The 144,179-nt window shown below is 31.8% G+C and overlaps 10 protein-coding genes and 2 long non-coding RNA genes across 19 annotated transcripts; all 12 read right to left on the reverse strand.

Moving 5' to 3' along the window:
* Positions 1-4,743: 4,743 nt before the first annotated feature.
* On the reverse strand, positions 4,744-21,406 carry LOC105333859 (anaphase-promoting complex subunit 7). 2 transcript variants are annotated; one of them, XR_010712495.1, is made up of 17 exons: positions 21,251-21,406; positions 20,718-20,846; positions 19,717-19,794; positions 19,229-19,312; positions 18,826-18,941; positions 18,286-18,393; positions 17,700-17,883; positions 16,013-16,101; positions 14,666-14,780; positions 11,643-11,784; positions 10,385-10,485; positions 9,832-9,876; positions 9,563-9,675; positions 9,044-9,160; positions 8,719-8,839; positions 5,308-7,345; positions 4,744-5,269 (listed from the first exon to the last, which is right to left on the reverse strand). XR_010712495.1 is itself a non-coding variant. In XM_034483587.2 (16 exons), exons 1-16 carry the CDS (start codon positions 21,314-21,316, stop codon positions 7,289-7,291), a joined length of 1,665 nt encoding a protein of 554 aa, XP_034339478.2. In that variant the 5' UTR covers positions 21,317-21,406; the 3' UTR covers positions 4,744-7,288. The 2 variants fall into 2 exon arrangements, 1 of the variants encoding a protein (XP_034339478.2); XM_034483587.2 differs by having other exon boundaries at positions 4,744-7,345.
* A 5,489-nt stretch (positions 21,407-26,895) lies between these two features.
* On the reverse strand, positions 26,896-30,114 carry LOC136269621 (uncharacterized). Its single transcript, XM_066077918.1, has 5 exons — positions 30,102-30,114; positions 29,871-30,005; positions 28,656-28,905; positions 28,461-28,537; positions 26,896-27,931 (listed from the first exon to the last, which is right to left on the reverse strand). Exons 1-5 carry the CDS (start codon positions 30,112-30,114, stop codon positions 27,102-27,104), a joined length of 1,305 nt encoding a protein of 434 aa, XP_065933990.1. The 3' UTR covers positions 26,896-27,101.
* Positions 30,115-30,500: 386 nt separating this feature from the next.
* On the reverse strand, positions 30,501-31,191 carry LOC136274178 (uncharacterized). 2 transcript variants are annotated; one of them, XR_010712497.1, is made up of 3 exons: positions 30,922-31,191; positions 30,755-30,842; positions 30,501-30,621 (listed from the first exon to the last, which is right to left on the reverse strand). It is a non-coding gene; the product is annotated as an uncharacterized lncRNA (long non-coding RNA). The 2 variants fall into 2 exon arrangements; XR_010712496.1 differs by having other exon boundaries at positions 30,755-30,829; positions 30,922-31,179.
* A 2,167-nt stretch (positions 31,192-33,358) lies between these two features.
* On the reverse strand, positions 33,359-61,963 carry LOC105346374 (uncharacterized). Of its 2 annotated transcripts, none has more exons than XM_066080651.1 (6): positions 61,871-61,963; positions 61,709-61,770; positions 36,175-36,309; positions 34,988-35,231; positions 34,799-34,875; positions 33,359-34,398 (listed from the first exon to the last, which is right to left on the reverse strand). In XM_066080651.1, exons 1-6 carry the CDS (start codon positions 61,936-61,938, stop codon positions 33,509-33,511), a joined length of 1,476 nt encoding a protein of 491 aa, XP_065936723.1. In that variant the 5' UTR covers positions 61,939-61,963; the 3' UTR covers positions 33,359-33,508. The 2 variants fall into 2 exon arrangements, with proteins under 2 accessions (XP_065936723.1, XP_034339481.2); XM_034483590.2 differs by lacking the exons at positions 61,709-61,770; positions 61,871-61,963 and adding exons at positions 37,419-37,477; positions 37,597-39,756.
* LOC105333858 (uncharacterized) lies at positions 41,299-47,532 on the reverse strand. 3 transcript variants are annotated; one of them, XM_066080655.1, is made up of 5 exons: positions 47,426-47,532; positions 47,251-47,325; positions 47,053-47,114; positions 45,078-45,212; positions 41,299-43,872 (listed from the first exon to the last, which is right to left on the reverse strand). In XM_066080655.1, exons 2-5 carry the CDS (start codon positions 47,322-47,324, stop codon positions 43,736-43,738), a joined length of 408 nt encoding a protein of 135 aa, XP_065936727.1. In that variant the 5' UTR covers position 47,325; positions 47,426-47,532; the 3' UTR covers positions 41,299-43,735. The 3 variants fall into 3 exon arrangements, with proteins under 3 accessions (XP_065936727.1, XP_065936726.1, XP_065936728.1); XM_066080654.1 differs by having other exon boundaries at positions 47,251-47,338; positions 47,426-47,526; XM_066080656.1 differs by having other exon boundaries at positions 47,452-47,523.
* On the reverse strand, positions 49,796-51,832 carry LOC136274179 (uncharacterized). Its single transcript, XM_066080653.1, has 2 exons — positions 51,672-51,832; positions 49,796-50,743 (listed from the first exon to the last, which is right to left on the reverse strand). The coding sequence occupies exons 1-2, from the start codon at positions 51,742-51,744 to the stop codon at positions 49,848-49,850; spliced, it is 969 nt and encodes a 322-aa protein (XP_065936725.1). The 5' UTR covers positions 51,745-51,832; the 3' UTR covers positions 49,796-49,847.
* Positions 61,964-64,032: 2,069 nt separating the features above from the next.
* On the reverse strand, positions 64,033-66,367 carry LOC136274180 (uncharacterized). Its single transcript, XR_010712498.1, has 5 exons — positions 66,281-66,367; positions 66,136-66,204; positions 65,979-66,037; positions 64,688-64,822; positions 64,033-64,274 (listed from the first exon to the last, which is right to left on the reverse strand). It is a non-coding gene; the product is annotated as an uncharacterized lncRNA (long non-coding RNA).
* Positions 66,368-78,570: 12,203 nt separating this feature from the next.
* Positions 78,571-79,560, reverse strand: LOC105346388 (uncharacterized). The gene is made up of 4 exons (XM_066077821.1): positions 79,491-79,560; positions 79,181-79,292; positions 78,912-78,955; positions 78,571-78,824 (listed from the first exon to the last, which is right to left on the reverse strand). The coding sequence occupies exons 2-4, from the start codon at positions 79,183-79,185 to the stop codon at positions 78,634-78,636; spliced, it is 240 nt and encodes a 79-aa protein (XP_065933893.1). The 5' UTR covers positions 79,186-79,292; positions 79,491-79,560; the 3' UTR covers positions 78,571-78,633.
* Positions 79,561-91,480: 11,920 nt separating this feature from the next.
* LOC105337956 (uncharacterized) lies at positions 91,481-95,866 on the reverse strand. Its single transcript, XM_034483596.2, has 8 exons — positions 95,690-95,866; positions 95,536-95,594; positions 94,186-94,329; positions 93,956-94,039; positions 93,069-93,146; positions 92,636-92,795; positions 92,483-92,514; positions 91,481-92,281 (listed from the first exon to the last, which is right to left on the reverse strand). Exons 1-8 carry the CDS (start codon positions 95,752-95,754, stop codon positions 91,818-91,820), a joined length of 1,086 nt encoding a protein of 361 aa, XP_034339487.2. The 5' UTR covers positions 95,755-95,866; the 3' UTR covers positions 91,481-91,817.
* Positions 95,867-100,656: 4,790 nt separating this feature from the next.
* On the reverse strand, positions 100,657-104,656 carry LOC109619972 (uncharacterized). Its single transcript, XM_020071337.3, has 8 exons — positions 104,549-104,656; positions 104,303-104,449; positions 104,079-104,140; positions 103,619-103,753; positions 102,985-103,083; positions 102,442-102,559; positions 102,265-102,341; positions 100,657-101,996 (listed from the first exon to the last, which is right to left on the reverse strand). The coding sequence occupies exons 2-8, from the start codon at positions 104,446-104,448 to the stop codon at positions 101,338-101,340; spliced, it is 1,296 nt and encodes a 431-aa protein (XP_019926896.3). The 5' UTR covers position 104,449; positions 104,549-104,656; the 3' UTR covers positions 100,657-101,337.
* A 4,654-nt stretch (positions 104,657-109,310) lies between these two features.
* On the reverse strand, positions 109,311-118,376 carry LOC105337914 (uncharacterized). Of its 3 annotated transcripts, XM_066080658.1 has the most exons (10): positions 118,075-118,362; positions 115,376-115,519; positions 114,999-115,216; positions 114,858-114,889; positions 111,975-114,122; positions 111,683-111,741; positions 111,123-111,266; positions 110,659-110,692; positions 110,514-110,545; positions 109,311-110,380 (listed from the first exon to the last, which is right to left on the reverse strand). In XM_066080658.1, exons 5-10 carry the CDS (start codon positions 112,043-112,045, stop codon positions 110,256-110,258), a joined length of 465 nt encoding a protein of 154 aa, XP_065936730.1. In that variant the 5' UTR covers positions 112,046-114,122; positions 114,858-114,889; positions 114,999-115,216; positions 115,376-115,519; positions 118,075-118,362; the 3' UTR covers positions 109,311-110,255. The 3 variants fall into 3 exon arrangements, 2 of the variants coding, with proteins under 2 accessions (XP_065936730.1, XP_019926869.3); XR_010712499.1 differs by lacking the exon at positions 110,659-110,692 and having other exon boundaries at positions 118,075-118,376; XM_020071310.3 differs by lacking the exons at positions 114,858-114,889; positions 114,999-115,216; positions 115,376-115,519; positions 118,075-118,362 and having other exon boundaries at positions 109,320-110,380; positions 110,659-110,854; positions 111,975-113,550.
* A 7,357-nt stretch (positions 118,377-125,733) lies between these two features.
* On the reverse strand, positions 125,734-134,947 carry LOC136273414 (uncharacterized). Its single transcript, XM_066077823.1, has 5 exons — positions 134,728-134,947; positions 134,475-134,533; positions 133,252-133,404; positions 132,087-132,143; positions 125,734-125,950 (listed from the first exon to the last, which is right to left on the reverse strand). Exons 1-5 carry the CDS (start codon positions 134,820-134,822, stop codon positions 125,925-125,927), a joined length of 390 nt encoding a protein of 129 aa, XP_065933895.1. The 5' UTR covers positions 134,823-134,947; the 3' UTR covers positions 125,734-125,924.
* Between the last annotated feature and the right edge of the window lie 9,232 nt (positions 134,948-144,179).

Genomic DNA, 144,179 nt, shown 5'->3' on the forward strand with positions numbered 1-144,179 from the left:
TAAATGCAAAACCATCATCTCCCCCAAGACGAGGCATAAATACGCTATCTGCAGCTGGTCATCTTGAATTGCTTTTTTCCATCTATGTAAGTTAAGGTTGGTAGGAACAACTTGTTTGTCAAAAGCTTAGGATATTAAAAAGAGCACGAACATCTATTTCCGAAAAAACATGAATGACTTGAGAGACTTAGACGGCGCCTGATGACCTTTCATCCGTCTCTGTCCCCCTCCTCTCGTCCATTCCGTCATCTCGTCCGTCAAGACGAGAGGTTGTACATGTTAGACAGAACACATCAGCTCAGCCTTGGGTGCTTCATCAGTCCGTAAATCGTTGACCATTTGACCGGAAATCGACAAAAATAACCACCGACCCCTGAACTGTTCACACGGCAGGTACAAGTCCTGTTGTCCTGCCTTAAAGAGGGTAATTGTCTTATTGATTCCTTGTCCATTCATCCTGTAGGAAAGCTTCCGAAAAGCTATCTCTTGGATATTTTTCTATAAAGAACTCTTTTTCTAAGAGATTACTGCAGTCTAAAAATGGCCACGACCATCCATTTCTCTTAAGGTCAGACGACACGTTCCTCAATTTTAGATAACTTTTTCCAGGAATTTGTTAATGGTTTACTACTACTTTGACAAGCTTTCTTGCAAAAAATTAGGGTACCTTACCAGGCATTTCTGCAAAATACTAGAGTATGCAATTTCCTATATAATCTTCTTGAAAATACACTTGAATTGCTGATGTAAAAATAAATACATCCACAGCACAGCGAAGTTCACTAAATTAGAACTATATCTCCGCCGGGGCGGGGCTTTTAACTCACGACCTCTATAACCTATACGTTTCTGGCAGTGAGCGGCCACGGTTCTAACCACTCGACCATGTACACATATAACCAAATTCAAGTAAATTTTGATCATTTTTAAAGTAATTATAAAATTAATATTTTTTATTGGAACTCTTTATTACGAGGAGATACAAAAAAGATTCTCGAGGAACGTGTCGTCTGACCTTAATATGAGACAGTAGATGACGTACATCGACCACACATCGATGCTTTCTTGTCCAGCACTAATGTGGGTCCTTACCCTGCAATATTTTGTTTAAAGTATTAATGTTTCTTCTCTTAAAATTGTTTGCATGACATCTGATGTAGTTGAAAAGCCCCAAAATATCAAGTCTTAACAAAATGTTTTTTCTGATCAGTATCTCAAAAAAATCTGATCAGAATCTCCAAATTATGTACATACCCCTTTTTATAACACATTTTCAGGCAAATTCCATTTTTGCAGTGATCAAGCCAAACCAAGTTTTAAATCATTATTATTATACCAGAAACACATTTCAGTTGTCAATTTCATTGATAAAGTAGTATAAAAACGTTTTGCTAAAGGAAACAATATCAAGTAAAAAAATAAAAATTAGCCTAAATTAAAAAATGACTTATCTTGATATATTTATATTTTTGCATTTCCATGGTAACCTGGCTTTTTTGTCTTTATATTTTTTCCTGTTGCAGTTGAAAGGCTAATTTAATGTTTATAATATCTGGACTTTCAGTAGATCATTTTCACGTGTTGGTATTCATACAAATTAATTACACGTGTGTGATCCAGGAATGGAACGGACCGAAACTGGAAACCTTAATGCGTCCCGGCAGTGGATCGAATTTTCTCGGACTCGACGATGCAGTCGGTATCACCAGCATTCACTTCTCATCTTTAGCTTAGTACAGATACATTCTGTGAAATAATTGTAGGTGATCAATTTTGATTCATAGTGGAGATTATTGAACTTCATTGTTGGTAATATTATACACAGCAATGACGCTCTATTTAGGATGCCGATGGGGAAACAAGTGTTTGGTGAGCAGATTAATGGCACCCTATTGATTCATTACAGAAAGATGCTTTGTACAGTGTTCAATAAACATTCTTTGTGATTTTTCAACAACTGACGCACCAGTCTTGACGATATTTAGATGAGAATATATAGACATATTGACAATGCGCGACTCATTGTACAGAAAACTGAATAACCCGAGGTCATATATAGAATGGGGAAATTTACATTAATAAAAAAAAGAACTAATATTCTTTTTTATCAAACAAACATATAATATGAATAGTTAAAAAAAATATAGATTAATTTGTCATCTATTTTATTCCACTCCATTGTACTGCATTTTAGTTTATTTGCCGAAATTCACAAGACTTATAAGCTTTGTATCGTGTATCGATGATCGGATTTGTAATTTTGTGGTACAGTTCTTAACGCCATGCAGATCGCCATTCAAAGATGAAGACAGGAATTTAAAAGATAGCACAAATGCCTACTTGTTTCATCGTAAAATCCCATTTCAAATTTCATTCTCTTTTCATTTCTATCTAGTAGTTGATAATTTATTAAATAATACCAGCTTCAAAAGCACAAGTTCTTTCTAGATTCAGTTTTGAATATTTTAACAAAGGATAAAATACCAAGAAGCAGAAAAGAGATTTTTAATGAATTTATGTATTTTCTCCATATAATCACCAGAGCCCCATCCTATCACCAGAATCCGTGACAAGGGGCCAATGAAATTCCCAATTTTTTTAAGGAGGCTGGGGGGTCAAAATATAATATAATATAAAACCATCAGATTTATTTGAAAATTTTATAGATGATTTCTGAAGCTATCAACTACTACTTGATAAAGAAAAATTTCATATATTTTAATATAAAATTTTATCATTTTCTATTATCTTTATATGGAGCTCTTCTTTTAAAGGAGATCAATATTGTCTAAAATGGCAGCCACCCCCAGCCCCCTTAAAGGGACATTCTTCCTTATCATAACTATGCACTAGGTTCATTGGCTAAATACCATGAAGCAGAAGAGAAGATTTTAAAGGACTAATGCATTTTTTTTTCAATATAATCATTAGTGATCCGCCCTAACACCAGAACCGCTGACCCTGGAGCCATGAATTTAGGTAGAGAGCTTAATATGCTTATTACAATCATGCCAAAAGTTTGACTGTTTGATGTCCATTAGTAAAGAAGAAGATTTTTAAAATTATATTAATTTTTAAAGTTTTAGTCACTTGAGTGACTCAGGTGACCTAAAAATGGATCATGTCTATATCTAAAACGTAGTTGCCATCTGTAACAAAAATGAAGAGATCTAATACGGTACACACCATTAAACAATCTTATAAAATCGAATTAATTTTCTACAAATCAATATTATAAATCTGTTGAAATGAAAAACTTAATAGCAAAGGTTTCCAAGAAACAAGAGGCCCACGGGCCACATCGCTCACATGAGAAACACTAGGCATGATAAAATCAGCTTCATGGAGTCATAATACAAAAACATCTGGACAATGTGGTATAATACATATGTAGATCCTATACAAAAAAATCTGTTTCTCCCTGTATATTCTTATATTTATAATCAAGTCCCTTTTCTAACAGGATGATTTTATAGTCATATCACATTCAGCATTGCAGCTCTCAATTGTTTACATACAGTTTATAAACCCACATCAAACTCTGAAGCCCTTAGCTTGTGAGGCCCAATAATCGTCCAGGGGCCAAAGTTTAAACAATTTTTAAAAAATAAGCAATATATATATAAAGGCTTGCATATCAGTAAAAGCATATGTAATAACATTTCAGTTTTTGTGAATAATTCAAATGTTTTCCTTTGTACAACCGAATCCACATTGTGGCCCCACACTACTCCTAAAGACTGTGATTTGAAGTTGCTTTCACTAAAGTTAAAGCTTTTCTGTGCAAATGTTTATTTAGAAAAAGATTTAAAGATATATCTCTATATTTACCTTCGTAAAAATTTCTCTCCCCCCCCCCACCCTTGTGACCCAATCCTACCCCCCCCCCTCCCCCAGGAATCATGATTTGAATAAACTTGAAATCTCACTACCTGACGATGCTTCAAAACAAGTTTCAGCTTTCCTCCCAAATGGTTTTTAAGAAGATTTTTAAAAATTTACTCTATAGATTCCTATGTAAAAAGTCGACCCCCACCGATGTGGCCCCATCCCACACCCCGGGAATCATGACTTTCACAACTTTGAATCTACACTACCTGAGGATGCTTCCATACAAGCTTCAGCTTTCCTGGCCTAATGTTTTCTGAGAAGAACATTTTTAAAGATTTACTTAATATATTCCTATGTAAAAAGTCGACCCCCCATTGTGGCCCCACCCTACCCCCAAGGGGTCATGATTTTCACAACTTTGAATCTACACTACCTGAGGATGCTTCAATACAAGTTTCAGCTTTCCTGGCCTAATGGTTTTAAGAAGAAGATTTTTACAGATTTACTCTATATATTCCTCTGTAAAAATTTGTTCCCCCATTGTGGCCCCACCCTATCCCCCAGGGGTCATGATTTTCACAACTTTGAATCTACACAAAAGTTTCAGCTTTCCTGGCCCAATGGTTTGTGAGAAGATTTTTGAAAATTTCTCGAAAATTTCAATGATTCCTAATTATCTCCCTTTGCAAAAGACTGTGATCCTTAATTTTCACAACTTTGAATTCCCTTAGCCTAAGAATGCTTTGTGCCAAGTTTAGTTGAATTTGGCCCAGTGGTTCTTGAGAAAGTGTTGAAAATGTGAAAAGTTTACATACAGATGGACAAAATGTGATCAGAATAGCTCACTTGAGCTTTCAGCTCAGGTGAGCTAAAAATATTACTTCTGAAAAAAAAAAAATAAAAAAGCAGAAACAGATTGATTTGTACTTTTTATTCACAATGCCATCTTTGAGAACAGTTATTTGACATTAGGATTTTATTTCTAATTGTATAAAAAATAATTTTACATACAGATATAAATTGTATGAGCAGATAAAAGTAAAACTGATAAAAAAAATTATTTCTATAACAGCAAATACATGCACATTGCCAAAAAATATCTGCAAACAAAATACTCAAATAATTAACGAACACATGCAATTAGAGAAAATACAGGAATAAACGAGTTGTCAGCACTGATAACCGTTGGTGTTGGTGTTTCATTATGTATCACTTTTCCTAACTCTCTAACCTTTATATTTATATATGTTTACCTCTGACCAATTTATAATTTATATGTATATTTTAATGTTATTTTTTGTCCTCATGTACCATATGTTTGAAATGGTTTTGAGCGATTAAATGAACTGAACTGAACTGGTGTTTGGTAAAGCTATAGATAGGCATAGCAATCTGTGATTTAAACATCAAATGCATGACATTGTAATTCATCTCCCACCTCATCCCAAATACATGACATTGTAATTCATCTCCCACCTCATCTCAAATACAAAAATAACATATTTATTTCTGCATTGCCAACTTTAAAAACAAAATTTCAGTCATTTATATTCATAACACTTCTAGATACTTGTAGATCCATGTGGAATCTATCCAGAGAAAAAAAAATGTGCTTAACCACATTGATGAAATAAATGTGTCATTATTTGACAACTGTGTATTTGACAAACACTTTTTAATAAATTTTTAGAATTTTGTGAAAAATAATTGCTATTTCAAAGACGTATGTTTAATTTTCCAAATAAATAGCTACAGCTTCAACAAGGGTGATGTTCTTATCAACAGGAACACAAGTCTGTATGTAGATATTAAATATATCAATATTTTATTAAAATGGCTAACAATGCATTCAGCAGTATGTAAGTTTCAGTTATCCATGGTAGATAACTCTGCACAAAGTACCAAGTTATTCCTTGAGTGTTGGAGCCTTAAAAGGTTCCTTAAAAGACTTGCTGACTTAATTACATTTATATAGTTAGTAAAAGAACAGTGAATAATAAAACCTCACCCAAAAAGTGTTCAAACTTTCATAAATGTAATCATTTAATATATAGATTGCATTAAACAAGGGCCCATATTTGATATTTATAAACACATGAAATAAAAGTATTATCAGAAAACAAGAAGCTTGAGTAGCATTACCCTAAGTGTTAACCTCCACATGTGTCGGAGTAAAGAAATTTGGTCTTTTTTTGAAAAGCATATTTGTCTCTGCCGATGAGGGATCGGGGATGGTAAGCTTATAAACGTAATCCAGATTCCTCTTATCCAAGAGATGCTTCAAACCAAAAATGTTAACAATTGGCCTTGTAGTTTACAAAATGAAGTTAAAAATGTAAAATTGTTAACGAACGACAACTGGTGAAGACCAATGGCAATACGGTAGATCACCCAAAAATGCAGAAGAATTAATATTCTGAATGATCAAAGGACTATGTGCGGTATGGTCAAATATCTGCCCCCGATTTCAACCAATTTTTAAATAGTATCGTTTGAAAATGAAATCTTCACAAATCATTGTAAAGAGGATGCCTATAACTTTAATCTTGATTTTAGTCATCATTGCTCACTCGCTGTTTATCTATGACGTCACTTAAATGACCTAATTCCCGCAAATTTGCAAACAAATGAAGATAGTCTCATTTTTGCTCTATATTTTGCATTCGGAAGTATACAGCGCAGGTCTGCTCAAGTGCGATTTTAACATATGTTTTTCTTCAGATAGTTATACATATTATACTAAAAAATGGTACTTGAGCAAGCCTGCGCTCGATGTTTCCCAGTCGAAAAACCATCGGAAAACACCCATATTTTGCTACAAAACATCAATTTATCAAAATAATGCAATGTTCATGACGTCATTTCTACATTATGACGTCACTGTGGTGATAACCTTTTACACCTTTATTTTCAATATGATTTTAACTATCTTTCACCTAATTTTAAAGCTCTTTCTAAAACTTTGATTTTGGGGGGCAAAAATTGCATAAAACCGCACTTAGTCCTTTCTCTGTAGCCTGAATTCCTTTTGAAGTTCTCTGAAATTTGAACAAAATGCTATAAAAATGAGTTTACCTGAAACATATCACAACACAAAGCACATGTACAAGTCTAACACAAAACTGGTCTCACGGAATGATCCAGTTAACAATTACCAGTCAGTATATACATATTTACAAATCATACACAGCACGCAGTCTTTGATCATCACATGATCCACACTGAGCAGTGCTAAGATTTCTTCTATTGAATAGTGCAGATACAGTACTGGGTACTGTCAGTGACAGCTGATGGAGGACTGAATAAAACTCAGCCCAACTCTAGGAACACACACTGTCAGTTCACGCCCCTGAGATCTCGCCAGTACCAACCAGCCAATCAGCTGAGTTCTGATGATGTCTGTGGATGGTCGGTGGATGCGCTGAGTTCTGTGAGTGTCTGTTGGATCTCTGTTGGATCAGCTGAACTCTGTGTCAGACCAGGCACTCTCCACATCACTGCCCTCAAATTCCTCCTGACAAAACAAGTTTGATACATTATAATAAATGCTGACACACGAGTGACAAATATCTTTGTTTAATACTTGATATGCAAGATAGGTATGTACGATGAAACCTGCTTTTCTAGGGTCTAGATACCTAGACATTTGGTTCAGGTACATGTACATTGTATATCATTGACCTCAATACATGCACATTCAGCCACATTGATATTCAGGGATGGGGTTTAGATTAACTAGGTTCTAAACTTCAGATAATAGTAATTTGGTTATATTCTAAAGGGACCTAGACACGATTTGAGATAAAAATTGTATTCTTAATTTGTATGTATAAAAATATTTGTGTATTTTAAATGATTCACCAAAATTTGAATCTTAGAAGTCAAGTTACAAGCGAGTTCCAGAGGAAAGAAACCGTTATTATATAAACAAAGCTTGAGTTTTATATTTGTTTACAAATAATGTAAAGTACAGAAATGACTATTTCTTTGACAAAATAACTTCAGATAACCGATTCCATGTCTTAATAAATAATTCTATCAACAATAAAGCACAACATTAGATTGAAACTTAAAGCTGAACACCGCTTGTAAATAAGCACTTTCCGCCATATTTCTCTTTCATCACCGCTGTCCCTACAACCCCTTTATAAGGCACAGACCTCTAAACAGTTCAAAGTACATTGCTGTAGAGGTCTCACCTGTGTGGACGTACATCTCGCCTCACTGTTTTACTCGGTTGCGATGAAATTATCAAATTTTACGCATTTTTTTCAAGCCAGGAGAATACTAACATCAAATAAGTTGGTCAATGCATTATTTACAAACAGAATATGCACAAAGAATAAGAAATAAATGCATAAAATCAAAAGACCATGAAAAGAATACTACATGTCAGCCACAAGTTTCAGGTGTACAATCGGGTGTAACAAAATCGAAGGGTTTATTTACCAGCTATCTGTGTGACGGTGCCTATTTACGAGCTGTGTTCAGCTTTTAATATATCAATAAAAATTTAAGGCTAGCTACCTGTATTGCAATGGGGTGGGGCTAAACTGAAGTAGCCTCACAACAAACATTTAGGGCTACCTGACCTCAATGACATTGAATACACTCCTGACTTGTTCATTACTTATGACTCCTGACATTTGTATGCCTTACCTCCCCTCCTCTTCACTGTTTTGCATGTCCTCTGTATTTGTCTTATCTCCCACTGACCTATATTTGTCTTACCTCCCTTTGACCTATATTTGTCTTATCTCCCATTGACCTATATTTGTCTTACTTCCCTTTGACCTATATTTGTCTTACTTCCCTTTGACCTATATTTGTCTTACCTCCCTTTGACCTATATATGTCTTACCTCCCTTTGACCTATATTTGTCTTACCTCCTCCTCACTGTTTTCCATGTCCTCCACCCCCACGTCATAGGCACTCTCCAGCCCCATGTCGTTCTGTTTCTCTACCCTCTCCATGCCCTCTCTAACTCTCACATTGGACGGGTCCAAACTACAACAACAACCAGGGTTTACAATGTAGCTCAAACTCTAAGTCTCTCAGCTTTAGCTCTGAGCCCTATATCTCCAAAACAACTCAATTTAGGCTATAATTATAGTACAAGCTGGTGAACATGAGATGGGCATCAAATCCATTAAGGTGAACACAATTACATTCATCTGTTTATATTCATGCCTTTTAAACTGGTGGTCATACCTCAAAGCTATACTAAACTGGTCCAGAGCTTCTTGATGTTCATGGGTCTGAGTAAGAAATTCTGCTAACATCTGATGAAGTCGACATGTACTGTGAGTTTCCAGCTGTTTGCGTAATCTGAAAAGAATTACATCATAACTGTTGATAATTAAAGAACCTCACATCATAAGATGGCGATTAAAATGTTTTGTTCAATTGTTCGTATTAACTGATATAGTTGAATATCGTCAAAGAACAGTGGTTAAAGTATTGGGCTTGTGAACTGCTGATCATGAGTTGGAATCCGCCTGGGGCTTTTTCATAGTTACTGAAAACATTTTTGAAAACATCATTTTTTATCCAAAATTGCACAATTTTTGCTAATTTGACTTATATACTACTTTTCCATCATGCAATCTATCAATACCAATTAATAGTATTTTTTGCTGATTTGAGAAACTATTTCAAGGTGTAGTGGGCCACCTCAAAGATTTAAGCATTGACATACATGTACTCTGAATTTAATGTAGTTTTGATTACATTTCAATTCCTTTATCATACTGCTGCTCCTGGCCCAGAATCTCCACCATGATATAAACCGCCTCCAAAAAAGATGGGTCCAACTTCATCGCTTTCTCCAAGTATGGTTTAGCCTGAAGTCAAAAGAACACATCCCTCTCAAATACCAGTGTTATGTCCTAGCGTACGTTACTTTTGAGATATAGTTTTATAGACTTTTTTTGCTTGGATATGTATGGAGACAATATGAACTGGACTGGTAAAGATGTTATAAATAATGATTTTCTCACCTTCGCAATCACTGTTGGTGTCTTGGCAAGCACAGAGGCATACAGCTGAAAAAGTCATAAAAACAAAATTTTCTAGTTTTGATAAATCTAATATTTAAATCATAATTTTGTTGAATCTAACATTTTTAACATTAAAGTAAGAGAAATATCCACAATTCAGAGATTAAATGTACATTCTAAAGTTCTACTAGATCACTATTATGAGGTGGTTAAACAAATGCCCCTTTCCAGTCCTCACCTATTGAGCGACCACTCTACCTTATTTCCTCACAGTCTACATTCTTATCATCATCCCCTCTCTAATCAACCTCATAAATAAGATGTTCCGAGTCCACTTCTTAAACATCATGTGAGAATCAGGAGTGGACTCAAAACATCCAATTTTTATAAGATAACTTTATAAGATCCCCTGTTCTCCATACATATGTACATCTATTCTGGCCATTGAGGTTTAGATTTCAAACTTTCTCTTTACCTGGTTATTTTCAATTTTCCCAATAAACTTTTAATTAAGGTTACCCCCCTCCCTCTCACCCTCCCTGTCCCCACTCACTGTAAGCGTCCGTGCTGTGGTGCCCAGTGTCTTGATGGCTTTACCGGCCCAAGTCAGAGCTTCTCTGTGTCTGTATAGAGCCATGTAACACTGGATAAGACCTGAAGTAAAAATCATAGAGTCATGTTACATATCAGGCCCGAAGTAAAAAAAAAATATTCATTAAGAAAAACATGACCTGCCTAACATGCCTCTAACTCCTAGATTGCTTGACAATGCTCTATATACCTGTATAACAAATAGCAATGCAGTGCAAAACTGAAAATGTATCTGTGTGGGGCAAGTATAGGGCTTCTTTACCTGCATAGTCTCATATCGATGTGGGCCGGTCTAAGAGACTCTAGGCTTTAATTGTGTAGGCCTTGTATCTACATGAGGCCTGTCTTAGAGCCTATTTACCTGTGCAGGCCTTGTATTTATTTGTGTGGGACCAGTCTTTACCTGTGCAGGCCTTGTATTTGTGGAAGACCAGTCTTTACCTGTGAGGGCCTTGTATTTGTGTGGTACCAGTCTTTACCTGTGCAGGCCTTGTATTTGTGTGGGGCCACTCTTTACCTGTGCAGGCCTTGTATTTGTGGAAGACCAGTCTTTACCTGTGAGGGCCTTGTATTTGTGGAAGACCAGTCTTTACCTGTGCAGGCCTTGTATTTGTGTGGGACCAGTCTTTACCTGTGCAGGCCTTGTATTTGTGGAAGACCAGTCTTTACCTGTGAGGGCCTTGTATTTGTGTGGGACCAGTCTTTACCTGTGCAGGCCTTGTATTTGTGGGGGACCACTCTTTACTTGTGCAGGCCTTGTATTTGTGGGGGACCACTCTTTACCTGTGCAGGCCTTGTATTTGTGGGGGACCAGTCTCTACCTGTGTAGGCCTTGTATTTGTGTGGGACCAGTCTTTACCTGTGCAGGCCTTGTATTTGTGGGGGACCACTCTTTACCTGTGCAGGCCTTGTATTTGTGTGGGACCAGTCTTTACCTTGTAGGCCTCGTATCTGTGTGGGGCCAGTCTCTACCTGTGTAGGCCTCGTATCTGTGTGGGGCCAGTCTCTACCTGTGTAGGCCTCGTATCTGTGTGGGGCCAGTCTTTACCTGTGTAGACCTCGTATCTGTGTTGGGTCAGTCTTTACCTGTGTAAGCCTTGTATCTGTGTGGAGCCAGTCTTTACCTGTGTAGGCCTTGTATCTGTCTGGGGCTAGTCTAAGGGCCTCTTTACTTGTGTAGGCCTTGTATCTGTGTAGGCCCAGTCTTAGGGGTTCTTTACCTGTGTAGGCCTCGTATCTGTGTGGGGCCAGTCTAAGGGCCTCTTTCATGTGGGGGGTGGCATCGTCAACCTTCTTGAGCTCCAGGAGTGCTGTCCCCTTCAATAGGAAGGCCTCGATGTTGTATGGGTCAAGTGTGTTTGCCTGTAACAAACAATTTACTTTATATCAATTCCCTATGAAAATAATAACTGAAAATTCTGGTATTCAGATAGCATATAAATGAAAAATGAAAACACACTACTCTTCCTTTATCTTACAGTAACCTGATTTGCAACCTTGAAACCTTTCCACTGATACTCTCTATGTAATTGATGATCAGTGGTCTGATGCAGCCAATGACATTTGCCATCAATTTTTTTATGTATTTGATTTTAATTGCCTGATTTCAGTTCCTTAACGTTAACACAGTTCCAATTTATCTATCACTCCTGCTCTATGATTGTAAGTTTATTAAAACCTTTGTCTTTCAGCCTAAATTTGTGATTAATTTGGTCAAGATATTAAATAGAAATTTTATGTGTTTGTTCACTTTGTTGAGTAAATAATTGTCAAATATTTTATACATTTCATATTCAGAATGATACATCTAGGTACAATGGACCTACCAGCATGAGTACTACATTCTGAGTACAATGAGCTCATTATGTCCAGATTGTTGCTAGAGATACAAAGCACCAGTTATTTGTAGGGATTCAATTATATTTTCTTTTAATTTGAATTTCTGTTCGACTGTCATCTTCAGGTCACATATTTTCTTGTTATGAGAAATAATGTACTAAATAAGAAAATACATGTAAATATTTACATTTTCAACTGTCTTTGTCTGTGATAACATTATAAATCAATTTTGAACCCTAAAACCAATAAAACTTCATAAAACATGAGTAATACATAATAAGTGTGTCTTATAGCATAACCGAAAAAGCCGTATTGGCTGTGCGACGTAGTAATACATAGTATATGCTACATAATAAAATAGTGGTTTTAAAATAACCTTGTTATAAAGTGTACAAATTGAAAAAATAATATAAAAATAAGTAATAAGGAATCATTCTTTGAATATTATGAGGTGATAATTTCGGTCTGAGCGTGGTCAATTCTATCATATAGCCCTTCGAGCTTAATTGGATTTGACCACGCCCCGACCGAAATTATCATCTCATATTCTTAAATAGCATAGAGAGAACTGAGTCATATGACATGTTAGGCTTTGCATGATTTGTGATAAAAAGTCATCTGTCTCAAAAGGTGGTGCAATTAGTGACCTTTGAAATAGCTCTTACTGTACAGCTATGGTTTATTAAGACACTACACATACAGTTTTAGATGTGAATCTTTAACATGGAGTTATAGAGTGTTTCCTTTTAGAATCTATTTTAAATGAAACTTGAGACAAGGAGAACACAAATACAGGGAGGAAATGTCAAGTTGTTCACAGAACTATATTATCCAGGAAATATTGAAGGACCCTCATCAAAATTTCCAGGAAAGTGGCCACTTATGTCAGGTGACCATTCTTTCCTGTACTTCCTTTAAAACCCCAATAAGTCAATCCATATACAATCAAATGTATCAATATTTTAATTCAAGACACTTGATAGATATAAGTGATGTGAAAGTCACAATATAACATAATTGGTGAGGAATAAATGATCATTGACTGCATTAATATGTAGGGTTTTCAGTACAAAGTACAAGTACAGATGCATAAACTAGAGGTACTGTGAGCAAGCTCACAATTGATACCCCCCGCTAAGAAAAAAATCATAACGCGTGTATTTTTGCTATTATAGAAAATATTGGATGAATCTATTTCACTGTCCATTTTCTATAAATAACAACTGCTTTATTTTTGAAAACTGTTATTTTAGCTTCTAATATTTCCATTAATACAAGACATGACACAGACAGAATTTAGCTTTTTGAAACAATGACCTTGAACTTTCTCAATTGACCTTGGGTCAAGGTCATGACACACCCTTTAATCATAAGCAATCTTTGTGTAAAGTAAGAACTTCCAATGTTTCCCCATAAGAAAGATATGGACCGGACACGAATTTTGCATTTTTTCTGCCAGTGACCTTGACCTTGCCCAAATGACCTTGGGTCAAGGTCATGACACACCCTTAGGTCATAAGCAATCTTTGTGTGAAGTAAGAACTTCCAATGTTTCTCCATAAGAAAGATATGGACCGGACACGAATTTTGCACTTTTTCTGCCAGTGACCTTGACCTTGCCGGAATGACCTTGGGTCAAGGTCATGACACACCCTTAGGTCATAAGCAATCTTTGTGTGAAGTAAGAACTTCCAATGTTTCTCCATAAGAAAGATATGGACCGGACACGATTGCACAGACAGACGGACAGACAGACAGACAGACGGACAGACGGACGGACGGACAAGGTGATTCCTATATACCCCCCCAAACTTTGTTTGCGGGGGGTATAAAAATCTACAGGACAATGAAAGTGATGGTTGAATTTGGATGGCAACTATTGCAGTATTGACTGGAATGGCAATAATTTCTCATTTGGCCTTTAAATGCAAACTAGAAATTTCATATAGTTTGAACAGTTTGGCTCTCTAGAATAAATCTCACAGATCTTAAGTATAACTAAATAGGATTGGTTCATATATCAAAAAGAAAGAGACAAAAAGGCATTACAATCAATTTTTACCATCATTATCTTAATATATGATGCATTACAATGAATTATTACATTCATTACTGTAGATTGGCAAATAACCACGGTTTTAATTTCACTATGTTCGCGATTTATCATTTTTCTGCATAACTAAACCCATTGTAAATACTAACATAAGTTTTTAAAACATGTTAATGCTTATACTTTGATCAACTGGTTTTCTTGGAGCGTGAAATTAAAACCATCGCGACTGGAATTAAAATGATTACAGTATCGTAATATATTTGAAGTTAATACTGCAACACAGAAGTTTGATAGATATAAAGATTAAGTATGTAATGTCTACCTTATCAACATGGAGAATGAACCTCCTACCTTCTGAGCGAAGTATATGGTCTTGGAGACCTTTCTGGTTGCTAGGCAGTAGTATCCGAGGGAGATCCAGGGTTCTGCGGACTGCTCTGTGATCTTCAGTAATTGCTGAGAGAGTCTGTGGAACAACAGTTCAGTCAGTCAATCATCGCTTAATGTCAACCAAATCATCATCTCCTAATCTTATAAAAACTAATTTACATAAAACAACTTTAGTTTATCAATCCATAAGGCTGAATAACAAAAGAGTTTCAGAAATTTTCACTTATATTGACAGCTTTTCTAGTGGCAATGAAGTCACAAATAGAAAAATCATACACCAAACAAAATAAACAGACATTTTGTGAGGAATAAGGCAATAACAGCTCAAAATGTCTTACACTTACATCAAGAGATTCTTAATTTAACGAGACACTAATGAAAAAACCTTGAACATTGTTTTTTTTTACCTGAGGAATCACTTCATCAAGAACATTCTTGACTTTTGTGCACTGCATATTCCTTTTTTTTAAGCGATTACTTAATTCTGCGATCCTGCTGTTTTGTATCAAATCACAAGAATATAAAATCTCAAATGCAGATCTTTCAACCTAATCTCCTATAGTTCTCAACTCTCAGAAAATAAAAGCGGGATTTTATTATCTGTGAGATGTGCTTCTTGCGTTTTGCACAGATAATTCCTCGCATTTAATTACCAGGAATCTACAGTAATTGACCTTGTGAGAAATCACTCACTTAAGGATATTGTTGACCTTTGTCTATTTGACCTTGTGAGAGATCACTTACTTCAGGATATCCTTGACCTTTATGTTTTTGTCCTTGTGAGGGATCGCTTACTTTAGGATTTCTTGGCCTTTGTGTATTTGACCTTTGTGAGGGATTACTTAGAGATCCTTGACCTTTGTGTTTTTGACATTTGTGAGGGATTATTTACTCTAGGAGATCCTTGACCTTTGTGTATTTGACCTTTGTGAGGGATTACTTACTTTAGGAGATCCTTGACCTTTGTGTTTTTGACCTTTGTGAGGGATTACTTACTTTAGGAGATCCTTGACCTTTGTGTTTTTGACCTATTTGAAGAATTGCTTACTTTAGGAGATCCTTGACCTTTGTGTTTTTGACCTTTGTGAGGGATTACTTACTTTAGGAGATCCTTGACCTTTGTGTTTTTGACCTTTGTGAGGGATTACTTACTTTAGGAGATCCTTGACCTTTGTGTTTTTGACCTTTGTGAGGGATTACTTACTTTAGGAGATCCTTGACCTTTGTGTATTTGACATTTGTGAGGGATTATTTACTCTAGAAGATCCTTGACCTTTGTGTATTTGACCTTTGTGAGGGATTACTTACTTTAGGAGATCCTTGACCTTTCTGTCTTTTGCCAGCAGGTAGGAATACAAGTCCATGTTAGTCATTTGCATCGGGTCAAGGGCATGGATCTACAAGTCAAACAAAGCTTATACCACACTACCACAGTCATACAGAGTATAGGAAAATACAAATAGATGTAGCACTGCCATACACTGTGGAATACTGGCAGATTCATAATTAGGTAAATATCTTTGATTTAAAGTAGTCCGAGTATCGCACTACGTCATAATACAGATTTTACAATATTGGTTCGATTTTTACAAAGCGTTTTTGATACCCGGTATTGATTTTGCTCTACATCGCTGTTGTAAACAATGGCAATAATAAGCAATTAGAACGGTAATATATGTATTCTATGAGAGATAGAAATGATTAATGTTGAGAAACTCGATTATGTTAAAGTAAAATGAAAAACGAAGTTTCTGATTAACCAGGATCTCAGGTATGCTTATATTTTCTTTGTTTTGACCCCCCCCCCCCCCGAATATTTCTTTTTCTTTTGATAAAACCGGTTTAAATTTAGAGACAGAAGCTATTTCGCATTTAATTAATCGTCAATTAATTAATGTTTAAATGATATCTAACATTGTTGACAGATCTATGCAGAAAACTGTAGCAAAATGTGATTTTAACGGATTTTTTCGTCAGGGTCTACTTGGTTTAGAGCTTATAGCGTGAAAAGTAATCCGTCAACATATAATTTATCTACCAAATCTTTTTTCTAAGATGTCAATCTATAGAATAAACACCATGAATTTAGGTTTGAGTCCATAAAATAGTAAAAAAATTACCAAACGCGATACTTGCATTGCATTTTTTGTATTCTATTTTGATACATCAGGTCCATAAAGCGTACTTACTTACAAAAATTTGCGCAAAATTATTGATGAGATATGGCTTAAATAAATATTTATACTCTATTTTGTATGTTCAGTTCTAATTTTCCCAAAATTGGTGATTAATTTTAGGAAAAACGGACGTCTGGCAAATTTCATAATTGTTAATATTTTTCGCAAGGGGGTACACCCGTCTGAGAGGTGATAACAAACAAACTAGCATGTAAACATACATATTTTCTTTTGTATATTTATTGCTAGAATGTATATTTATCATTTAAAGCTAAGCTTTTAATGATTGAGCCCATTTAGTGCCGAGTATAGGACTACCTTAAGATACTAAAAAAAATATATGACTGCCATCAGTTATGACAACAAAATATTTGTTTTCAAAAGCAGATTGATTGAATTGATATAAAACATAACTTATGAAAAAGCAAAGATAATTCTTGTTTCACTTAAAAATTCTTTTTGGAAGCATTGGATGTGCACACACTGTGTATACCATGGCATGTCAATAGTCAAATGGAATTATTGTGATGGATTAAATCACACTGCTGATCCAGCAATGACTAATAAAAAGCATCCAATGGATATAGAAGAAAGCATTTGATACAACTGTATATAATAATTATTTATCTAACTGTTATAATAATATATAGTTTCTTTCAATTTTTCATGTTTATTTAGCAATGCGACTGGGATGATGCCTATAGATGTCAGAGATAACAAATTTGCACCTCAGACAGCCATTAACCAATTTTGCTTATTAAAAACGTGACATCAATAGTCTCCTTGTACAGACAGATGTTTAACAGCCAGGGTCTCACCCGCTGGAACAGGGCCAGGGCCTGTGTGTACTGGCCGTCACAGAACTTGGCCTCCGCCAGACTGTTGAGGAGCTGGGTGTTGTCACGGAGATAGGACTGGTTGTCAAGTGAGGAGAGCGTCGCTATGGAGGACATGTAGTCTCTCTGTGACAGCTGGGCCTGACCTTTTATCCACAGCGACAACCTGAATAAAAAAACAGGAATCATTTTAAGGTAACAATATCGTTCTACAAAAAGGGGACAAAACTCTGAATTTTTTAATTTCTTTTGAAAATGCAATTAGATACATGACAACTACTGAGTAATTTAAGGGTCTGACAGATTCATGTGGAGGCCAAGGTTACTTACGCTGGTGATTAAGTACGTGTTTTCTATGGTCAAACAATACGTGTGTGTATGGAATATGCAGAGGTGTGATATACCACTCAAAAATGATGAGTTTTTTAACATATGTGCAGGGGTATTTTACACGAATTTAAGCCTACCGCGTAACTAGTTTAAATTTTACCCATGCGTAAATAACCACTTTTACAGTTTTACAGATATATGTCAATCATGACCTGTGACATATAGGACCTATACTGACCAGTCCGAGGTGTTGGGGGCTCCATTCATCACCAGGGCTGCTACGTCAGGTCCTTTCACCCCCAGGGACATCAGGCCTGTCATTGCCTCCAAAGCCAGGGGACACTCCCTGTAATACCAACAGCATGACCTTCTGTAGATTTCTTTTTTTACAAGACTTTATTGAGTGCTTCTGCTGTGTTGTTTTAAATCAGTATAATATAAAATCACTATCACTGAACATACGTTTTAATTTCATACAAATCACAACTGTCTAAAAACTAAAAGCAAGTTTTTTTTAAATCTGTGCTGTGTGCTTCCTGCAATCTTTATGTGGATTCCTCAGATTTGATCAGGAATCTATGGTAAACATAGACTTTATAACTTGAACTCTGTAAAGTAATAAACAAAGCTGTTGTGGCTGAACTTCTCCGACATCCTCCTAATGATCTCCCCCTCATGAACTGATCTAGTGCTGTGTTTGCAACAAACTTATTTCTGCGGGAAGATAGATGAGTTGTCTTAGTTTACTCCAACACAGAACTTATTTACAGACACTTACCTGAGAACCTCTTTGTAGCTGGTGATGGCCGAGCGGTCCATACCCACCCTGATGTACAGTTTGGCTAGGGCGAGGTTGATTTTGGGGGTCCTCTGTTTGGAACTTATTCCTTGTAACTGAATAAAAAGAAAAAGAAAACATTTAAAAAATACCATCTATTTTGAACATGACTGCTTCATGATGTGCAGGTCATGTGAAAATGAAATCAAAATTCATCTGATTGAAATACTTAAAGCAGCTACAGTGACCCTATATTTTTTGTAAAGAAAATGTGTGAAAAATGTATTTTGAGCATTTTGTAAAAGTGAAAAGTAATAATTGGGAGATATGTATGAATAAATGTACAACTATCATTTACAACACAATGCCCCTGCCATGGTTCAGGCATACTCCATGTTCTTACCATCACCATGGCCTCCCTACACTGTTTGGTCGCCATCAGACACTCGTATATCTTGTACTTCACCTCCACCTCGTCAGTAAGTTCCTAAATAGTAAGTATATAAACACTATTGAGAGTTTTAATCATGTTTATCTATTAATAAAAACTTATAGAGATATATTCACAAAGTGATCATACTAAGAGCAAAAATAAGGCAAACAAACATCATAATGTAACTTGTCCAAGTTTGTACATGTACTGGTATACAATAGTTATACACATACAATAAGAGAAGATGCATACATGTATTATGAAATCTTAGTTTTTTCTAAAGAATTACAGAAACTGATGACAAGGGAAATGAAACAGTGATTTTCATTCTAAAAACTTTATGAAGACTTATCAGCAGGGAGATTTTAGCTAAGTGGAAATAAAATTAGAAATTGGGTCAACAATCCTTTATATAGACATGCTATTAAAGCTGAGTTTAAGATTATATCCAAACTTACGAAGCTTGATGAGGGTTTGTCTTTCACTTTCTCTTTGTTTATTGCCTTTCTGAGATGTAGAGCTTTCTTGTAAATATCCTGAAAAATAAAGTATGAAATAAAAATTATTAAATTTATGTCAACATAATAGCTATCAAACAAAACACAAGGTACAAGGGATGCCTAGACTTTTTGTCATTTCTCTTTTAACACCTTAGTATATATAATAACACACAATACCCAATGCCTTTCATGAATTGTTGTAGATATGCATTACAGTACATTTGTACATGATCCAGGGCATACACATACTGGTCCATCAAAAACCCCATGAATGATAAGAGCATGGTGGTTTTGGGGGGGGGGGGGGGGGTTGGTGGCTAAGATGCTGGAGAGTACCCCTACTGGAAAACCCAGTTGGGAACAACATAAATTTTGAAATCACTGCAAATACCAGAACAAAAATAAAATTCCCCTTAATGTTAAACAGTGATGATAAATAACATTTATACATGTACTTATATCTGTGTACTGGCATAGCTGCAGGTCTGTAGCTCCCGGTCTGAAAAAATTCGGATGGACGACCTGGGAGATACAGTGCCTCCCATAGTAAAAAACTGCAAGTTACGGCGCACAAAAAAATGCGCTAGTTTTGGACGGATAAATCTCATTTCCGAACACATTCTGTACAAATATTTGATTCCAAAAAATTCGACGGACATTATACAACAGATATCGTCACTTCACTTGCCTCTGATATTCTTCTAATCACGATCACTAGCCCTGTAAAGTGAAGTGAGGCAGCTTATTTACATGTAAAATTGGCGAAACTCGATCTCGATGTGAATTGCAGTTTTTTACCATGGGAGGCACTGTAGCTCCCAGGTCGTCCATGCGAATTTTTTCAGACCGGGAGCTACAGACCTGCAGCTATGTACTGGCATAGCATCCTTCCATACTTCATCATTTTGTAACAGAAATATATAAGATAAGCCGAGCCGTTGACTCCTACCGTGGCTTACCTCTGCCTTGTGGTACTCCTGTAGATGATACAGCGCGTTACCATAGAACACGGTACACTGGTATTTCTGTGACAGGTTCATCACCTCACTGTCAGGGTTGTTGTCACAGAGCGACATGGCTATAGAAGCCTGAAATTTAAAAAAAATCATCTATTTATTTCTCACATCCAAAAAATTGACAGTCATGCTTTTTAGAAACTAGCACTCATTCTGCTTGGCCATCTGAGAGCGAGGTCAGTGTCTGAGTGACCATGTGTGTTTTAAATTATAATGAAGAGATTTTCCAACAAGATTGTACTCCTACTACTGACTATTCTCTTTTTTGTGGTCACTGGTCACTACCACCTGTACAAAAGGGACTTGTGCAGAATAAAAGCATCGTTTAAAAAGTGGGTACATATGTACGTCGAGCTCGGAGAAAAAATAACCTCCGAAGTATCCACATTTTTAACGGTGTTCTTTTTCTTTTCTTTTTTTTGTTTAGCTACGGACAACTTTTCACTACATTACAGAAAAGACACATTAGATGTTACCAGATGCTTCAAGTCGTTGTAGAGTTCACAGTCATGAAGGTGCTTTACATGTTCGAATAAATTCATCTTGGTATAATTGATATTGTTGGCAGCACACTTTTAATTTCAAACGCCAAAACTGGCAAAAAATAGTGAATCGTAATTGTGTGCGAAATATCGAACCCGATCCAAATTGCCTTTTAAGTTTCCACGCTCGTGCAGTTGCATAGTCGAAACCATACGTTTGTTACTGACGATGATGCAACTGTAACTAACGATCTTCACGATTTCTTGTATTGATTGAGTCATTTAGCTTTTTTATAATTCATTTTTTTATTTGTAAATTTTAAAAAATTGGTTGCTGCGAGAAAAAGTGTGTGTGTGTGGGGGGGGGGGGGGGGCAGCCCCCCCCCTGCCCCCCCTGCCCCCCCCCCCCCCCCCTGATGCTACGTGCCTGTTTTGTATTTCATTAGGTAGTGTATTCCAGAGCCTTATTGTACTTGGAAAGAATTACTCATAATATAGTTTTGTTCGTGCGAAAATTTCTCGTATGGAATTATTACTTCTGGTAGTATGTGTTCCATCTATAGAAGTTTGTGTTTCTAAAATATTAGAAAGATATTCTGGAGTTTTACCATGGAACATTTTAAAGAACTGAACGAGTCGATGGTTTTCCCTACGCTTTGAAAGTAACACCCAGCATGTTTCTCTGTATAAAAATCCCCTGTCACTATTCTTGGCTCTTCTAACTGGATATTTTCTATTTTTCGACTAAGATATTCCGGTAAATTATCCCATATTATATCAGCGTATTCTGAGGCTGGTCTAATAAAAAAGAAGTATATTTTTTGCAAGCAATTTCTATCTAATAAAAATTTAACTTTGCGGATTTGTCCCAATCTTGCCGCCTTGGATATCATTTCATCTACATGTTGGTTCCACGATAAGTTACTACTAAAAATTACACCAATGTGTTTGTGCGATTCAACTTCTTTGAGGTAGACATCATCAAATTTGAGCGAGGGATGAAAAGGCTTCTTAATTTTATTGGAGATGGTCATGCATTCAGTTTTGGAAGGGTTGAAGGAAACAAGCCATATTTTAGACCAGTCAATAATTTTTTCCAGATCGAAGTTAAGTAGAGCTGCAGAGCTAAACGGGTTTTCAACTGTTATTTAGATTGACGTATCATCAGCAAACAGTTTAATATTACAGTCGATATCGACCACTAGGTCGTTTATGTAGATAAGAAAAAGGAGTGGACCTAAAATACTTCCTTTAAAATACTTCCTTGGGGAACACCAGCTTGCACGTTTTTCAGGTATGATTTGGTACCGTTAATAACGACACATTGTTTTCTATTATGAAGGTAACTATGAAACCATTTCAATAGTTTGCCACGTATTACCAAATTACTAAGTTTATATAGGAGACCTTTATGCCATACCTTGTCGAACGCTTTGCTTATATAAAAAACACTACCCTTATCTCTTTGCCTTGATCAATAGCTCGATAAAAATCACTAGATTTACTAAGTAGTTGATTGACAGTAGAATAATTTCGGCGTAAGCCGGATTGAAATGGAGTTAATCTGTTGTTTGAATAGAGAAAATTGTATAGGCAGTTAAAAATACATCTTTCCATACACTTCCCAAGGACACTAAGCAGGGATATTGGTCTATAGTTGCTCACTGTGTTGCTGAGCCTTTCTTGTATACGGGAGTTACATTTGCGATTTTCCATTGATTGGGAACAGTAGAACTTTGCAGAGAAAGATCAAATAGTTTTGTTAGAGGGTAAGCAAGTTCTGATGAATCTTGTTTGAAGAGTATAGGATTAAAATTATCAGGACCAGTAGCTTTATTAGTATTTAGGATTTGCAAGTTGTCTTTTACATCTTGAACAGAAATAATAATATTCACCTTTTAAGTTCAACATCTATACATTCATTTTGGCCCTGCCCTAGAGTCAAACCCATACTCCAGGGGACATGACATTTAAAATTTTAATAGTGGACTTCCTAGTAAACATAATAATGAAGTCAGTTTTCATACAGGTGTGTGAGAATAAAGTAGAAGATTTTAAAACATTATATGCAGTATCACTACATGTATATTGCCATATTGCCCCCCCCCCCACCCATGTCCTGAACCCCTGACCCAGGGACCATTAATATCTCACAATTAGGTAGATGAATTAGTTAGTGGACATCATTACCATGTATACAGTTTTTTTGCCCGCATGTTTAAGAGTAAAGAAGAAGATCTTTTAAGATTTAAAACATTTTTACTATATGGCCATATTGGACCCACTCTAGAGCCTGAACCCCTGACACAGGGTCATGAATTTCACAATTTTGGTAGAGGGCTTCACTGACATCATAATCATGCATTTAGTTTTTTAAAAATATATGGGAGTAGAGAAGAAGATTTTCTAAGATTTATTACATTTTTACTATATGGCCATATTGGCCCCACCCTAGAGCCTGAACCCCTGATCCAGTGGTCATGAATTTCACAATTTTGGTAAGTGGCCATGGACATCATTATCATACATTTAGTTTATCACAAATATATGTGGGAATAGAGAATATTTTTAAAGATTTAATACATTTTTACTATATGGCCATATTGGCCGGACCCGAGAGCCTGATCCTGGGGTCACGAATTTCACAATTTTGGTAAAGGGCTTAATTGACATCATAATCATGCCTTTAGTTTTTAGAAATATATATTGGAGTAGAGAAGAAGATTTTTTTAAGATTTAATACATTTTTACTATATGGTCACATTGGCCCCACCCTAGAGCCTGAACCCCTGCTCCAGGGGCCATGAATTTCGCAATTTTGATAGAGGGCTTCATTGAAATCATATTCATGATTTAGTTTTTCAAAAAATTATATATATGGGAGTAGAGAAGAAGATTTTTCAAAATTTAATACATTTTTACTATATGGCCATATTGGGCCCACCCTAAAGCCGAATCCCTGACCCAGGCGCCATGAATTACACAATTTTGGTAGAGGAGTTAGTGGACATCATAATCATGCATTTAGTTTTAACAAATGTATATGGGAGTAGAGAAGAAGATTTTTAAAGATTTAATATATTTTTACTTTATGTCCATATTGGCCCCACCCTAGAACCTGAACCCCTGACTCAGGGGCCATGAATTTCACATACTAGTAGAGGGCTTCATTGACATCATAATCATGCATTTAGTTTTAAAAAAAAAATATATGGGAGTAGAGAAGACGTTTTTCTAAGATTTAATACATTTTTACTACATGGCCATATTGGCCCCACCCTAGAGCCTGAACCCCTGACCCAGGCGCCATGAATTTTTACATATTGGTAGAGGGCTTCATGGACATCATAACCGTGCAACAAGTTTTTTCCTCACATGTGTGGGAGAAGAGAAGATTTTTGAAAATATGGCTTCTCTGTATATTTTGCCCTACTTCTGGTGCCCCGGGGGTGATAGAGCCACGAATTTCACATTAAGATTCCTCTTACCATAGAGATGCTTCACACCAAAAGTGGTAACAATTGGCCTTGTAGTTTTAAGAGGAAGTTAAAAATGTAAAATTGTTAACCCACGACGCAAGACAAACTACGAAAACGGATAGCAATAGGTCACCTGAGTTTACTCAGGTGACCTAAAAATGAAGCCAAATGTAAGGTATAGGTCTAACTGTACACAACATGTACATGCATAATTCTATGCCAAAATTGTTCTATTATTATTTTTTCTGAAACTTTAATATTTTGTTCTTTGAAGTTAAAGATGTAAATATTTGAGAATAAGAGAAACCATTTTTGCCGACATCTCTTATAATGTTAACCCACCTTTTCAATCCCCTAACAACGGAGTGTAAAAGAAATTACTATTACAAGCGATACTGCAAATGTCAGTGTATAATGTGTATAATGCTGTGTTTATATGAAAGGAGATCGACCTTTTGTTACTGAAACACACTCTAAAATTTATTAAAACTTTTCTGTAAGGTAACTAACGGTTAATTACTTCTGATGTAACGATGTAAAAATCAGTAATGCTTCTGAATTTAGAGCACTATCTATAAAAGTATCTATAAAAGAATGTATAATTCTCTAACGTAAATAACATTTTTTTGCATTTTTTCGAAATGAGTTGAAATAGTGAAAATTTAATTAAAAATTAAATTTTGCCCTTTGCCCTTTGGGTATGATCTTGATTGAAATTTGATGTGAATGAAGTCTAAACATTGTAGTTTTGATTATGATATCTTGTGTTTCTTTCAAAACTGAATGCCTGAAATTTGATAGGACGTAGACTTTGTCAAACTTTGTTTAAAATTAAATATGAATAGCTTATGCTTCCAAAATTTTATTGATAGGAAACCAGTCGGATAATGCGTGTGGAATTTAGATCGTAAGCAAAATTGACCTAATGTTAGACAGATCTACACGTATGGGACGTACTAGTAAAGACGCCGTCACTCATAATGATCGTTCATACCTATATGATGGAATAACCGAGTCATGGTTTAGCTTTCACTTAATTGTTACGTTCGGCTCCACTTTGATTGAAAAAATATTGATAATTCTTTTGTAATACAATGGCTATATATAATTAGAACAGTAGCAATTAATGCCATTTTGTTCTACGGCAAAGAAACAAAACCATATAATATGGACTAATTTTTTTGGATTTTCAGGTTGACAAGGCTTGCCACTCTTTCGATCTGGACAGAGAGCACGTGATCTTATTTTCGTTGATAGACTTTGTAAATTGTACACCATCTACCTGAATTCTAGAAAACAAAATCGTTCATCACATTTGTTCTGTTCTAGTATCATTCAGCTTAACGAGATCGAAGTGGATCTTTGTTCCGAATGTCAAACGCTCAGACTCTTAACATGCATCTCCAACAATTGAATGAGTTTCCTCTAAATAATCTTGGAAAGTCGTGTCACAAACTCATAAAACCACTTTTATACAAAGGACCAATTAAACCGAGCTTGATCCAAACGTTTATAAGTGCCTATACTGTCTAAACTTCTAGACTTTAACTAGTTTATAATTCTAAGGCAACTTTGTTTTGCACGGACAAAGGCTATTTATACGTTTCTAGAAGTAACTCTCATACAGTGCAAGTATAGCCCAATAGAACCGAAATACACGTACTAATGTACGAAACTATAACTTTCACAAGGAAAGTCACACAACCTCGCTGAAAAATGAGGTATTTAGAAGACTACATGGTATGTACATTGTACCGTCCTACTTTGATAAAGATATTCACTAAGATGAAGACAAAGGCACAGATTTATACATAGAGGTAAACTTCTTAATTATGGAATGTAAACACATTCATGAACATTATTTTTTCGTAAGTAACGTTTATATTTTATCTGCATACACAGCAAAAAGCACAGAATTTCTACTATGTTTCAGAAACATTCCCTTATCACTTCCGTATAATTACTAAATTTAGTACCACATGGTACGTTATTAATGCTTACAGTAGTGTAAAGTAGCCTTTCCTGTTCACAGGATGAAATTACATGTACACTACTGTCTCATGCTTAGCTAGATTGTAAGCATCTAGTTTACAAACTGACATTGACGACCACACCAACGTGTATCATGATCTAGAAAAATTACAATGTAACATGGAAGAATAAAGGATTCATTTTTATTTCTTTTGTTTGATATTTATTTTGTATTTATTGCATACCTATCATTCATCTTTTAAACTTTCAAAGAAATGTAACTTCTAACCAAACGTTTTCAAATAGAAAACAAGTCAATATTAATAATCTTTGATTCCTGCATCAGCATTCAGAGTGCAATGTTAATTTTCCCCGTACAATTATATGCCTTTTGATTAGAACTCGGGTATTTTTGCAATACTGTATGGTCTTGTGTTTGCCTGACCATGGTCTTCTCTTTTCCCAGGGGTATCAATGTCTAGTTGATTTACAGAATCTGCAACCACTTCACTTAAATCGTTGTCTGACAAGTTTTTTGTTTCAGAATGAGTGTTGTTCGGTAAATCTACTGTTTTACTTAAATCGTTCTCTGACAGTCCCCCAGCCATGCTGTATGGTCTGTTGTCACTCTGGGGGCCAGTCTGCTTGTCAGTGTCTATAAAATGGTGCGTGGTCTTTTCTGAAAGCTGATCTATTTCGACTTCCATTTCAAATTCTAATTTCTGTAAGCTATATTCCGTTAATAGACGATAAGCTTTGTCTTCCCCTTTTTCCATCTCGGTAAAATCGTTCGACGTATGTTTTGAGAGCGTCAGATTCTGACATTTCAAACCATCCTTCGGTCGGACTTCCTTACCAAGTGATTGCTCGCTCAAAAGGGAAACATATTCCTCATCACTGTAGCGAGTCAAACTTAGATTCCTCTCAGACCCCATGTCTGAAGATTTCACTTTCAGTTTGACGTGATCGTATTCATTTTTATTTATAGACTTTTGGTAAGTGTTCTGTTTTTCTGACTTGCAATGATGTTTGTCGGAGTCACACTTATGCATTGTGTTATACGATGTGTTCATACATGCACCCCCTGCGTTGGCTCCCCCGATGAACTGGGAATATCTGATCTCAGAGTACGGACTGTCGTCTTCTTCCTGTCCACATACTGGTGCTGCATTAACATTAGAGAGTTCAATGTCACCGGAGCCCTGAACCACTTCTTGTTGACGATCTGTAGAAATATTGAAACAGCTAATGAATTTAGAAAATGAGTATTTAAAGTCATAAACATGTATTTTGACTTTTCTTTTAATCATAGATTTGCTAATGTTTTTTCTTTGAAATTAATACGTGAAAAAAAAAACAAATCCATTGTAAAAGTATAATGATACATGTGCTTTAGAGATTGAGCTTGAATCTTGTCAATGAAAAAAAAACCCACAATACGATGATTTCATTGATCTAATATACCATTATTTAAAAGACTACAAACTTAGGTATACTGATCTACTACCTTCATTAACAACATCTCCTAATTACAATTGTAAATGTACATTGCTTTGATGTGACAAAAAGCTTTACCCATGTCATATAAGATGACTATCGTAAAGTATGCTTCTAAATTACGCAAATAAGTATTTCATCATGTATCTAAGGTTTTCATTTAACAGATGACATTCATGTAACATTACCTTCTAAAAAAATCTTTGTAGTTATGGAAATTGTTAAAAAAATCCAAAAACTATCTGAGTTAAACACACCTTCATTAACGCAAGGAAGAAACGCCTGTCTTATCCTTGAACCATTGGGAGAACTTCTGAACTTCCACTTCTTCTTCCTGAAGACAAACACAGAGCACAACGCTTTCGTCAAGAGGAACACAAACAATAAATATATCTATTTTTAAACTATTCGTAAAAACAAAATAACCCCAAAGAGTGTACGTCTAGACTTACCGCGAGTAGATAAAGAGAACACAACCAATAATACAGAGAGAGGACAATGAGCCAAGCACAGAAAACCCTAGGGTTGACAGGGGAGTGGCGTGATCATCGTGATCATCCTCGTAGTGAAAGTGTAGATTCTTTTTAATCGGTTTAATGCTTGGATGAGTAGACCCTCCACCAATACTAGATGCAGTGGCGATTGTCGATGGGTTGTGATATGAAGCTGTATCTGTAGCTGACGTAGTGACAGACAGGGGACCTTGGAGTTAATGAGCATAACATTTATTAAGCCGTCAGTTTCAAACTGTATAAAGCATAAACTGTTTGAAGTACATGTAGGATAAATGAATCCGTTCAATGTTTACAAGTACTTTTTCCTATGCAATATGAAACTTTCATTTGACTTGTTTATCGATAAATAAATGTTTTAATAGCTTAAAATGGTTTTTAAAATCTGAATAAAATTACTCTATTATGATATAAAGCATAATGCAATGAAGTTTATGTGAAATAGGCAAAACAATATGCAACTTTGGATAATTATAAAAAATTGATTTTAAAAAATATTTGATTCAATTTGAATATGAACAAAAGCTTCAGGGGGATTCAAACTTATTATATCTTCGGTACACAAGTCCAATACTTTAACCACCCTGAGCTTTAATGATATTCAACCATATCGATTGATACAAACTTTTTAACAAAACATTTAATTCGCCATTTTGGGACGTAGTGTCTTAAAAGATATGTCTTGAAATAGTGAGATACCTTAAAATAATTGGAACAAAGATTACCCTACCAAACAAAACGAACACGAGGAATGATAGCCGTTCGTCAAAACTGGTATTCTAAAAACTTTTTAGAGATTGCGTGTATTACAGAAACTTTAGATAATTAGACGAAAAATAGAGATATAGTACTTAGTTATTCTGAACTTTAAAAAGTGTATCATCAATGTACTTCTCAACAGCTAGTCATAGTAATTGTTGTCGGGACAGATTCATTCATACAAGGTTAATTTCATTGAAATATATATTTAATTCTTTATTACTTGCTGGTAATATAACTGATGGCCTATCATTAGATAGTTTGATTAAACTAAAAACCTTAGAAGATATGTCATTGACCAGTACTATCAAGTTCACAAATGAACTTTAGACACAACTTATAAAATTTCATGGACGTAAAATAATCAAGTCATACAATAGTTTAAAAAAATTATACCGATTGTCGTTATACAGCCAGTCACATGATGACACTCCGAGGCGACACACTCGCAGGGAGATTTACACAGACGTCCATAAAATCCAGAGGGACATGATGATTTACAATTTATTCCAAAGCTTCCGTAAGGACACTCTGTGAGAAATATAGAATAACATGATGCACAATGTAAAAGCTTTAAAAGATCGATGCTTAATTTAAAAGACATTTTTTAGAACGCGAGGAAATTACCACAACAACTCATTATAGTGATTAGCGACTAAATAACTTGCAAGTCATTGTATTGCTGTAATGTGATGTAGAGGTACATAACATATTGGTCTTACTTGTATCATAATAGAAAAGGGAATATTTGTTAGACTTTACTTTACAGCATTACAGAAAACAAAATAACTAGTTAAGTTCAGGAATAGTCATACTGTACTATCTTATGTAATATAAAAGTGAAAAAAAATCATATAGCAAACAAAGGTGATTTACAACGTTTTTGTGATTATTAAAATTTGAAAAGTTTGAACTTATATGATTATGAATTATTTCTCTGCAGAATATCATTCCCTTTTTTTTTATCAATATAAACCAAGGGTTTGACGCTAAAATGCATGTGCAACTCGTATTACATATGGTTACTTTCGATTTTAGTGATCTGATCATATTTATGAGCTATTAAAACATCATTACTAACTTACCTATACAGGTGTAATTATCTTCATTCAACTGCTGGTTGTAGCAGCACGGATATGGATGTGATCTTCATAATAAAATGATAAGGAGGTAATCCGTTTGCAAAATATTAACGTAAATTTTGAAAATATTTGCTATTTTGAAAAAAAAACTTTTAGTAATTATGAATTTGTAAACTTCATTGCTAGCTGATGACTTACTTTTTGCACTCCATTTGCTCTTCAGACCCACATATGATGAAAAGTGAAGTGACGCAGTACAAAATGTTTCTCATTCTAAAAACAATAGCTTTGTTTTTTTTAACATTGAAATGTTGCTTTTCAAAAATATAAACATGATTTAAAAACACATTTTGTAAATTAAATACCTTGTAAATACAGGGCAGGTATATGTCAGTATTTCCTTTGTTGATATACTGGACTCCATGAATAAAACTGAAGCATAACAAACACTATGCTGATCAGGAAGGAAATGAAAGCTCTCAGGACAGGGAAAATAGTTTTATTCTTGATACAGCAATTTTATCGTTTTTGTTTAATTTTTGACCTCTCAAGATATTATCAAGTAGTTATCTCATAAACGAATCAAATTCAATCGAATTTCAACTAAAAATATTGTAACTGTGGTACGTGTGATATAATTTATCCTTTTAAATCACGCCTATATGCAATTTTCAATTAAGGAGATAGTTTTGGCCTTATTTACATTGTATATGCATTGTTCGCATTGTTCATTATATGTATTTAGATTTTCAGATGATGCTTTATAAAAAAGCCTCTCGTTTTTATAAACATCAAGTGCTATTTTTTATTCTCTAAAACGCCTCTCAACGAAAGCAACAGTAGTTTCTACTGATAAATATTGTTTTGTTGTTTAACAGCTAAATCAATACACATTTTTCCAAAACAATTTGATTTATTGATATTAGACGTACATACAATCTAAACACTAGACTAAGTGATGATAATGTCAAAATTTCCAATCTTTAAAAGAATCACTTGCCTAAATGAAGGCAAATTACAGAGCTATCCTTCCAACGTAATGTCTATGCTGGAAAGACTAAATCATGGCCTAGCTTGTTCCCATCTCCTCTGACTGATATATAGATAAGTCTCTTGTAATCATACACGGAACGTAACATCGGATCAATTAATGGCTACACAGATCAATAGCCATGGTACCGTTCTCTATGGCACAATCATAGAAAACACGTTGGATAAACTTAGAATTAAGACGTTAAAAAGAGTATTTTATAAAGAAAATCTTCCCTCTGCTAAGCTTTCTAGATGAGATAATTGCAAACAATTTATGAACACTTTAACAATCTTTGCAAAGACTACTCCTTTCTTTGACAAACTTTGTGAAAAAGAGCATGACTACTTGAACATAAAAATAATGTTTAATCACATTTTTTCTACATCTAGTACCAGCTGAAAAAACCAACTAGCTTCTGATATAATTCTGAATCTATTATTTTGCATGAAAATAAAAGAAAATTGTAGAGGAATACGGTCCAAGTGTCTTGCAAGTTACATAATGGTTGATTAGCTAGAATATAGTTTAAAAAGCACGTGCTTAAAATGATGGGGTTGCATGTGTAAAACATTTGAATGGCTAAATCTCTGTCCTTCAGACGTAAAAATTATGTTCAACGCATCAACATGCAGTGAGTAATTAGCATTTTGTTTTATAATGTAGGTTGCAAAGTATTTTCAAACACAATAGCCGAATCTATAATGCAAACAAATTACGTAGTCCGCTTGAGTATCCGTAAAACGATAATAGCAAAACTCTTCATTTCTAACCAAATGTAATTTACACTTATTTCAGTTTATCTGCAAAAGTTTCAATAAAATGATATTGTGGAATCATCATTGTTCGTGGGGAACCAATGTTCGTGGCTTTCGTGGGTAAACCTTGTCGACGAATTTACATCCCCATGAACTTTTATAAAACCATGTGTTTAATATTTATTTACAAAACAGAACTTACTACCGACGAAATTACGTTCCCACGAACAAGGAAATTTTCGCCTTAAGACGAACATTAACCCCACGAATTAAATAGATTCCACATATCCTGTCTTTTTTTTCAGGGACCATCTAAAAATACTAGTATATTTTTCATATGAATAAGAAGGAAATTTGTCAGCACAAACCAAAAGATACCACTATTATAGCGCTTTTTCCTCAAATTTTAATATGTGATGATTAGTTATATCTTTTTTTTGCCTTATATGTAAAAAATAATAAATTTTATCGTGTGGTTTAAGTGAGGGTCATCTCAACATATCAAAATGCACTTAATTTCGCTACATCTAGAGTTATTACAAGTGTAAATTGGTAAAACAGATTCATTCAAAAGATAAGATAAATATTCCCAGGGCTCACATCCTTCTGCCTGTATACTCTGAAAGCTGTTATACAGCTGTTTTTTTCTCTTTAATTTTAATCCTTATTACGTACTCATTTAAATTCTCCATTTTATCATGACGTCATCAATGCACAATATCAATTTTCGAAACAAATAATTTGAACATTTTTATCTGTATTTTGCTTATTTTGTTCAATTTTATAGATAGTTTCCGCCAAAAATTCCGAAAAGGTATGAACATTAAAAGGTACATGACCTTTCTTGCAATTTTGTAGATTTGTTAATTAGTAGCCATCTAATTTACGAACATATATTAAAGACAGCACGCACTTAACACACGAAGTTTTTCAGCAAAATTAAAGCATTGAAGGAATAAGGAAATAACTTGTCTAATTTTATGTATTAATTGTTTGTATTAAAAACCTCTTACACAGAAATCTTTATTTATTCAAAACAAACGTTTTCAAATTGAACAGTCTTTAAAAAACTCAACCATTTTATCATTTTGTGTTAATATAATCACTATTAACAGTCTATTGATAGTTTTTGCTCCAGGTAAAAGGTATGCATTTTGATTTAAACTATGGTATTTTTGCAAAACTGTAAGGTCCTGTGTTTGACTGACAATTGTTTCCCACTCTACTTGTATCTTCTTTTTTTCCAGGGATATCGATGTTTATTGAGTTAACAGAATCATCTAATGCTTCACTTAAATCATTCTCTGACAAGTTTAAATTTTCAGAAAAATTAAGTTTTGATAGATTTGGCTGTGCTTCTGTTTCACTGTGTCTGTGGTCTGTTTCACTTAAATCGTTTTCTGGAAAACCCGTTTCACTTAAATCGTTTTCTGACAAACCCTCAGCCAAACTATATGGTCTGTCGTCACTCTGTGGGTCAAGCTGTCTGTCAGCGGCTACAGAATGGTGTTTGGTGTTTTCTGAGATATCTTTGTCAACTTCTTGTTTGAATTCTAATTGTAAACTGTTTCCTGTTAATTGACACTGGGGTTTGCTTTCTTTTTCACCCATTTTGTTGCAATCTGACATCTTGGTTTTGGGAAGAGTCACATTGTGACATTTTGAACCATCCGTCGGTCGGACTTCATTTCTAAGTGATGGCTTGTTCATGAGGGAAACGTATTCCTCATCATTGGAGTGTGGTACACTGAGATTCCTATCAGACCCAATGTCTGAAGATTTCACTTTCAGGTTTACGTGATCGTATTCATTATTAATCATAGACTTTTGGTAAATGTTCTGTTTTTCTGACTTGTCATGATGTATGTCTGAGTCATGCATGACACATAACGATGTGTTCATACATGCTCCGACTGTGTTGGCCCCCCCGATGAACTGGGAATATCTGATCTCAGAGTACGGACTGTCGTCTTCTTCCTGTCCACATACCCGTGTTCTATTAACATTAGAGAGTTCAATGTCTTCGGACTCCTGGATCAGTTCTTGTTGAGGATCTACAAAAATATAGATACAACTAGGAGATTCAGAGAAATGAAATTCAGAATCATTAACATATATTTTGCGTGATTATTTTCAAATATATATAGTTTTGATGATTGTTTATAACTGTACAAGTCATAAGAAAATGAAACGTATTTATGGTAACATTGAATTGTGCATTCTATTTGACAGTTCACTGAGAATATATCGTAACGTTACAAGCGTATTTTATCTAAACAATGATAAAACATTTATCTCCAGGACACCTTAATATTGCTGCATATAGAAATCAAAATCTGCATTTTTATAATAGTTAAGGTTATTTTAATTTAAGAACTGGAACGTTTAAACCTGAAATAAAACTGTTGAGTTTGGAAATTGTTTAAAGAATGAAATTATTTGGTTTAAACCCACCTTGATTAAAGCAAGAAAGAAAAACCCGTCTTATCCCTGAAAAGCGTTGAGTACCTATGAACGTCAACTTCTTTTTCCTAAGATACACACAAAATACAACAGTTTTGTCAAGAGAATTACAAGTTATGCGACATATTTATCCTTAAACTACTGTTGAAGATGTGTGTAACATCAACAGTGTAAACTTACTGCGAGGGTATAAAGAGAATACACCCAATGATACAAAGGGAGGACAATGAGCCAAGCAGAATAAACCATATTGATGGCACTGGAGAGGTATGATCGTCCTCGGTGTGAATGTGACGATCCACTACTCTGAGCTTGGTGTCTTGATAGGTAGACACTTCACCAGTTACATTGGCGATTGTTGATAGTTGAAGTAACTCGGTTTGGGCTGTTACACTTTTTATCGATATTGTGCCAGAATTGGTGTCTAAAAATCAATATGATTTATGTACATTAGATAGAAGTACAAAATGAAACAAATGAATTCAAACAATAAAAGGGGCATTGTCAGAATTTGATTTAGAGAATAACAAGTATTACAATATTTGAATATGAAATGCTAAATATTTATAATGTAATACCGAGTTATAATATTGACATCTGTGAATATAACGTTCGACATTCTTTGATATAGGTAAACATGGCTTCGGCCATGCTTTTGTTCTTAAGATATGCATGGGAAAACCAACCAACATTCCATTCAGACTGGATTATAATTGAAATTTAAAGATGACATGAATTTACAAAAGCATTTGGTCGCTTTGTCAGTAAATGAAAGCTATTAAAAATATAAAAACGTGTATATTATTTTTAAAAAATTCAAGATATCTGCACATATCTTGCACAGATAGCACTGTCCCACTTCGCGTGCACATCGAACACGTGTGTTGTTCGTACAAAGTGCATACTATCTACAACATATTGTTGGACTGCACATCATATAACATAGTAAAGAAGTGATAGTTAATCCAAGAAAATTGTTCTTTATTTTACTTTAAACTAGATATTCAAGGTTTCATCCACACCTTTAAAATACCCACACATGTAACTTTAAAGAAAGTTTGTTCAAATTGTGATTATGCCCCTTTAACTAAATGTTAATAATAACTACATTGAGACAATTTTATTTTAATAATTTACTTCAAATGAATGACTCGATTTCTTCACAGAAAAACAAGAGAAAGACTGTTCATTGTAAGATTTCTACACACGACGCCTAAAATTGTTATTTAATACCAAATGTTTAATAAATGGCTATTTAATCATTTCCTTACGTTCGTTGTAAACTTTTTTATTATATAAAAACACTTTATAAATGCTTGCATCAAGCAGAGTAAGCAGTACAGTAAAAATTTGAGGTGAAAAGGTACCATTGGTCGTTTCACAGCCAGTCACGTGATGGCACTCCGAGACGTTACACTCACAGATAGATCTACACAGACGTCCATAATATCCAGTGGGACAGGATGATTTACAATTAATACCAAAGCTTCCGTAGGGACATTCTGCAAAATAGAGAAAAAGGTAAATGTTTTAAAATGTAAAATTAAAATTGAGAACATGAATGACACGTGAGTTACATGAGTAGCACATTGTTCTCATTACAGTGATAAACACAGAAGACTCTATCTAGTATTCCAACCATGAAGAATTTGGAGGACACTGAATATCTGTTATTACATTAACAATGATGCACGATATAACCTTTATCATTAATCTTTTTTTTCAGACAGGTTTTTTTTTTATGAAATTAAGCAAGAAGAACAAAATTGTAATCGAAACGCGCATTATTGCAGCAGAACACTTGAGTTAAAGACACTTTAATATAAAAAGATCGTTATTATCTAATTCTTCCTTGTTAATATATTGTAGAAACTATATCAATTAAGTGTTTAACCAGTTATTTATAACACACATAAACATCAATAATTTTACATAATCAGGAACCATTCTATAGATATTTCCTATTTCCTGTACACTTGAATTTAAAATTATAAAAAATCGTTATATTGTATAAGTTTGTAATGAGCCATTTCATGGTTTAAACCTTTTTAAATAGTGTCATAATGGCGTAAAATATGTATTGTGAAATCATTAAAATTCTTGTTGGCTTAATTTTCATTGTATTTGTTGGTTGGTAGCCCTCCATTACGAAATAACACCCTCGACAAAAACAACAATTTTACAAACAGATAGTTTGCAACTGAAACTAAAAACCAATGAATCCATGAAATAACACATGGATGAGCACACAACCAGAAATCCACGAAAATTGGTCTATACAAATTTAAATGATTTCCAAGTATATCAGTACACTTGTCTTCACATTTAATATGTGTATATCTTATTGTTTTCTATTAACATGTGGCAAAGTCGTCCAAATTAGTGTTCATGGTGATAGAAAATTGCAATTATGAGGAATAAATTCAATGTATGATTTTATCTCTCATTAAAAGGTTAACCGTTTTGATATTACTCCTTTAGTATTCTTAATGATTTAAGGATTTAAACGTCATATTGCAATGGTATAATTTAGATAGTCCTGCTGATCAATGTGACAAAGTTTTAAGTGACTTTTAAACTAAAGTATGAATAACAATCATAATGTACTTACCACTACAGCTGTTGTTAGCTTCATTAAGGTATTGGTTGACGCAGCAAGGATTGGCTAATCTTTACATTTAAAGTATATAAGTATATGTTAGACTTGTAAAAGTAGTTGGTATTTTAAATATAAGTTATTCTAAAAGTAATTTAAAAATCATTCACAAGATATAATACCTGATACATACTTGTTGCACTCCAAGTTTTCCTTTGTATGTCTGATGAACAAGAACAAAGTGCCATAATACAAAATCATCCTACAGAAAATTAAACTGTTTGCTGTCATTGTTTTGTAAAACATATTTTAAAAAGGAAGTTTTATATAATAAATACATTTTAAGCACATTATTTCATATGTCGGTCGGCTGGACGCAACGAATCAAATTTAACTAAAATGAACAGGAAGGAAATGGAAGCTCTCATGACTGGAAAAATAGATACACAAAATTAACTTAATTAGTCATGTGATTACTGAGCTAAAATAAATAAATTTTAAATACAGACGTCCGTTTAGTTTTTGATATTTTTACAAACTAATCCATCAGTTCATACCGTTGGTTTTTAGGATAATTGCGTTTGATCCAGTATTTGAGCTTGGTTCATGTGCCATTAGTTAATAAGTCTAGAAAATTTGTTTATTTTTGCTGTATTTTTTTTTTCAAAAATTTAACTGAACATTAAATGGTATACAAGCGTTCTAATATATAGTAATCAAATGGACGGCTAGGCTATTACAATAACTTTGATCTGATATCTGTGTGTTTTATCGCCATAAATATATAAATTGTCTCATTTGTTTTTAAAATTTAAAAAAAAAACATAAGAGAAACAAGGATGGCTAGTGTTAACATATGTTTATAAAAGTGGAATATAAATATTTTCAAATGTTTGGTCAATGAAAGAAAAGTCAATGAATTTCTAATGCATAGGGTCTCAAATTCACACAAAACGTTTTTAAAAATTTGAGCAGCAACCTTACCTCTGCAAAGACATTGCAATGCACCAAACACTTAATATATGTTTAAATCTGGATGAATTTCAACGAGCTTTTAGGAGATGATGACAATGCACAAAACCACTCAATAATTTAATTTCTTTATATCTTTTTTTTTAATTCCAATGCCATTTTCAACAAATTAGTTTTTTTTTAAAGAGAATACAAATGAATTGAGGAATTTACCCTGTTAATCATTTATACCCCTTGTCGTTTACAAAAAAATATTTACTCAATAACTCAAAAAAATAAATAAATTTGTTAAATAACCGATTATCCAAAGTATTCTGTATCCTTGTTATGTTTAAAGCAATACACACTATAATTTATGTCAGTTTCAAAGACATTGAAAATGCCTTTATTAAATTAAATTATTTATGTTGTTAATCACATTTATTAATTCAATCACATTCGTAGATATAATAATGTTTTCATTCTTTTTTCCTGCCAGGAAAGGAATTGCGTTTCTGTTTTCCCTTATATGTGTCAGTTCGTTCGAGAGCTATACAATTATATTTGGTGTATTTAGAAATATCTTTTAAACTTTTCTTGATATATATACATCATGTTTTTTTTTATTTGAAAATAATAATGATAAACTTTGTGTATCAATTCATGTACTCTCTGCTTATATACACAAAACCATCAAATTGGCTTCAACAAAAAAGATTATGTATAATCATTTGATAGGAAATTAGAGATTATTTTTATTATGTAAAGAATTCATCATATCTAAAACTTTCTCTTTTTTCTATTTCTTTCAATTCTTGTTCTATTCTTTCTTTCTATTAATTTAAACGAAAACCTCTCTCGCTATCTATTTTTGTAATCTTTCCATATAAACACAAAACCATCATCAAATTGACGGTTTCATATTGTCATTTTTTTCATTTAACAAAAAACATGTTAAATATTATCATTAAGTAAAAATATGAGATACGATTTTTTATATGTAAAGGACTCATCAAATCTAAAACTTTCTTTTTTGAATCAATTTTGTTTTGCTTTCGTTCAATTCTTCCATTCTCTTAATCGTACCCAACATATTACTCAAGTATGTTAAAAGTTCTTGGTCATACCAACAATTGATTCTTTTAATTTTGTATACGCTTTGTGTAATAATAAAATAATGCGTATCATTCCTCCCTCCCACCAAATATAAAGTTACACAAAAAATCATTTACCAAAGTAGACCTGTTAAGCTTTTGTTGCATAAGGAATCAATAAAGCAAAATTAGTGCAATGCAAACACACAGAAAAGAAACATTTAATAAAAAAAACCTCTGCTACTGTTGATTGATAAAATACAATGTTATTATAAGAAACAATTGATGTAATGGGAATCATGTATTTTGCTCTTTATATGTTTTCCAGGGACGTTCCATATTTGAAAAAAAATAATCATTTTTGGTATTTGCTTCAGTGTTATGGTATCACTTAAACATCAAGTTTCAGGAGAGACTCTGTTTCTACATGTGTCCCTAGCTAAAGATTTATGTCCTTGGATATCAATATGTACATTAATTGATTGAAAACTAATATTTTAATCAAGATAAGCGGTTTCCTCCATAGAACTTACGAAAAGATGACTTCAAGCGAAACTGTTGATAGTCCTGTTTTATCAACTTGTTTTTCAGTAGCTTTACATCGTCCTTGAAACTGTTTTACGAAGAGCATGCCATTGTATATCGAATCAACTGAGAGACAAAAACACCATATGCAGATGATGAAGGTATAATGTTAGGGAAAGTTGACAATAGAAAAATTGAAGTCATCGCGTTTATCATAAAGTTTTGATGTTAAGTTACAATCTATGTCCTTGTCCAGTAAAATATCCAAATATGAAACAGATGCTGCAGACTCTGTGGTATATTTCATTTCAAGTTCACTGGGATATATTGAGTAAGTATGGAAATAACAATTTTTAATTGATAATACGTCGTCCATCAATCTGAATGTTGAGTTGAAGGCCACAGCGAGTGATGTATTTTTTTGACGTACAAGTGTTTGAATAAATTTTGCTTCATAAGAATACCAAAATAGATCTGCTAACAATGGGGCACATTTGATACCCATGGGAATTCCAACTGATTGTTGGAGAACTTGATTTCCAAAAACTACATAGACGATGTCTATCAGAAACTCAAGCATCTTTTTAATGTGAAAAAAACGTGATTTATTTTTAACTATCACGTGACACCATGGCACCGCAGCTTCAAGGATCGAGTTGATTCCGAAGTAGAAAAATAATATCTTAGTGAACACATTCAATTGGTAATAATATTCAGCACTGTTTTTGTAAAAATAAACTGTTAAATAATAAATTAATCATAATTTTGACGGTCATTAATTTCGGAGTAGCCTTAACCTACTTGCACATCATGTGTATGCCCTCCTTATTCGAATTATTGACGTCCAAACTTTGAAAACATTTAAATGTATTTAATTTCATGAGAGTAGTTTTACTTTTGATATTGAAGGAAACCTCTCAAACAGTTTGTTGATATGAAAAGCATTTGTTGAATTGACACACCAACTGATAGACCAGTTATCAGATGATTTATAAATGAGGACTATGTTTTATATCTGTCAACTTTTATTGTGTGTTTTTATGACAAATTATTGTTTATTTTAATATCATCAATGTATAAGCAACCAATGCTAATCAACAGAAAAAAATGAATATAAGACATGGTAAACATGCGCGGATCCAGAAAATATTTCCAGGGGGGGTCCGAAGGATAATTGTGTTTGCCAGGGGGGGTCCGAGGCATATTTTCGCGATAATTTTACTATGTAAATTTAATAAATTTTCATTTTCCAGGGGGGGGTCGGGACCCCCCCGACCCCCCCTCTAGATCCGCGCATGGTAAATGTTTCAAAGTTAAATAAATCTTTTATAATGTCAATTGATATTTATATATATATATTCATCCTGGGTATATTTCTTTAATATTTTTTGTTATTAATCAAAGACTTTGAGCATCTCTGAAAAAAATCTTTTCACAAAAATACTTCAATTCAAATTAAAAAAAACATACATGTAAAATGTGGAAATACGTGTTTAGAACAATTGAATTTAAGGTAAAAATCTGATAACTACTTATCATTAACAAGTTTATTTAAGGACAACGAACTCATCTTAATATGATATATTGAAAAACATAGATGTGGCACAAACGTCAACACAATAACTGCATCAATTACAGGGCGTCGGATACTCTTCTTGTCCTGGTTTAAAATCGTGTCCCTTTATAATCCACAACTTCTGCCAATTCTGCAAGTAAAAAAACAAGGTGCAACAAACGGCACATATAATGAAGCAGATGATCATTTAAAAAATCAATTAAATGAACTTAATATTTGAAATAACAATTATACATAGTATTTAAAAATCTTTAAGGGTTTATGCTTATACTGAATTGCTTCATTTTCAAACAATAAATAAGTCTATATACATACTTCCTTGTTTTGAACACAACGACGTTGAAAAGGAAATCTGGTATCATTCAGCATGGAAAACATAGCGAGATTTTTACGTTCAATTAATTAAAATGGGAAAAACGTAACATCAAAGCGTCCTTGTGTCTTCCGACAAAACAGGCAAACACCGGCAATAAATGGCCATACATACTAACAGATCTAGAAGACGTTTGCATATTCTTAGTGCTTACAATAGTAACACTATGCAACACTTAACGTAAATAAACACTCAAACTGACTAAACACGTTCGATTGGTATAACTAACTAAATATAATGATATTAACAAAGTTGAAATTTATAAACTGAATGACAGAAATCTGCACGATTCAATTTTAATTTGACTAAATAATGACCTTTTTACATATAGGAATATGTATTCTTATAGCTTTTGAAATATATTTAAAGTTTGGTCTTAATTAAAACCATATTTAATTTTATTTCTTGTGATAAAAATGTTAGATTGTGTATTTTTGTCTTTAATTATTTGATTGAATTTAAATACATGAAGTGTTATCAACCAACCTGATTATCAGGTCATCATATACATGTATATAAAAGAATTAAGAGGCTGTCCAAGCAAATAACAGGCAGATATATAAGCATTCGTCGCACATCAATTTTCACGAATGGTTTTTATTTTTCCTTCAAAATATTTTCCTTGCATTCCCTTTTGACCCATTATGGTAATTATTTGTTTCAAAAAATAATTTAAGGGGTTATTTGGACGGGAAAAAAAAATTTCATTCGCTTATATAAATCATTGAAACCATGTACTAAACTGTAAGCCTTCACACCCAATACATTGTTTTGGTGAAAATTAGTACTTGTGATTAATAAAAATAATATTTTGGCTGTTTATTAATAAAATCAAATTAGTGGGAAAAGATTGCGTTAAACCATTATAGAGAAGTTTATTTTTTCAATATCGATGCAGGTGACCTCGATGAACTGACCTCAATCATAAGAAGATGCTCCATGAACTGACCTCGATCTATTGATGTTGCATAATAGTAGCTAGGAAGACGGCTTGATTTATAAACAAGGTTACGTTATTATGCGACCTCAATAGCAAGTTATGGCATTTAATGTTTTTCAGTCGCATTAAATTATTTTAATACAACTCTTTCTTTGTATACGTGTTAATGCTCTTTAAATAAGAAGAAGAAGATATATTAACATTTAATAATTACGTTAAAAATATAAAACTAGACAAGGAGTTTACGAACGGCTTTTCCCAAATTCATTTCAAAATTAAATTTGTTGACGGTTTATAATGATGAAATTATGATGTAAAGATTCAAAATATTCTATATTTTGTAAAAATACAGTACTTTTTAAATTATTTTACAAAAAACTGATCATGTTGATTGCTTCTAGCTATTAATAGATCATTATTGCCGATCATTCCTTTAAAAGGAATACTTGTTTGTACATGCTGCTAATCGGCAATGATAAAATTCACGTATGTTTTACTCACCATTTCAATGAAAATATTACCTCTGGTTAACTCGATTTCGTCAGTAATCGACATAACACCAACTCACCACGAGAATTAAAAGTGTTTTTGTGTATTCGAATCTCACTTGTTTAAATGGATAACGATTTAAATTGCTCTGTTTTACTCAATCAGAAATGTAGCTGACACTTGAATGTTAAGCCGCTCAGTCTAAATTTCTAATAAACTTAATAAAAGGCAATGTTTAAAATAATTTAACACACTCATTATAATAAAAATTAAGTAAGAACTGAATTTTGATAAGGTATATTCTAATAAGAAAGCAAGATTTGTTGTCGTTTATATACTGTTGTGTATTAATACTGTCTCCATGTGAACATATTAGCACCTTGCTCATTCAATTCTGTAGGAATAGTCGTTAAGTTTACCTTGAGTATGTTTTTCTTTAGCGTTCGTACTCAGTGTATTCATGAAGTTGCTAACTGTAGGCTCTGTTCGTAAAGTTTCTTTTGGTTTAACACTTGATGTTCCTTGTGTAATGAAAAACATTGTCTGAACAACACAAAAAAATCCCTCAAATGTAGTATTTATGCCTCAATGACATCCCTTTTCATAAAAAAACTGAGCCAAATGGATTCTCTTTTGTACAAAAACATAAAACTCATGTGAAGTTTATATATTCGAGGTGTATTTTTCAGGCTTGCCTTAAAGTCGTGAGAAGTTACAATTGATTTAATTTCAATTATTATTTTTATTATAGTAAATACAGAGCAGAAGACTCCAACTATAAGGAATTCGGCGGACACATTATCAAAACATCTTTTTAGTATTTCAAACTTCGCGTGATTGTAATTAGGATTAGGCATATATGACAAAACCAAAACTTAAAAGGAAAATAGAAAATTATACATTTTTTACCATTATAGAAATAAAGTTATTAAAAAACAATATGGGCTTCATTACAACACAGCAGTTCAGAAAATAATAGTCATCTAAATTCTTTATATCTATTTATAAGTTCATAAATATTCATGTTACACTGAAAGTTTTCTTGATCTTGTTTTTTTTTTAACTACAAAATATTTGTATATGAACAAAATCTTCAGGGGGATTCAAACTCATTATCTTCGGTACACATTTTAGTCCGATACTTTAATCACTGAGCTTTAATGATATTCAACCATATCGATTGATACAAACATTTTAAACAAAACATTTAATTCGCCATTTTGTGACGTAGTGTTTTAAAAAGTATAAGTCTTAATAAAGTAAGATACCTTAAAATAATTGGAATAAAGATTCCCCTACCACACAAAGAGTACACGAGGAATGATAGCCGTTCGTCAAAACTGGTATTCTAAAAACTTTTTTGAGATTGTGTGTATTACAGAAAGTTTAGATAATTAGACGAAAAATAAAGATCTAGTACTTAGTTTTTCTGAACTTTAAAAAGTGTATTATCAATGTATCTCTCAACAGCTAGTCAAAGTAATTGTTGTCGGGACAGATTTATTCATACAGTGTTTATCTCATTAAAATATATATTTAATTCTTTACTATTTGCTAGTAAGATAGATTATGGTTTGTTATTAAATAATTTGATTAAACCAAAAACCTTAGAAGATGTGTCATTGAGCAGTACCATCAAGTTCACAAATGAACTTTAGACACAACTTATAAAATGTCATGGACGTAAAAAAATCAAGTGATACAATAACTTAAAAACAAGTGATACCGTCTGTCGTTATACAGCCAGTCACGTGATGGCACTCCGAGGGGTCACACTCACATGGAGATTTACACAGGCGTCCATAAAATCCAGAGGGACATAATGATTTACAATTCCAGCCAATGCTTCCGTTGGGACACTCTGTGAGAAATATAAAAAACAAATTAACATGATGCACAATTTAAAAGCTTTAAAAGATCGATGCTTAATTTAAAAGAACATTTTTTAGAACGCGAGCAAATTACCACAACATCTCATAATAGTGATTAGCGACTAAATAACTTGCAGGTCATTGTATTGCTGTAATGTGATGTAGAAGTACATATCATGGTCTTACTTGTTTATCATAATAGAAAAGGGAATATTTGGTAGACTTTACTTTACAGCATTACAGAAAACAAAATAACTAGTTAAGTTCAGGAATAGTCATACTGTACTATCTTAATGTAATATAAGAGTGAAAAAAATTATATAGCAAACAAAGGTAACTTACAACGTTTTTGTGATTATTAAAATTTGAAAAGTTCGAACTTAATGAGGCCGAGTACAGAACGAGTACGCACTCTTTCGCGCAGCGTTTCATTTGTATTGTGACGTCATCTTTTTGCTTTGTTGATGCCATGGCGTGATAGTTTCAACTGCAGATATTCAGCGAAATTTGTTGAAAATAGCTCATTTGATGCATAAAATTGAATTTTTTGTGTGGAATAAACATAAAAGTCTCAAAGAATAAGCTATATTTGGGCTCGGGTCGAAAACGTGAAGAAGGTTCAGCAAGCCTAGTCCTCTGTCACGTTTTCTTATCCCGCCTAAATATAGATTAATTCATATATTTCAAAACAGTAACCATATATTTTATATTTTATATTAATGACCCTTGATATATGATGTTATTTATTTATTTATTACTTAAATATGTCTGAATGTTGTAATAATACTATGAAGATCGCCATTTCCGCCTTTGTTAAATAAAAAATAGCCATAATCCGACAAATCTGGGAAATTGGGCATACAAAAAACAACTTTGATAAGACCCCTGGAACAAACCAGGAGGTAAAAGGTTTTTTTTATTTGACCATTTGATGCCTTTTAGCAATAAGTTTAATATGTAGAACAGAAAAAGAAATCCCTTGGGCAGAAGTTTAAAAAAATGTAAAAAATGTGCAAAATTGGTACATTTCAAGCAAAATCCCATAGGGTCCTATGTTAAAAATTAACAAACTTTGAGATGACCCCTTAAACAAAGGGTGTGGTAAATGCCTTATTTTTTAATCTTAAAATAATAATTATATCAGTGGAAATTCATATAAAAAATTTCATTCAAAAATCTAGGGCAGAACAAATTAGACCCGGCCTCGTTAAGGTCGGACGACACCGACCTCGGTAATCTTTTTTGTATCTCCTCGTAATAAAGAGTTCCAATAAAAAATATAAATTTTATAATTACTTTAAAAATGATCAAAATTTACTTGGGTTTGGTTATGTGTATCGATGGTCTAGTGGTTAGAATCGTGGCCGCACACTGCCAGAAGCGTATAGGTTCTAGAGGTCGTGAGTTCAAAGCACCGCTCCGGCGGAGATATAGTTCTATTATAATGAATTTTGCTGAGCTGTAGATGTATTTATTTTTATATCAGCAATTCAAGTATATTTTCAGGAAGATTATATAGGAAATTGCATACTCTAGTATTTTGCAGAAATGCCTGGTAAGGTACCCTAATTTTTTGCAAGAAAGCTTGTCAAAGTAGTAGTAAACTATTAACAAATTCCTGGAAAAAGTTATCTAAAAATGAGGAACGTGTCGTCTGACCTTAAATGATTATGAATTTTTTATCTGCAGAATATCATTCACTTTTTTTTATCAATATAATCTAAGGTTTTGACGTTAAAATGCATCTACGACTCGTATTACCTATGGTTACTTTCCATTTTAGTGATCTGATCATATTTATGAGCTATCAAAACATTATTACAAACTTACCTATACAGGTGTTATTATCGTCATTCAACTGCTGGTTGTAGCAGCACGGATATGGATGTGATCTTCATAATAAAATGATAAGGAGGTAATCCGTTTGCAAAATATTAACGTAAATTTGGAAAATATTTGCTATTTTGAAGAAAAGAAACATTTTAGTAATTATGAATTTGTAAACTCCATTGCTAGCTGATGACTTACTTTGTGCACTCCATTTGCTTTTTAGACTCACATATAATGGAAAGTGAAGTGAGGCAGTACAAAATGTTTCTCATTCTAAAAACGATAGCTTTGTTTTTTTAACATTAAAACATTGCTTTTTTTTTTTTTTTTTTTAAATAAACATTATTTAAAACACATTTTGTAAATTAGATACCTTGTAAATAAAGGGCAGGTATATACCAGTATTTTCTTTGTTGATCGACTGGACTCGGCGAATAAAGCTTAGGCATAGCAAACGCTATACTGATCCGGAAGGAAATGAAAGCTCTTAGGACTGGGAAAGTAGGGTTTTGTTTTTAACATTTCAAGATATTCTCAAGTAGTTATCTCAAAACCGAATCAAATTAAATCGAATTTCAAATAAAAATATTGTAACTGTAGTACTTGTGATATCATCTATCCTTTTAAATTATGCCTATATGCAACTATCACTTAAGGAGAGAGTTCATGCCATATTTATAGGCAATGTTCATTATATGTATTTAGATTTTCAGATGATGTTCTATAAAAAAAGCCTCTCGTTTTTATTAACATCAGGTGCTATTGTTTATTTTGAAAAGACTAAATCATGGCCTAGCTTGTTCCGATCTCCGCTCTGACTGATATATAGATAAGTCTCTTGTAATCATACCCTGGAACGTAACATCGGATCACTTAATGGCTATACAGATCAATAGTCATGGCACCGTTCTCTTTGGCAAATTAATAGAAATACACGTTGAATAACGTAGAATTAAGACGTTAAAAAGATTATTTCAAAAAGTAAATCTTACTTCTGCTAAGTTTTCCAGATTAGATAACTGCAAACAATTTATGAACACACTAACAATCTTAGCAAAGAGTGACTTCTCCTTTCTTTGACAAATTTTGTGAAAAAGAGCATCACTTCTTGAATTATAAAAAGAGTGTTTTATCAGATTTTTTTTCTACGTCTAGTACCAGCTGAAAAAAACCCGGGTATCAGAGTTTGATATGTGAACACCTGGCCATCAACATTTTATCTTTAAAATAATCAAATAACAGGGTTTTTATATACAATTCGTTTGATTTTTTATCCTCAGACGGATTTTAAAACTTTTAATATGATTCTGAATCTATTATTTTGCATGAAAATAAAAGAAAATTGTAGAAGAATTCCCAAGTGTCCTGCAAATTACATAATGGTTGATCAGCTAAAATATAGTTAAATAAGCACGTGCTTAAAATGATGGGGTTGCATGTGTAAAACATTTGAACAGCTAAACCTCTGTCCTTCAGACGTAAAAAATATGTTCTACGCATCAGCATGCAGTGAGTTATTAGCATTTTGTTTTGTATTGTAGGTTGCAAAGATTTTTCAAACACAATAGCCGAATCTATAATGCAAACAAATTACGGAGTCCGCTTGAGAATCCGTAAAACGATAGTAACAAAACTCTTTATTTCTAACCAAATGTAATTTACATTGATATCAGTTTTTTTTGCTAAGTTTCAATAAAATGATATTGTGGAATCATCATTGTTCGTGAGGGACCAATGTTCGTGGCTTTCGTGGGTAAACCTTGTCGACGAATTGACATCCCCATGAACTTTTATAAAACCATGTGTTTAATATTTATTTACAAAACAGAACTTACTTCCGACGAAATTACGTTCCCACAAACAAGGAAATTTTCGCCTTACGACAAACATTGACCCCACGAATTAAAAAGATTCCACATATACTGTCTTTTTTTCAGGGACCATCTAAAAATACTAGTATATTTATCATATGAATAAGAAAGAAATTTGTCAGCACAGACCAAAAGATACTATTATAGCGCTTTTACCTCAATTTTAATATGTGATGATAAGTAATATCCATTTTTGCCTTTTATGTAAAAAATAATAAATTTTATCATGTGTTTCTAGTAAGGGTCCTCTCAACATATCTAAATGCACTTAATTTCGCTACATCTAGAATTATTACAAGTGTAAATTGGTAAAACAAATTCATTCAAAAGATAAGAAAAATATTCCTAGGGTAAGCATCCTTCTGCCTGTACACTCTGAAAGCTGTTATACAGCTTTTAAAAAAAAAAAAAAAATTCTTCAGTTTTAATCCTTATTACGTACTCATTTAGATTCTCCATTTTATCATGACGTGATCAATGCACACTATCAATTTTCGAAACAAATAATTTGAACATTTTTATTTGTATTTTGCTTATTTTGTTCAATTTAATAAATAGTTTTCGCCAAAAATTCCGAAAAGGTATGGATATTAAAAGGTACATGACCTTTATTGCAATTTTGTAGCTTTGTTAATTAATAGCCATCTAATTTACGAACATATATTAAAGACAGCACGCACTTAACACACGAATTTTTTCAGCAAAATTAAAACATTGAAGGAATAAGGAAATAACTTGTCTCATTTTTGTATTAATTGTATTAATTGAAAACCTCTTACACAAAAACCTTTATTTTTTTTTTAAACAAACATTTTCAAATCGAAGAGTCTTTAAACAACTCAATAGTTTTGTGTTAATATAATCAGCATTAACAGTCTATTGATAAGTTTTGCTCCCGGTAAAAGGTATGCATTTCGATTTTAACTATGGTATTATTGCAAAACTGTAAGGTCTTGTGCTTGACTGACCATTGTTTCCCACTCTACTTGTGTCTTCTCTTTTCCCAGGGATATCGGTGTTTATTGAGTTAACAGAATCCTCTAATGCTTCACTTAAATCGTTATTTAACAAGTTTAAATTTTCAGAAATATTAAGTTTTGATAGATTTGGCTGTGCTTCTGTTTCACTGTTTCTGCGTTCAGTTTCACTTAAATCGTTTTCTGGCAAACCCGTTTCACTTAAATCGTTTTCTGACAAACCCTCAGCCAAACTATATGGTCTGTCGTCACTCTGTGGGTCAAACTGTCTGTCAGCGGCTACAGAATGGTGTTTGATGTTTTCTGAAATGTCTTCGTCAACTTTTTTAAATTCTAATCGTTGAAAGCTGTATCTTGTTAATTGACACTGGGGTTTGTTTTTTATATTACCCATTTTGTTGATATCTGTCATCTTGTTTTTGGAAAGAGTCAAATTGTGACATTTTAAACCATCCTTCGTTTGGACTTCTTTTCCAAGTGATGGCTTGTTCATGAGGGAAACGTATTCCTCATCATTGGAGTGTGGTAGACTGAGATTCCTATCAGACCCAATGTCTGAAGATTTCACTTTCAAGTTGACGTGATCGTATTCATTTTTAATCATAGACTTTTGGTAAGTGTACTCTTTTTCTGACTTGTCATAATGTTTTTCGGAGTTACAATGATGCATGGTACATGGCGATGTGTTCATACATGCTCCGACTGTGTTGGCTCCCCCAATAAACTGGGAATATCTGATCTCAGAGTACGGACTGTCGTCTTCTTCCTGTCCACATGCCCGTGTTCTGTTAACATTAGAGAGTTCAATGTCTTCTGACTCCTGGATCAGTTCTTGTTGACGATCTACAAAAATATTGACACAACTAGCAGATTTACAGAAATGAAATTAAAAATAATTTACATATATTTTGCATTATTTTTTTCAAACAGGGTTTTGATGATTATTTATTTCTTAGTCATTAGAGAATAAAACGTATTCATGGTAACATTAAATTGATATATATGTGAGATTTAGTTTTAACGGAGATACTGTTCCTTTGTATGTACAAAAACACACCTGAGTAGAATAATGTGGTTTCATCAATATTCGTTGAATACCAATTTTCGTGGATTTCGTTTTTAAGTTGATCCATGAAATTAAATGTTCATTGAAATGCAACTTCTATTAACATTTTGTATTGATGGGGTCATTGGCCACGAATTTAAATATCCTTGAAAGTGTGATTTTCACGTTATCCACGAAAATTGATACCCTTGAATATTAATGAAACCACAGTATTTCTTTTAATTAGTATGATGATCAGAAACTTTACCCATACTGATCTACAACGATACTAAATTTATTGTTGTGACGAAATAAATAATCCGTTTGATCTAAAAGAGTGATCGTGATAATACTAAAACAGATAATGAACATCTAGCTACGCATCAATGTTAATATTTCCAGATTGATTTCGCAGCAATGTGTAGAAAGACACTTGTCTGTATATCGTATGATATGACGTCATAAGGAATTTTTAGGTCACAACGTGCATTTTTTGAAATATATCCTTACGTTACTAGTTTATTTCATTTAAACAATTATAAGACATTTAATTCTGGAACACCTTAATATTGCTGCGTATAGAGAACAAAACCAATATTTTTTTAATAGTTAAGGTTCTAAAGGTTAAATTAAGATTTAACAGCTAGAAAGTTAAATCCTGAAGTAAAACTGTTAATTGAGTTTTGAAAATTATTTAAAGAATGAAATTATATGGATTAAACCCACCTTGATTAAGGCAAGAAAGATAAACCCGTCCTATCCCTGAAAAGCGCTGAGTACCTATGAACTTCCACTTCATTTTCCTTAGATATACAGAAAATATATTTTTGTCAAGAGAATTACAAGTTATGCAACATATTTATCCTTAAACAAACTGCAAGAGGTGTGCAACAGTGTAAACTTACTGCGAGCGTATAAAAAGAATACACCCAATGATACAGAGGGAGGAAAATGAGCCAAGCAGAATAAACCCCATAGTTGACACTGGAGAGGTATGATCATCCTTGGTGTGAATGTGAGGATCCAGTCCCCTGAGCCTGGTGTCTTGATAGGTGGCCACTTTATCAGTTGCACTGGCGATTGTTGGTAGTTGGCGTAAATTGGTTGGGGTTGTTACTTGATTTATCGAAATTGTGCCAGAATTGCTGTCTAAAAGTCAAAAAGATTTATTTACAGTAGAGAGAAGTACAGAATGAAACAAATCATTTCAAACTAGCAAGGGTATGATCAGAATTTGAGTTGAAAAAACAACACAAAATTTTGTTTTTCCATTTTAATGACTTACAATACTTGAATATAAAGTACAAAATATTTCTAACGTGTTACCAAGTTGTTTTAATGTCAGCTGTGGATACGGCGCTTGAATACTTTGATATATGTAGGACTTGCTTGCGCCTCGTTTTTGTTCTTAGGATTGATATGGTTGGAAGAAAACTTCATTAATTTAGATTGTTTCTATTTTATTAAAGGCAAAAAATGAGATGGATTTATAAAAGCATTTAGTTTCGATCGCTCCTTCAATGCTACTGGGGTATATATGCCGGTCGATAAATTTACAGCTAGATTCTTCCGATCAGGCAATTAGCTTGTACGAACTTCTAAATGCATGAACTACACATTGTAATAATAAATACAAAAGCTACAATCAAAAATGAAAAAAAAATATATAATTTTTTTTAAAACCCAAAGTATCCGCACATTATCTTGAACTGATAGCGCTGCCTTACTTTGCACGCAATTAATCACGCGTGTCGTCGTACAGAGTTCATACATCTACATCATGTTGCAAACACACACATATATAAGATAAACTCAAATATATAAAAATAAGCAGCTTTATATATAAAGGAATTGCCAATATATATAAAGAATTGTGTTTATATATAAAGCTAGGTCGTGTATATATAAACAGTACTGTGATATATAAAAGCAACAGTGATAAATATATAAAGTGAACATTTTCCACTGAGTGACCTTAACTGAGTTCAGTCCAGCGTCTGCATGATAAACCCTGCCTACGGGGGAGAGGATCAGCAATGTTATGCACCCGAGGCAGGCAGTTTAAGATTCAATAGCTAACCGGCTGGTCCACTTAATTTCAAAGAATGTTTTTGAGAAGTTGTTAGAAAATGAACAAACAAATTAGTGTCAACGCCGGATTCATGGATATCCATTTTTGGAGGTTTTGATGTGCAACAGAGACTGATAAGTTTAATCAAAATTGTTGCTCATACATGCATATTAACTTCTCTAATATAAATGTGAGTTGCGTTATCTTGATACACATTTCATGTCGTCAAACTAAATAAACTAATATTAAGTACAATTTTGCTTTGTTTCTTATAATGCTATCAAATAAGTGACAATATAATTTATTAAGTTAAGGATAACTGGATACATCGTACAATCTTCATTTCAAGCCAAATCCGGTCCCCCCCCCCCCCTTTATCGATCAAATTCGCCGTCCCAATATGAAATACCTTCCGACGCCCCTGTATCAATGCTTTATACAAACTCCTTGAGGCTGGGTTTTATTTGCGCGGGGGGGGGGGGGGCAGTTTAATCTCATTATTGTTGTGTTTAGAATGGTTAATATGGGTATTTTAAATGCCAAGTCAAAATTTGAAAGTAAAAAAACTGAGTTACAAGCAAGATACAGATTTTTATATTCTTCAAAGCTCAAGTCTTGTTATATAGTTTACATGTTTGTTTTTATTGGTCAGTTTCAATCAAATGTTGGTTCTTCTGTTGATAATATTATAAATTTATTAACATTAAATTAGTTTATATTGTGTTTGCTTCGAGCCATTTTGTCAAAGAAATGATAATTCCTTACCTAATTATTTGTACAATAATATAGAAAATAAAATGTCATGTTCATCGAAGTGGAATGAAGTAAAATTAATGTTCTAGACAACTATTCTGCAAATTTGATAGAAAGTATTATTTAATGTAGAAACTTAAAAGTAGGTAAAGTATTGACAAAATATATCATCGTTTATTTACAACAGTAAACACAAGAAACAGAAAGAAAACTTGACAGAAAAAAGAATTTAGGCAGGGGTGCTGGATGCCCTCCCTTTAAATCTGACACTGACTTTTCCCAAATCCCTGCGGAATCATGTAATGTAACATTAATTAGATCGTTCAAACTAATCACTGGGATCATAATATTGCTGATCCTCTCCTCCGTAGGCAGTGTTTTCACTTTATATATTTATCGCTGTTGCTTTTATATATCACAGTACTGTTTATATATACACGACCTAGCTTTATATATATACACACAATTCTTTATATATATTGGCAATTCCTTTCTATATAAAGCTGCTTATTTTTATATATTCAAGTTTATCTTATATATATATATATATATATATATATATATATATATATATATATATATATATATATATATATATATATATATATATATATATATATATATATATATATATATATATATATATATGTGTGTGTGTGTGTTTTTATATATACAATGAATTTTGAATATAGACTTTTCTTTTTATATATCTTATGTGGCACTAACAGGCTTCTGTAAATAATAGAGATATTCATAGGTTGGAAAATTTAATCATTCTTTTCACAAAACAATGCATTCTGCAAACTAAAATGAAAACATCAAGGCTAAATGTAAAAAGCATTAAGAAATCTATAACCAGAAGACTGTTTATAGAAAAACTCTTGCTTCTGAAAAATTGTAATTATCATTTAATTGAAAAGATATATTTCAACGTTTGGAACATTTATCACCGTCTATATTCTCTCCTTAATGTCTCTGTTTCTTATTATTATTATTTCTTTTATTCTATCTTTGAATTTTTCCCTTTTTTTTTCTAAAAAGAAAACCATTTTTCACATATATTTATATACCACAATTGTTCAAATTATTTTGTAACTATTCTGAGAAGTAATGCATACATGTACATATACTTTGTATCAAAACATTGAATATATCTACCAAACAAATACGATAAATGTTAATGTATACATTGCAACATATATGTATATATGTTTATGTGCAATACCTAATCTATGGTATGTGAATATGGGAAAGTTCAATAAAAAAAAAAAACAAAAACAAAAAAAAGCATGGGTGATACTCTAGGTCTTATACATCATCTAAATCTAGGCAAGCCACTGACAAACAAGCTAATAAAAAAGACCATCAACAGTCTCGATTGAAGTCATCATTTCATAAGTTCTATCGTCAATATAACGACTATGTCAGAGGGTACAATCTTCTGCTTGGTCGTGTGCTGACTGACGTTATTCATACTAACTGTTGAGCCATTATCGATCACCGATTTGCCTACGGATTTTTCCGTTTTTCCCGAGTACACAGGATGAATGACCATCTTTAAGTTCTCCTTAAAGATAGCTTAAAGATGCTTAAAGGTAGCTTAAAGACGATCTTAAAGCCACCTTTAAGCTACCTTTAAGCTATATGTGTTGCTTAAAGATGGCTTAAAGAAAGCGTAAAGATGGCTTAAAAGCAGCTTAAAGACTATCATTAAGCCACCTTTAAGCCACCTTTAAGGACAACTTATAGGTCCTTAATGTCCAAACTTCTTTAAGCCACCTTTAAGCCACCTTTAAGCTACCTTTAAGCCACCTTTAAGCCATTAAAAAATTTTTATTTCAATATTGTGCTTAATTTTCAACAAAATGTATTAACTTTATAAAAGAAAAGGTATTAAAACGGTTTTTGTTCTAGAAAGAAAAATGAAAAAAAAACACAAAAAAAAACCGGCCACAACGAGAATTGAACCCGGGACCCTCAGTTTACTAGCATCACTACACTTCCTCTGCGCCATGGCAACTTACATACACATGAGCGTTTTTATATCCTATATATGAGTGGATATTGAATCACTGTATTGAATGTGTTTACTTGAAAAGATTTTGACAAACCATTCAGTTTGTAACAATCAATTATATCTAATTTATAAATTACATGCATGCGTGTATTTAGAATGAAATACGGAACTTGGTCTTCAGTGAACAAAAATATATTATACCTAAATGGAAACCGTTAGGTTCACTATAGTAGGCTTTCTTAGTTAATAAATTTAAACCGAGTAGATATACGTTCATCTAATTTATAGCTATAAAATTGTAAGAGAGAAAATGAAATCATTTCTTTTATGAAATGCATTGATACTATTAGGGTATTTGTTCAATCTCCCGCAATTTCCCAGTTTTCATGATCGCGGCGCCGTTCCAATATGTTTAAATATTTACATGTAATTGTATGTACATGATTTTTAAACTATCAATTCTATAACAAACAAAATTACCAATTACCGGTGACGTATTTACTGCATGTGGCAATTGCAAATGACTTGTATATACAATTGTATGATGAGCCAGGCCGGGTATATTTGACATATTTACCCTTATACATATATTTAAATAATCAACCCCTATTTATAATCACCGGTACATTAATTAATTAGCCTCAAGATTTTACTCTTACATACATGTATCGTTAATTTGTAGACGTAACATCTTTGAAACCTAGAGCTAGGAAATAATACTTTGAAAATGAATTACAAATGTAAATTAACTTTTATTCACTAGACTTATTGTATACTCGTACATACGAAGATTCAACGTCTTTAGAAACCCTGACGTGCACCTGGGCACACGACACACCTGTTGTGTATATCTTGTATATTCTGTGTTAGTTCCAGGGGTTTTCTTAAGTTGGACAAACAATAGACTTTAATTAGATATACACAAACATGCACCTGGGCACACGACACAACTGTTGTGTATATCTTGTATATTCTGTGTTAGTTCCAGGGGTTTTCTTAAGTTGGACAAACAATAGACTCTAATTAGATATACACAAACGAACAAAACTATGTCTAGACAAACAAAGCAGTAATATCCTGCCTGATATAACAAAGGCAGTTGAGGGTCTTTTCATCTTTAACATGTATCTAGCAGATCTAGAGTTAGAAATAATGAAAATTGAAAAAAAAATACAAACCTTAAACCGATTATCAAATTAAATCATGCATTTTTGGTTCATTATCTTTATTTTGTTTAATAACCGGAGGAACAGAGAGAGAGAGAGAGAGAGAGAGAGAGAGAGAGAGAGAGAGAGAGAGAGAGAGAGAGAGATTTTTTTCACCGATTAATTTATAATAGGAAACAAACATACTTTAATTAGTTTTATGCACATATTAAGATACAGAGACTGCGCTCATCCCTACAATAATGTTGAAACCCCCCAAAAATTATAAAGAATTTTATAACGGCAATCTGTGTCCATCGGAGCGGTGCTGATGATAGCGATCTGTGTTTAATGGAGCGACGATTAAAACCGCCTGGAACACACCCCCCCCTTCCTTGGAAATTATATTATCACTCGGATGACCCCCTCCCATCTCTATAAAAGAGCTTTTGCATTTAATATATGTTTTTATTGTTCAGCTTGATCAATATTGACTTAAAGGCCACTTAAAGACAGTGTAAAGGCAGTGTAAAGAGAGCGTAAATGCCATTTAAAGATGCTTAAAGATGGCTTAAAGGTGGCTTAAAGGTGGCTTAAAGAAGTTTGGACATTAAGGACCTATAAGCACTTGCTTAAAGGTGACTTAAAGGCGGCTTAAAGGTTGTATAGCCTTTAAGCTCCTTTAAGTCACCTTTAAGCCACCTTTAAGGACTTGCTTAAAGATGGTTTTTCGCCCTGTGGTACGACAAAGAGCACACGGCAGGTTTGACAGGTCAGCAGAGGATGCTTACTCCTTCATGATTTCTGATCCTACCTCTTTAGTAGAGGTGCATGTTTGCTTCGCTCGTGTATTTTTTTTTTTAGACTTTTGATTAGAAACACTTTGTTATCGCCACATTTCATTTTTAGCTCACCTGAACCGAAGGTTCAAGTGAGCTTTTCTGTTCACCCGTTGTCCGTCGTCCGTCCGTCCGTCCGTCTGTCTGTCTGTCTGTCCGTCCGTCTGTAAACTTTTCACATTTTCAACTTCTTCTCAAAAACCACTGGGCCAAATTTAACCAAATTTGGTACAAAGCATCCTTATGGAAAGGGGATTATAAATTGTTAAAATAAAGGGCACAGCCCTTTTCAAAAGGGAGATAATTGCGAAACAGTGAGTATAGGGTGCATGTCTTTAAAAATCTTCTTCTCAAGAACCACTGCACCAGAAATGCCAATATTTACACAAAAGCTTGTATATATAGTGAAGATTCTAAATTGTAAAAATCGTGACCCTCGGACCAAAACTGGGGCCCCAGGCGGGGTTCAAAGTTTAACATAGAAATACATAGGAAAATGTTTAAAAAATCTTCTTCTCAAGAACCACTGCACCAGAAATGCCAATATTTACACAAAAGCTTGTATATATAGTGAAGATTCTAAATTGTAAAAATCGTGACCCTCGGACCAAAACTGGGGCCCCAGGCGGGGTTCAAAGTTTAACATATATAGAAATACATAGGAAAATGTTTAAAAAATCTTCTTCTCAAGAACCACTGCACCAGAAATGCCAATATTTACACAAAAGCTTGTATGTATAATGAAGATTCTAAATTGTAAAAATCGTGACCCTCAAACCAAAACTGGGGCCCCAGGCGGGGTTCAAAGTTTAACATAGAAATACATAGGAAAATGTTTAAAAAATCTTCTTCTCAAGAACCACTGCACCAGAAATGCCAATATTTACACATACGCTTGTATATATAGTGAAGATTCTAAATTGTAAAAATCGTGACCCTCGGACCAAAACTGGGGCCCCAGGCGGGGATCAAAATTTAACATAGAACTACATATGAAAAATGTTTAAAAATTTTCTTCTCAAGAACCACTTCACCAAAAATGCCAATACATACACAAAAGGTTGTATATATAGTGAAGATTGTAAAAATCGTGACCCCCGAACAAAAGTGGGGCCCCAGGAGGGGTTTAGATTTTAACATATATAGGAAAATGTTTTAAAATCTTCTCAAGAACCATCGTGCAACTGTTTGGGATATTACTATGCATACATGTACATCCTTAAATAATGTAGATTAAAAAAATTGTAACTCCCGGACAATTGATGCGCACCAAGAGGGGTTCAAAATTTAAACATTTTAAAAAACAAAGGAAAAGTTTAAAAATTTTCTTCTCAAGAACTACAATGTTTTAGTTAGTGGAATATCTATGCATGCATCCTTGGCTTATGTAGATTCCTAATTCGTAAAATCGTGACCCCCGGACCAATAATGGGGCCCCAAGATGGGGTCAAAGTTTATTATAGAAATATAAAGGTAACAGGTTAAAAAATCTTCTTCTCGAGAACTACAATGCTACAATTTGCTACAATTACTATCATGCATACAACCTTGGATAATGAAGGTTCGACAGTTTTAAAATAGTGACCCCTGAACTAATACTAGGGACCCAAGATGGGTTTAAAGTTAAATGTAGAAGTACCGGTATATATGGAAAATGTTTTAAAATCTTCTTTTCGAGAACTACAATGCATCAATTTGTCAGATAACTACGTAAGCACCCTCAAATAGTGTAGATTCGAAATTATAAAAGCCGTGACCTCAATCTAATACTGGGGCCCTAAGAGGTGTTCAAAGTTTAGCATAGAAATATAGAGGGAAAATGTTGAAAAATCTTTTTCTAGGGAACTATAATGCTTCAGCTTGTGAGATAATTATGCAAGCATCCTTAAATAATGTAGATTCCAAATAATTAAAACTTTAGCACTGGACTAATACTGTGGCCCCAAAAGGGGTTCAAAGTTTAACATAAATAGATATATTGAAAATGTTTTTAAAAAGTTCTTCTCGAGAACTATAATGCTACAGTTTGTGAGATTACTATGCAAGGATCCTCAAATTATGTAAACTTTAATGTAGTGGAACCAAGAGTTATCTTTCTTAATGTTCTGTACAGTCTGAGAGTTATTCCTCTTGAAGTGGAACTCTTCTACGTTCAGTTTTTCAGGTTGTGTACGTGCGGTCCCACCGCAGTGCTACACATTTTCATTCCTATGTTACTATTTATGTTGTTCAAGCCAACCATAAACCTCGGACCATTACTGGGTCCCCAGAAAGGGGTTCAATGATTAAAATAGAAAAAGCATATGCTACGAAATGTAATGTTACAAGGAACTGCTGTTCAGGTGAGCAATGTGGCCCATGGGCCTCTTGTTGAGTAACATGACAGTAGTGTGACACAAAAGAAAAATAGCGCATTTTTATAAATTCTTGTCAGCTTTTATTACATTAAAGAATTTCTAATGTTGGTTCCAGCTTGTTTTTCAGTATTCTTTTTCTATTAAGAAACAAATATGCCCCCCCCCCCCCCCCCGGACAAAAATTATGAGAGTCATTTACACAACAGAGTTGCGAGTTCTTAATCTCACTTGAAACTTGATATTTAAAGTTTCATCCATCCCTTAGCAAAACCTTCACGTAAAATTTCATTACTTTTTGCTCAAATTGTAATCATGCTCCTTTTTTATGAATTGTAATTAAATCTACGCAAAGGGGCCTACATTTTAATATTCTACTTGAAATTAATGACTTGTTTTGTTAACAGAAAAAGCATATTAATAATTGTTCTTTGTAAGATTTCAAATCGATTGCCAAATCAATTAGGATTATTTATTAATAACATATGTTAAATGATTTGCGATTGAATAATTTCCTAATGTTCATTTTAAACTTTTTTAGATCACATATGCTTGTATAAAGTAGAGAAAGCGATTCAATAAACAAAACAAAAAAGTACCAATGGTCGTAGTACAGCCAGTCGCGTGATGACACTCCAAGGCGTCACACTCGCAGGAAGATTTACACAGACGTCCATAATACCCAGAAGGACAAGATGATTTACAATTCCAGCCAAAGCGTCCGTAAGGACACTCTGTAAAAATCAAACAAAGTTAAATGATACACGGTGTAAAAATAATAATTGCAACAAAGAAGCTTACTTAAAGACACTATTATCTATTATCTCTATCATATAATTGAGTACACTGGTCCTGGTTTCAATGTTATATTATCGAGACTATGTAAATTTTATTGATTTTCTGTAACAACCTTAAACATTAATGATATGACATAATCAGGAAAAATTCTATAGATTTTTTCGTGTAGACTGAAATTTAAAATTATAAAATATTATTTTTCAATATTCGTTTGTAATGGGCCATTTTATTGCCTGAATCATTAAGATTTAAACTTTTTTTGATAGCGTCATAATGGCTTGCGTTAGATGTGTATTCTGAATTCATTAGAATTCATGAAATTCAATTTTCATTGTATTTGTGGGTAACTTTCCTAAACGCATTTACATCCATGAAAAAACAAATTTAGAAAGAAGTATGTTTTGACAGAATCTCAAAACCGAGGGATCCACGAAATAACATTCCCACACATAAGCAAAAAACCCCACAATCCACGAAAATTGGCACCTACAAATTTAAATAATGATTCTTCAGTATTTCAAAACGCTAGTCTTCACATTAAATTTTTGTACATATTGTTACTGTTTAAAGGCATGAGGCAAACTCATCCTAATTTGTGTTCTTGGTGATAGAGAATTGATTCCAACGATTATTAAATTTAATGTCTACATGATTTATTCCATCATAAACAGGTTTGAACAGATTGAGTTGATACCTTTAAAATCTTATGCGGTTTAAAGATTAAAAGGCCATATTGCAATGATATAATATAAAAATTAGTATAACTAACCATCACCATCTACTTACCAATACAGCTGTTGTTAACTTCATTGAGGTATTGGTTGACGCAACACGAATTGGACGATAACCTTTATGGTAAAAGACTTGTGAAAGTAGTTAACATTTTAAATGGAAGCTATTTTCAAAGTATTTAAACATATTAACAAGATAAAAATAGCTGATGCTTACTTGTTGCACTCCAAGTTTTCCTCAGTATATCGAATAAACAAGAACAAATTGACGAAACACAACATCATCCTACAGAAAATTAAACTTTTAGCTTTCATTGCTCTCAAAAACATAGTTTAAAAACAAGGTTCTAAATATCAAATACCTTTAAAACACAGTGTACAGTATTTCCTATGTCAAACGGCTGGACGCTGTGAATCAAATTAAACTAAAGCACATCAAACTTTATGCTGAACAGGAAGAAAATAAAAGCCTTTATGACTTGGGAAATAGATTGACAAAATAAATTCAGTTAGTGATATAATAAAAGAGCTAATTAAAATTGAAGTATAGATGTCCGTTTAGTTTTTGATATTTTTACATTCTAATCTATTAATTCATACTGTTGGTTATCATATTAGTTAATTTGTATCCAATTTTTGAACTATCGGGTCACATGCTATTAGTTGATGAGTTAGAAAAGTTATTTTTGCTGTTTTTTTCTCAACAGTCTACATGAACATTAATTGGTGTGTAAGCGTTCTACTATCTATAAATCAAAGGGACGGCCAGGCTTCTATAATAACTTTGATATGATATGAGCATGTTTTATCGTCATAAAGATATAATTTGTCTCAGCTGTTTTCAAAAATTTACATTAAAAAAGAGAAACTAGGATGTTAAGCATTAACACCTGTTTATGAAATTTAAAATATGTGTTAGTATTTTCAAATTGTTTGGTCAATACAAGAAACGTGTATGAATTTGTAATGCACAGAGCTATGATTTGGTCTCATTCACACAAGAAGGTCATAAAAGTTTTGCAGCATTCTTACTTTTTAAGAGAATTTTTGATGTACCAGATAGTAAAAATTTATTTGAACCCGGATGAATTTCTAAGAATTTTAAGGAGATAATGATAAAGCACAAAAAATACCTAGTTATTATAGAAGCCTGGCCGTTAATTTACAAATATGCCCCCCCCCGGACAAAAATTATGAGAGTCATTTACAAAACAGAGTTGCGAGTTCTTAATCTCACTTGAAACTTGATATTTGTAAATTAACATTATGTTTTTGTGTGTTAACGTCAAATCATGTTTTTTTTTTAATATCATCAATTTATTAGCAACCAATGCTTATCAACCCAAAAAATAAACAAAAGACATGATAAGTGTTTCAATGTTAATTACACCTTTTATACTTTTTATCAAAAGAAATCAAGAAAAAGGTTCATCCACGGTATATTTCCTTATTCTTTGTTATTCATAAACTACTTTAAGAAACTTTTTAAAAAATCCTTTCACCAAACTAATTCAATTTAAGTTGAATAAAACATGCATGTAAAGTGTGGACAGATGTCTTTGAAACGATTGAATTTAAGATAAAAATCTGATTGATTTTGTTTGTTTAACTAATAATTACTTATCTTAACAAGTTTATTTAAGGACATCAGACTCATATATATATATATATATATATATATATATATATATATATATATATATATATATATATATATATATATATATATATATATATATATATATATATATATGTTCAATAAAAAATAGATGTGGCACAAACATCTACAAAATAACTGCATTAATCACAGTGGGTCGGATACTCTTCTTGTCCTGGTAGAAAATTGTGACCCCTTATAATCCACCTCTGTCCGCCAATTTTACATAGAAAAATAAATACGTTGCAAAAATGGTCACCTATAATGAAACACATAATCAATTGACAAATTATTAAAATCATCATATTCTTTCAAAAAACATTTATACATCCGATTAAGATATTTTTATGTGCTTCAACTGCCTGATTTGATGCATTTTCAAACGAAACATAAGTCTATATAACCGCTTCCTCGTTTTTAACACAACGGCGATTAAAAGGTATTTTGGTATCACTTAGCATCGAAAACAGATTAACATACATACGTTCAATTACCATGTGAAGAGGTTACATTTCAGTGTCCCAGTGTTTTTGTGTAATCGAATCTCACTTGTTAAATTGGATAACGATTAAAATCGCTCTGTTTTACTCAATCAAAAATGTAGTTGACACTTGAGCGTTAAACAACCTAGTCTTAATAAATTTAATAAATATGATACGAATGTTTAAAATAATCAAACTCACTCTATATTTCTAGTAAAAATCAATATTTATGAGGTATATTCTTATAACAAAGCGAGATTTGTCTTGCTGTTTATATACTGGTGTGTATTATTACTGTATCCGATCAAACTTTCATAAAATGTATCTATCTTCACAGCATATATAGACTAAAAGCCTTCACATTATAACATTAAGTTTACCTTGCGTATGCTTTTGTTTAGCGTTAGTAGTCAGTATATTCATGAAGAGGTTAACTGCAGGCTCTATTTCTAATCCTTCTCGTGGTTGAACATTTGTTGTTCCTTGTGTAATTGAAAACAAAATTGTCTTAATGACCAAAAAAAAGGAAACTGAAATGTAATCGGTAGGCGTCAATAACACCCCCTCATTCAAAATCACTTAGCCAAATGGACACTATTTTGTACAAAAACGTACAACTCATGTGAGGTTCATATATTCGAGGTGCATTTTTGCAGCTTGCCAAAGAGTCCTGAGAAGTAACAGTTAATTTAATATTCAATAAAGCTTGTTGTTGTTTTTGTTAATTTTAAGAATGCATCAATTTAATCGTGCTATTCAGCAAATAAGAGAATAGACGAAAAACCCTCACAAAGGAAAAAAATCTGTCTAATTAGTCAATTGTATTCAATGATCATTCAATGGTGAAATAATTTTTTAAAGAATACCATCACCATTAAAAATGGTGAAAATGTACCGTCTGTCGTAATACAGCCAGTCACGTGATGACACTCCGAGACGTCACACTCACAGATAGATCTACACAGCCGTCCATAGTATCCAGGGGGGCAGGATTGTTTACAGTTAATTCCAAAGCTTCCGTAGGGACATTCTGTGAAGTTGAGAACATGAATAACAAATGAGTTACATGAGTAACATGTGGCACAAACACAGAAGGTCACGTTTACTATTCCAACCATAGGGAATTCGGAGGACACATTAAATTTATAAGTAAAAATGAATGATGCACACAATTGAACGTCTTTAAAATATTTCAAACAGGGGTTTAAAATTGTTGGGATTAGGCATGTATGACAGAACCAAAATTTGAAAAAGAAATTAGTTAATTATGACTTTTTTATCATTATAGAAATAAAGATATCTAGAGACAATATAAGCATCATTACTACACGGCTTTTGAGGATATAAGAAATTCATGCATTGCAATTCCATATACCTTAAAACTAATAAGTTGAAAAAATAATTAATGTAAAGCAAATGAAACATATGTGATTAACAGTGTTTTTGTTGACCTTGTGTTTTTCATTACAATAAATATGACAAAACTGCTATCAAGATGTGCAATATTGCAGCAAAACAGCTGAAGTAAAGATACTTCCTTCCAAAAACGGACTATATTATTTAGCTATTTACACCAGTCATTGGAATTATGTGAGTTATATTGATTGCTAGTAATTAATTAACGTCTTCCATCTTCAGCGAAAGATCATATTGTTTTTCTATTATTTCTTTTTCCTCAATATTATATTTTTTATTTAGATAACCATTCGTAATTTATCAGTCATGTTTTACTTAATTTTGATGTCTTTTTATGGAATAATTAGTTTTGGTTATGTTTATACTCATCCTCTTTCATTTGAGAAAGATTACTTTTGTTTTAGAAGTATCTATATTGTTCTTACATTTTCGATCAAAATGTTTTTACAAGAGTTCTCCAAAATCATTAGAACTAGATATTTTTGGCAAGATAGAGTGATAACTGTAGATGTGCACTCCAATTGTAGATTTAAATCATTGTTTTAATTGAATGTGAATTGAAGTATAAGGAATGAATTCAATATCTTCATGATAACTCTCATAAACAGTTTCGAATTGATTCCTATATTATTTAATACTGTTTTAAGTTTGAAAGCCAGATTATAACTGATAAAAGTTGAAATAATTACTGCAAATACATGATAAAGAGTGGATTGAGTGACTTAAAAAAAAACCCAGCCAAGTATAAGTAGCCAGCATCATCCACTTACCACTACAGCTGTTGTTAACTTCATTTAGGTATTCGTTTACGCAGCAAGGAGAAAATAATCTGGATGGTAAAAGTGTATGTTAGACTTGCTATTTTGATAAAGTTATTCAAAAAGTATTTCAAAAAGCATTTACAAGTTATAATTAGCTAATGCTTACTTGATGCACTCCGAGTTTTCCTTAGTATGTCGGATGAACAAGAACAAAGTGAAGTAATACAAAATCATCCTACAGAAAATTAAACTTTTAGTTTTTATTGTTTTGAAATACGTGGCTCAAAAACAAAGTTCTACATATCAGATACCTTATAATCACAGCTCGCCTTATTTCTATAGTAAATCAGTTGGACACAATGAGTTGAATTAAACCAATGCATGCCAAGCAATGTAGTGAACAGGAAGAAAAGGAGAGCTCTGATGACTGGGGAAATAGATAAACAAAACATAATGAATTAGTCATCAAATAACCAAGCTAAAAAAAAATTAAAGGATAGTTTTTTGCTGATTTTTTCTACGAACTTATTTATTGTTTCGCAATGTTTTTTTTTTATAACAACTGTGTTTATTACCCCAGAACATGTAGAAGTATTCTTATAGCCGAGGTTGGGGAGCCTTGGAGTCTATAAGTTAACATTATATATACTGAAAAAATTTTGAAACAGGGTGTTTTTACAAATAGCATCATTCATACACCCACTCATTCAGTTGCATGTATATGCACATTACTCTACATCATAATCAAGTACGAAAAATCAGCATTTTACAATAAACAAAAATAAAGTAGTTTGTAATATCTAAGATCATAGGGGCAAAAGGCTTAAAATCAACATCCATTATTAAAGGACAGCCTCGCCCATCTTACATGAAATTTCTCTAATTCACAATTTTTCGTGTAAATAAATTTTTCACATTTGTAATAATATAGTATTTCACGTTTGATTCCAGTAAAGGAGGGTAATTCTTTTCTACTCCTTTTTCTATATATATGTCTCTTTACAATACATATTATTATATTGATAATATTATAATATTTGTAGTATCTACCAAATATAACATCTATTATGTTCAATGGTATATCTAATTCAAATTCTTCCTTCATCCAAACTAGTAAATTATCCCAGATTTCACTCACATATTCACATTCCCCAAAAAGATGACAAATAGTTTCTGCATTACATCTACAAAATGTACATAACTCTGATTCAACTATTTCTATCTTATATAAATAAGTATTAGTCGCAATAATTCGATGTACAATCCTGTATTGAAACCATCTTAATTGTACGTCGTTAGTTATTTTGAAAAATAATAAATTTTGTCTTTTCCACCATATGTTATTTACATTCATGTCTCGTTCCTTTTCCCATTTCAATTCTGATTTTGTTTTTTTCCATTTCTCATCAATAAAAATGTCATAAAAGTCTCTTGAGCATTGTTTCGCAATGTTTGTTTTTTGAAAAAACTTATTTTTTTATCACAGTTTTGGAACGCTTGAGTCAATGTTATATTTTTGGAAAGTCTGAAAAATTTGCTATTATTTTTATTAATTTTATTGAACAGTATATGAGAACATCTCATATGGTATGTTTTTGTTCTATTATTCATAAATCATTGTGACGGCTTTCCTACCATATTTTTTTGATCCGTGTATGTTATTGTCATGAATAAAGATATCTCATGTTTTAAAATTCGAAATAGAAATATAGGAAATTAGGACGATTGGTATGAACACATGTATATGAAAGATGAAAAAATATAAAAGAAAAAGAAAATTAAATTCATAGGACAATGATTTGTCTCAGATTCGAAGAAGGTCATCAAAATGTGAGCAAAAGTCTTACATCTGAAGACACATGGTGATGCACAAGCAATTTAAATACAACAAAGAGAATGCAAATGAATAGAGAAATTAACTATGCTACCCATTTATACCTTTTCTTTATTAAAAAAAAAAATAACGTAATCGCATTAAAAAAACAAATATATTTGTAAAGAGAATCTTGAATTCTGCAAGGAATTCTGTATGTTGTTTTAATGATTAAATAATGCTCAATAAAATATGCCACATAGTCTGGGTCTTCTGTTTCATATTTGGATATTTTACTAAAAATGGACCTTGATGGTAACCTAATGACAAAACTTTATGATAAACGTGATGACTTCAATTTTTCTATAGTCAACTTTCCTTACTTATGTAGCAAAATGCCTTCATCACCTGCATATGTTTTTCATCTTTCAGTTAATTTGATACACAAGGGCATGATCTTCGTATAAACAGTTTCTAAGGCGAGGCAAGCTAGTGATAAACAAGTTGATAAAACAGGATTATCAACAGTCTCGTTTGAAGTCATCTTTTTGTAAGTTATATTTTCGATACAACGATCTTTTCAGCAAAAACAAACCTCCACTTGGTCTCATGCTGCTGACGTTTTTCATACTAATTGTTAGACCATAATTAACCACCTAATTGTCTCCGGACTTTTCCGTTTTTACCTGAATTCGACAAAGAGCACAGGGTGGGCGTGACCAGTCAGCAGATGATGCTCACTCCCCCTAGGCACCTGATCTTACTTCTATATTTTATAGGTCCGTATTGCTCTGCTTTGAATTTGTATTTCGTTTTATGGATTTTTGAGATGGTTGACAGTTTGTTTTTGTCATTTGTCATCTATACACGTTATAATTTACGTTTATTTTAAAGACACTGAGAATCCATATTCTTGATAGTTAATGGCTTTAAAGCTTTTAATTGCAATTATAAATTCAATTGCGTTACAAGCATATAAAGTTCTAATTATCTGCTTTCGTGCCAGGGAAAGAAATACTTATCATTTTAGTATGTTTGAGTGTTATCTTATTTGAAACAGGCAGGAGTAAGGATATTGCGATTGGCAAACTTTTTTCACTAATGGTACACATTTATATTTCATAACAATAATTGTTGTACACCAACAATGCAATTTAACAAAAAATAACAATCATCAGATGTCCTGTAGGCAATGGAAATTGTTTTGCTGTGTTCATCAATATTGAAAAAAGGAATCGAATTTCTAACTGCAAAAATATAACTTTCTTAACTTTTCATTTTGAAATATCTTGTATATTATATTATTCCATACAGCTAGGAAAAATATTATTTATTTTCATTATTCCATACCACAAGGAATTTTTTTCTTTCATCGAAACGATTTGTGTTTCTATCGTGTACATAGTTATATATAGATATGCCAAAGTTCTGGTCTTTAAATCTATGGGTCTTTTCCAACTAAGCTATAACATTATATTCTGACTTTTTAATATGAATATTTAAAAATGTTATTTGGAATTGTCTTGATATGAATGTATCACATTATCTTTTAATTTTAAAACACAAATCATAAATTTGGCCTTTAATCACAAACGAATCATCAAATTAATCACAGTAAAATTTATATTATAAAAATATAGTAAGACTAGAAATTAAATTGAGAACTGTATTATGCTTTTTATCATGTAAAGGATTCATCCTATCTAAACACTTTCTTTTTTTCATTTCGTTCTTTCATCTCATATTATCAATGTAAAAGAGAAAGTGTTTCGCTCTGAAATCTTGCGATCAAATCTCATGAAAATAACTACCCTAATCTTAACAAAATATATAACTATATTATGTAAAGTACCCTTTATAACAAAGAACTGCTTCAACATGACAGTTTTTGATTGATGTTTTAAATATTTTGTATGCACTTTGTGTTTAAATCAATGTTAAGATGATGGATATTAATCCCTCTCCCACCAAAAAATTAACAACAAACGAAAACTATCAACCAAATTCGGCTCTATGAGCTTTTGTTGTATATAGAATCGATAAAGAAGAATGTAATGCTAAAAAACAAAAATATCTGTTTTATATTTTACTGGAAAGGAACATTTAGGGAGCCTAACAACAACACTATATGATGAACCTGATTTTGATTTTTGATTTTCCTTTTCTATGTAGCAATATACATTCATTACCTGCATATATAGTCTTTGTCTCTCGGTTAATTTGAAACTCAAGGGCATGCTCTTCGTAGGAACAGTTTTTAAATCAAGGCAAGCTTCTGGCAAACACATTGATAGAATAGAACAATCAACAGTCACCTATTGTTAGACCATAAACAATCACCAAAATAAATGTTTTCCGTTTTCCCGATTACGACAAAGAGCATACGGTGGGTGTGACTGGTCACCAGAGGATGCTCACTCCTCCATGGCACCTGATCCTACCACCAATATTTTTTAAAGGTCCGTATTTGCTCTGTACCTGTTTTGTATTTTTCCTTTGGACTTTTGATTTTGAATATTGTTTGTTATCACCATATGGTATTAATTTTAATTCTAAGCACCCGTTACTCTTATAAGAAAATCTTTTAATAAGAAACACTTGCTGTAACAAGAAACCATGGTGTTTGTTTATGTGATCTCTTTTTATGTTTTTTCTGTGACGATGCAGATAAAAAATCATCTAGAAAACTATTTCAGTTTAATTAATATCACAACAAAAAAGATTGAGTTTCAATAAGTACATTGTTTCGGGATGTGTTTCAAACCGATGTATTTTGATAGCAATATGTACATTGATTAATTATAACTTAAATATTGTTATAAAGATAAGCGCAGAGCTTGAAAATAAGCAAATATTACCGATGTGTTTTTCTAAGATGGACAAAAGGTGTTGATAAGATACCACTGTTTTTCGTTTTTAAATTGTTTCTGGTTATGTTTATCTTGAAATTGTAATATTTATAATTTTGTTATGATCAATGATTTTCGATTCAATCATTTCAGTAGCACACGTCAAACCTGATCACCAAGAACACTTTATCACGCATGTTGAATCGATTTATTATTGTGTGTTCCGGGAAACATTCAAACCAATATGACTAAAGATAATTGAGTTTAACAGATTCTATTTTATATACTTTTTGCCATTTAATGAAAGATGCCGGCGTAATATATTTAATTTCCTGTTAATAAGGTATTTGAAAAAGTAAAGTAAAAAAAGAAACTTTTGTCGTTGTACAGCCAATCAAGTGATGGCACTCCGAGACGTCACCGTCACAGAGAGATCAACACAGACGTCTATAATATCCAGGGGGACATGATTGTTTATAATTCCAGCCAATGCTTAGGGACACTCTGTGAGATGACAAAGTTAAGCGAGTTATCACACATATTTTTTTAAAAATGCGCCTGATAATAAAAAAAAAACAATTTTGCACAATGCCTCGTTATAACGTTATCGGGAATTACATCTTTATTTAGAGAAAACTTTATTTTATGATAAAAAACGCTATCAGCATGCCTAGAATTATCATAATTTTCAAGTATATAACGTTAAAAGTAAAAAGAGTATGTTTTTGGCACTTTTACAACAAAAAATATAATTATGTTTTATTGATATCGTTTATACTTAATGAAGACTAATGTCACTATCTTTATTGTATGCTGGTTTCATAGAAAACTAATTGAAGTAAATTACACGGAACTTTAATCTGAGAAAGAAGGAAATTAAACCTTTAAGGACTAAGATAAGGGATTTCAATTAGATATCACAACATTGAGTTATTCAAGATTAAATTTCCGTATACCCTTCAATGCTCACTAATTGTTTAAGAATATCTATTTTCATGTATATGTAAATCCTGTGTGTTTAAATATAAGTAATACCTTCGTACAATGACAGTTTTCCCGGTTTTGTTTATTTCAAAACGAATCATTATTAACATACAATAGTTTCTATTGCAGCGCTCATGTGGAGAAATACAAAGTGTCTACGATATAATGACGTACGCTTGTCATTTTCTATATTATAATTCATTTTCTAAATGATGTTATAATACATTTATGGTAATGGCAGGTAGTTTAAATAAAGTTCAAATCAAATATTTGGAAATATTGTATAATCACTCTACTCGTCTTCGCAGAGACGGCATCTTCTTGTTTAACAAACTTTATTAAATGGATGCTTCTCTCTAAATTCTAGCATTTTTTTTTCATCGCACTTATTCTACATCTTTGAGTGCCAGCTGAACTTAAATTAATTTTATATAAAGGACTAAGATGAGGACAAAGCTGGATTCAAATTTTTTATAGTAATACTAAATTGTTAACCTTTTAGATTTAAAATAGATCATTATTCTTATATAACTATGTTTTGCCCGGATACAAACTATATATTGCATAGCATAACATTAGAAATATCTTAAAGGCAACTTTCACAACGTGCAAGAATCAACCACTAAATGTAGAATTTAAGTTCACCATTCTACAATTACTTTCGAAAGAAAAGTCAAAGACAAGGGTCACCCTAAAGTTTTGCTCGCAAAGTTCCTCTCACGATTTCTTACACTATCCTCTTGCGAGACCTGTTCAATCCATAGGACCCTCTACTGGGGAGCATACGATTAGAGCTGCCAAATAACGTTAACGGCGCTAGTGTTTATTCATTTTCATAGCCAGCTCATTTCATGTACTAGATACCCATTTTAACCCATTGGTGGGGAAAGTGCACTGATAGAGTGTAGTAACTTGCCCAGGGTTACAATATTACCGCAATTATAACAGACTGGACTCAAATTCGGTGCTACAGTATTCAAACTAGTTATAAAATGGGTCAAAGTCACATTACTTTGGAAATACCTAAAAAGCTGATATACTACCTTGTCGAAACAAATTTATTTATTATGTCATCTTCATTAAATCGAAACACTTCCCATATATAATAGAATGTTAAATGTAATATACAGCTGATGGTAGAAAGGGAGGAAAAAAAGCCAATCAGAGATAACCGTATGATTTACTTTGGAAATGCATGATTATGATCGGTGTGAATATGTCCATCCACTTCACTGGGTTTGATGTCTTGATAGGTACTAGTAGGTACTTCACCAGTTACACTTTCGAATGTGAGTGGCTTGTAATTTAAAATTGCATCCGTAGCTGATGCTGTGTCAGACTTGGGATTTTGAAGTTAATAAGAATAAAATGAGGATTTCCCTAAACATATGAAAGTGAGCCCTTTTTATGCGGTGGTTTGTAGAGATAAACTATGCTTTTGAAAATCGCAAAACAAGAGATAAACAAATATTTAACATTCTGGTCAGTGTTGATTGCTTTAACTTTTCTTATTGTAATGATTGACGAATAATTGATGACTTTAAATACCCTGTTACATTGAATTTTGTTTTTGTTTGTAACTGTATCCTTCCAATGAATAACAATGAAAAGAATGATTGGACCTTGGAACAGTAGACAATATGTAGATGAGGGAGATAAGCAGATCGAACCTTACTCGTTTGCATTTAACGTGATTTTATTTATCGCCAACTACTCAAAAGTTGAGGAATAGCTCAGAGATCAGAAATTACATCCGTTGATAAATCAACGTACAAATACTGTATTGGAAAAAATAGAGGTAAATTGCAAATAAAGTCACTTCAAACATGCGTACTGAAATACATGTCACGTGACACGCATGGCGCAGACGAGTAGGACTATAAAATGAAAAGTTCACATCATGTAAACAATATCTATTTATAATGGAAAAGACCCACTGGACTTTTGAATTTTTTTAAGTTAGACATGATCACAGTAAGGAAAATGTTTGTCCTTTCACTTATAAATTGATTTTAACAAAATACAAAGAAAAAAATGAACCTTAATCCGCTTGTCTATTTTAAATGCTTTCAAATATGTAGGAGGGGCTTAACCTCAACGTGCTTTTAAGTTAACAGCGTAACCCTACCATATATTAATCTGTAATATCCTATGGGATTGTTTTGTTTTTTTAAAAAAGATTTTTTTTTTTAACTTCTATCATTATTCTACGTAGACAAATGATTTGCTTTCTTAAATGCCGGTTCAAAATATGGTAAAAAAAATGATAAAGAATCCTTTGTAAGTACTTCTTGTATCTATAATTTGCTTTTTAAAATCCAGTTTATTCAAACTAAATTAACTCAAGAAAACTCAAAGTATGCGTATGGAGGCATGCGTGTCATACATTTTTAAACAATCTGTATCTTTTTTGCTTATTTTATGTTTGTTTTCTTAGCAATAATAGTGCTTTATTAATCTATTGTATTTCATAAATTATGAAATAAATCAGAACTCTAGTACCTTAGCAAAACTATACTGTACTTGTTTGTACAATATTGTCATTGTTTTGGTGTTCTTTAGTTTCAGAAATGTAGATAGATGCTAAGAATAATATTTTTTCTTACTTTAATGGTTACCTGTCAAGCATTTAGCCATGTGTGATGTATTTTCACTTTTGGCGCTAATTTACTTTATGTTTGCCACAGAATATTATCTTCTTTTTTATCCGAGCTGGTTTATTTTTTGTTACAGTGTCTAGGTTTGATCGTTCTAATTTGTTATTCAGCTTATAGTTATTTCCTCCAGTAACATTTTTGGTAAGCATCATAATCCAATATTTAAATCATGTTTAGACCAATCTTTGTAAATATTTTCCTTCTCAATAAAATTAAAAAAAGATTTTTCTGACTGGAGTGACATTTTCACCATTGGCCAATGAGCTTACCCACTATGCCTGGAAATCCTGCAAAGATTTATATAATAAATTGTGTGTTATATGTCATTGTGAATTTGATTGTCAAGGTCACTATTATTGGTATATAAAAGTGTGTGTTGATGCTCTACCAGTTTGTTCGACGGTTGTTGTTATAATGTGTAAACTGTTTAGAATGTTTTCTGTGTGTCAGAAATTGTTATTTGCTCAGCATCATCAAGGTAAAACATGAACTGTTTGAATTGACTGATCTGTGAAAAAAATGAAAGCCATCTAAATCATATTTCATTTACATTATTTTTTTTCGATAAAGAGAATAAAACATGCTAACAGTTGGTCAACAGTAATTGCTTAATAGTGGGTTCAAAGCCCTTGATATTCAAAAGACGTTAAACGATAGAAGCGCACTGTTCGTCTTTTTACATCCAAAAAAATGATGACACATCGTTTCTGGACAATCACAGTGGTACTTCCACCATTGTCCTTAATATCCAGAGAAGATGTCTTTTAGCAATTCCAGCCATAATTTCCTAGTGGACATTTTGAAGTATATCAGTTGAATATTCATACAAAGATTTAGTCAAAATGAAATATAGAATTCTTTAATTTTTTTTTTTTTTTTTTTTAGAAATTTTTATTCCTTTCTAATCTTTCGTTACCAATTAAAATACGGGTATTAATTTTTACTTTGAAACATTATACATGGAAGTGTTAATAAATGTTAATTAAGGATATAAAGGCTGTTTTCACAGAGAATACGAGGGTTGTTCGGAAATTATTGAGACATTTACTCTTATTTCCTTGGTGGAAAAGATAAATCCTTGAAATTTCACCAAAACGTACACCAGGATAGAGTTTATCAATGTAAAAAAAATATTGTCCATAGCATGATTAGATCATGCCTGGTAAGCTGACCAAATTGCCATCGCCCAGTGACCCGGCGCAACCGCAAACTTACCGCAACGTCATTTTAACGCTTCTTTTTGATCTTATGTTTTAAAAACCTAACAAACAGACAGAAATTAGAATAAATTCTTCATTTCTCATCTTTTGTTTACATTTCAAGATGTCACCATTCGCATATTCCCTCCATTCTTGAATTTTGTGAATAAAAATCGGGTCATTTTTCTAAGTCAAAGTCAAATTACTGTGAAATGTCTCTTACAGTGATTCTGTGTACATATTTTAGAACTATTTACATTAGTTAGTGTTTAAAAAGTACTTGATATTTAGTCACTTTCTCTGAATTCTAGCTAAACAATTAGTGAAAAAAGACGATAAACTGAACTTTTTTATTTCTTGCCATCGTATAGTTTTTCTTAAAGCAATTGGGTGGCTTAAAAGGTCTTTTTCCTAAATTTTTATCAATTTGATGTATATCCGCTGCGCCGCCTTGACGTTACATTTCTATTTACCGTCGTTTTCAAATTCCTATTGCTTGGTAAATATATCTGTACCATATCTGTATTTCAACTCAAACACTCGTGAAACTTGATCAAAAGGTAGTCACAATAAATAGCAAAATGAACATATATAATATGATTTCTTTTAGTATAAGCTGCAAGTTTGCAGACACTTAGATAGACGATGTTTTAGTTTTCTTATTCTCCGAGTTTGTGCTTGCGCCGGGTACCCCGACCACCGATTTGTTTATCTACCGTTGTAAACAAAATATTAAACATTTTTTTGAATATTACTTTCTTTAATTATTTGTTAAGGCTTCTTCAATGTTCATGCCAATTTTCACCATAATTCGTCACTTAGAAATGGAAATATCCGTGTTGTCTCAATAATTTCCGAAAAACCCTCGAATTGAATGGAATTAAGATTTTATACTGTTTTATGTTGAAAAAAAAATGTTGAATACAATTCCCCTTACCTATAAGTGTTATTGATTGAAAGTTATTCAAAAAAACAAAAATAAAATAGCCAAACATTATTACAAATTGTAATTTAGATGCACACCCGTTCAGCCGTTACATTCTCTTTAATATAGATACACGACATAACTGCAGTAACATAACAAATAATAAATATGTCAATGAAAAGGGTATTTATAAATTATGCATGTAAGTTACAATTATGTATGTGCAAAATCTACCTATAAGGATATATTTCAGTTTTCACCGGTTGCACTCGCCCATAACATGTCAAAAGGACAACTCAAAGACAAAATGAAATATATTAAATAGTATTACTTTTTCTTATGCATTGATTAATAATCATCACTTCAGTTTTAACTCACCAACGCAGATGTTACTAGTTTTGTTTATGAATTGTTTGTAGCAAAAGGGATGAGAAGGCACCCTTCATGATAAATGCATAAATTTTAAAGGTTTAGTGCGATCTAATCAAAACGAGCGTAATTTTATTTTACAAAACAACGATTGATTTATTTGACAAAACAACGATTGACTCTACTTGGTATAGTAGTTACGAGATTCAGCTTTAGTGTAACAAATGAACCAAAAAAAAGTCGCCAAAACGTAAAAGCTTTTCCTTCTGAAATTAATATAATCAATTTAAAAGCATTGTCAAAAAATAAAAAACAAATCAAAAATTTATATATGAATATGATGTAGTTAAGATACTGTTTTCAACCTTTTACTTTAGTAGTTCTTGTATTGTCCGAATTCCCACTCAAACTGATACTAACAAAACACTACGCCAAACCGGAAGAAAACTCATACTTATCTAATCCTGATTAAAAATAATTTTACGTGATAATCGTAGAAGTGTTCAAGGAAAAAATCACTTTCGTTTGATAATTGTGAAAATATTTGTATTTAGAGATTTTTTCCAAGAAATGATTATACAAGTGTTATCCTTTGCTGTGTGGTGTACGGTTTATCACGGGTAACACACACACACATATATAAAGTCTTGAAAAGTGTATGTATTGTGGTTATAACACGCTTGCTCCTATCTCTCTCTCTCTTTTTCTCTCTCTCTCTTTCTCTGTCTTCATATATATATATATATATATATATATATATATATATATATATATATATAGAGAGAGAGAGAGAGAGAGAGAGAGAGAGAGAGACAGAGAGAGACAGAGAGAGAGACAGAGAGAGAGCAAACAATGTCTGTTCGAAACATTATATTTAAGAAATCGTCGTTAATTGCATCAATAACAACAAAGATAAATTCATAATGAAGTAATGAAAGATATGGATGTACAGACCCCCAGCAGGACATTTTTTGTCAATTGAATATACAATGCAATATGACACTGCTATGACGACCTGGGTTTTTGTTTACTCAAATAATTACATCATCTTCTTTCATTAGTTTAACCACTGGTAACACAGCTAACAAAGAGAGAAAACTCTAACTATCAAATTTACTGATATACCAATTTTTGTTCACAAAGACCCATACAATTTGTTAAAGAGTGATGATACACATATCTCTAGTCGACTATGTACAATGCTGCAGACAATTTTTAGTGGTGATAGTTTTTATTCTCATCGGCAATTTAAATATCTTTTATTTAGGTTTTTAAACCGAATAGTTTTTTTCTTCTTGCTCTCTATCTTAAAATTTCAAATGCTATTAGCTACATATTTTCAAAATGTTATATAAATCAAAATGATTTCTCTTAGTGAATACTGTTTACATTGTACATGAAGTTATAAAAGATATGCATAAAACCACAGAACAAATGTAACATTATTGAATATAAACAACACATTTTAGACGAAACCTTTGCAGTGCATATATATCTAAACTGTATAAGAATGATGTTTCCATCTTTTGACGTAATATTTCATATTTGTATATTGCATGGTTATATCTAGAATGTAGTTATATTTGTATTTTTATCAATGGACGAGGAATCAATCGCATTAAAAAAATACAGATAAATATTTTCTGGAAAAACACACTTTAATGTTTAATTGAAATTTGGTCACGTAAAATTTTTAAATGATGGGCTTAATCGGTATTACTTAAAACTAATAAATCTCATGAAAGATGTTTTCAAAAAAAAAAAAACACGAGTATCTTTAATTATATTATTTCTATTTACAGAGGCATACGACCTGTCCAGATCGATAACATGTTCTAATTTTACTTGCATCGAATTTTCATTTTTTCTTATACATTTAATGATGATTCATCAACCGTGCTCATCTCAGCAATCTCTAGGCTACGAGGTGTCATATACTCAGATCTTTGTCCACTCGCTGCTGGTTGTTCCTCTCCTCCAAGAGAAGTGTATCCACGATCCAAACTTGCCTGCAGTTGGTAATAACTCAAGGCACCTGTTCTAGGAACTAGTTGTATTCCTGTAGATAGTACATATTGCATTTGGGCTTACTTTGATAAAATATCTTTGTTTTTAAATCTACTTTTTTTGTAGTTTGAATAAATACCTTTTATAGCCAGAGCTGATCTATTTTGTATACAAATGTACCATCTAATTAAGGAAAATGAAATCAACGATCACGTTAACAATTCTTAAGAATTCTGAACAAAAAAGGTTTTAAATTGTATATTTGGTTGAGCAAAGAATAGTAGATATTTTTTCTCTATTTTCTTTATTTGAAATTAAAAAAAAGCAATATGTTTTGTATTTTGTAAAGTTTCACACTATCTTAAGTTTAAGACAAATATTTTAAGTGTATATTATGTATCAACTTACGACATCAGTATGATGATGATGACTTGTCCAAGAACTAACAGAAACAGAGCGATCACCACCAATGTCTGAAGTGGCCCTGTATCACTATTTATTATTGTTGGTTTTCTCTTCTCTAGACATTGTCGTAATATGTAAATAATATACATTAAAAATAATTTACCACTATGTTATATGTTAGGGAGCAGATTGATATAGGACTATATGTTGGTTCCATTTTATAGAATGACCTTAAGACTTTTGACGCAAATGTTTATTTTTAAAAGAAATTTCAATTATTAGATAAAAATAAATGATTTTTGACAGGCCATACCTTCCTCTGGATGCGGAGACGATTTTATCTGAAAAAGCGTTTTCAGTTCCAAGGTGGTTTCATCACTTGCAACTGTAGAGAAATTGTACATAATGAGATTATTCTATGAAAGAATACAAGTAACTTACAATTTAATTATATTTCATTAAATGAAAACAAATGGTTTTTGACAGGCCATACCTTCTTCTGGATGCGGATTAATAAAGGACCATAACCTGTTTTCATTTTATAGAATGACCTTGAGACTTTAGGCGCGAATGTTTATTTTTAAAAGAAATTTCAATTATTAAATAAAAACAAATGATTTTTGACAGGCCATACCTTCTTCTAGATGCGGAGACGATTTTATCTGAAAAAGCGTTTTCAGTTCCAAGGTGGTTTCATCACTTGTAACTGTAGAGAAATTGTACATAATGAGATTATTCTATGAAAGAATACAAGTGACTTAGAATTTAATTATATCTTCTTCACAACAATTTGTTGTAAATGTTATATGGTATAAATATGCAACTTTATTCTCCTTTAATGAAATTATTAATTTCACCATGTAATGAACATCAACTTTTGATCATATGTCTACCGCACGTAGCATTCAAATAAATTGTCACAAAGCATTATGAAAATGAACGTTGGGAGATTATAAAAACATTGCTTTTTTGTAGCAGACGGTTTATGAATCTCAAAAATGAAAAAAAGGAATTTCCATATCTTTAAATGCAATCATAACCGACAATTGTTTTGTTGAAAAATAAAACATTATCGGACTTTTCTTCACGAAACAAAATGCTTTAAAGTTCAGGAATGTTTTTTCCCTGAATTTTAGGTTATCCGAGTCACTCATGTGAACCGTTGCAATTGATTTTCGTCCGTCATAATGCATCATGCGTCAACACTGTTACGTTTTAAATTTTTTTTTAATACTAGACGTTTGTTTAAAGCATCCCTAGGACTAGAGGGATCTGAATTGCGAAACATGTTACTTTACCACCCCGGTGGCATCTATGACAGGGCCAAATATGCAAAATACGTAGTTATAATAGAATGTCAGTGTTTGACTTAAATTGTAAAATACATGATTCCCAGGAGAGTGGTGTAGGCCCTATATTTATAAGATGAGGTCAATGTGACCATACAGTAACAATTAAAATAAATCTTGGATTTTTTTCTCTATTCTCATATATATTCGAAAAAATGCATGATTATAAAAACCAAAAATTGTAGAATATATAGCCCGCGGTGGGTTGGTGTTCAGTTCCTTGGCTAGAGTTAATATGGCTATATAGTATAAATGTATTAAAGCTTTTAAATGTTTTCTCTACTCCTATATTAGTTTGAGAAAAATTCAATGCATGGTTGTAATTTCATTGACGCCCTCCATCTAAATTGTTAATTAATGTTCCTGTGCAAGGAATTCAGGACTTATGGTATTGTCAATAGGGCCAAATAGTGAAACTGTAAAACATGTCAATCATATCTTTATTTTCATATGTACTTGACCTTCTATGTATTAAATTTTAAGTTACATTTTAAGTTACATTAAATGAAATGGAGGACTCAAATAATTTATCAAATTTATCCAAATTAAATTCAACCAGCTGAGGAACACTTCTTTTGTTTTTTTACTGTCGGGATTGATGCAGATGATATGAGATGAACTAAATGCATTGTTTTATTTTTCTATTTTGTCCTCGTCTCCACGTGTGAAACTCACTGCCAATGGGGCAAGGGTTGAGTCTTGTCAGTTCAGGGATGGAGATGACAAATACAACCATTTAGTGATCATGTATTTTCGGTGACATGCACTTGAGTCTACCCTCTATTATAGTTGATCATCTGTCGTCTCTGTTCAATTCTACAATTTTTTTTTCATCTTGAAAACTTTTAATTTTTCCATATTATGCTTGAAACAAACATAATTAATACATGTTGTGAGTTGTTTTTTTTTTAATGAAATTGGATATCAAAACCGATTGACCATTAAAGACCTGCGGGTCTTGTTTCACAATGTTTGGCTCTGACGGTAAAAATGATAAGAGAATACACTCTTCTTTCCCCTCACCTTTAATAAATTCATCTTTGCTCACAACAAATTATAAAAAAGGGTTTATTTTCAAAGACGTCGTGGATTCTTTTGGGGTAAAGACTTCAAAATGAATCTTAAAAGGCAAACATGGGATTTCCTGATATTTCAATCTAAGGAGAATGAGGTTTATGAAGTATGCGTCTTTCATGCATGCTCTCGGTCAGTGTGTATATGATGCATCATAGTTTACTTTACTAATGTCTTTTACAAATCATCAGTTAAATCTAGATATGGCATTTCAGTGAATTGGCTAAATTAGCCAATTAAAAGATCCAAAATGATAAGTAAAATTTAATCTCATAAATGCCATAAATGGTTTGGGACATTTGAAACTAGTAAATGTAATTGAAAGAATTTAACCACGTTTTAAAAATCAAATTGAAGGGAAAATATAAAAAATACAGTATGTTATCAAATACGTTTATCCTACCTCCGTAAAATAAGATTTGACTTCTAAGAAAAATATTGTACTCTATATATTTTAAATTGTTTTGTTGAGATTATATAGGTTGGATGATTGTTTAAATGATTTTGTTACATAGTCATGTAGTATCTTTGAACGGGAAATATCTGGTTAGTAAAATATCTGGTTAGTAAAATATCTGAAAATAAAATATACTGATTGTTTTTACTAGACAACGTTATTTATAATTTTTACGAGCATAAACGTCCTCGTTAACCATTTACTTTACGTTTCGTTGCTTTTACTTTGAAATTTCATATTTGGTTATTTGCTCTGGTGATGGAAAATATTTTCTGCTAATTCAAGTACATTATTAAATGTCGTGTATATATATTTATCAATACGTACATCTAAAGTCCTGCTAACCTGTTAAAGAATATCATTTATCCAAAATATCATTAACGCTTAATATGAAACTGTTTCAGTAGCACTTATAAATAATTTTCTTGTCACCTAACAAATTGTACCTGTTGTCTCTACACATCCAGTTACGTGATGACACTCTGATGCATCACACAAGCACAACGATTTACAGATTTGACCACAAAATCCAGGAGGACACGTTGATTTACAGTTCCAGCCAAAAGTTCCACGAGGACAATCTACATCACAATATTTTATGAACATAAAGTAGGAAACATGTTATAAGGAATTGAAAATATATAAAAAGAGGCTAAAAGCCTTCGCATGCGATGAATAAATACTGTAAACAAATCAACTTTGTTTGATTTAAGTGTCGTAAACATATAAATTTTTATTAACTTTTTTTCAATATGCTCCAGCTAGTTTTACGCAACACTGAAGTCAAATTCATCATTAGACGTCATCCTCACGCCGTCTAATTCGCTGATAGCCGATGATTAACGAAGAGGGATGTGTTAGAACAACCGACAATTTCCGGATAAGTGTATGATATATTTGTTACATAAGACGGATTTAGAAATTTTGGTTAATTGTGTACAGACAGAAAATGGTGCATTTAAAAAATCGTACAATATAATCATGTACAATAGTTATCGCTACAATCATCTCAAAATGCATTTTGACTGTATTTCTTAAATGAATTTAAATCATGTAATGCTTGTAATATTTTGATGATTAGTATGCAACATCTTCAATAATATATATATATATATATTCACTTTATAAAATTTAGCTGTTAGTTGTTTCGTAAAAAACTTGCCTGTGCATATGTTACTAGCGTTGTTCAGATACTGATTAAAGCAACATGGGTTAGGTGATAATCTTTAAAATATAAGAACGTATTATATATATTCAATATATATGCAATTTCTTTTCATATTTTTCTCATTTGAATTAAAGTGTAAACAAATTTGATAATTCATAGAGTACCTCCTGCAATCAGACACTGCCGTATACTGTTGAAGAGCACAAAATATCAAAAAGTATAAAATTATAATTTTCATCATGAAAAAAAAAATGAAAAATTATTTTCAAACATCGGGGTGCACGTGATAAGATATTCTTTGATATAATCATATCAGAATAAACATAATATTGCTTTCCTGAATATTTCTTGTATATTTTATATTTTTCATTATTGATATTTGAGGTCAAAGTTATATATAATGATTCTCGCGTTCCCCTCTTTTGATTTCCATGAATGTGAAATGACTCCAAATAACAGAAAAGTTATGTAACTAAGATTCAGATTTGAGTGATGATTAAAAAAAACCTGTGTTTTAATGATACAAGTCAGTCTGGAGTGTAATTGATCTTTTTTTTACTAGTTGCTTGACGTATCAAATTCTCTAATCAAAATCTTAAATCTAGCAATCATCAATGGCAAATGAGCCCGCTATACACATGTACCATAAATGGCATATTAGCCCACCATACTTTCGTGAAAATATTATATTCCATATTGATATTTTTAAAAATATCTACTAACAGAGTATGAAGTATCCTACAAATCATTAAAACTAATTGATTATGATATTTCAAATGCACTTTCATTAAAACAGATCTCAAAAAACAAATTCAATCATCTTATCGAAATGCGTATTAATTACATATTTCTTCCGGCATATGTATGATCCAACATTAGAGCCTCATGTACAAAATCCTTAAGCTTTATAAAACTGAGAATAATGAAGGTCAATGGACCTTAGAAGTCACCTGTTTATTATGAAGTCCTTATAATGAAACGCAGTAATAACAAACAGTCTTCCAAAATCAACAATTCCAAGGGGAAAAAAACAGGAGCAAAGAAAACACGGACCTCTACAAAGCCAAGAGGTGGAATCAGGTGCAATGAGAGGCGTTAGCATCCTCTACTAACTGGTTACTTTCGTGGTGTACTCTTTTTCGTAATCGGAAAAACAAAAACATCCGAATACAATTCACTGATTAATAAAAGCCTAACTATAATAATGTAAAAAGTCACTCAGTATACGACCTAGCGGGAAATTGTATTTGCTGACAACGTCGTAAGAATTAACGAAATGCTGACTTCAATCGTGGTCGTTGATAATATTCACAGGATGAAGCTCTGCCATTCAGTCAATTGAATGATAACTGAATGGTCTGGAAAGCTGACTGAATGGTACATATATGCCATACAGTAACCTTTCAGTTACCTTTCAGTCGATTGACTGAATGGCAGAGACTCATCCTGTGCTTGTTTTATCAACGTGTGTGTCAGCAGCTTGCCACGTTTTAGAAAATGTTCATACGTAAAGCATGCCCCTGCGTATCGAATCAACAGAAAGGAATCAATAAATAGGTGATGAAGGTATTTTGTTACATAAGTAAGGAAAGTTGACTATATAAAAAAATAAAGACATCCTGTTTATTATAAACGTTTGTTAGATTATCATTTATATCTTTTTCTAGTATAATATCTTAATATGAAACAGATGACAAGGAATCTGTAGTATCTTTATTTCAAGATCACTGGGAAATATCGAATCGATGTACGAATGAAAGTAACAATTGTTAATTTATGATACGTCGTCAAAATACCTAAGTGTCGAGTTGAAGGCCACAGTGAGTGTTTTCTTTTTTCATGTATAAGTCTTTGAACATATAAAAGAACCCATAACCTAGCTTTTAAGGTAATCAATTTTAACAAAAAAATCCCAATATTGATATATGTTACACTGATATGATTAAGCAAAACAAGGAGACAAGTTTCATTTCATTAGCGCACTCTCAAGTGTGATATTCTGTATACTGTGGTTTCATTATTATTCAAGGATATCAAGGATATCAAAGTTAACATCACAGTTTCAAGGATATGTAAATGCGTGAACAATGACATTGACCAGATATTGCCATTTAGACATTAAAACACTGAGGTGTCAAATAATGATTCTAAGACAAAAACATTATTTTAACTTAAATATCGCTGAGTAGAGAACTACTCACAAATGAACAAAAAAAGATATCAAAAAGTGTTACCTTCACGTCTGTAAAATTTAACTATAACGGTTATCCAATCCTCTCCAAATAACATGCGGAAAAACATCCTTATAAATGTCGCATTGAAAGCTTTTTAGGTATATTATATTTGTTGCCATACACGGAAAATTAGAAAGTATGTCATTGCTATGTCACTTTGATATATAAACTCAAAGGTCACTTAAAATGTATATAACAAAGCACTGGAAAAGGTACCTGGACGACTGTTTTATTGTTTGGAATTCCGGAGACAACAATCTGTCAGTTTTTAAAAATATATTGAATGAACTTAATCCAGATATCAAATTTACAGCGGACGAAAGCCTGAATAGAATTTCATTTTTAGATATTTTTTTGACCAAACAAGACGAAGTCATTATGACGGATGTATACTACAAACCTACGGATACTCATCAGAATTTACACTTCAACTCATGTCATCCACGACATACGAAAAGAGCAATACCGTATAACCTGTCTAGACGAATATGCACAATCGTTAACGACGAGTCTGTCAAAATACAGAGATTACAGGAATTAAAAAAGTATCTAAAGAAACAAAGTTATCCGGATAAAATTATTGACGATGCTATTGAAAAAACCATGAAATTAGACAGAAAGAAGCTCCTCAATCCCGTTCAAGACAACAATAAAAAATCGAAGGTATTACCACTGGTTACCACCCATAATCCCAGAAATACTAACATCGCCCCGATTGTTCACCATCTAAACGACGTCTTGAAGACTGATGAAACAATGGCCAAGATATTTGAAAAACAAAAATTTATAAACAGCAAAAGACAGCCGAAGAATCTTCGACGCATCCTTACTAAATCCAATTTCAAAGAAAAATCGGAGTTTGAAGTCACTAAATGCCAGGATTCGCGATGTGGCACTTGTCCCTATATTAAACAAGGACATCATTTTAATTTTGGTGGGAAACAGTTTATCGTTAACAACAACATGTCGTGTCAAACCAGAAATCTATTATACGTTATCACGTGCTCAGGTTGCGGGGAACTATATATTGGAGAAACGGGAAGTACCTTACGGGAAAGAATCCGAATTCACAAACAGCACATCAACCAACCGGAATACCGCAAACTAAAAGTTAGTGAACACCTTGACCTGTGCGGAAAAAAATCATTCACTGTTTTTCCGTTCTATAAAATGTACAATTCTAATACTGTTGAAAGGCGTGATAAAGAAAAACATTTTATAAGAACTTTTAAACCTAAATTGAATAGCTTAATGTAACATCTGAGTATTCTAAATGTTTTATTCATGTTTTAACCGTGTTATATAATCTGTTATTATTAGTATTGTGATATCTAAAAATACGGGAAAATATGACGTCATTCAGAGACTTGAAGACGCCGTTAAACTATTATGACGTCATAACAAACGTTACCATGTTAGTATTGTAAAACATCTGAAGAAAATGAAAGCGCTTATGTTTTACTCGATCTTTGTGTTTTCATTTATTTAAGTTTTATATATGTTTCACCGACCACTGAGGTGGTTTTTCTTGGATTTATATATTTTTCAACGTCAATCTTATTCTGTCAGCAAGTGTAACGATCCCCGCTGTGGAACTTGCCAATACATTAAAGTCGGGAAATCGTTCAAGTTCGGGGACAAGGACTTTATTGTTAATGCGAACATGTCTTGTGCCTCTAAAAATGTTATATACAACATTACGTGTAGCGGATGCAACGAATTCTATATAGGAGAAACTGGAACAACCCTACGCACCCGTATTCGTATACACAAACAACACGTCAATCAACCCGAGTACAGAAAAATTAAACTTAGTGAACATCTTGATATTTGTGGCCACGGACAATTTTCAGTTTTTCCGTTTTATAAACTGTATACTGACAATGCAATTGAACGAAGGGAAAAAGAAAAACATTTTATAAAGTCACTAAAACCTTCGTTAAATAGTTTGATATAGACTGTTTCATCGTCTGTGATTTTGTTTTACTGTATATAAGGCTATATAACTTTATTCTATGATTGTTTCCTTCAATAAGCATTATGACGTCATAGTATTATTGTTGACGTTATCACTAGGTAACGTAATTACGTCATAGTTTTAACGACTGTAAAACGTCTGAAGATTTTTAACAATGAAAGCGCTTATGTTTTGCAGTTAGTGTTGCTTTTTTTCTTTTATTATATATATATATATATATATATATATATATATATATATATATATATATATATATATATATATATATATATATATATATATATATATCCAAATCACAAAAGTATTTTCTCAGTGTCCGGTAAAAATATAATAAAAGAAAAAAAGCAACACTAACTGCAAAACATAAGCGCTTTCATTGTTAAAAATCTTCAGACGTTATCAGATATCACAATAACGTCTGAAGATTTTTAACAATGAAAGCGCTTATGTTTTGCAGTTAGTGTTGCTTTTTTTCTTTTATTATATATATATATATATATATATATATATATATATATATATATATATATATATATATATATAATCAAAAAAGAAAAAGAAAATGAACAGTTCCAAAGTTTCTATTCACTAGCGCTTTCTGGATTTACATCCTTCTTCAGGTGAACGTACATAAGTTATGAAATTGTTTTCCTTAGAAACGTTTACTATGACGTCATGATGTAACGAGAGTCTTTTCAGGGAAGGAATAGATCCATGACGTCATAATACAATATAAAACGTTAAAGTTCGGGAAAACTGAATTAGACAAAATATGACCATAACGACATCAATAAATTTACAAATACAAAGACTGGTTAGAATAAAGATGATTATATATACATATATTTAATGTTTGTTGAGTTTTTGGGAAAATGATTTAATAAAATAGTTCTCTTTCACAAGTCTCATGGCGGTTGAATCGGTTTTAAGTTTATAAAATGGGAATACTTCATAATCTCCCTTAGCACATCTGTCAAAATGTTCACTGCATGGGGTGTTTCTGGTACTGGGATCATTAATCTGCTGGCGATGGACGCGCATGCGGGCGGTAAGCTGTGTTCCGGTTTGGCCGATGTAATGTTCGCCACAGTGGTTACATGTAATACAGTAAAGCAGATTTTTGGATTTGCACGACATATTTTCATTAACATAAAAAGTCTTGCCACATTTAAAAGAAATCGAATCTCCAGTCTTTAGATAAGGACACGTGCCGCACCTTGAATCTCGCATTTGGAAACAACATATTTTTCTGGTGTTGAATGAAATTTAGCTCTTGTTAATATTTTCTTCAGATTTGGTGGTTGTCTTTGGCTATGGAGTAGGTCAGATTGTTTAATTAGTTGTTGAAGTTCTTGATCCCGCTCAATGATAGAAAAATTCTTTTTTGCTTCTTGAAATATATTAAAATGTTTGGGATTGTAGGTTGTAACAAAAGGAATTAAAAATGGATCTTTTTCCTTTTTTCTGGTTGTTCTGAGTATATTCTGTGGTATTTTCTTTGCTTCTTCTATGGCCGAATCTATTAGTTTTGGGGGATAATTTTGAGCACTAAGATACATTTTTAATTCCAACAAATCTTTGATCTTTGGTTTTTTCTTCACTAACAATAGTGCAAATTCTTCTTGATAAATTGTACGGGATATTTCTTTTGGTGTGCGTAGGGTGACAGGATTTAAAATTTAGATACTGATGAGTGTCCGTGGTTTTGTAATAAACATCTGTTGAAATTTTTGATTGGTTTTTTAAAACCATGATATCCAGAAATGAAATAGAACAATCACTGAATTCCATGGTGAATTGAATATTTGGATTTAAAGAGTTAAGAAGACTATGAAATTCATGAAGATCTTCCTCGGATTCTTCCCAGAAAATGAAGCAGTCGTCTAAATATCGTTTCCAGGAATGTTTAAGGTGTTCACTAATTTTTTGGTCTAGTTCCTTTTCAGCTTTTTGATACAAAATTTCTTCAAAATATCCCATTACTAAAATACTGTAGGTGGGCGCCATTTTTGTCCCCATTGCAGTTCCCTTGATTTGTTTGTAAAAATCTCCATCAAAATAAAACGTATTGTTTTCCAAAATAAACTGTATTGAATCTAAAATGAAGTCTGGTGAAAAGTCTCTCGGAATAAGCTCTGGGTGTTTTTCTATCCAAAATTTTATAGCTTGTAATCCAAAATCATGAGGAATATTTGTATATAAACTAGTAACATCAAATGTTACTAGAAGAGAATTTGGGGCTGTTGTTTCAGGAATTTTGTTGAGGAAATCCATGCTATCCCGAATGTAACTAGGGACTTTTTCACATATATTCTTAAGTAAAATGTCCACAAAGTTGCTCAGTCGATGTGTTGGGCATGATGGGCCTGCAACAATTGGTCGAAGCTTCAGATCCAAGGGTTCAGTAGTAGTAATATATGCTTGATTCTGATCTTTGATAGCGGTTTTAATATGATTACTTTTATGTATTTTAGGAAGTCCATAAAAATTACTAGTTTTCATTTCAAAATTTGTAAGATAGTCCAGTTCCTTATCTTTCAATAAATGTTCATGTTTTTTGCATAGGCGTTTCAAATCTCTTATGATTTTGTTGTCGGGATTTTCTGGTAATTTTACATAAAAGTTGTCGTCACTTAGATGTTGAAGAACAAGGGTTTTGTAAAACGTTTTGTCCATACACACAATTGCTCCTCCTTTATCGGCTTCCTTGAGAATGATTGTATTTTCATTTTGTAAGTTTTGCAGAGCTTTCTTCTGTTTGACGTTTAAATTATGTTTCACATGATTTTTGTTTTTCAATGAAGTTTAATGTATTGGCAAGTTCCACAGCGGGGATCGTTACACTTGCTGACAGAATAAGATTGACGTTGAAAAGAAGACTTGCAAAGTATCCCGAGTACAGAAAAATTAAACTTAGTGAACATCTTGATATTTGTGGCCACGGACAATTTTTAGTTTTTCTGTTTTATAAACTTTATACTGACAATGCAATTGAACGAAGGGAAAAAGAAAAACATTTTATAAAGTCACTAAAACCTTCGTTAAATAGTTTGATATAGACTGTTTCATCGTCTCTGATTTTGTTTTACTGTATATAACGCTATATAACTTTATTCTATGATTGTTTCCTTCAATAAGCATTATGACGTCATAGTATTATTGTTGACGTTATCACTAGGTAACGTAATTACGTCATAGTTTTAACGACTGTAAAACGTCTGAAGATTTTTTAACAATGAAAGCGCTTATGTTTTGCAGTTAGTGTTGCTTTTTTTCTTTTATTATATATATATATATATATATATATATATATATATATATATATATATATATATATATATATATATATATATATATATATATATATATATATATATATATATATATAAAATAAAAGAAAAAAAGCATATATATATATATATATATATAGTACTTTTTTAAGTATTGTTTTTGTAATTGAACATAACAGCATATTTTGTGGATACCCAATGCTTCCTTTATTAGAAAGGACTTACTTATAAATCACCAGTACAGTGCTCGACAACACATGACATGTTTAATTGCAACAATTAAAACTTTGAAAATTTTTTGAAATGTGAGCAGGTTAATGTTTTCTGTGGGTTGAGAAATTGTTTTTGTTTGTACTGTAATCGGAATAATTTTGACAATGTATTAAACACATGCTTATATGTACGTTCTTGAGGATATAAATTCATTGACAAGGCTTACCTACGAGAGCCAAGAACTTTGGTACCCTACCAACAATGGTGATGCCACACTATCGACATCATGACATTCAAATCAAATTTATCCATTCTTAAAGAAAATATGATTTATCAACGGCTTGACCTTGTAACAACTTTGTCGCAATGTCTTTGTTTCTTAAATTATTGATTAAACATAGCAAAGTTTGATTTTTAGGAACTGTAATTAGATTAACTGGAACACTGATATGAGATATATTCACTCTGGTCAAAATTTAAAGAAGACATCGAGGCAGAGCATTTTTTTCATTATATGGACCTTTCTGGAATAGTTGGTGTGAGTAATAAACCAAACATCATTTCATAACTAAAATAATTTAATTGTCTAATATTTCATCTTTGAAAATGACGTTGATCTTTTCAATAATCAAAAATTCACATTTCTCATTCAAACAGACCATTGCAGGCACTGCTGATATACCAAGGACAATTAAGATAAAATATGCGGGTCATTAGAGTGGAACATTAATAAAAAAAAAATTTAATATTATCTTATTATCTCCTTTGAAACACAATGAATATATTTTCACAATTTTTAACCCTTACGATCCTTACGAATCATCGTTTAGGAGGGATATGAAAAGTATAAATTCTATATCAAATTATATTACTTGTTTCAATTGGTTTCAAATAAACTCGGTGAAAAACGTGTAGAGCGCATAGTGTAATTTTCTGACAAACATCGTGATAAAGGTTTGAAGTCGGTAGACGATATCTGATTATGAATTGTTGCGAATGTGGGGAGAGATCGATGTTTTTGGATGAGAATGTCTGATTTCAATTCTTTGATGTCACTTGTTTGTAAGAATGCATAACCTTCATCCTCTAGAAGGTTTTTTTTCTTTGGAATGCAAGTGCTCTGATTTTGCTTCAGCAGCAATCGACTGTAATCCTCGTTGTCGTCATCATAATTATCAGAAATAACTGAGAGTAAATATTGACTCTTTGAGGAATAACCAGGCGATGATGCACCAACTTCTGCACAGATGTTACTATTCCCGAGGAGTTGTGAGTAACGAATTTCATCGTAACTGGAATCACGATCGGTAGCTGACGTTCTAGTTGTTGGCTGTGTCCGTCCTAACATAATGATAAAGTTAAAATAAAATAACGATGATACTCTGTATTTATTTACATGACTGTGGAAATAAAATAATTTATATTCTTTCACAATCTTTGCAATGAAACGTAAGATGTCATCAAAAGAAGGGTTTTTTAATTATCTGTGAACAAATGACGTCACAGAAAAATAAGACATTCTAAACAAATGATCTTTTATACCTTCATATCTGTTAATGAAAATCTCCATGAATCTGAAATGAACGAAATTAAGGTTTACATTTTTTTTAGCTATTTACAATATATGAAATATTTAACATTAATAATAGTATAAGATTAATCAGTGATAAAAAAAAAAACAACCCTGAATTCAACCTCTTTCGAAAACAAATAAATGCTCCACCAATGAAAACTGTTGTAATCGAACCAATGAAAAACAAGATTGGGTTTGACATTGAATTCTGAAGTCGTCTTTCTGAACTGTTATCGCTAGATACTGACGTTCCACTAATATTCCTCTTCTGATCAAAAGTTTCTGTAAAATTAAAATCTGAGAATTTTCACCATAAAAAAATTTATTTTCAAAAAAAAAAGTAATGGTGCATTTAACGTTTAAAGACATTGTTTAAATTTAATTGGACTTCATACTTTTGGTTATCACCAATAGGTAAATAAAATTTAAGGGTTTTAATATGTTTAAAGTAGCATATTTTCTTATTTATTGTTTTGTAAACTTTATCAATTTTTTTTATCTAAAAGTAACCTATTATCAACAATCATTGTTACAAACTTGTTAGAAAATTTTTACCAATATAAACATTCTCGATTGTATTTTCTTGAACACTGTTTCCTGAAAAAGTGGGCTGCTTTCGAGCTTGAGTGGTTGCTAAAATCAGTTTTAAACATTTTTGAATTAATAAGAATAAGATTTATAAAGTTTTATATGGCCAATATCCGCCAATTACTTTTAAGAATAATTTTTTTCAGTTATCTCGTAAAGTTAATACTTTCAAAGAAAGGAAAACATAGATACATTTGCATGCATTATTACGAGAGAGTATTTTCTTTTTTGTTTTACATTTTTAATGTATTTCTTTATCTCTTTTTATATCCTAGCGACATAACGTATATGATAGTGAAGAAAGGAGTATGAAGCAAATATTAATGTTGCAATACGAAATAAATCACAATATTTAAAGAAGAATCCAGTTTTTGTTAGTTGTGTATCTTGTATAATAAAAAGTAGCCTCTTGTAGCTACTTGGTTTTAAGGGGCAGCAAATAAATGATAAAACTTATGAATGTAGTCATAATACTGATATTGTTACTACATGTACATTGAGACTGAATGGTAGATATTTGTTTTCATATTAAATTTGATAATTTTTTTGTGTTGATTCATTTATTTAAGATTATTATTTAAATTTTTTTTTTTCAAATTAAAGGTCTAAAGTTAAAATAAAATTTGAATGAATTAAAACGTCTTTCGAGTTGTATATTTTCATAGGATAAATCTTACTCTATTTAGTCAACTAAAACGTGGCTGAAAGGTTACTAATACGTGATTTAATGACACAGCTATATCATTCAGTTACCTTTTCAGACCCTCCAGTCACATTTCAATGCTCTAAATAGAGTAAAATTTATCCCGTATTTGTTGTATGTTAGTCACATATTTTAAATAATAGATATTAACCAGTGTACTCTTCCTGACTTGCAGTTCCTTCAAAGACAATTGTTGACAAAGTAGTCAGGGTGTGATTGTTGGTTCGGGTTGTTGCTAAAAAGGATATTTTTATGAGCTCAAATATTTTATAATGAACTTTGTTTATATTTAAAAACGTATTTTGTTCTTTAATTTGTTTAACATGTTGACATCTGAAATAAAAATTACGTAAATTTATATTTGATTGGTGTAAAACCTACATGTATCATTCTGTGGTAAGAGACACCCAGTCTGTTTATCACACAGGTGAGCTCCACACTCACATGACGTTAAACAGAGATAGCCATAGAATCCCGACTTACAGAGTGTTTCACAATTCCATCCAATGCTTCCGTTCCTACAAACTTCAAATATAAAGTAACTAGAATTTGACCCTTGCGTGGACGGGTTGACATTGCATATGATATCGGACATTTACGAAATAGATACATTAACACACCGTTTTGTTTACATTTACATAACAAAGCTTTAAGCATACAATAATGCTATTAATTTCACTACACTCTGCTTAGTTAGAATAATCAAACTGTGTCTCGGGACAGGCCATCGACGCATTTAAAATGCCTCCCATATACCCGTAATGTAGCAAAAAAATTGCAGAATCGCTCCGAAACGATTTTCAGAAAATTAATGACGCTGCATTGAAAATAGCAGTAAAATTAAAACAAACCATTTGAGACTGTAAATAACTTTCATCAAAATTTAATTCATATCAATGAAGAATTCAACACTTTTTCACCAACGTTTTTTACTTGCTTTGAATTAAATTTACACACCATGTTGACATTCGTATTTCATATTAATACACTGAGTTAGCGTTATCTCCCGTATTTCCTTTGTAATGAAAATTTACATGTATTTGTAATATCGTTTCTGAGATTATCCATGCAAATGGGATATTGCTGAAACATAAACTAAAGAGCCACCCGTGATTTAGGGTGAATGTAATGCGCATGCGTTGATTATTAATTTGCGAAGCTTGATTGAGAAAAAATAAAAACAAATTGGTAATCTTCAAGTACCAATGATGTTTAAAATGTATAAAACAAAAGACAGTACTCTTACGATTTCTCGGTATTAAAGCCCAAAAATTCGAGTCTACTATTTTAATATAGTAGTATAGATATCATAAACATGTATCTTCTTGCCATTTAACCGGAATTGGAATGTGCAACAAAAGCAATAATAACACCTTGAAAAATATTGTTACTAGCGGTTTTAATTTGTTTACCATGTTATAAATTTGTAATCATAATTTACTCTAGCTAGCATTAAAAAGTTCTGTTTAATACTCTAATTCGCATATGTCAACAATGTTTGCTCTATGTTGAAGCACTTTGATGAATAAAGATCCAATACACACATACACAATAGGATTTACAGATACAAGGAGAAAATACAATTTTTTTAGTGTGAAGTAAAACTAGCTACTCTTTATTTTAATAGATGGATAGATAGATAGATAGATAGATAGATAGATAGATAGATAGATAGATAGATAGATAGATAGATAGATAGATAGATAGATAGATAAGAAAAAATCTACGTACCGACACATTCTTTAGTGTTGTTATCAAACTGTTCATTGTAGCAGCATATGCTATTTTTCCTTAAAAAGACATTTTCAATTTAATTGCATTCTTCATTATTTTGTCATCGAATTGGTGTCTACGCTTCCGCTTTAACAGTGTAAAATAAACATACCTGTTACATTTTTTGGCAGAGACCTTTAAAAGAAATAGAAGTATGAAACACCTCGACAGCCTCATGACGCCCTGAAACCAAAAATCGTGAGAAATTGTTAATTTTTAGGAAGTAAATGCAGATATAACAGGTAGACAAGGAAGTTACAAACAATAATAAACGGACGGAAATATCCTTATCAAATCAGAACAATGAATTACAACTACAATGATTTTAATCTGATCATCTGTACAATGTACAGTGTAACTTTAAATATTCAAACTATTGTTTTTTATACGACTCTCTTAAGCATTTAGTTGAAAACATTAAGGAAAAACACCAACAAACTGACTACACTTTTTGTTTGTTTAATTTCGATTTACCCATTAGTCTATGCATAAGAACTAGACTCTTCTTATTTGTAGAGATCCTAGAATTTTCCGTTTAGGGTTAATAGCGAGAAATAACGCTTCAATTGTCTTCGTGTTTATTACACTAGACACATGGATGGCATTGTAGTACATATATTGTACAGCATATACATGTGTACTCTCAACATTGAAAAATGAACCTCAAATTCAACAATACCAGCTTCTGTTTTGAGTGCATCCTACTACCTAATCAGTGGTAAATACCACGCTAATATATTTATGATTTAATTAAAAATCTTGTTCTTGTTAAATACTGATAACTAAACATTTCATCTATACTACTATATTAAAATAATAGACTCGAATTTTTGGGCTTTATTACCGAGAAATCGGAATAGTAATGTCTTTTGTTTTCCATACTTTAAACACAATTGGTACCTGAAGATAACCAGTTTGGGGTTTTATTCTCAGTCAAACTTCGCTTATTAATAATCAGCGAAAGTTCCTTTTAAAAAATCCGGAAATCATCTGGATTTTTTGGATTTTAAAATCTTGCGCATGTGCATTACATTCACGCTAAATCACGGGAGGTTTTTAGGTTATGCTTTGACAATATCACATTTGCATGTATAAACTCAGAAACGGTATTACAAATACATGAAAATTTTGATTGTAAAGTCACAAATTCTGTTCATATTAGGAAATGCGGGAGATTAATAGAATCATTCATTATTACGAGGGTGGGATAGTGAAATTCCACCGAGGGGACAAGATTCACGGTCTAGGACGAGGCTTTGCCGAGTCCTAGACCGTGAATCTTGGCCCCAAGGTGGAATTTCACTATCCCACACGAGTATATAATGAATGATTATTTTTCTCGCATTATATTACCTTAAAAAAAATGATGTTTGACAACTTTCTGTTATGACGTTCATAAGATTACTTTCAGTTTATCCCTCCGCGTGCTTCAAACAGTGCAAGTCAAAATGAGAGCATACGATAGTTTTTAAATTAAAAATATTATAAATTGTAATTAATTAAGCAAACAATTACTTAATTGACAATCTCAATCCACAAGTTTGCCTTTCCCTACAGCAGACAACGTTTATTTACGTTTTAAAACGGCGTAGTAATACACAGTGTAAGACAGAAAAATCTCACACTGCTGTCTCACACCGGACAAACCGATCTCACACCGGTGATAATGCGAGAAAACTCTTTCTCATTGCATTTAATATGAAAAATCCCGAAAGTTCCGAATGTCAACATGGTGTGTAAATTCGAAGCGAGTAGAAAGTGTTTGTGAAAAGTGTTGAATTCTTCATTAATATGAATTAAATTTTTAGATGAAAGGTATTTACAGCATCAAATAGTTTGTTATGAGTAATGTAAACGTTATTTTTAATGCAGCTTCATTAATTTTCTCCAAAATCGTTTCGGAGCGATTCTGCAAGTTTGAACTGTGATGAAGGTCTGTTCCGAGACACAGATTATTGGGAGTTGATTTTAATCAACTCTCCTGTGCCGTTACTCTGGCAAACCGAAAGTGAAACAGTGTTTGGACTGTAATGATTATGCCTAATTATAATAAACGTTTTGATGAATTAGATTTGGGTGGGGAAATGGACTAACCTGACTACCCTTGGAGTGGACTACTCCAAGGTTATATAAACAGCTGTGCTGTAGAGTCTGGGAGAGTCGTCTGGAAACAGCAGAGAAGTAACTTGCGATAGAAGGAAAAAAAATGAAAGAAGAAAGATAGAAGAGTTAAGAGGTAGGGTTAAACAGAGAATAGTGGCAAGAAAACCAGGGAATTGAGGTGAGGTGCTTGGTGTAGTAAATCTCAAGAAGATTGAGACACCAAGTACCTCTCTCTCAATAGGAACCGGTTAAAGACACACAGTACAGAAAACCCACCTCACACATTATCCCCATTTGTGATTGATACTGATTTAAACGTTACCCAATTAGAGAAAAATCATTGTACTAATCATTATATAATTATTAACTCAGGTAGAGTTAGAGGAAAATTTATTTCATATATTATCCCTGAGAACCCAGGACAAGACACGTTACAGGACCTAAGCACAAATCCTTGCCGCTGACAATACTTAGTTCTTAAAAATTCGATGTAACGTATGCTGAAGCATTGTTTTTGAAAGAAACTTATCTATAAACATTTTGAAAATAGTCAGATTTTATATAATACGAACGATTTAGATATTTTTATAGTCTCATGTGTTACTACGCCAGAGTGTAATAAAGTCTCGTTCAACCAGACGCTTGGCTGTCTCCGTAAATCACCGACAAGCAGATAGGTTCTCTTGCTTGTCGGAGATTAACGGAGACAGCTAATTGTTTCGATTACTAATACATAATTTGAAATCTATCTTTAAATATTACACAACATGATTCATATGGGGTTTCTCGAAATTCTTGTCGGAAAAGTCTAAAAATTAATATACATGTAATAAAAAAGTGCGTAATTTAAAAACAGACTAGAAACTAATTGCCTTGCAAGTTGATTTTAAAATAAATGATAATCGATAAAGTCAACTCCCCACAGTACTTCAGTACTTTGATTCTAACTATTGTAGACGTAAAGCTTAGTTGTGTAAATGTAAACAATACGGTCTGTCGATGTATCTATTTCATAAATGTCCGATATCATATGCAATGTCAACCCGTGCATGCACGAGTCAAAGTCTAGTTTTATATAACTTATCGATGATTTAAATTTGATATGTTTCTTTTTTTTTGGCGTTAAGTTGAGTGATGCGTCACAGATTACATGCATTTTATTTAGTTTTGGTTTTAAATGAATCCATTTTAATATCAAGGGATAATGATTCAGTTTCAGTATGGTTTTGATGCTGTTAAAGTCAAGACAATTGTTATCGGAGTGGGACTCAATCACGGAATATCGCAGATTAAGATTGTGTTTCAACATACACCTCTATACCCAATCCTTTAATTTTTTTCTTATTTTTGAATATGAGTATATAGCCAAACAATGATACAAAAATTTCTGACACATTCTAAGTATTTCATTTACATATTTATAATAGAAGCCCATGTCATTTCCTTTTGGTTATGAAACACCTGTGTCACATTTTTACTACATTTGCAGGGAAATATTTACATGTATTGATTGACAATGATATATCTCAGATGATTGAAAGCTTAGTATTTTATTTACTTATGTCAAAAATTACTAGAAGGAAAGTTTACTCATATTGGATACATGTGAAGATTCAACGAAACATAACATTAAGTGATGGTATTATTCTGATTCGAACGTCTTAGTAAATCTAGGTCATGTTAAAAAAGATTACTTATGAATTTTGCAACTGTCTACGCAAATAAGTCGATTGTAAAAAGCTCACAGAAGACAAAGCAGTTCTTCAAATGTGTTTTGTTTTATCGGGGACAAAAACTTTAAGAATTCAAACAAACAAGAAATATGCGTAGGTAAATTCAATGACAAATTTTCATTGCTCGTAAAGATTTGTCTTAATATTTCATTAATCGAACGCTTCAGCATGCGCTCTTCATCCGCTGTCTATGCAAATATTCCGTCTGGAGAAAAATACTGTTGTAAATTTAAACGTTATTACTTCATATTCAAATGGGGATTACTCTAGATACGCTACTGGCTCTACAAAATACTGAAAATGCCATTTTTGCTGATAATTTCTTATATCAGCTTATATTGTACTGTTATTGCTGACAACTGCTGATAACTACTGATAATTTTACTGTTGTAATCTGTTAGTTGCTACTTATTTGATATTTACTAATATTCACTGATGTTTTTGCTGAGAGTTCTGATAATTACTGATATTTAGTAAAAAAAAATGGCACTTTCAGTACTTTGTAGAGCCAGTAGTGTCGATGTCAAATAACTTAGAAAATGTTTTGCACAATAGACCGTTTGGGTCAATATTCAGTCAAAAAAAGACGTTACGTCGGCTTTGTTCATGTTACCGTCTAACTTTTTACGCTGCCTTCCAAATGCTTAAGACGGCTTTTTCGTGACGCGTCCTTACCAATGACATAACGTCAATCTAGAACAAAGCACAACATATGGTATTTTTACATAAAAATATACTATCACAAAATTATATAAGCTAATACTACAAATTGATAAATATTTACCTGTTTGAATTTTCTTTTGTTTTTTTTTTCATTAATTTATGAGAAGGTTACTTTATTGTGCTGGTGGTGATGGATCCTGCCGGCAAATGTATACACCAACGTTTTATCAACAGATAGAAAGTATCATAAAATATAATGAAAACTCACTGCTGATTTTCCTTAATTAAACCAAAGCCTGGCGGCATCAACAATTTACTATCGAAAGCGTTGAATTGTTTTGACTATGTTTCCTTGTCGTGAACCTTTTTTACCAGGAAATTATATCTTAAAATTGATATATTCCACGATTAATTTTATTTCGTAGTATAACTCTAATTATGTTAAAAGCCACTAATTCGATAAGTAGATTTTAATTTAGCATTTTAATTGGATAATCAATGTGTTACAAAGAGTTACAGAAATAAAAAAAATAATGAAATACAATTATCTATATAATAAAGGCTAAACAAAATCACATTCTCTTCGTTCAATTACCTTACTGTTTTTGGTGTTCTTATCACAGGTAATAGTGTTTATACATCAAAATCATGGTCTAACGACTAATCTCTTATAGATTTTGAATTTAACATCTTCTTATCCATTAACATGCTTTCAGACACGTCAGCGCATGTCAACATTATTCATCCAATATTAATTCTATAGTATTTGAAAAAATATATATATCCTATATGCATTTGAATTCAATATGAGATCAACGATAGGTTATTATGATAAAAAAGTGAATACAGAGTGAATGTATGAAAACCAGGCATAAAAACATGATACGCTTAAGTAATTCGAAATTATAATAGCTCAAACAATAATGAAAACGAGTGAAAAATATGTTGAGGCTATTCGTATTAAATATTTCTAAACGTTTTCTTAACCGTCGACTAAGCTTGAAATCTTTGGTCATTTTCTTTGGATATATTTTTTTTATGATAAATAAAAGTCGTATTGTTTTTGATGCACCTAATTCAATGTGAAGTTTTTCAATTAAAGCTTTTTACAACATATTCATATTTGTTCCAGTTACAGAATTGATAATTATAAAAATTTCTCTCCTTCGATATGTTTTACTTTTTATGTTTTTTTACTGTTTAGTATCCTATTCGTTTGCGATAAAGGAATGATTTTTTAACTTTCCTTCTGATTTCTCCCTCAACAAGGATGATCGGTAGATTTGCAAGATTCTCGTTCATCCATACTTATATCTGATTTTGACAAGCAATGAGCCAAACTGTACGGGCGGTTGTTTCTCCGACCGCCAATCATACCATTCTTTTTTACAGAATTTTGATTTACTTCTTCTGTAAAACGATCCAGTTCAGCATCTAACTTGATATCTGCTAATTGCATACTGTAATTAGGCAATACATGTTTCTTTTTACAACTTCTTCCCGTTTTGTGTCCTAATGTTGTGTTTTGAGGAAAACTCAGACTTTCATTTTCTATCTCATTCTTTTTTTGTTCTTCCTTTTTGAGTGACTGCTTGCTCCAAAGAGACACAAATTCCTCATTTCTTGAATCAGGATTTTTATCAGAAACCGTTTGTGAATAATTAATTTTTAATCTAATGTGATCGTATACATTTTGATCCATATGCGTTTGGTAGAGGTTATGTTTATCTGAATAATCGCACTCTCGCATCGGGCAAAAATTCGTGTTCCTACATGCTCCACGAGAACTGATTTCTTCTATACCCTGAGAATATCTCATTTCAGAGTACGGGTCTTCGTATTCTGTCACCTGTTCACACAAAGATGTTCTATTTACAGTAGAAAGTTCAGTGTCTTCTTGGATCACTTTTGTAACACCTTCTATAGAAATATAAACATTCAGTTAATTAACAAACATGAACCAAAAATATTAAGTATCGGCGCTTTGTAAAGTACTATTTACAATGAATGTTTAGAAAATATAACGAGTTTTATAAACACAAATCAAGCCAATGGTGTAATTTATTGTACCATATATTGAACTGTTCTACATGCAATGTTGACGCAAAAGACACATTATAAATAAAATTAGTTTTTTTATTTACGTATTCTTGTTTTTGAGTAAAAATAGAGATATTTTATTTCGTACCTTGATCTATACAGGGGCATATCAATTGTCTGATACATACACCAAGAAAACAACAGTTGAAATTCATATTCGCTCTTCTAAAGAAAAAAAACCTTGATTTTAACCGGTCAAGTTCAAATGTGTTACTTTGATTTTATTTCTCAAAATTGTTATTGTAATATTCCAGTTTCAACTTACCGCAAGTAGAATAGGAGAAAGCAACCAATGACAAAGAATGTGGGAAGTGTACCGAACAGAAAAATTCCAAACATTGTCATTTTTTTACTGTTGGCGCCATTGAAATTAATGCTTCCCCCTAGTTTATAGCAAATAACGGTCATTATATGATATTCAAAAAAAAAGATGTGCGTTTCTTCAGAGCTGTTTTAAAAGTTTGGTTCAACAAGAATCTTATTTGTTTTTACCAAATTCAGATTTGCTCAGAAAAAAATGTGTGATTTAACTTGATCAATTATTAAAATGTAATTAAACGAACAATAAAATGATTCAAATAAATGTTACAATAAATGTTATAAAAATTGAAAAATACAAACATAATTTAATTAAAAATAAAATGTCTTGCGTTTGAAATTTAGTAAATAATGTTGTCGATTTTGGGATTTATCTTTAAATTTGTATCTAACAAACAAAAGTGCCATATTTGATTAATTTGGTTTGATTTATTTTAAACAAAAACATCTCAAAAAACCTTGCAATACTTTTTCATGATGATATTTATACCTCTGTTTGTTGATATCTTTGTTGTGACGACTTTTGATACATTCTGTAAACTTGATTCTGGACGCTTCGTTGTATTTAACATGATAGTTGACTGAGAATCTAGATGTTAAAGAAATTAGCATATTCTATTTGATGATTATTAAAAACATTTTATAATCTGTTATTTAATGCATTTTGTAATGGAATATCGAAAATGAACTTTAAATAAATAGTCAATGAATAATATGATAATTTAAAGTTGTGAAATAAATTCGATATCTGTAAATCAATAGTCTAACTTTAAGATAATCATTTATTTGAATGTTTTAATGTACAAAAAAGATTCAGATAAAATAAAATAAATCAAGCAATTTTCAGAAAATATTTTTATTTTGATATTTAATTTTATTCACATAAAAATAAAAATCACCAATAAACAGTTATGTAGGATTTGTGTGATGGTGTAGTAAAAACAACATTAAATATTGAAAATCAGTTAAAGAATCATTGCTTTGGTGAAAAAGCTGATATGAAATATATACATGTATTTGGAATTCTCAGTTATTTAAAGATCAATATTTTATAGTTTAGGCATTTTATGTTTTAAAAATGGTATGATAGAAGGTAATACTACATTAAAATCAAAAACATATACAATTTGTCGGGATGCAGCCAGTTACAGTGTGACATTCCGATGTATTACATTGGCAAGGAACTCGACACAATCTTCCAAAGTATCCAGGAGAACAGCTTGATTTACAATTCCAGCCATAACTTCCGATCGGACATTCTTTAAAATAAAACAGAAATATTGTTTTTAAAATCTGTCAAACCGTAGATTAAACGTTTTAACACGTTTTGTATTCAATAGAAGATCAAATACAATTTATACGATAAGAGCCATTATGCATACTTTTTCTGTAAAAATCGATTAAGTTACGTTATGTCAATTATTATTTTATTGTGATTGATTTTGAAATTTGACTGTTATATATTTTTTGGGAAACAAATGTAATATTATAAAATAACAGATTGCTTAACGATATTGAAACTTCGTTACCAGTCATAATCTTACGCGCCACTTATAGATATATATCAATTGTCACAAAACTTACCTGTACAACTGTTGGTGTCATTATTCAAGTATTCATTGTAGCAGCAAGGATTATGAGGTTGTCTTCATTTTTGCAAAACAATGAATTGATATATTTCTAAGCAGCTATTTGAAAGCAAAACAAAATTTCTGTACTTTACAAATGAAATTATTGATACCGAATTTATTCAATGTTAGCAGCAAAAAGTAAAATATAAAGTTGTTTTATAACAAATTCCTGGGCACCTGTTACAAACAAATCCTTCGGGCTGATTGTGGTTTGGTATTTCTTTAGTTTGATTGTAGTTGTCGTTTGTCATAGAGTATTCCAGTAGAGCTTTTGTACAACGCAGTATCCAACAAAACGTTAAATGTAAAAGAATGTTTTTCATCCTAAAAAAACTTCATTTAACAATTATCATAGCAAATATAAGGATTTAAAACGGTTATAACACGGCTATTGTTTTTGAAAACAATATAAAGGAAAAATACCTTTATTACACAGCGTAGATCCACACAACTATTTTATAAGTCGATGAAATGATACGTGATTACGTATATAATTGGTTGATACAAACAAGCCTAATTTCTAGGCGGAAGGATACCCACCCAAAATTATTTCCCTAATATGATGTCATAAACATAAGGATAATCACATGCTGGACAAAATAAAATGGGCACTGTACAAATCTATATATTTGTAAAATATATGGAATTTGATTGAACATTTGATTTAAAAAATTCATAATGTTAATAAAATGAAAAATACGCCCTTAAGCGCTTTATATGGTTAAAAAAACAGTCTTTATTTTCAGAAAATGTCTTTGTGGTTTATTGACATTCAATCCTCAGCAATTTTGGATAACTGAACATATGGAAAAATGAATTATTTTTAAAAAAGTCGAAACTGCCCTGTTTTAATTTGTAATTAGAGTATAATCTAGGAAGAAAGTATATAATTTCCTTCCATTTGAATTCTTTAATAATAATTTTAAAAAACAAGGCTTGTTCTTTTTAAAAAATGTTAATATGTATAAAGTCAAGCGGAATTTATACGTTTTTCATGCCCATCGTATTGTGACATATGCGGGTAAAACCATCTGTCAGTTTTTTAGCTGATGAAAAAAAGGCGTTAGAATCCGATTTGATTTTTTTTTTCAATTATCCTACATTTGTGCGAGCTAATGTTTCAAAATGTGTTGTTAGTTAATTTCATCACACATTGATACAATTCCTGTCTTTGACTCAGTTGTATCGAATAGGACGCATATTCCAGTTGTGATGTAACCTAATAAAAGTTGTACCCAGATTTACACATTAGTATCTTGTATTAAATGTCTGCTGACAAAACATTTAACCTAGTAAATTGCATTATTCAAAAAGAAAAAAATGTTGCTTTTTACTCTATATTATGTACAAAACAATACATCAAGCTAAGTAATGAATAACCTTGTTAAAAGAATAACACAACGGTGACTTATTTTTAAATGCGGCATGATTAATCTAATATATGCAAAAAATGGGAAAGAATTCTATCTTAACCATAGACACAATAAATAAAAATTCCAAACTGTCAATGTGGCATTAAATTAATCAACATTAAAAACATTCTCCGCAATAACAAATGTGTATGATAGCGTTAATTATAATAGGATAATAACGTTCTGATACTTTGTTACATCCTTGATATTTATGTAATAAGGACGTTGTTATATATTTAAAAGCAATATACTTAACTTTCCCATATTATTAAATAAATTGAGTTTCAGTACTTGTTTAAAGTGATGATTCCAACATCGATAAAATCGAGGAAGTTGTTTTATAGCTTAAAATGAAGGGTTTTATTTATAAAGTATTTTAAATCTGATTTTTTCATGCAATTCAAATCAATTTCTGGAATGCAACTGTTTTCGTGTTATGTTAAAGGATTTAACAATTATTTTTAGAGACATTTCTAACAACAAATATTTTTTGGAGACATTTCCTCAAAAAAGCTTTAGTCGATTTCACTTGTCGTCACCGGAAAAAAACAAAAACGGGAATTTTTCAACTTTTTTGTTTTTTAAACATCTTTCTGTTATTTTTGATAAAGACGCTTTCTTTAATGAATGCATAATATGTAATCTTTTTTGAACCGATCCAAGGATTTCGAGATTTTGGTCTCCAAAGTCCTAATGTGAAAGTTTCCGTCGCGTAGTGTTGTTGACTTGTGCCCAAGAGACCGGGGTTGTGTCCCTGAGCCGAGTGCCGAAAGTTCTGTTTTTCTTAATTGTGTTTCAATTTAAAGTTTTATCTTTAAAATGATTGATTTTTCCAATTTCCGTTTAAATTTTATCAAAATCACAATACTACTGGGTTTTTTTTCAGTACAAACATATGGCGATATAAACCCCAAGAGAAGGTTAAATAGAATTTAAGTAGTGTTAAGCATGAAAGAAAGAAAATATAACAATTAAGAAATGTTAACTCATCTCAATAATCCATAAAACTAAATACAAATTCAAACAAAGCATCAGGGACCTCTAAAAAGATAAAGGTAGGATCTGGTGCCTATCCCGATAGAAGATCTTTCAAACGGAAGACCTCTCGTTACTCGCAAGGATATCGAGGGAATTTTGTTTTTAGATTTTGATATTGTTTATTTTGAGAGAAAAAAAAATGCTATAACAATAAATTGGAAATCAAGGCTGAATAATGTTTATATCGTTTTACTTTGACCTTGCATCTTAACATCATAAGCATCAAAAGCAAATGTATGTTATTATTAATCTCAATCAAAAACTGTTATTTTTTATAAAGCATTTTCAGGAGAATTTAAATTAACTTTTTTTTCATTATTTTCCAAAAAGCAAGATCTTGATCTAGCATAATATTTCTTGAATGAATGTGTGTAACATTGGAGTTGATGAATTATCCTTTCTTTGTTCTCTAGAACTTGTCTTAAACATTTTTGTATCTTTTTCTGTATCGTTTGTATCTTTTGTTCTAGTGTGAATTCTCCAAAAATTGAATTGTTATAAGCATTTTGCTTGAAGTACCTGCGTTTCCATCATCACTTATTTGATAAAATTTATTTCCCGTTTTTTGCTTTCATATTTTGATATTCACATTTGTAAATATGCGTCCTTTTACGAACCTATGGAATAGCGAAAACGTTAACTTCTGCTAAAACTTTTGTTATGATGTCACTCTGATTATGCGCTTTCGTTTGATAGTTGCATTACTGTAAACATACTAACACGGCAATGTTAATAATTCTGAACTATTTGCCTTTTTCAAACGTAAACTACAGTAAAAAAATAAATGTCAAAAAGGTCACCGGGATATGACCTTGGTTAGTATTAGATAAAACCTTCTGACCTTCTGACAAATCCCTTGGGCTTCACGGGATTTGAATACCTGATCAGTCAAGTTTATAAAATGTTCTATAATTAATACATATATGCAAATTGAAAATGTCAGATTTTTTTTATTTCTCACAAAAGTATTAACAAATGTTCCGTAAAAAGACTTGTGGAAAAATTGAATTGAATCAGATTGATATTTGCTATTTACATTTGATTTCTCGTCAAAAATAAACATTGATATCCTTTAAAATCCGATATAGATCAAATTAAGAACATTGCTTATTATGCTACCTGTTTTGACCAAAAGTTATGTCCGTTTTATTTAAATAGTATGTGCATATAGAGCCAGAAAATGACCTAACCTAACCTTGCCAAATGTTTACATAATGAGTATGTGACTTGTGATATTTAGCTCAGAAAATGAAAATAAAACAAACAGTCTGACTGAATGATTTAGTAATTTATATCAAACAGTGTTTAGTAGTCCCCTACCGGTTTTCACCGAAGGGACTATAGCTTTCATCTGCGTCCGTCAGTCCGTCTGTCCGTCCGTCTGTCTGTCCCACTTCAGTTTTCCACACTTTTTTTCTTTGCGCGTTTGAGGAATAATGTGAAATTTGCTGAACAGCTTCAAAATGTCAAACTACAGATCAAGTTCACACTTTTGTAGCGTCTGGTTGACATATTTTCGAGAAAATTAATTTTTTATATTCCAATTTTTTTATGTTTGGGCTAAGTGTGTATCAAATAAACGAGGAAAGTATGTTGTCAGTAATAATATCGTGCATTTCTTGGTCCATTCCTTTTTTTGTTTCTAACAAACAAATAAGTTCTGTAAAATAGTGTCAAGCATTGTGTTGTAGATTTTATCGATAGGGTTTTATGTATTATTACAATCGGGTTCGTTATTGGGTTGGTCTGTTGAGACGGTAAGAAATGATATTCTGCATAACAGTGCATTGTTTTAACAAATTTCTACAAACCGGTAGGGGACGTGTATTGCTTATGCAATACTCTCAGAATGCTTGTTTAATTATTCAAGTGAATGAATTTGCAAGTTTTCAAAAAAAGAACTGTACTGGTTGAAACGCATTTTCATTGTAGTAAAGTTTTCATAAGAGGAAAGTTTAGTTTAGTTTAGGCCACTTGAGTCACGTAGTCGTAGGTTACCTTTTGCCTTTTATTTTTGTCCTTCGTCGTGCGTTTTTGTCGCCTGTTAACATTTTTTTGTATTTCACTTCTACTTTATAACTAATTGGTCAATTGTTACCACATTGTAAATCTAAATTGCAAGAAATATGACATTTATTTACCATCTTAGAGCCGTTTTGTCAGAGCCAAATATGCAATATAAAACCATTCATTTCAAATGCCCCAAAAAAGGGCTCCAGGCCTCATATTGGGGGATGAGGTACAATGGCAAAAATGGCATTTGTCGTCTGTTAACAATCTGGCGATTTTAAGTTATTCTTCTCACTTTGTCATATTTAATTTAAAATGTGTATTAATATAGGAAATTTATTTTGATTTTTGTATGAATGGAGCATGGTCTCTTTAACCAAACGTATATAATGTTTTGCCTCTTAAGCTAGAGTATAGATGATCCGAATTCGCTCTGATTCTTGCCCCTTCTTCTAAAGTATTGATATTTGCAAACATAAGACAATAAAAGCGGAATTAACAGTTACTGGAATTTTGGATAAAGGTTAAGACAAACGCCAAAATGAAGCTTTGAATACAAACCTGAGACTTCCTGACGGGTCCATCTCTTTGTTATGACACACAGATGACAGTAAAGGCAAGCTGGGTTCTTTTTATGAATATAATGACATTTTGCTTTTGTTTTTGCAAATTTAATGACTTAACAAATAGGTATTTGGAAAACATAAAAAGTTAACATCTATAACTATACTAGAATATAGAATATAGGTAACAATATTTTTAAATGTAAAGCAAATCATCTTGAATCATTTTTTATTTAATTTTTTTTTTAATGATTTGTAATATTACAGTACCGATCAGACCCCACCTAACAGAAAGTAAACCCAAACTAAACCCTGGTTTTACTTAAATGGTTTAATCTTCGTTTACTCTGGATAAACTAAAGCAGACCATGAGGAAAACCCAAGAAAACCCAGAATAAACCCCGATCAGAAGTAGACTTTCTGAAGCAGACGCTATTTGTGTATTTCGAATATACAAGAGGTGATAATTACAAACAGTGGGATAATGAGATATAAGACAGGTCTGCTTCACATCTCAATTTTAAACCCAAATGCAAACCGCGGGTAAACCTAAAGTAAACCCTGAGTGGACCCAAAGTAAAACCCAACTGGACACAGATTTTCCAAAATTAAACTTGTAGTAAACCCTAAATAAACCCAAAAGTAAACCCGGGGTTTAGTCTGGGTTTATCCTGGTGTTAGATTTGGTTTGATCGGTAATATATTTTAAATTGATCTCATAGAAAAAAAACTGCGTCTAGTATGGATACATATCTATGATGTTGCACTTGAATATGCATTAAAAATAAATAAACAAAAATAATATCAACTTCTCATAATTTTAACGATCTGTATTTAGCACAAACCTGCTTGACTTATTAAAACACAGTTAACATAAAACAAAATTGAAATAAACCTAATGACTTAAGTTTAAAAAAGATACAATCAAATTTCATTTAGCATTGTTTAAATTATAATGTAATTTTCTTCAAAATACATCAGTATTTATGTAGTATGTTTAATATACTGAGGATAGTGTAATCTTCCACAAGCCTTTTGTTTTTCGATTTTTTTGTTTGTTTTATTTTTCCATTCGATGGTTAAATGTTACAAAAATGAAAAAAAAAACTACATGTATGAACAATGTAATTCGTCGTAAGCTGAGTTCAAAGCATCATTATTGATCAGATCTTGATGACTGCTAGTCAATTGGCGAAGTGTACAATAGTTTTGGCGAATTGTGTCATTTCTTTCTACAAAAAAATAAAACGTATGCATTCAATAACCAATTTTCACATCGATATAACACCAAATTATTTCAAAAAACTAGTGATATACATTTGTATGTTTGATTATTAATAAGATTTCACATTATAAGCTTAGTACCTGAAGAATTTTTCGTCGCCATGTTTATATCTCTGAAATAACAAAAATACATGTCTATATTTTTTTTAATAGATCTTATTTAATTTACAAACATTTTTCGACGGTAAACATGCAATAATTTAACAGAAAAGAAAAAGTTTGGTACCGCTTAATTGTCCATCGCAAGTATAAAACATTAGCTGGAATGACAACTGTAATTATAAAAACCACAAAACCAAAGGTGACCATAATTAAGAGGTGATATCTTGTAGAATCTTGCTCATTGATTGATCTTTCGTTATGTGATCTGTTTAAGGTGAAGACTATTCCGTTACTGTTACTGTTCGGGGCTATTGAAGAATCTGGTGAAGTTAAATATTATTTGTTTTGTTATTTATAAAATAAACTATCATTACATAAATAATATTTTCTCTGGTACAATTCGAAAGACATTGGAAACTTGATCTTTGAGGTTATCTCATTTATGCTTCTTCCGTATGCTGATACTTTCAAGAACATTTACATTAATATTTCATTTTGATTGATGATAAAAAACGTTATAAATTGTTAAAATATAGTGACTATTATGCATTGATTAAGCAATACTGTTTAATCCCGTGAAAAACTAACATTTTTGTTCCTGTCGTGGCTGACATCCAGTCTGAATATCACACAGGTGAGCTTCACACTCACATGGCGTTAAACAGAGATGACCATAGAATCCTGACGAACAGGGTGTTTCACAATTCCATCCAATGCTTCCATTCATACACACTGCAATAAAAGAGTTAATATAGATTATCTAGCGACTTCTTGATACTTATCATTTTTTACCATGATACAGGTTATTTGTTTTTATAACTAGATTGTAAAAGTGTATTTACCTATAATAAACGGTATAAAAACTTTGAGAAACCAGAATATAGTATGTGATGATAGAAAATTATATAGTATAAATGTAAAATTAATGAAATAAACATGATACAGTTTGATCACTGTATTTGTTTAGTGTAAGTATGAAAGGTGAATGTCTTTATTAAGGTAAGTGTTGCAACATAATGGGAACAAATGAATATTTGATAGATTGGCAGAGGAACAAAAGGACAGACCGAAGGCCCAACGGACGGACACATCCACATCAACCACCTTCCTACTTACCTACCTACCTACCTACATACATGCATACATACCGCTACATTGACCAGTATTTGCGTCAAAGTATTCATTGTAGCAACACTTAAATCTATTCCTAAAATGGTAATAAAACATTTAATAAATGTAATATATTGATAAGCATGCATAAATGAAGGCTTTTTAAGTTGTACAATGCGTAACAGGTTATAAAGTTGATATTATACATTTCACAATATGATATTTTTTTTTACATATCGATTTATTGTAGTTGGTTTTTAAAACTTAAAAAAACATTGCAAATAATATTTTTGTTTATTTCATAAAGAACATGGATAATCAACAACTGACCTGTTACAATCCTTTGCAGGAACCGTCAATATAATTTGAATAATGATTAATACCGATCCCATTAACAACATGTTCTATGCAACAGTATATGTTCTTTTTTGGCAATAAAAGTTCATTAAAAAGCTCATGATAATTTGTTGAATTACAGGAAGTTAGTGTAACTCTGTTTGATGAATTTATAGGACAAAACATGGATTTAAGTGTCCTTTATAACTATCAATAACTTTTTTCCGTCTATAACATTGCAAAATTAACGTCAATACCAAGTACCATGAAAGAAATAATTAGTTATTCAGATTTATTTTGATTACGGATTTTCCTTTTAAGTTATCTATGGGCAAATATTTATATACATCTTCAAGTGGTTTCAATAGGTTTAAATGCAGAGATATTTAAAGTTCTTCGTAAATACTACTTATATGCAGCACTATCCTGTAATTGTACTTTTTTTCAGAAAAGGTATAAAAGTTATGCAACAACGTAGCACCTAACGATGTGTAGCTTCTGATTTGTGAACTCATAAACTTAATGTACTCGCTTATCGCGACTTTAAATGAATATGAATTTCTAAGCAATAGTAAGTAAAAGTGTTTACAAACGAACACACAAATGAGCAGGCAGATTTGTGAGCAACTTGGAAAGTATAAAACTGCCTAAAAAATGTTTTATCAACTATCTTAAAAGAGCAATGAGGAAATAAATGTCTTGTTTTTTATTCATATGAAGGTTGATTATTGTTACGTTGCAAACACATTGCAACTCCAATACAATTCGATGTAATAAAAGCAAACTATTTGACACATATTTGGTTGACACCAACAACCAAAAAACGGAGTAACTGTGAATTGAAACATTTGTTTTTACTTTCCAGTATTTCGATACTATGATTTTTTCCATACTATAATTTTTTGGGAGGTGTCCAAGTAGCGTAGTCGACAATGCACTCGCATTTCGCCGCTGCGACCTGAGTTCGATCCCCATGATCGACAGTTGTTGCATGTGATAGGGTATGGCGGTCGCCCGCTTGGACACGTCGGTTTTCTCCACTGGCAGGTTCTCCGGCTTCTTCCCACACCAATGACCCCCTCGGGCTAACTTCCGTGCCAACGAGAGGTATTAATATAAGTTTTAAAACTTGCTTATCAATCGTTGTAAATAAAAAAAGTTCAGGGTACATGTTTTTTATACTATGATTTTTAAAAGACAAACGCAAACTATAATTAACAAATATACTAAATGATTTTGATTTCCTCTGGATTTCAAGGATTACCATTTCCCTGTGATATTGAAAATGTTGTGAACCTTATTCAATGTTTCAACACGGAAGATATACTGTGTTCTATTGAGGAAATTTTTACTATGTATATTGCGAAGTTTAAACCGGCGCAATTAAAAAAAAGTTGTAATTCACAAAATCATAATAAAGTTGAAACAATCGAAGACTTGATTGTTTTCAAACAACATATACTTCCTCAAAGGCAGCACAATATGTTGTTTATAAGTGTTGATTCAAACGTATGTAAACACTTTATTTCTGAAAAGACAAAAAATGTAACAAAATCAAAAAAATAAACAATTCCTAAAAGTATTGATTTTAAATAATGTATCTATTGTAGTGAACGTTAATACATTGTAGCAAGAACTGAAAACATACTAAACTCAAAGTGAAACTCGTGCAAAATAACTCGAACGATACAAAATGCAAACAATTACAAAATTATAATAATCATATAATGATAAAGTTGAATAAAATAAGTATTTGGATGGATGATATCGAAGGCAGAGATCGGTGTCTTCGAATAACAAGGTCAGGTTTCAGTTCGGTGATACCTAATCGCAGGAAAGCATATCCGTCATCCTCAAAAGGGATGTTCTTCTTTTCAATGTAAGCGCTCTGTCTCTTCCTAAGCAGCAGACGACTATAATCGTCATCGTCTTCATGATAATTATCATGAATAATTGACAGTAAATGTCTATTTTTGACTGAATTACTTGCCATTCTCTTCTTACTCGATGTAGAACACGATTCCTCACTAATATTACTGTTACGAATCATTTGAGAAAGCCTAATGTCATCGTAACCCAAAGAGCGATCAATAGTTGGAGAATTGTTAGTCCTAGAACCTTGATGTACCCCTACAGGCCTGCCTAAAAGACGAATTGATAAACTGCACAATTGAATTAACTAGGGTGAGCTAAGGCCACGTACAAAATATGCACCTCAAACTTGATGAAAAATGCATTTTACTGATAGATAATGTTTACATATTTTTGACTTGACATCAATGATCAAATGTTCCAATACGCAACCTGGTGACGTCACAAGGACAGGGTACTTAATGAATGTAAAAGCTATAAAAAAAAATCAATTTGATGCATGCAATTAAAATGCACAAATAAAATCGGGTTTCCTTGCAAAACATAAAGGAATATGAACATAACAAATTACTGCTCAAATCATAAACGAAGCGATTTATTTAACTATACAAAAGACAAACATAAACCGGCCTATGTATTTCTATATAGTTAATGTCAAAATTTACGAACAAAATTACACAAATTGAATTTCCGATATTTGTTAACTTAATATATCATCATAATTTGACGTCAACTGAATATTTGCACTTATATTTACAATAAGATACATCAGTATAGATTAAACATTTCATTCAGGAATTTTAAGTAAATATCTTGCATGAAATATGCAGCCGTAACTCACCAGCGAAATGATTTTTTAAATTTAACATAGCAAGCACACATATTTTCTTAACAGTGTTGAAATTATTGGAGTAAGGGTGATATCTTTTATGAAAACAATAAAATATTTATAACAGATACGATTACTAGCAGTACAACTAAATTAATCAACTTAGAATACTTTACCTGGTTTCAAATCCATTAATCTTCTGATACATCTAAAATATACGTAATGTGGAGTTGTTGTCATTTTTTAAATGCATGCGACTTTCAGTAAATATGCTATCAATAAATTAAAATTATAGTAAATAGAAAAATGTTTTGTACCCCTTTCTAAAATAAAATGATGTCACAAACGACGAATGTTGTTAAGGAAACAATCAAAAGAAAGCTCACAAGAATCCATGGTTGTTTTCCATTTGACTGAATAGGCTTTGTTCTCCCCGCGCTTTCACTTGTTTCATGTATACCCATTTGGTCTGTAGATTCTGTGAAAACGGTCTTTGAAAAGGCTGTAGATATCGTATTTAAAGTTTGGAGGGGTGCTTTAACATAAGAAATCATTTCCTAAAATTATGTTTTAATTTTTTAAGTAAATGTGTCAAAAAATAAAAATTATATATATAAGCGGTTTTTTAATCTTCATTCTCTTTCGCATTAACAGAAGCGATATATGACGTTGTTAGAGCTAATGCTTCACTCACATGTCTCATTCTGTGATGACTGACACCCAGTCTGTTTATCACACAGGTGAGCTTCACACTCGCATGGCGTTGAACAGAGATAACCATAGAATCCTGACGTACAGGGTGTTTCACAATTCCATCCAATGCTTCCATTTTTACACACTAAAAAAAGTTTACGAGAACACTTATATCCAGACTTGAACATTTTAAAAAAATGATTTCGTAAAGATTTTTAAAATCAAGGAAAATAATTTTTAAAGATTTTAACAACCTTGTATAAAAAATAAACCCAAACATGTATACCTATTTTAATAATGTAATATTCTTGAATATGCAGTGTTCAAAATACTTGCTTTCTAGCTGAAAAATCTTTTGCAAATTACTGACAATATATTAGTTGAGTTAAAACTAATTTTTCTTGAAACATTTATTTGAGCCTTAAAAGTCTTTAAAAGTGGCATTTGTTGGTTTACAATCTCATTCAATTTTTCTTTCCTACCCTCTCAGTAAAATTTAACAGTTTACTGTTTATATGAACAAACTTTAGAATCATTTTTACATTTTTATTATAACAAAATGTAAAACGCTTTTTTGTTTTGGCTGATTTCTTTAAATTTCTTTAAAACAAAGAAGATTATGACAAATTTTATATTTGATGGACCGGAGGAATTTAGAATAATGTCGGGTAAATACAATTATTTACTTATCAAAGGGATTTTGTTGTTTTATTACAGATTAATTATTTTCGTCTATTTTGTATGTGTATTCAAGTTTGAAAGTGATCTTTTGAAAACGATCTATTGAACTGCCGGTCAATAGACTGCGATCTATTCGACCGCCGGTCAATACACTAAGATCTATTTGACCTGCAACGTATTCTAGAAAAAACTTTAATTGCCACAAGATTAAAAGATAACTTTATTATGCTTATTTTACTATTGTTCTTAAATTAAGCTTGATTAGACCAAAACGGTTCTAAACGATCATACATATCCTAATATTGGTTGATAATTCGTATATCTAGCTATGAACATGCATTTATCATAAGTGTACATCTGTAATCTAAACACTTCATACACTAAAAATCAGATGGTAATAGTTGTATATTCTGCAATGTACCCGCAGTTTTATGTATCATTTGAAAATACGTTACATTATAAAACAATTAGCATTTATAATCCTAGTATTGTTATATTGCTTTGCATGGACCAAAAATGTGAAACGCCAAATTCAACGGCGTCAAACATATTGTATATATGTGTAGAGAGTTGAACATGCAGCCACTATGTTTACATGGTGCATATGCTGTAAAGCTGTAAAATCCCAACTGCAGTTTAAGTTCAAAGTTGTAATGTCTTAAAAAAAATCATTTATCAATATACAGTTTGTCAAGGTTTTTTAAAATCTAAGGCTACAAAACGGATGTTTAAAAGTCGTATATAAATCAAATATATATTGCTGTTAATGACTCATGGGTAAAGTCTGATATAACATAACGATAACTCAACTTTCCGAGGTAACCATAATTTAAAAAATATACCAAATGACTGCACCGCTCTTGAATTTCCATCCATTAATTATATAGAGTAAAAGATGAATAAACAACGATATTTTTGTTTTATACTCTGCATAAACAGAAAAGCAAGTCTTTCATTCATTTATCATACATTAATATTAAGATTTTCGACGGTATTGACTGAATTATGAGCTCTATGTGTCGCTTAATCTTGATCATTCAACTACTACAAGAAGTCAAAGATAACAGTTTGAAATAACACAGTATAAACCGTAAGTTAGTTATCTGACCGCACAATTGCTAGATTAATGATGACGACTGACAAACATATCCCTATTCATTTACACTTCATTAAACACCAGAATATGCATTTGAATAGATGTGACAAATTCATCACGTTAATTTTGCTAAAAAATGCTTTTAAAAGCAGTTTCTTTTTTCAAGTTCTTTTAATAGATCAGCAGATTAAATTAAAGGTGGTAACATCAAAAGTATGGTCACAATAACACTTCTCCAGAGACAGAGTTTAAATATATAACCTAACTGAGACAAATGCTATTCCATACACGATTTTGATTTTAACAATTTACAAAATACATATTATACAATCATTAATTTTATCAATACAATTAAAAAGTATATCGGTTGTTTAATGCATAATTATCTGTTAATAAATGTGCTCCGAATTGTTTCTTCTGAAAACAATTAAAAGAATTGATTATCACAAGTACACCCCGATGAAGAGATATATAGATATCCTAAAACATAAGAAAATCGGTTGGTTGATTCACCATATTTGATGCTATTGATTGAACTTTAGACTTGCGGAAACAATGTTTCTCTTGTCGCATTAGGTCATGTGAACGATGAAGATCAAGGCCTTGATAAATCTTTACTAGATATGCGATAATTGCAAATTCTACTTAAAAGCTTAAATGCAGACCAATAGGGATGAATATGCAGAGATAGAGGAAAAGAAAATTAGAATAAATCAAAGAAAATGCAACAAAATCATTCATGCCTGTACATTCCTTAGATTTTTCGTTAAAATATTCATTGTAGCAGCATGTTGTATTAACCCTTTAAAAATATGATTCTTGTATGAACCGTATTGCTGGACATTAAACATTGACAAAGTATTGATATGTTGAAGTTAGAAAAATGCATAATTAAATGTAAACGAATAATGAAAATCACTAACCTGTTACAGGGAGTTGTTAAAACAACAGGAAAATAGATGTAAATAATCTCAAATAAAAGCCACGTGCTAGACATGGTTTCTTAACAGTAGATTCTTTCTTTGGAATAAATATAAGCAATTCGGAAGTTTTGGAAGAAACAAACAACGATGATATGTCGAGCTTCAGAGTTAAGGTTAAAAAATTATATTGATTATAGCTGTCATCATTCGTACGATTTACTAAAACATGACATGAAGAGGAAATATGTGTATCTTTCCTCATTTTTAAAAAATAAGGATCGCACGTTTAACATACATGCTCATTAACGCGATGAAGTTTTGTTATACGAATACGGAACTTTATGGCTGAAACTCAGTAAAAAGTGAACTGCGTTCTTGAACGCAGTTCACAATTCAAAATTTAGATTTTCATATTTTGGGCCTAAAATTGTCAAGGTCATCTACTGGTGGTATACCATTATTGCCCTGAAAATAAGGTGAAGTGGTCATCTCAACTTTTTGAGATTCGGGCTTATTTGCAATTGAAAAGTGAACTGCGTTCTAGAACGCAGTTCACAATTCAAAATTTAGAATTCATATTAAAGGCCTGAAATTTTCAGGGTCATGTACTAGTGGTATACCATTACCAGCCTGAAAATATGGTGATGTGGTCATCTCTACTTTTTGAGATTCGGACTTATTTGCAATTGAAAAGTGAACTTCGTTCTTCAAGGCAGTTCGCAATTCACAAAATTTAGAATTCACATTTGGTCCTAAAATTTTCAGGGTCATCTACTGGTGGTATCCATTACCACCCTGAAAATATTGTTAAGTGGTCATCTCTACGTTTTGAGATTCTGGCTTATTTGCAATTGAAAAGTGAACTTCGCATTTCGAGACTTAGAATTCATATTTGGGGCCTGAAATATTCAGGGTCATTTACTGGTGGTATACCATTATCACCCTGAAAATATGGTGAAGTGGTCATCCCCACTTTTTGTGATTCGGACTTATTTGCAATTGAAAAAAGAACTGCGTTCAAGAACCTAAACAATTTGTAAAACGAATTGTAAATATACCAAACTTAATGAATCTCGCGTAAAATAATTCAAATTATGCAAAATGCAGAGAATTACAAAATTAAATAATTGTAACAGTATTTTGAATGAAGTCAAAGGCATTTGGTTTTTATCAACAATTTTTAATGTTCTATTTTTATAAAAAAAATTTGCAATAAAACAACATAAAATATCCTGCAGTGTATTATGATTTTATTTCCGTCGCTACTAATATATTTTGGAACATCCTGTAGCTTTGAACAAACAAATTCATTTGAATATATTTACATTTGCAAATATTCTTCCTTGATTAAATATAGAGAATAGCAAAAACGTTAATCCTGTGTGAACGTTTCCGTGACGTCACAATGTTAAACGCAAGCGCTTATCGCTTGTCACTGGGTTATTGTAAAAACAAAATCTCGGTTATTTCAATAGTTTTGAATGATCTGTCTCTCTCAAACGTAAATATAAATATCAATAAATAGCAATGTTAAAAGGTTCACCCGGATATGAAGTTTTCTGGTACGTCATCACAATATATGTGTCCTTACATGAACCTGTAGAAGAGCGAAAACGTTTATTCTGTGTGAATGTTTCCGTGACGTCACAATGATAAACATAGGCGCTTATAGCTTGTCGCTTGGATTATTGTAAACACAAAATCTCAGTTATTTTAACAGTTTTGAACGATCTGTTTCTCTCAAACGTAATTAAAAGGAATAAACAGCAGTGTTAAAAAGTCCAGCCGGATAGTGAACTTTTTGATTGCTGTTTATTTTTTAGGAAACAATTTCAAAGAGGAATATTACTCTCTGACAAACACTGTTTATCATTGTACACACTAGTAACGTCGAGAGATGGAGTTTTTGATAGCTGATATTGAAGACAGAGATCAGTGTCTTCGGGTCATAGGGTCCGGTTTCATTTCGTTGATACTCTCTGTTTGTGAGAAGGCATGCCTTTCATCCTCCACAAAAATGTTTTTGCTTGTAATGCAAGCATTCTGTTTCTTCCTTAGCAGAAGGCGACTATACTCTTTCTCGCCATGCTGATAATTATCATATATAGCTGACAGCAAATATCTACCTTTCATTGAATTGCTAGTCATTCTCTTTCACTCGATGTAAAACAAGATTCTTCACTAATATTATTGTAACGAATTATTTGAGAAAGTATAATGTCATCGTAATCTGAGGAGCGATCAATATTTGGAGAATTGTTAATGCTACAGCCTTGATAAACACCTATATGTCTTCCTAAAAGACGAACTGATAGACTGCACAATTGAAATAACGATGTAAGTTAACGGAAAAGGCGATAACGTACAAAATATGCATCTAAATCTTGTCAAATTCTTGAAAAAAATTTACCGATTGAATTTATATATATTATTCATGCTTTACACATTTATATAAACCACCATCTAAGCGTTACACACACTAAAATAATTGAATTCTGAATGAATGAAATAAGGCGCGTATACCTGAACATACATATAAATTTTAATCAGACCTAAATAATTGAAAATGCGTTAATTCTGTAACATAACATGCCGTCAGAAATTTTTGAGATATATTATGGATACACGCGACGTTCCTCGTTTTAAGATCATTTTCTTTTCCTTATTCGCAATTAAACCAGCTGTTAATGCCAAAAATTCAGAGTGCATTTCCATGCCATTTTTGGAGTAAGATTTTTTGATTTTGTCTTTTAATAGCATGCAAAATCCAATGAATTCTTATTGATAATGTAGTAGTATACATTTTCAACAGAAACTATACATTCATATAGAAACACATCAAATAACATCAAATGTAAATTTGGAATAACAGAAAAGGGTATCTTCACATTGTGGAGATAGGAATAAGTTGAAAAAAAATGATATTAGGTCGCATCTGACCTTAAATTAAACTTTAATGAAATTTTATACCTTTTAAAAAACATTTATCACCTTCATAAAGTTCATTGTAGTATCATTGTGGTTCATTTTGGTTTCATTGTGGTTCATTGCGGTTCATTGTGGTTCATTGCGGTTCACTGTGGTTCATTGCGGTTCACTGTGGTTAAAAGACGCGCCGTTTTAGTGCAGTGGTTAAAAGACGCGCCGATTTAAATCAATACTTTAAGGAATTATTGATTTTTTGCTTTGGTTACAGTTTTTGTTCTTTAGAAAATAGAGTGCTTACTCATGTTTGATTCAACACTTATCAAGCTCTATTTGACAACATAGTGTACTGCCTTTTCGTAAAAAAGAATGCTTTAGGACGTTTTCCTTTCTTGATGAATTTGTGAATTGCAAAGAGTTTTGATTGCGACGGTTTAAACTTTACAATATTGTAAAAGTTTCCTCAAGAGAACACGTGTTGAAACGTTGAACATTGAAAATTTTCAATATCACAGGGAAATGGTAATCCTTGAACATAAGAAATTAAAACCATATAGTATATTTGTTAATCACTATTTGCGTTTGTCATTAAGAAATACTAGAAAATGAAAACAAATGTTTCTATACTAATATCCAATACACCATTAGATATACCACTAACCATACTAATAACCAGATATTGATACACATCTCTTAAAAATATACAATATAATCATGTTTGATTGTAGATTACATGCTTGAATAATACATCAGGTAATTGTGTTCTGAATATACACAAAATACTTAGTTGGATGAATTAAACATAAGCACAAAAACACAGAGGCAACGCGAGAGAGAGAGAGAGAGAGAGAGAGAGAGAGAGAGAGAGAGAGTGTGTGTGTGTGTGTGTGTTTGTGTATTTATGGTAAATAAAAACTACTGTAATTTATTTATTTTGTCATTTTTTCATATAATGTATTATTTTGTGTGCCGATGCCTATTTTTGCTTATACCAATAGAGTCGTTAGATTCTATTACATATACAGGTTTTTAAAGTACATTTTTCAGTTTTTACTCTGTTTTTTTTTTTTTAATTTTCCGGTGATGACGTTAAATACAGGACATGTCTTGGTTATTGACAATTCTAAAGGAAACTTGAAACCAAAATAGTATACCGAGGTTCAGCCAAAAAGTTCCGTATTCGTATAACAGAACTTCATAGAGCAAATGAGCATTTTTGTGTAACGTGCGATCCATTTTTTTTAGAAATAAAAAAATAAGGAAAGATACACAGACTTCATCTTCATGTCATGTTTGAGTAAATTGTACGAATGACGACAACTTAAATGAATATACCTTTTTAACCTTAACTCTGAAGGTTTACATATCATCATTGTTTCTCCCAAAACTTGTTGATATATATTCCAAAGAAAGAATCTACTGTTAAGTCACCATGTCTAGCACGTGGCTTTTATTTGAGATTATTTACATCTATTTTCCTGTTGTTTTTACAACCCCCTGTAACAGGTTAGTGATTTTCATTTTTCATTTACATTTGATTATGCATTTTTCTAATTTCAACATATGAATACTTTGTCAATGTTTACTGTCCAGCAAAAAGGTTCATAATAAATCACATTTGTAAAGGCTTAAGACAACATGCTGCTACAATGAATATTTTAACGAAAAATCTAAGGAATGTACAGGTATGAATTATTTAGTTACATTTTCTCTGTATTCTCTCTCGTTTCCTAATCTCTGAATATATATCCTTATTGGTCTGCATTTCAGCTTTTATGTATAATTTGCTATTATCGCATATAAATTAAAAATATATCAATGCCTTGATCGTCATCGTTAACCTGACCTAGTGCGACAAGAGAAACATCGTTTTCGCAGGTCTTAAGGTCACTCAATGGCAGTAGCTATGGTGAATCAACTGATACGATTTTTATTGTTCTAGGATACCTAAATTTTTCTGCATCAAAGTGTATTCGTGATAAATAATTCTTTTTATTGTTTTCACAAAACAGAACCCATGGAAAATTTAACATAATATTTGAACTTTGAACTGTAGCTGTTTTATTACAAAATATACAACATGTAAACACAGTGTCTGCATGTTCAACTCTCTACACATATATACAATATGTCTGACGCCGTACTAATGTGTGTTTCACATGTTTTGTTCATGCAAAGTATAAATACCAAAACTTAGATTATAAATGCAAAAATTTGTAAATGATAAACAGTTTCTGAAACAAATAAAACTACAAAATACATATTAGATGTATACAAACTGTGACTTTTACTGTATGTGGTATCCAAATTAACACTGTACATTTGTGATAGATGTTCATAGCTATGATTTGATGACTTCGTTAACTAAGATTATTTGATTGAAGAATAACCAACCAATTATAGGAAGTATATGCTCGTTTAGCTATGTAAAACCAAGCTCAATTATGTATCATCATCATAATTTATTTTCAATGTTTGCATCGTTATATTTGAAACAGGTAATTTATTTTTTCTAATACGATATTTGTATTGACCCGACATAGTTGTATAGCTATCCTAAAACAAGAGAAAATTGGTCAGCTGCTGGAACTGAGTGAACTCTAGACCTGCGGAAACGATGTTTTTCTTGTCGCACTAATTCAGGTTAACGATGACGATCAAGGCATTGAGATATATTTTACTGGATATGCGATAATAGCAAATTCTACATAAAAGCGGAAATGCAGACCAATAGGGATATGTGTGCAGAAATAGAGAAAGAGAGAGAATACAGAGAAAATGTAACAAAATCATTCATACCTTACATTCCTTAGATTTTTCGTTAAAATATTCATTGTAGCAGCATGTTGTATTAACCCTTTAAAAATATAATTTTGTATGAACCTTTTTGCTGGACATTAAACTTTGATAAAGTATTCATATGTTGAAGTTAGAAAAAAGCATAATTAAATGTAAACGAATAATGAAAATCACTAACCTGTTACAGGGGGTTGTAAAAACAACAGCAAAATAGATGTAAATAATCTCAAATAAAAGCCACGTGCGAGACATGGTGTCTTAACAGTAGATTCTGTTTTTGGAATAAATATTAGCAATTCAGAAGCTTTGGGAGAAACAAACAACGATGATATGTCTAGCTTCAGAGTTATGGTTAAAAATGTATATTCATTTAAGCTGTCATCATTCGTACGATTTACTAAATCATGACATGAAGAGGAAATATGTGTATCTCTCCTCATTTTATTAAAATAAGGATCGCACGTTTAACATTAAGGCTCATTTACGCGATGGAGTTTTGTTATACGAATACGGAATTTTATGGCTGAAGCTCGGTGAAAAGTAAACTGCGTTTTTAACGCAGTTCGCAATTCAAAATTTAGAATTTATATTTGGGGCCTAAAATGTTCAGGGTCATCTACTGGTGGTATACCATTATTACCCTGAATATATAGTGAAGTGGTCATCTCTTCTTTTTGAGATTCGGGCCTATTTGCAATTGAAAAGCTTACGCAATTCAAAATTTAGAATTCAAATTTTGGACCTGAAATTTTCAGGGTCATCTACTGGTGGTAATGCATTATCACCCTGAAAAAGTGGTGAAGTTTTCATCTCTACTTTTTGAGATTCGGACTTATTTGCAATTGAAAAGTGAACTGCGTTCTAGAACGCTTCAATATTTAAAATTCATATTTTGGACCTAAAATTTTCATGGTCATCAACTGGTGGTATACCATTACCACCCCGAAAATATGGTGAAGTTTTCATCTCTCCTTTTTGAGATTCGGGCTTATTTGCAATTGAAAAGTGAAATGCGTTCTAGAACGCAGTTTGCAATTCAAAACTTAAAATTCATATTTGGGGCCTGAAGTATTCAGGGCCATCTTCTGGTGGTATACAATTACCACCCTGAAAATATCGTGAAGTAGATATCTCTTCTTTTTAAGATTCGGGCTTATTTGCAATTGAAAAGTGAACTACGTTCTAAAACGCAGCTCGCAATTCAACATTTAGAATTCATAGTTGGGGTCTGAAATTTCCAGGGTCATCTACTATGGTATATGGTATACCATTACAACCCTGAACATATGGTGAAGTAATCATTTCAGTTCACTTTTGAATTGCGAATAGCGAACTGCAAACTGCGTTTCAAAAACAGATTTGCTCTCTCTCTCTCTCTCTCTCTCTCTCTCTCTCTCTCTCTCTCTCTCTCTCTCTCTCTCTCTCTCTCTCTCTCTCTCGCTTACATTGTGTTTTTGTGCTTATGTTACATTCATCTAACTAATTATTATGTGTATATTTAATACAAAGTTTGCTCATGTACTTTTTAAGCATGTTTTCTCAATCAAACATAATTATATTGTATATTTTTTAAAGAGACGTGTTTCAATTTTGGTTACATTTCCTTCTCCACTGATGAAATAACAAACTTTTCTGTATATGTTTTCCTGCTATGAAATGTGTTTACAGCATATAGAAGGTAATGCTGCGTACCAATTGTGATTCATATGCAGAGTCAGACGGTACACAGTAAAAATAGAGAGAATGTATAACTAGATCAATCATACCTGTATTCAGTTACTGTAACATGCATACCGGTAGTTTTTGTTGCTTCTGAAGTTCTCAATTTTTTATTCTATTTTGATCTGTTAAAATTTAAAAACTGAATGTCCCTTTACATTTTTCTTATAAACATTTTTAAACATTTAAATGTTTATTTATCTATATATTTGGTACAAAAAATACATCATATGTATCTTCGATATTATATAAAAATAGATTACAAAAATACATTTTCCTCTGTAGCTTTTTCTTGCGTTGTTTCCACTTTGGGGCCTGTTTTTGGACAGCCGAACACTGGGTCACTGTCTTGAGAGTGATCCCCACATGTACAGTAACTTGTTATACACGATTTCTTCCAATTAATTTTATCCCTCCACCCCGGGTTCACATACTATACATTGAAACAAATGAATATCATAAGTTTAATGGTTAATGGTGTCCTTTCTATAGTCGTCATTCTCATTTTGTTGTCATAATAAAATATATGTACAGTTTATACTTATGACTTTTTTATATTTATGATGGGTTTGCTTATTATCCATTGTATTTTTGCGAGGGATGGTGGTTGAGTTGAAGTGTGAGTGCACACGCATGTGCATGAAAAATTATTACAATGAAATGAGGGCTCTTTTTGGTACAAGATCTATCTTTTTTTGTTTTTGTTTTTTTTATAGGTACAATACCTTTATATTAATGTTAAGTATTTGTAAATCTGAATCCAGATAAAAAAAAGTCTACACTTGGCGCAAGAAAAATCCATTGAAACAAGGCCGTCTTGATATTTTTCTTATTTCTAATAGTCTGTCAAATTTAGTTGAAAACTGCTCTATTAAACCGAGTAACAGGTCTCATAACTCCATTGTTTTGCTTGAGTTAAAATTTAATCCTTTCACCAAAGGATGTGGGCTTTGGAAGTTTAATAATACTCTTTTGTCGGACAAAGAATATGTGGTAAAAGTTAAAGAAATTATTCCGTCAGTCAATAACCAATATCTAGACAATGTAAAGAGTTGTAATTTTCAATGTAAAAGTGGTATTGACGAAAGTCTTTTTTTGAGGTGTTAATGATGGAAATAAGGGGGGCAACTATTTCTTATTCAACATATAGAAAAAAGGTCTGAAACAACACTGAAGAATTGCTTATTCAGGAGATAGAGTATATTGAATCAAATTCTACTGTTGATATTAATAGTTTGGATGAAAAAAAGTGCTTTGGAAAAACTACGCAAGGAAAAGTTACTTGGGCATATGGTTAGGTCTCGTGCCCAATGGTTGGAGGAAGGCGAAAAACCTTCAAAATATTTTTGCAATTTGGAATCTAGAAATTATTTAAACATAACAATAACAAAAATTGAAGCTGAGCATATTGGAATGCTATATGAATAAGGAAAAATACTAGATTATGTAAAGAAGTACTATGAAAAATTATATGCAAGTGTGGATACAAATTCTGGAAAGACTTATTTAGATAATATTATTTCTAATTACAATTCATCTAAGCTAGAAAAGGAGTTGTCAAATAATTTAGAAGAGGCTGTCTTAGAAAAAGAGATATTGAATGTCATAAAAACATATGAAGAACAACAAATCCCCTGGAAGTGATGGGTACACTGCTGAATTTAAAAAAAAAAATTGGAAAGATATTAAAAATGTTGTACGAGCCATTAACTGTATATTTCTGAAGAAGGAATCCCCCATCTCACAGAGACTTGGAATTATTTCATGTTTGCCTAAAGGTGATTAACCTAGACAGTTTTTAAAAAACTGGCGACCAATCACTCTTTTGAATGTTTTGTATCAGATTATTTCAGGGTGTGTTAGTTTCAGAATCAGGAAAGTTTTGGATTATCTGATATCTGATACACAGTCTGGATTATCAAGGGAAGGTACATTGGAGAGAATACTAGATTTATATATGATCTGTTATCTTATACTGAGTTCAAAAACATACCTGGTCTTGAAATTGTTTGATTTTGGTGTTAGTTTTGTAATTGAATGCTTACACAAGGTACACAATGATTTTGGAAAGATGTAATAAATTCTTGGTTATGTTTTATTACTACCTATAAGAATCACCCAAAGGTAAGATATTTTTTTTAAATACTCCAGTGTGGTACAACTCGAACATTCACATAGCAAATAAATATGTTTTCATTAAAGCCTGGTACAAGACCGGTGTAAAGGTTATACAGGATTTTTATGATGAAAATTGAAATTTTTTAGATATTGAGGAATTTAAATGTAACTGCAGTCTCAAGGTTATATGTACAATGCAATATAATAGTGTAAAAACAGCGATTTTTAAGTTTTTCAAAATGTTTAATATTGACAGGACTTCTGTTAAAAGAAATCCTAATCCATGTATACCATTTTTTTTCCAAACAGTTATACCCCATTAAAAGTGTACAAAAATTATTTATAATGTTTTGAATGAAAATGTTGTTGTTTCGATTGCTGTAACCAAATGGAAAACAGATCTAACGGATTTAATGTTGAAGATCTTACTGTATGTGACATTTTTAAGATTTGTTTTAAAACTTGCAAAGATTCATCTGTACAATGGCTACAATTTAGAATGTTACACAAATTTTTTCCAGTTGGCTTCTACCTTAAACAAATTAATGTCAAAACTACTTACAGATGTGGATTCTGTAAAAGTAATGTTGAAACTATTATTACTAAAACCGATTTGGTTGGACTTTTCCGATCGCGTCGCGTTCAACTCTTTCAGCTACGTCATACATAGACAATACCCGCACCTTAACCACACTTTTTTTATTGGTGGATTCAGCTTACCGCTGATTGGCTGCTGGTTAACTAAGACTAATTTATGCGCAGACAGAACAACAACATATCGGAGAATGAAAAATTCACATGGGTACTCGTGACTGTCGAAATTGGGCTATTTTTCGAAAGTGTACACGTGTGATAAAACAATACATACGGTACATAACATATATAGCTGTAGCTCTGTGTATAAATTTTGGGTTAGAAAATATAAAGCTACAGTGCATACAATACTTACATAAACAAAACAACTTTATAGCAATTTGCCGCGTATAAAAATAACACTATTTTTGAAAAATATTTACATCATACCATACCACATTTTGTGCAAATAATCCATTTAAATAATTCTTCATTTAGTTTACTACTGTTAAAAGTTGTATTTTACTTGCCCCAAACTTTCTCCTATTAAACAACCTTTAACCGTTCTCGGAAAGCGGATCAAGAACTGTATTTTTTATGTATGTAAACAAACCAGTGTTCATGTATGGAGCTGGTGATCGGGGGTTCAGAGACAGGTAAAATAAAGAAATCTGCAGTAAATGGTTTGTGGATATTTTAGTATATATATTTACACCGTAAGTGATAGGGCAAAAGAAGAGAAACGAATCGGACACTTGCCTAATGAAGACGCACATGTATGTACAAACCCCCTTGCACTCTCCACTTCCGTCTCGTTCTTTCACACCATCGTTCAATTCTTTTATTGACTGTCGATTGCCGATCGAAAAGTGTAGAAATCGAGGAATTCATACCTATCACTTTGACTGGCAAGTTAGTAGGTAATACATGTGCATTATACATTTACGGTATTTATATGAAATGAAGGCTTAGCACATGCAACTTTTAAATATTATATTTTTATAACGCCGAACTCTGGACCGTAGCTTGAGGCTATGGTTTAACGCCCGTTTACAGAGAGAGAGAGAGAGAGAGAGAGAGAGAGAGAGAGAGAGAGAGAGAGAGAGAGAGAGAGAGAGAGAGTTTTGCACAGAATTTAAACATAGGGGATAGTCGATTTTGAATGAATAATATTGGGGGGAAATAAACTGCTCTGAGAAATCCTTCAGCTCTGGCATTGCATAAGCGTATACTGATAACTCCGCCTAAAAATAGGAGTTAACCAATCATATAGTTTTCACAACGGCAGCGTGTATAGTTTATGCATGACGTAGCTGACAGAAATAATTGTGACGCTATAGGAAAAGTCCAACCAAATCGGTTTTGATAATTTACATGTTTTTATTTCTTGTGAAAAAATAAATACCCTGTGAGGTGAACTTAGTTTATACATTTACAGAAAGACATCTGAAAGAGTCGGATTTAATATGTTTAAAATCATACTTGGACAACTTCCATTGTCGTTTCATAACAAAGTCATTAATTTTATAATTCTTTATATGAAACAATATATATTGTGTTGTCTTATGTCAAATAAGATTCCATGCTTAATTGGTTTCCTTTGTTATTTAAAACTAAATTACAATATTAAAAGATATGCTGCAATACAAACTTATAAATTACAATATTTTTAAAATTTTTGGAATAGTTGGAAAGGTATCTTTGATGCTGACATCTAATTTATTTTCATTATGACTATTTTTTCTATTTCTCTTGTCACTTTCTTTTTTTCTTTTCATGTAGGCAAGTAACCACTAAATAATACATTAATGTGTTTTTTCATAAGTGTGGGTGTGTATGTGTGTGTGACTGAATGTCTGTTCTGTATGTCTGTTCCTTGAAAAAGAAATAAATTATTTAAAAAAAAAGTATTTGTAAATCAGGAACTTAATAACCTCTGTTTAAATATATCTTCCTTATTCTAATTTTGAAAACCAGTATGCACAAAAACTGCAATACATGAAACACATGTTAAACAAATGAGTAAGTTCAAGCAAATCATTGAATTTATAATTCTGATGGATTGTCCACTTATAAAACTACAGGGAAAAATACGACAGTATCAACAGAACTAAATGTTGGTTACAATTTGCTTATTTGGTATAAAACCAATGTCATTGCCACCTATTTGTATAAAAAACATACTGGGAGTCTCTGTAACGTCCCTTATCATTCGATGCAGGTCGTATGTTCGTAAACCTCCTCTGGCACAAACCGATATATTATACCGGTCATCGTCTAGATTTAGGTTTTGCAAATTCGAGTTAACGGTCATAAATTATGCCAGCCTTCTGATGTATGCGTGTCCGAGGAGACAGACGTGTGTTTTTGTTGATTCGGGATCCACCCCTGCCATGTTAATTGAAGATATCAGTAGACTTACTTTCTTATTTCACTGCATGCGTTAATTTTTCACCTCGTATTTAAATAAACTAATTAGAGCGGCAAAGGCTTTAGATTTTGAGAGTTCGATCCCGATCAAAATGAACTTGAAGATAATAGAAACAATACCCAGAAATCGGAAGATTTGAAAAATTAAATAGGTAATTAGCGAAGAAAGTTTGTATATAAAACATTTTATGGAGCATAAAATTTCATTTATGTGTTTTTTCATAAGTGTGGGTGTGTATGTGTATGTGTGTGTGTGACTGAATGTCTGTTCTGTATGTATGTTCCTTGAAAAAGAAATAAATTATAAAAAAAAAAGTATTTGTAAATCAGGAACTTAATTACATCTGTTTAAATATATCTTCCTTATTTTAATTCTGAAAACCAATATGCACAAAAACTGCAATACATGAAGTTCAAGCAAATCATTGAATTTATAATTCTGATGGATTGTCCACTTATGAAACTACAGGGAAAAAATACGACAGTATCAACAGAACTATTTTTTTTTACAAAGTTGAAGGGACGGTAGTTCAAGATCACTATGTCCTATCCCTGCTCGTCTTCAATACTGATTTTAAGAGACAATTTTAACAACATAAAAGCTTACTTTCTCAGTTATCAGTAATTTTAAGATCATCAAAAATTACTTTTTAGCGACCATCAATATAACGTTTTACAAATGTATGTTTTACCTATTTTATATAGGCACCTGAACCTACCTTTACCTATTTGGAGGTCCGTGTTGCTTTGCACTGAATTTGTATTTCGTTTTATGGATTTTTGAGATGGTTGGCAGTTTGTTACTGTCATTTTTTCATTTATACGCGCGTGAGCTATACTTACTTATATGTGTTCAAAGGTGCAAATTTCTAAAACCGCAGACCAAAGTTCGGTTTAAGGCTTTTATAATTGTGGATGCTCTTGTCAACATGTGTTGTTTAAATCAGCGCAAATATTTGGCGTCGAACTTGTTCGTATGGTAGATATACTAGCTGTAAGACATTTCTGTGAGTTATTTTCTTTTCTGCTTTCTGCTTGCTATATGTATTATATGTACATGTATATGAGTGATGGTAGTTGCAGTTGGGTGGGTGTGCCTGCGCGCGTGTAATAAAAGTGTCAACAATCTCAATAATCAATAAAACGAAATACAAATTTAAAGCAGAGCAACACGGACCTCTAAGTTATAGGTAGAATCATGTCCCTAGAAGATGTGAGAATCCGCTTCTGAACGGTCACACCCGTCGTGTGCTCTTTGCCGTAATCGGGGGAAAAACGGAAAAGTCCGTAAATGAAAAGAATATGTTTCAATAATTTATATCAGATTAAAGCCTACACATTCTTCATTGCATTATCAAGTCAAATGAGAAATCATCCACATAATTCCTATTAAGTTTCTGGTGTTTAGGAAGTGAACTTTATCCTATTTACAAATAATATGCACTCACCTCTCAAACCAAACATCAAAAATGTGTTGACGTCAAAAATGAAGAAAACCTCGTCTTCTATAGATTGGAATTACAGGCACAAATTTAAGATTCGATTCGTTATTGAAAAAAAAAACGAATAAAAAACATTGTATACTTAATGGGGACTTTTCTTTCAAACATGCATAAGATACATTAAAATAGTGTATGAAAAAATACTACTATATTAAAAGCAAATACCTTTACAGCTTTACAATGTTTTTACAAACGTATATACTGTGGTTTCATTAATATTCAAGGGTATCAATTTTCGTGGATAAAGTGAAAATCACAGTTTCAAGGATACGTAAATTCGAGGCCAATGACCCTATCAATACAACATCTTAATAGAAATTGCACTTCAATGAACATTAAATTTCGTGGATCAACTGAACAACGAAATCCACGAAAATTGGTATTCAACGAATATTGATGAAACCACAGTAACTATAAATATGTTGTTAATAGATTATTCTAACGCATCAAAATTGGCATTCCAACTAATTATCGCAACCTTGTAAAAGATACAGTCATTTAAGGACACTTTTTCATTTATATTCTTTTTCATATATTTCTGGAGAAGAATATTAGGATCTGGTCAGAAGTTTTTCGTCTTAACTCAAATACCGTAGTTAAAAAAAGGCATTTATGGGAGAATGATAAACAGTTTCATTACAGTGACTGTATTTTTTAGCTTTGTACCCAGAAATATTGAGAACAAAACATACACAAATTACTGTAATTTCATCAATATTCAAGGGTATGAATTTTCGTGGATAAAGTGAAAATAACAGTTTCAAGGATCGTAAATTCGTGGCCGATGATCCTGTCAATATAAAATGTTATCAGAGATTGCACTTCAATGAACAATAAATTTTATGGACCGACCTAACAACGAGATCCTTAAAAATTGGTATTCAACGAATATTGGTGAAACCACAGTATCACAGAAATTAAGAATAAAATATTTTCCTCTGATTTTTTCTGATAATTTTCATTAAGATTTTTTTTTATAAATGTAACAGTATAAACAGGGTTCATTTGTGTATTTTGCAATTCACAATTCCTGTTAGTATTTATTTTTCAAAATGATTTATTAAAAGGGAGACTGCAACTAATCCTCATATCTGATTGATGGTTTGCTTACCGGGGAAAGTTTTCTCCGTTTGCCTTGTCCGACAACCAGTCTCTGTATCACACAGGTGAACCTCACACTCACATGACTTCGAACAGAGATAACCATAGTATCCTCTTTCACAAGATAAATTACAGCCCTTTCCAAAATGTCCATGTCTACATACTAAAATATATCGTGTGAGATTATGAAGTTGTGGGTAATTTCGGTGACAAATATTTCAGTTATTTCAAAGTCTAGTTGAATAATCATTGTATTTAAAATTGACATTATATTAACAACTATTAAAGAAATACTTTGTCCAACTTAAAGTCCTGGCTTGTCGTAATTTAAACATTTCTAATGTAAAAATAGTGGCATAACATTTACTTATGGGTGAAAAGAAGTTGTTATGTCGGCTTTTTCTAAAAAAAAAAAAAAAAGGTGACCAGTATACCGTTGTGCATCCTGGAGGAATTATCTTAAGCAGACCTAAATAGTCAACCGCATCGCAAAGAATGTTTTGATAAAAATCAATCCTAAACATTTTAAGTGTTTGTGGTGTTCTAGTTTTCTCCATGAGAGTTATCACATAAAAGTTCGACGTGATTGGGTAATTTTTTCATTTTCTAATTTTAATAAATGGAAATCTCTATTTAGTCACGTGCGTCTATTTTAATAATTTGCGGTACAATTAGGCTTAATTATTTTTACATTTTGTTTAACAATCAGGTTACATCACGAAACATATTTGCTTCTTCAAAATTCTAATAAAATATATCTTGCATTTAAGTACACTTTTTATGAATCGATAAACTATCAGTTAACAATTCTGCAGAAGATATTTAGTATTTAATTAATGTATCTGAACAACTTCAGCACCAAATATTGCGTAAAGAATCGGTTGATTTCATTAAATAAAATATTTGATATTATTAGAATGTATAAATATATAAAAATTTTATGCAGCTTGAATTGTCATATCTTTTGCAATGAGTCAAAGAATTGTTCCAGGTTGAGGAGTTTGATGTGACATACTTCCTTGTTTATAGCATGGCTTGTTTTATCATGCACGCACGGCATATTTCGTAAATACTGCCTTATTTTCTAATTGAAAAATCAACAGATATCGGAATAAAACGGAAGTTTTTTAACGATAGATAGATAGATAGATAGATAGATAGATAGATAGATAGATAGATAGATAGATAGATAGATAGATAGATAGATAGATAGATAGATAATCCAAAACATACTTAAACATTTCCCAGTGGTATTGTCGAAATATTCATTGTAGCAGCAAGTTCCATTAAACCTTGAATTTTGGAAGATGTAATGTCTTTGCAAATTATCAAAAAGATCACAAATTTAAATTCTTTGTGTGAAAGGAAGGAAATTATAACTTATTGATCAACAATAAAATTCGTTTATTATTTTTTATTTACTATCTATATATTGGATTAGAATAATCTTTATGTTAATATTACAAGAGAATAAACTAAAACTTACCTGTTACATTCTTTTGCAGATATTGACGAAAGTATTTCAGTGATAACAATTGCCATCATCAAATAAGACATAATACCTCTGCTATAGATTGTCATTTTGTAAACGTTTCTTTAATAGCTGTTCGAAACAAGGAAGTTAATTTCAAAACCAAATCATAATGACGGGACAGGAATTCACGAGTTACAAAAAGACGCAATTGTATATACTTCAATTACAACTAAAACACGGAAAATCGAATTGCAGTCCTTAACCTGAACCATTATATCTTCTGCAAAAGCGACTAAATAAGATCAGGATCAGAAAATTAGCACTAAGTATTTCAATAGAGAATGGACAGTTAAGCTTACTATGTTTGTATGGACCTAATCAGGATACTCAGGAATTTTACCAGAATTTGAGCAAAATTGTTAACAAACTTCAAAATGATCAGATGAGTATTGTTGGAGACATTAATTTGGTATAAGATGCAAGTCAAGATAATTATAATTATTCACATGTTAATAATCCGAAAGCGAGGGAAATAGTTTTAGAGCATATGATGTCTTACAGTTTAGTAGACATAATAGAGAATTTCCTCCATATGACAAGAGGTATACTTGGAGAAAACCTACACCTCTAGCACGTCTAGACTATTTTCTTATTTCACATTCACTTAAAAAAGAAGTTAAAAAAAGAGAAACGATGATAAGTTATAGATCAGATCATTCTTCTGTTTTTATCTCTTTAAAGTTAAAAGATTTTAATCATGGTAGTGGCCTGTGGAAATTTAACAACTCCCTTTTAAAAGATTTAGAGTATGTTCAAAGTATTAACTGTCATATTAATCAAATTTAAGTGCAATATGCAGTTCCAGTGTACAAATTTAAAAAAGAGTCTATTCTGGATAATCCAGATTAGGAAAATCAATTTACAATTAACGACCAGCTTTTTCTGGAGACACTGTTGATGGAAATTAGATCTAAAACTATCTCATATGCAAGCTATTTAAAAAAGCAAGGACAAAAAAAAGGAAAAGGAGTACCTAAAAGAGCTTTTGGAATTGGAAAAGGAGTATGAAAACTATGTAGATAAAAAAAAATGGAAAGAAAAAGGAATCAGAAAATATAAGAAACTATATGGTTATGAGTAGTTTGGTGCGTTCATGCTTTAAATGGAAAAATGAGGGAGAAAAACCAACTATTTTCAAAATTAAGAAAATCGTCACCTTTCTAGTAAAATTATTCCAAAGATAATACTATCAGAAAATGATGAACAAATACGAATTAAACTTAAGCTGTTTAGTTAAACAAAAGGGTATTTTAAATGAACTTGAAAAATTTCATAAAAACCTATATGCAAATAATTTGATGAATGCAGAAAGTACAGATATTTCACTACCGTGACATTCTAAAAGAATATTTTGTTCCTAAATTATCTGACAATGAACAAAAATTGAACCCTCAATCGAAGGATATATATCACATAAGGACGTTTATTTAGTATTAAATAGTATGTCAAACATTAAAAGTGCAGGCAGTGATTGGTTTACAGTTGAGTTTTTAAAACTGTTTTGGAATAAAATAGGCTCCTTTGTTGTTAGATCTTTAAATCATGGATATAAAGTAGGAGAGTTATCATCTACTCAGAAACAAGGAATTATAACTTGTATACCAAAGGAGAGAAAGACTAAATTCTCCCTTGGTAGTTGGAGACCTATCTCATTGTTCAATGTTATACAAAATTGGGTCATGATGTATAGCAAGCAGGATAATAACTGTTCTATATAAAGTTATCAGTAATGACCAAACTGGCTTCATCTCTGGAAGATATATAGGGGAAAATAAGATATTGATTTATGATCTGATGAACTATACAAAAAATAATCAAATTCCAGGGGTATTAGTTATGATTGATTTTGAGAAAGGTTTCGATTCTGTAGCTTGGGAATTTATACAAAATACACTCAATTATTTCAATTTTGGCCCATTTAGCTGTAACTGGATTAAAACTTTTCAATGTAATGCTATGTCCTCTGTGTCCCAGGCAGGCATTTTATCACACTTTTTTAAAACTTGAGCGAGGCTGTAGACAAGGTGATCCAATATCACCTTACATTTTTTTATTATGTGCAGAAATATTGTCAATTAAAATTAAAAATAATGAAGATATTACAGGAATCAAAACTAATAACACCCAATATTTAATATCAAAATATGCAGATGATACATCATTAATCCTTGATGGATCTGAAAAATCATTAAGGGCAACCATGAAAGAAATAGATGACTATTATAAATTATCTGGTCTTAAAATAAACCAAGAAAAAAACTCAGATTGTGTGGATAGGAAGTGAGACATTTTCTGATGAAAAATTCCGTTCAGAAATAAATTTTCAATTGACAACTCAATTCAAACTTTTGGGTATATATTATGATGTAGATTTAGATAAAATTATAAAACTTAATTATGACGAGAAACTTGTTAGGATAAAATCTGTAATAGAACAATGAAGCAAACGACACTTGACTCCAATTGGAAGGATAACACTGGTTAAGTCTCTTTTAATTTCACAATTAGACCACTTATTTACAGCCTTACCAAACCCTAAGAGTAAAACATTCAAAGAATTAAAAAATATTCTATCCAATTTTATTTAGAATTCAAAATGTGATAAAATTAAAAGACAAGTATGTACTCAGAAGTATGAACATGGTGGGTTAAGGATGGTTCATAAAAATTACTATATCAAAGGCTTAACGTATACTTGAATTAGGAGATTAATTAAGAATAATAATTCAAAATGGAAAACACTGCTGGAGAATTCTGTTAATATAGAAAAGCTATTAAATACAGGTTCAGATTATATTTTGCAAATGCAGGAAATGTTAAGAAATGATTTTTGGAAGGAAGTTACCGTAGCTTTTAAAGAAATCTAAGATAACTCAAATGTAAAATCTTGGTATGATTATTGTTGCCATCCATTGTGGAACAATAATACATTTAAGATAGGAAATCAGTCTTTTTTTTTTTTTATAAATCATGGCATGTTAAAGGAGTAAGATGTGTAATTGACTTTTTTGATGAAAATGAAAACTTTTTAGATTTTGAAATGTTAGAAAGAAAATTTAATATTCAGATGAATTATTTAACATATATGGGAGTAAGACAAGCTGTACTTTCAGATCTAAAGAAATACAACTTCATTAGAAATGAAGTTTTTAAACCTTTTATACCATTTAATATTAAAACTCATTAACAAAAAAAGGTTCAAAACCAATGTATGATATATTAAATCAGACAAATGTAACACCCGTGGGAAAGGAAAAATGGAGTAGACATTTTGTTTATACAGAAAAACAATGGGTTTCAATATTTCATTTACCTTTTACTAGTACCTCAGACTTTAAATTTTAATGGTTGGAGTACAGAATAAACCATTATATATTAACTAAAAACAGTTTTATGAATAAAATTGGTAACATGAATACTATTGGTAACATGAATACTAATCTATGTACCTTTTGTGAAGATGCTGAGGAAACAATATATCACTTATTATGGGAATGTCCAAGGGTACAACATTTATCAGCAGAATTTGTTAGAGTTTGCAACTCTTAAGGAATCTTTTATTTTTTGTGTCTTAGATGGTGTGAAGTCAAAAGTGTTCAATGTTGTACTCATCATGATAAAAAAAAATGCATATACAGAAGTAGATGCCAGAAAAAACAAATAGTAAATTGTGCTTTCTTTTATCTAAAAGTAACCTATTATCAGCAATCATTGTTACAAACTTGTCAAAAAAAATTTACCAATATAAACCCCCTCGTTTGTATTTTCTTGAACATTGTTTCCTGATAAAGTGGGCTGCTTTCGAGTTTGGGTGGTTGCTAAAATAAGTTTAAAACATTTTTGAATTAATAAGAATAAGATTTATAAAGTTTCGTATGGTCAATATCCGCCAATGACTTTTAAGAATAAATAATGTTTTTAAGTCATTACTTTCAAAGAAAGGAAAACTAAATACATTTGCATGCATTATTACGAGAATTTGTTGTCTGTTTTGGTAAAACCTGTTTTACGATTTCTAATGTGTTTCTTTATTCCTTTTTTTATGTTAGCGACATAACGTATAAAATAGTAAAGAAAGGAGTATGAAGCAAATATTAATGTTGCAATTAGAAATAAATCATAATATTCAAAGAAGAATCCAGTTTTTCATGTTAGTTGTGTATATTGTATTATCAAAAGTAGCTTCATAAAGCTGTTTGGTTTTAAGGGGCAGCAAATTAATGATAAAACTGAGCTTGGTAGATATTTGTTTTTATGTTAAATTTGATAGTAATTTTTTTGTGTTGATTCAATTATTTAACATTATTATTTACATTTTTTTTTACCAAATTAAAGGTCTGAAGTTAAAATAAAATTTGAATGAATTAAAACGTCTTTCGAGTTGTATATTTTCAAAGGATAAATCTTACTCTATTAAGTCAACTGAAACGTGGCTGAAAGGTAACTGATAGGTGATTTAATGACGCAGCTTTGTCATTTAGTTACCTTTCTAGACTCTCCAATGCTTTCTTCCATTTGTTATTGATAATTTATAACAATAATTAGTCACATAAATTGTGTTAAATAGATATTTATCAGTGTACTCTTCCTGACTTGCAGTTCCTTTAAAGACGATTGTTGATAAAGTAGTCAGGGTGGGAAAGCTGGTTCGGATTGTTGCTAAAAATGATATTTTCATAAGCTCAAATATTTTAAATGATCTTGGATCATATTTAAAAACAGATTTTGTTCTTTAAATTGTTTAACATGTTGACATCTAAAAAAAGAAAGAATTACATAAGTTTACATTTGATTGGTGTAAAACTTACATGTGTCATTCTGTGGTGACTGGCAACCTGTTTGTATATCACACAGGTGAGTTTCACACTCACATGGCGTTGTACATAGATAACCATAGTATCCTGATTTACAGTGTTCTTCACAATTCCATCCCATACTCCCATTTCTACAAACTTCAAATATAAAGTTGTATCATAAACATGTATCTTCTTGCCATTTAACCGGAATTGAAATGTGCAAAAAAGCAATAATAGCACCTCGAAAAATATTGTTACTGACCTTAGCGGTTTTAATTTGTTTACAATGTTATAAATTTGTAATTATAATTTACCCTAGTTAGCATTAAATGGTTATGGTCAATACTCTAATTTGCATATGTCAACACTGTTTGCTATATTTTGAACCACTTTGATGAATAAAGATCCAATACAGACATACACATATTTACAGATACAAATAAAAATATTTTAGTGTGAAGTAAAACTAGGTACTCTTTATTTTGATGGATAGATGTATACTCGAAGATAGATAGATAGATAGATAGATAGATAGATAGATAGATAGATAGATAGATAGATAGATAGATAGATAGATAGATAGATAGATAGATAGATAGATAGATAGATAGATAGACAGACAGACGGGCATATGGAAAGATAGATAGATAGATAGATAGATAGATAGATAGATAGATAGATAGATAGATAGATAGATAGATAGATAGATAGATAGACAGACAGACAGACAGACAGACAGACAGATAGATAGATAGATAGATAGATAGATAGATAGATAGATAGATAGATAGATAGATAGATAGATAGATAGATAGATAGATAGATAGATATTAAAAATTGTACATACCAACACATTCTTTAGTGTTGTTATCAAACTGTTCATTGTAGCAGCATATGCTATTTATCCTATAAAGACATTTACAATATAATTGCATTCTTCATTGTTTTGTCATCGAATTGTATCGAAGCTTCCGCTACCACAGTGTAAAAAAACATACCTGTTACATTTTTTGGCAGAGACCTTTAAAAGAAAAAGAAGTAGCAAACAACTCGACAGCCTCATGACGCTCTGAAAGCAAATATCGTGAGAAATTGTTAATTTTTAGGAGGTAAATCCAGATATAACAGGTAGACAAGGAAGTTAGAAACAATAATAAACGGACGGAAATAACCTTATCAAATCAGAACAATGAATTACAACTACAATGATTTTAATCTGATGATCTGTACAATGTACAGTGTAACTTTAAATATTCAAACTATTAGTTTTTTTAACGACTCTCTTGAGCATTTAGTTGAAAACATGAAGGAAAAACACCAACAAACTGACTACACTTGAAGTGTTGCCAAGTCTCGAGAGTGATTGTCTGTTTAATTTACATTTACCTATTAGTCTATTAATAAGAACTAGACTATTCTTATTTGTAGGGATTCTACAATATTGTGTATCGGGTAAATAGCGAGCAATTAAGCTCTAATTGTCATCACGTTTTTGTGTTTATTACACTAGAGATATTGTACAACATATACATGTATACTCTAAACATTGAAAAATGCACGTCAAATTCAACAATACCAGCTTCTGTTTTGAGTGCATCTACTTAATCAGTGGTTTATACCATGCTGATATATTTATGATTTAATTAAAAAACGTGTTCCTGTTAAATACTGATACCTATACATTTTATTTTATATAACTTATCGATGATTTAAATTTGATATATTATTTTTGCGTGAAGTAGAGTGATGCATCACAGATAACATGTATTTTAGTTAATTTTGGTTTTAAATAAATCCATTTTAATATCAAGGGGTAGTGATTCAGTTTCAGTATGGTTTTGATGTTGTTTAAGTCAAGATAAATATTATCGCAGTGCGACTCAATCACGGAATATCGCAGATTAAGATTGTTTTTGAATATACACCTCTATATCCAATATACATGAGTTTTAATATGAGTAAATAGCCAAACAATGATAAAAAATTTCTGATACATTTTTAGTAGTTCATTTACATTTTTATAAGATAAGCCAATGTCATTTTTGGGTTTTTAAAACACCTGTGTCACATTTGCACTACATTTTCAAGGATATAGTTACAGGTATTGATTGACAGTGATATATCTCAGATGATTGAAGTCTTAGTATTTAATATATTTATGTAAAACAAATACTAGAAGGAAAGTTTACTCATATTGGATACATGTAAAGATTCAACGAAACATATCATTAAATGATGGTATTAATCTGATTCGAAAGTCTTAGTAAATTTAGGTCCTGTTAAAAAAGATTACTTATGAATATTGAAACTGTCTACGGAAATAAGTCGATTGTAAAAATTCCAGAAGGTTAAGAAGTTCTTCAAATGTGTTTTGTTTTATCGAGGACAAAAACTTAAAGCATGCAAACAAACAAGAAATATGCGTAGGTAAATTCAATGACAAAATTTCATTGCTCGTAAAGATTTGTCTGAATTCAGCATTAATCAAATGCTTCAGCATGCGCGCTTCATCCGCTGTCTGTGCAAATATTTCGTCTGGAGAAAACTACTGTTGTAAATTTAAACGTTATTACGTAATATTCAAATGGGGATTATTTTAGATACACTACTGGCTCTAAAAAGTACTGAAAACGCCATTGTTACTGATAATTTCTTAAATTAACTTGTATTGTACTGTTATTGTTGAGAATTGCTGATAATTACTGATAATTTTACTGTTGTTTCTGATAGTTGCTATTGGTTTTGATATTGGCTGATATTTACTGATGCTTTTGCTGAGAGTTCTGATAATTACTAATAAGTATTTATTATATTAAGTAAATAATGGCACTTTCAGTACTTTTTAGAGCCAGTAGTGTCGATATCAAATAGCTTAGAAATGTTTTGTACGATAGACCGTTTGGGTCCATATTCAGTAAAAAAAAAAAAAAGACGTTACGTAGGCCTTCTTCATGTTACCGTCTAACTTTTTGCGCTGCCTTCAAAATGCTTAAGACGGCCTTTTCATGACGCGTCCTTTCAATGACATAACGTCAATCTAGTCCAAAGCAAAACATATGTTATGTTTACATAAAAATATACTATCACAAAATAAAATTAGCTAATACTACCAATTGAAAGAGATTTACCTGTTTGAATTTTCTCTTGTTTTTTTCCCATTGATTTATGAGAAGGTTACTTTATTGTGCTGGTGTTGATGGATCCTGCTGGCAAATGTATACAACAACGTTTTATCAACAGATAGAAAGTATGATAAAACATATTGAAAACTCACTGCTGATTTTCCTTAATTAAAATAAAGCATGGCGGCATCAACAATTTACTATCGAAAGCGTTAAATTGTTTTGACTATGTGTCCTTGTTGTGAACCTTTTTTACAAGGAAATTATATCTCAAAATTGATATATTCCACGATGAATTTTATTTCGTAGTATACCTCTAATTATGTTAAAAGCCACATATTCAATAAGTAGATTTTGATTTAGCATTTTAATTGGATAATCAATGAAACATGTACAATTTCCTGATAGACGTTTATTAAATGAATTATAACTTCGAGAGTTGTTCGGAAATATTGAAACAACAGAATTATTTTCCTTTCTATGTGACAAATATTGGTGAAAATTTGCGGAAACATTAAAGAAAAATAATGAAATAATCTAACAAATAATTAAACAAAGTAATGATAAAAATTACGTAATATTTTGTTTATGACGGCACATCAACATCAACAATTCGGTGGTCGGGGTACCTGGCGCGTGTAGACACTCGGAGAATAATAAAGTTTAACAATTTCAAATTTTATATGTTGGTGTAACATTAATAAATAATAAAGAAAATCAAATTATATATGTTCAATTTGCTTTTTATCGTGACTGACATGTTTGTCAGCCTACCAAAGATGATATATTAATGTCATCTAATTTAATTTTCACATCAATAAAAGGTATCCTGGTTAACTTTTTAGTAAAACTTCAATGGTTTATTCTTTTTCTGAAAGCAGTTGGAGTATATGTCTAAAAAAAATTCCGAACAACCCTCATACAACACATCCACAAGCGCCCTTCAAAAACTTCCATCATCTATCCAGATATAAATCACGGTTAGTTTTTGTTTTTATAAGGTTTGTTACATTTCAGATTTTTATTTAAAAAAATGGACTTGCGCATTTCCTTTTTTGAAAATGAAATAAAAAACCAATAGAGAGAGAGAGAGAGAGAGAGAGAGAGAGAGAGAGAGAGAGAGAGAGAGAGAGAGAGAGAGAGATATTATGGAGTTGAAATTCACAAAACGCTATTTCCAAAGACTGCACTAATGTAAATACTGCTTTTGGTAAGTTTGAAATAATGTTAAATTTAAGTAATTAGGCATTTTAACAAAAAAATATGGTAGGAAATTCAATTATTTAGAAAAATACAATGCATTTTCTAAATACATCCTTCGATTACGTATGTACAACAGATGGTTGACACGCATTTTGTTATTTTTTAAAATACCCCATGAAGTATTAACTGAGTCATTGGATATAATGTATTTTTCATATAAAAGCATTAATTTAAGACAAAATATGGATCTATTTTCTTTTATAAATAAAAGATACTTTTTCTA

The sequence above is a fragment of the Magallana gigas genome, chromosome 3 (genome assembly GCF_963853765.1).
Source record: "Magallana gigas chromosome 3, xbMagGiga1.1, whole genome shotgun sequence".
Classification (NCBI taxonomy): domain Eukaryota; kingdom Metazoa; phylum Mollusca; class Bivalvia; order Ostreida; family Ostreidae; genus Magallana; species Magallana gigas.

Coding starts and splice junctions, on each gene's coding strand:
- LOC105333859 (XM_034483587.2), bottom strand. CDS start 21,316: ATGAATTTATTCGAACATGTAAAGCACCTTCATGACTGTGAACTCTAC. Junction 18,942..19,228: donor GTAGGGAGGCCATGGTGATG/GTAAGAACATGG, acceptor CTTTTTATTCAG/TTACAAGGAATAAGTTCCAA. Junction 17,884..18,285: donor GCCCCCAACACCTCGGACTG/GTCAGTATAGGT, acceptor TTTTTTATTCAG/GTTGTCGCTGTGGATAAAAG.
- LOC136269621 (XM_066077918.1), bottom strand. Junction 28,906..29,870: donor TGGCTGTATAACGACAATCG/GTATAATTTTTT, acceptor ATTAACTCCAAG/GTCCCCTGTCTGTCACTACG. Junction 28,538..28,655: donor GTTCTCTTTATCTACTCGCG/GTAAGTCTAGAC, acceptor GTTTGTCTTCAG/GAAGAAGAAGTGGAAGTTCA.
- LOC105346374 (XM_034483590.2), bottom strand. CDS start 37,709: ATGTTTTACAAAACAATGACAGCAAACAGTTTAATTTTCTGTAGGATG. Junction 36,310..37,418: donor AGCTAACAACAGCTGTAGTG/GTAAGTACATTA, acceptor TCTATTTTGCAG/AATGTCCCTACGGAAGCTTT. Junction 34,399..34,798: donor TCTTTCTTGCTTTAATCAAG/GTGGGTTTAAAC, acceptor ATATTTTTGTAG/ATCCTCAACAAGAACTGATC.
- LOC105333858 (XM_066080654.1), bottom strand. CDS start 47,501: ATGCCTAAGCTTTATTCGCCGAGTCCAGTCGATCAACAAAGAAAATAC. Junction 47,115..47,250: donor AAGCAAATGGAGTGCACAAA/GTAAGTCATCAG, acceptor TTTATTATGAAG/ATCACATCCATATCCGTGCT. Junction 43,873..45,077: donor TGGCTGTATAACGACAGACG/GTATCACTTGTT, acceptor TCATTACACAAG/GAACATCAAGTGTTAAACCA.
- LOC136274179 (XM_066080653.1), bottom strand. CDS start 51,744: ATGAAGTGGAAGTTCATAGGTACTCAGCGCTTTTCAGGGATAGGACGG. Junction 50,744..51,671: donor TCTTTCTTGCCTTAATCAAG/GTGGGTTTAATC, acceptor ATATTTTTGTAG/ATCGTCAACAAGAACTGATC.
- LOC105346388 (XM_066077821.1), bottom strand. Junction 78,825..78,911: donor ATCAGCTCTGGCTATAAAAG/GTATTTATTCAA, acceptor TACTATCTACAG/GAATACAACTAGTTCCTAGA.
- LOC105337956 (XM_034483596.2), bottom strand. CDS start 95,754: ATGAGGCTGTCGAGGTGTTTCATACTTCTATTTCTTTTAAAGGTCTCT. Junction 94,040..94,185: donor CTTACCACAGAATGATACAT/GTAGGTTTTACA, acceptor TATCCTTTTTAG/CAACAACCCGAACCAACAAT. Junction 92,515..92,635: donor TTTATTTGTTTTCGAAAGAG/GTTGAATTCAGG, acceptor CGTTCATTTCAG/ATTCATGGAGATTTTCATTA.
- LOC109619972 (XM_020071337.3), bottom strand. CDS start 104,448: ATGAAAAACATTCTTTTACATTTAACGTTTTGTTGGATACTGCGTTGT. Junction 102,560..102,984: donor AAAGATATCAACAAACAGAG/GTATAAATATCA, acceptor GCTATAAACTAG/GGGGAAGCATTAATTTCAAT. Junction 101,997..102,264: donor ATGCCCCTGTATAGATCAAG/GTACGAAATAAA, acceptor ATATTTCTATAG/AAGGTGTTACAAAAGTGATC.
- LOC105337914 (XM_020071310.3), bottom strand. CDS start 112,045: ATGTTGTTAATGGGATCGGTATTAATCATTATTCAAATTATATTGACG. Junction 111,267..111,682: donor AAATACTGGTCAATGTAGCG/GTATGTATGCAT, acceptor CTTTTATTGCAG/TGTGTATGAATGGAAGCATT. Junction 110,381..110,513: donor GGCGACGAAAAATTCTTCAG/GTACTAAGCTTA, acceptor ATTTTTTTGTAG/AAAGAAATGACACAATTCGC.
- LOC136273414 (XM_066077823.1), bottom strand. CDS start 134,822: ATGACAATCTATAGCAGAGGTATTATGTCTTATTTGATGATGGCAATT. Junction 134,534..134,727: donor TCTGCAAAAGAATGTAACAG/GTAAGTTTTAGT, acceptor CCAAAATTCAAG/GTTTAATGGAACTTGCTGCT. Junction 133,405..134,474: donor TACCACTGGGAAATGTTTAA/GTATGTTTTGGA, acceptor GATATATTTTAG/TATGTAGACATGGACATTTT.